Below are 104157 nucleotides of genomic sequence, written 5' to 3'. Positions count from 1 at the left end.
CACAACTAAGGAATACTTGTTTTTTTTCCCCCTTGCCTTACAGCAGGGGCAAGCACAGCCAGGGCCATTGTCAGTACTGTAAAGGTCTCTTGTGTTGGCAGACTGTATAGCAGAGAGACCCATGCCCAAGCCTCCTCCAGCTGTGTTGTTCTGCAGCCATTTAGTTCTTGTTTGAAAAGACAAGGCAAAGGCAATAAAGAAGGGCTGGACCATAGTCCAAGGGTGATGATGGCTTTTCAAGGGGAGAAGGGAAGGGCTTTGTGATGGAGTGATTTTGTGATATAAAGCGTAATATAAAAAACCTTTGTCTTAAGTATCCTAAGTGCATTGTTTGTGTATGGGGGGATGAGTGTGTGTGTGGAAATAACCCAAGGAGTAATTTAAACAGCCCAGAGAGGACTCTAAAGTGAGCCAATTACAGTGTTGTAACAGGCAGCATCTTATGTGTGTTGGGTGGGGGGAGCTGACCCCATCCCTTACACCAGAGCATGCATGGGATGAGTGTGTGTGTGTGTGTGTGTGTGTGTGTATGTGTGCGCGTGCATGCAGACATGGCTCTTCGGGTAAATCTGATATGTGCGCATGCATGCATATGTGTGTGTGCGCACATGCATGCATGAGTGCGTGCACATGTGTGCATGTGTGTGTGTGTTGGGGAAGCAGAGAGAGAGGGATCAATACATAAAGCTCCTAGGACCATGAGAGAATTTCTCACCACTTCTTATTAAAATGGTGGGTGGGTCGAAGTGCTGTTGTAGCTGTGATGGTCCAGAAAACTGTCTGAGAGGCAAGGATTTTTTGGTGGTATCATTTATTTGACCAGCTGTATAGTTGGGAGGACTGTTGGACAAGCTTTCAGGCATCAAGTGCCCTTCTTCAGGTGACAGAGAAACCTTTTCAAAAGAGACCTTGGACACATTGGGGTATAACTGTGACCAGAATACAAAAAAAAAATGCTTCTAGAAGAGAATAAATTAAGCAATAATTGAATCCCTTTAGTAAATCATCCATTGTGCATGCGGGGCACAATTACTTCCTGTAACTCAGCAATTGAAAAAAATGGCTATAGCCAAAGGACAAAAAAAACTCAGCAATAAGGAATTGGAATCAATACATATAATGGCCTCTCCCCTTTCAGCTTCTTGATGAGCGTGTAAGGTCGATAAAACAGGTACATCGCTGTAGGAGATACAACGCCCAACAGATTTTTTGTGAGAGATGTGGTTCTCCTAAATGGCCCGAAAGAATGCAGCAGCTGGAAATCTTGTTTAAACACCCTGGTTAAACCTCCCTCCCCAAAGTCACTTCTGTGCAGACACCTCTCTTGCTTTCAGACTATTTTTCTGTCTCGTTTGCCTGAAATGTTGTCGTGCCATTTCAGGAAGACAAATGAGGCTTTTAATTGTTTAGACCCTGTTGCTTGGATACAGACTGGTTCCTGGTGACAAGCCTATAGCCTATAGCCACTTCCAAAATGGAAAGGGGAGAGAGTATGAGTCAGAGCCAGTGCATGCAGGGAGCTGGGAAAGGAAAGTTGATGCTTGTCTCGCACCGAAGCCCTGTGCTTCCCTGGATGTGGTGCAGTAGGGGACAGAGTTGCTTGCTAGATCTGGACCTCTACTGGGTTTTCTCCTTTTGCATAGAGCCATGGAGGCCACACCAGCCCTGGCATTGCATCGCCCCTACAGAGCTGTCACCAGTCGCAAGGTGGAGAGACCGGGAGATATGCTGAGACACCACTGCTAAAACCCCAGTGCATCAGTTGGGTGATGCTGTCCACTGGAGAGTGAGGATTTCTCTGGCTTCCCGTTATTTCTAGGTGATGGCTCCATTTTGAGGTTTATAGTCGCAAAGGACCTTGTGGTATTTCCTCACTACAGCTTCCACTGATGCTGCTGCTCTGAGGCCAGGTGGTGATGGCCTATCTCAACTCTGCTTTGGGGGAAACTCTCCACTTGAATGTGCACAGGCGTGGGACCCAACCCACCCAAAGAGCTCTGTGGCCAAGAGCCACATGGGCTAGAAAAGATCGCTGCTTCAGAGAGCTTCCAAGCTAAATGAAGGATACGTATCGTACCATGTTGTCCTACCCGAGTCCCATGTTTTTTTGTCCACAGGCCTATTTCAAGATATAATTTAGACCCTGCGATACCTCACCATGAGATTGCTCCTTTCCTCCTTGGAACTGGAGCTGACCCCTCACTTACTGGGGCAAAAAATGCCCAGCTGCATACAGCTAGAAAAGTGTCTGGGTGGTCAGATAATAATGTATATGTATATATTTTCCCAACCTTTGATTCTACTTCTACCCATATTTCTGGGCTTCACCGTATATGCAGAAGGCTAATAAACTCAAGTCCTGGAGGACCAAGAGGAAAAGCAAATTCCTGAGTCGAGCATTAAGGAAAAAACCTTTCCATTGGCTCCTACCTGCTTACTGGTTTCAATCAGAGTTAGGCCCCTAAAAACCTTCGAGCATCCAGGCTGAAGGGACTTGCCCGGAGTTACGCAGGAAGTCTGTGCAAAGTAGGAAACCTCCTCCTAACCGTCTACCACTCACACTAATGGCAAACAAATGGATTTTCCATGCTTGAGAGTTGTCATCTAAGCTCCCTGATGCTCCTGCTTTTGGATAGCAAAGACAGAGCTTGTTAGACGGAAAAAATAAGGAACAATCAACTGTATAAATGCACAGATTTCTACTCCAATTCAACATTCAGATGCCACAGGTCCTGTCGTGGGTAAACGGCAGTAGTCTGAATAATAGGATCTCAAAAATCTTGGGGGAAAAATGATTCTCCTCTCCCCTTCTCCTGCCCCTGCTTGGCCAGCTCTACATCCATAACAAAAAATAATCAAGCAGATGAACATTGCACTGTTGCTATTCCCTTATTGTGTGGCAGTGCCGAACAACACTCAGTGTGCAGCTTCAAAGACAAAGACTTGGCAACAAAGGTAGTGACCGTTGGTAGGGTCGCCATAACCATCACTAGCCACTTTCTGAATTCAGAAATTAAGATCTTAATTTAAATCAGGGTCCGTATTAAGTAAGTGCTTTCTTACAGTGCTTAGGGGGGCGAAGAAAATGGATATGCTAGACTATACAAGAGTGCCCTTTGGACACATTGTGAAATTACTCCATAATGCAGGTTGCAATATAGTGTAGATAGATTTTTTTTTCCTGGAACAGCTTGAGTCAGCGCTTTGGTCCTTGGAACATGATCACTCTCAGCAGTAGCCAAATGGTTTATCGGGAGCCGTCAAAGTCCTTGGCTGGAGGAGATGCAGGGTCACGTGAGCTCTGCCGCTTCATGTGTGCGCAAGAACTGGGAGCTCCTTCTTGCCCCATTGCACCATCGTGCCCCCAGCCAAAAGCCGGCTGCAGTTATCGTGGTGGTTTGCACAGATGGATTGTTCTGCTGCTGAGGAATCTGCACGGCATGGAGGTGAGGCTAGGACATGCACATTGCACTGGACTTTTTATCTTTTATCAGCTAGTACAAGATGCGCTGTGCCACCCTGTCACACAAAACTACCGAGCCATGCTGATGTGGTGCATTTCTGCCCCGTGGCCAAGAAAAGACCATCATGAGTTGCCAGAATAAGGACCTCGATGATCAAAATATGGCTTCTATTAATGTCATTAGCAGCCACACTGTCCCCTTGGCATCATTTGAATCCTCTCCCCAGAGAGCCACTATCTGAGTGTGTCCAGAGCCACTAGCCCAGAATTATGGGACGCGTGATGCAATGTCACAATGATGTATTCAGACGAAATAATGATGTATTCAGATATCACAATGGTGTATTCAGATGTCACAATGATGTATTCTGGTTAAACCTACTGTCACAAGAACCCTCCTTAGGAATCAGGGCTAGGCTTCAAGTCAGATGCCTGCACACAGCCCAAAATATTGAACAGTCAAGGGCCAAAACATGACGTCGTAAGTGGAGGCATCACTGAGAGGTTGTGACTGCTTGACGAGTGAGATTGTCAAGCAGGGTGTAAGTGGCAATAGCATTTATCAGCTCCTAGAAAAATGTAAAATATAGCTGCCTCCTAACGGTCAAGGAATTACCGATAAATGACAAAAGTGCAGAGTAATTCCATGTGATTACCTGAGCTCTACAGGACGCAGAGTGATATTTCTACAGCGGTAGCCACAGGTCCTTGATTGTGGTGTTGCGCCGAGAGGAGGCTCCCATTACAACACTCCTGAAGGTGTCAGAATACATATGTTTCTATTGAGTGGGAGTTAATAACCGCTCTTTGTATTACAGTGCCATCTAAACGTCTGTGGCCCAGGTGTGGGAAGGGAGCCACATTGCACTGGGAGCTGTAGAAAGGCACAGGAGGTGTGAAGAGATGATCCTGGTCATTTAGCTCCCTTCTTTGCTGACTAATTATCAGCAGACTGAACTTGTTTGTCAATAATTGTCCAACAGTTGCTTTAGGGGGAATTATTTTGCAAGTTTTGCTTGCAAGCAACTCGCTGCTCCTGCGGTGCTTCTTTCAGGAGGTGCTCAGCACTTGATGGCATTAGCTCTGTGTGATTGATTGCTTCAGCTGTGTTTAAGAAGCACGAAGTTAAACCTTGATCACTCAAGGGGCTTCTACACCAGTGTTTCTTGACCCATAGGTCACGACCTAAAAATGGTTCGCAAGAAGATATGCAAGGGTCATGAACAAACTTTAAAAATAGATTCTCCTTTAAAGGAGTAAAATGTAGGAAACCGTGGCTTTTCCCTTGCAGGCTGGCAGAGTCCCAGCCTGCAAGGGGCTGCTTGGGGTGCTTGGGGCTTCTTGGGGCAGCAGGTTAGGAGTGAAGGGCACTGGGTCAGGACTGGCCATCGATGTTTACAAAGGGGTTCTGGTACAAAAAAGGTTGAGAACCACTGAGTCAGGCAAGGAGCTGCTGCTTGGGTCAAGGCAGCAAGTACAATATGTGTTATAGCCGAGAGAGCTTATTGTTTTGTTACAGTGGTTTGGGGAAGGGACTGTCAGGGGAGGTTGGAGGTCCCAGTGCTACCTGAGGGCATGTGATTGTCTTGAGCCCTGCCAGAGGGCAGGGGATTGATTGCACTTGAGAACAAGGGAAAAGAAGAAGCTTAATGTAGCCCGAGACCAGACAGAGCCAAGGGATCCACGTGGCTGATGAGGATGGAGACAGAGCTAGGTGGACCATGTCCAAAGAGGGGAGGAGACTAGGATCAGGGGCTCACAGCCCAAGAGGCGTGGGAACTACAGAGGGCTAATCAGCCCAGCCCATGATGGGCAGAGAGAGAGTGCCAGCGAGCTTGCAGTGCGAAAGGGGCAGAGACTGAACAAAAGTATAGAGGCCTGAGGAGGACAGACATTGGACTGGGGCTAAGACTGATTGAAATAAATAACTGGTATCATCTGCAAGGCATGGACATGGCTGTAGGGGAGGTTGAAGGCTGTAAATAGCCCATAAGGCAGGGCTAGGCAACTATTTGGGCCAGAGGGCCACTTAGGGAGTTTGAGTGAGCTGTTGCAGAGGAAGGGGATGCTGACCCAGCTCACAACCTAACCTTTGTTCCCCACTTCTTCTTGCACACTTCTCCCCTGCCCTGAGTCCCCGGCATATTGGCTGGGCTGGTACCATGCTGTATTCCTGCATGCCACCTCAGGCCACAGGGGCACAGCTGGCACAGCTCATTCCTGACCTGGCCGCATGCCAGGGACTTGGGGAGGGGTACAGGGAGAAGAGGACTGGGAGCCACAAGTGATCTGGGCCCAGTTGGCCCAGTGCCATGCTGTGTTCCTTCCTTCTCCCTGCTCCTTTTGCCTCACCCCGAGTCCCTGGCACATGGACAGGCCCTGTTCCTGTGCTTTGTTCCCATGTGCTGCTTTGAGTCATGCGGGAGCAGCTGGAGTAGCTCTTGCCTGACTTGGGTGCATGCTAGGGACTCAGGGTCAGGCAGGAGCTGCACCAGCTGCTCCAGCTGTGTCCACATGGCACAGCCCAAAGTGGCATGTGGGAACACAGTGCATCCCAGTGCATGTCAGGCCAGGGCTTGGTAGGGGCATGGTCACCGCTACTGTGATGACAAAACCTTGATAATCCACGGCTCCTGGCCCTCTTCCTCCTGCCCCCCTTTGCCACCAGAAGGGAGGACCTTACCTGAGCTTTGACTCTTGCCAAAGGCCAGGCTGTCTGGTCTCCAAACAGCTGCAGGGTTGGAGAAGTGCAGAGACAGCTTTGCTGAGCAGAAGCCTGGCCAGAAGCTCAGAGCCCTTTGCCTAGGACTGTACCCTGGGGCCTGTGGGGTGGGACAGGGTGGGCCAGCCAGGGAGGGGAGCAGGTGGCTGGCAGGGGGAAGGAAGAAGGGTGAGAGGTGCCAAAAGCCAGGGCAGCCACAGGCCAGATACAATTGTCCTTCCAAAGGGCAGCCGTGGGCTGGAAGAATCATTTGGTGGGCCAGATCACCATATTTTGCCCACCCCTGCCATAAGGTAACTGGTGCCCTGGTGGCACATATGGGCCAGGAGGGCCCATGTTGTATAAAGACTAGTTTGGGAACTAGTCCAAGAGGGATCTGCTGGCAGGAAGACAGAGCAGGGATCACTGGAGCTCCCTTGGGCAGCCTCCTTTTCCAAAATTAAAGGAGAACATCAAGGTGTGGCAGGCGGGAGAAAAGCTGGGGTAACCTAGAGTCAGAGAAGCAGGATCTGCATAGCCACCAGGAGGCATCACGGCCACCCCTGGATCACCGGTCCTGTTACACCACATCTTCAGATTGATCTGGGAGTTTGCCTTTAAGGTGGTTCTGAGCTTTCCCCCCCCTGCGCTCATCGACCTGAGAGCAGCCACTGGGGAGAAAGCTAGGAGTGGCCTCGCTGGCAAACCTCTGGGCTTTGAGTGTGCCTGCAGGTGTGTGTGTTGTTGGGGGGGAGGCTCAGGGCCATGTTAGCTGGGACCACTCCACCCACCACCCAGCAGCCCTTTGAGAGTTCAAGGGTTAATTTAGTACACATCGGGTTTCTTTTAAGGGCTGGGGAGAAACACTAATATTCTCCTTCCAGCTTAAAGTAACCCACATTTGGCGTGGTTAGGAGCAGAGTCACGCACCCTAATCTTACCTGTTAGCTGTTACTCCAGAAAGGAGCAGCCTTCTTTCTCTGCTTGGGGTGTTATATTGCCTCACTGCCGATGTTGCATAAAAACGCCTGCTTTATCACTGAGCAATACATCAGCGTGAAGAAGGGGATATTCTTGTTGAGAGGTGCAACATCTGAGCTCATGCCCTGGCTTTGCTGCAGATTCCTTCTTTGCCCTTAGGCACATCATCTAACCCCTGCCCCTCAGTTTCCCTCTCTGGGAAACGAGTGATGAAACACTTCGGCAAGCAGGGATTGTGATGAATCTCTAATGTGCGTGGCACTGAAATACCATGATGGCAAGAGCCATAAAAACACTTATAGAGACTCAGCTGGCACTTAATGCTGGCTGAAATTCGGCCTCTGAGAAGTTATTTCTTTTCTGCCACACTAAGTTCTGGTTCCAGTATCATTCCCATGGGGCCTACCTTCTCTTCTCCGGGGTTGCTGGCTTGATTTTTGGCAGTGGGGCTGAGGAAACCTCCCCTTCGGGAGAGTGAAGGAAGTAGACACCACACGATTAGGATTCTGGACATGGAGGGCCATTTCCAGTCATTCAGTTCTGGGTAGTCGTGTGTACACGCTGCCCTTCTCGCTCCTCTATTGTACCATCAAATACCTTCAGTAACACCCGGGGTCTCACTAGCATTTCTTTTCCAGCTACTCAGTTGGTCTAATAAAAGACATCTCATCTCCCCAAAGAACCTTGCCTGCCTGTGCCCTTAGACCAACAGGGCTACGACCAAAAACCCTGCAAGTTTCTCTTTGTTTAATTTCTCTTCGTTTAGAAACAGCAAGCATTTTTCCCCTAAAACAAAGCCTTTTATTCTGGGCTCCTCCAGAAGTACAAACCCGTTGTCCTGTCCCAAGTACCTATGAAGTATGCGAATTAGCCCTTTGCCCCAGAGACAATCAATTTGAGTGAATTGCTATTCTAGTTGAGTGCGCAAATCCTTGTCCCGGCCTGTTTTGATGAAATAAGCCCGGGGCAATCAACCCCAGATTAAACCAGCCCTCTGATTTTTAGTCCTAATCTCTAATGCTCTCTCCCCTTTGGTATTTAAGGGATGCTACTGTTTTCCCTGTTCTTAAATGTCAGGCCATTTCTGCCTATTTTACAGGTGAAAGCCCCCTGCTTGCATTCTTACTTTTGACCTCTCCAAAGAGCTTTATCTCCCAGGTATTTATAATCATTTATCAGATCCCTCTGGCCAAGGCCTGGAAAATGCCTTTAATCTTTGAATGGGTAATGCTCTCTAATCCTTTTTATCACCTGTTCTTAGGCTCAGGTTGGCAATGCTTTCAAAAGGAGGAATCTGTAAGAGCATTGAGTCACCCAGCTGTCTATGTTTATAGTGAAGTAGGCTGTGGGGCCACTTTGCTTGCCTAACTAAAAGCTCAGAGCAGAAAACACCCTGATTTGTAAAGAGTATTTGATATTCACCCATATAACAGTTAATAAGGTGATCTGGGCTTCTTTACTGCAAGCAGTAGACTTTCCATTGACTTCGGTGAGTATTGGACCAGGCTCTAAGGTTGGGGAGACATGTAATACTTAGGATGTTTTAAATACACTTTATACTACAAGCGTCTAGATGTGCAAGTCACTTTAGACAGGGTTAAACTTCCTGGAACATTTTAATATCGAACCAAGAAAATCAAGTACTATTTTAAGCTGGCCCTCCTTGAACCGGTGTAGTGTAATGTGTGGACACACGGGTGTTGGTTGTAGCCGTGTTGGTCTACGGACATAGGCAGGCACAGTTCTTTGGGTAAATGTGATAGCTTTTATTTAACCAACTAAATAATTGGGGGGAAAAATGTTCTTTGCAAGATTTCGGGCACAAACACCCTTCTTTGGGTACAGGGAGAGAGCATCCATGGCTAGTGACTGTGTGGTCACTCCTCCAGGCATCCCACACTGCACTGCTCCTTACGCCCCACAAACGCATGCAGGACAATGGAGCTTCTTGGACTGCAACCAGGACTCCACGCCCAAAGATGTATTGCCTACAGAGACCACAGTCTGCAGGGGTGGGGTGCAATACCACTCCTGGGTGGTGTCCTGGCAGCAATACAATCCCTAAAAGATGAGGCTTCTCCTTGAACCCTGAGCCACGTGCCAGGTATCCTCTGTCCGGGGGCAGTTGTGAACTGGTTCCCAATCAGTGACGTCCTTGGAACGGCTCAAGTGTTACGTCTGCACCCTTAGTAAAGCAGCGATGCAGTGAATGACCTATAGGTCTTTGCTACCCAGGGCCTTATGCTGCAGATCATCACTAGCTGATATTTCTTTGCTCTGTGCACGCCCTGTCACTGAGCTCAGTGCCTAATTTAGTTAGTCTGTAAGGTACAAATCCACCCTGCCTTTCTGCAGAGTCATTCACTCATTTGTATGCACGCTGCCGGTGCCTCCTTCCTGATCTAATTTCCACAGCACCAAGTGACGTCAGCACTGACCAAGAGGCAGTCTGGCGGCTGGAGATATGCTGATAAAAACAAATTAATAATGGCCTCCTTCAAATCACATTTGTCGAGTCAGAGACACTGCAGAAGGGGTGGGCAATTATTTTGGCTGGAGGGCCACTTAGGGAGTTTTGATGAGCTTTGTCATTAGACTGGCTCAGCACCCCCACCCTCAGCTCACAGCTGCTCCCCTAAACTCCCTAAGCGTCCCCTAGATCTGGGAGTGGATTGCAGCTCTGCCCTGGCCCTGCTTCTGTGCTGTCACCGCCACGCTGCCTCCTAAGCATACCCTGCCCACATGAGTCAAGGATTGGCCTCTGTAGAGACCCTGCCCCCTGCCCGCTCCATCTGGCATCCCTGCAGTGGGTGCAAGGCACGTGGGCTGGCGTGCCTAGGCAGCGGGGCCAGGGCCAGCGATGGTGCCCACCCTTGGTGTAGGAGGTGGAGAAAACCCCGCTTTGGCCAGAAACAGGTGTGTATTTTCCCACAGAAGCAAACTGGAGCACAGTGTCCTCAAGCACATGTCTCGCTAGCTCTTCTTCCCATCCTTCTGCTTCCTAACCAGCATTTTCATGCTCCTGCTCAGCTTTATTTTTTTTCCTTTAGAGCGTATTCACTTATGCTCAGCGTCTAATCGTGTAGTGCAAAGCAGAATTGGGGTTTTTTTTGTTCAGGATCCAGACCTGTGACTTTGTGCTGACTTCCCCCGCTCCTTCCCTGGTATTCTTTACACTCACAAGATCTCTTTTAGCTTCTGCTTCCTTTCTATTTGTTGCAAACTAATCAAAAGTTGCCGCTTGGAAAGAGATGAGCTGGTTCACTTTCCTTTTGCAGTAAAATGGTTGTTTCGGACCACAGGCATGTGTCTGAGGGCTGCAAAGTCAGCTTTTTCGAGACAATTGTGCTCAGTACAATTTTATCCGTGAGAAGCTGGTTTTGCATCGGTGCAAATCTGAAGTAATTCCAGTGACTTGACTGGAAGGACTCCAAGCGTACACAGGGATAAATGAGATCAGCTTCTGGCCCATTATAATAAGCTTCTTGGCATCTCTCCTTTCATTTAGCTGAATGCAATCGAAATGTGTGTGGAGCTCCCAGTCTCAAGTTTCTGACCGAGCAGGCAACAGCAACGCTTTAGGGTGAGGACACAAAACATGCTTACACTGGTATAATGGACATTGGTTATACTGATATAAATTATGCTGGGATTTGGAGTGGACAGACAATTGGGTAATCCCAGAGTGGCAGAGGGTAAGCTGTTCTTATAGTGCTTCACCACTGGGTGGCTGGGAGCCAGTGAGGTATCCAGGTTGTAGCCGTATCGGTCTAGACTAGAGGCAAAAGGAATCAGAATGGGTAGTAGAGGTGATATCTTTTATTAGACCAACTAGATTTTTGCAAAAAACAAAATTTTAATTGCAAGCTTCCGGGCACAAACACCATTCATCAGGCACAAGAGAAAAGATTGTAAAAATTTTCCTGGGTAGAAATGAACATTCAGATTTCATAGGAGAGTGGAAAGTGTGCTAAAATCTCCTGGTTTGGAACAGCTCATCTATGCAGGTTAGGCTTAGAGAAAAGTTGGAATAATCTCTTTGCCTCAGAGTTGTTTGGTGGCAAGCAGCATGTAGCCATATTTCCTCCCAGTTCCGGGGATTCATAGTTCACAGAAGGGTAAAAAGATGGACTGCTCTTCTGGGCAGGCATTTCTTATGTGGCGAGGTGTCTCTGAGCTCTGTGACGATGCAAATGACCTCGAGCAAAGGCTGGTTTCAGGTGGTCCAACTTGATCCTCGTAAAATTGTGAAGATTTCATTTTTTTTTAATTGGCTAAAATGTGACCTCTGCCATGCGCCAGGTATCCGGGTTGTTGCCGTATTGAGCCGATAATAACTTCAGCAAATCTATGCGGGAATTGTGCCAGTTTCTGAGGCTTCAGGGATGGCACAAATTGGTGGTAGTGGTAGGATCCTGAAGGGGGGCTATCCCACAAGTGAGGCAAACAGGGGCCAGGGAGCTGTTCTCAGTAGTGGGGACAGGTGACAGAACAAGGAGCAACGGGCTCAAGTTGCAGCAAGGGAAGTTGAGGTTAGAGATTAGGAAAAACTTTCTCACTAGGAGGGTAGTAAAGCACTGGAACAGGTTACCCAAAGAGGTGGTGGTCTCTCCATCCTTGGAGGATTTTAAGGCCTGAAAGCCTGGGTTGGGATGGTCTAGTTGGGGCTGGTCCTGCTTTGAGGTCCCTTCCAATCCTGATCTTCTATGATTCTTTGAAGTGGTTTAATAGAGGCATGAGGGTTGTCTTCCCTACAGCATGGGTCTTCTAGAGTTTGGGCTTGTTGATATTTGGAAACTTAAATCATTGTTTGGGAGAAAGAGCTAATCTGGAATAGTTATTTTGGGCCAAACCCCTGGATGAATACTACTTCTACGGATTTGCAAGCATAGATCAGCTCTTGATAAAACTAGAGACAGCAATCCCATAACAAAATGACACTCAAGTTATGGTTTAAGTCAAGTCTGCATTGAAGACAGGCCTTCAGAAGGAAGACCATCAGCTATCAACGTGTACGTGAATGTATCTTAACTCTCAGCAGCGTAGCTTGACTCGCACAGCTGACCAATTTGAATGCCTCCTTGTCTCTAATTGCTAATTAGTGTGTTCTGGCTGGAAGGAGAAAGCTGGAATCGTCCTTTTAGCTGCAGCTAGTCCTGAGATGCTAGCAGCCTCCTGCTCCCTCTCACAGCAAATACAAAGAGCTGTCTTTATTTGAGGAAACTGCCTGAATTTCCAGTGTCATTGTCCATGCAAATACAACAAACCATTTCCCCTTCAGAGCAATTGGATGCCATGTTTAAAGGAATAGTATAAATACTCTTCTATGCATCTCCGCTGAGTCCAACAACAAAACATATTTTTTTTATGTAAGTCCCTCACCTAAATATGCAATGGCCACCAGTTCCTGTAATTGTTGGCGTGTTCGAACTGTTATTAAGCATGTTTCATGTGGAATTTCCTAAATGTGTAGATAATATGCATGATGGGGTGCAGTGGCTGGAAGCATCCTGCGGTAGCTGAGATTTGAACAAGATGACCGCGGAGGTCCCATCTGTCTAACTTCTGTGATACCCAATTAGCAATCAGTCATGTAGAGATGACTTTTACAGGGTATTAGGTTAGTCATAAACTCATAGAGAAGTAGGGCTGGAAGGGACCTCCAGAGCTCATCTATTCGACCCCCTCTGCCCGAGACAGGATCATCCTTGCTCAAATCATCCTATACCAATTTGTAATCTGAACTCTTCATAAACTACCATCAACCCTGACACAACACAAGGCCTAACCTGACACAGGTAAAGCAAGGGGACAATGGCACCCTACATCCTGCTTCTGTAAAATGTTGTTCACATTGCTCAAGTGATCCCCAACGGGGGATACAGAGGAAGGCAAAAACCCCCACCATCCATAAAAAGAGGCAATTATTGTATGTGTACAACATAATGGCATGGGCTTAGACCACAAAAGCCAAGTTCAATCCATTAAATTCAGCAGAGCTGGGGATGTTTTGCTCTTTCAGGTCAGACTGCTAGAGTCATCATTTTCTATTTGTACCTTGCAGTTGGCTACTGTGCTGCTTATTATGGAATTGCACGCACACACAAAAGCAAATTAATGACTTCCAGGCCAGTCCTTTGTCAAGGAAAGACTCTGGTTCCTGGGCAGAGAGAGCAAGGTAAAACTCCTGGATGAACAGAAGTCCTAAGGATCTAGTTGCAAGTGGGTTTATGCCACTAGAGGGCTCAGACCGCTGCTGTGATTCTCTGCTATGGCAACCACAGATCATATACCAGGAGCATCTTTCCCTGGGTACCAAAGAGCTTTTTACAACTCTCTTTACAATTGCACAGAGCCAGAGAGATTTGCAGCAGTGGTGATTTTGCATTGCATAACAGGATAATCTGCAGCTGCTTGTAGAAACTTTCTGATCCTATTCGAAGACGTTAAGGCAAGAAGGGAGGCTGAGGTCACCTGGTCTGACCTCCAATGCAACAGTCTCACCCCATCACCCCTGCACGGAGCCCAATGACTTGTGTTTGACAGAAGCAGCTTTTCCAGGAAGGCCTTTAGGCTTCGGTGGAAAATACCAAGCAATGGCAAATCCATCACGTCCCTCAGAAACTTGTTGCAATAGTTAAACACGTTCAGTTTGCAAAAGAGGTCCACCTTTATTTTCAATTGAATAAGCCTCACTGTAATGCCCATCCATTGGTTCTTTAGACCTTTGTCAGCTGGATTAAAGCACAGGCATGTTCTCCCCAGGAGCAGATTTATGCGCCATAATCAAGTAACCTCACACCCTTCTTATTGATCAGTGGGACGGAGCGAGCTCTGAGAGTCTCTCCGTTTAAGGCCTTTTCTGCAGCTCTCAACTCCATTTTTTGAAGCATTTTCTTTTGAAGCATCCCTTTCTAAAATGCAGACGGCAGAGCTGGGCTCAATGTTCAAGGTAACAGCCTCGCCAGTGCCTTATACGGAGGTAAAATCACCCCCTACTCCTATTCACTGCCCCCTTGTTTATACCCCCAAGAATAGCATTAGCCTTTTTTTAGCCACAGTGTTGCCCTGGGAGCTCGTGCTGATTTGCTCACTCACTCCAACCTGTAAATCCTGTGCAGAATCACTGCTTTTTCATTCTGCAGGTATTTTTTGATCTTCAGCACGCATGTCATGTTCAACCAATACGTTGTGCAGAGCTCCCCCTCGTCAGAGATGGGCATTTGTGGTATGTCTTTAATTTATGCTGGAAAAATGTATATGCATTGCTCCTCTAAGGTCTTTGGTGGTAGGGGTAGGAAAGGGGGAAAGGGGGCAAAAATTATAATAAAGTCTTCTTAAGGGGATTCATCTCCCAAGAACTGGTGGAAAGACCTCCACACACTTCAGTGTAGCACACTGGGGGCTTGAGATGCAACACATGGTCAACAAGATGTTGGAGGAACTGCCTGCTATCATGGGCCGTTGACTGAATTGTTCTTCCTCTTCTCCCTGAAGGGTCATGGCCTCAGGAAAGAGTTGCAATATGAGGAGAGCAACACGTCTATGAGACCCTCACCTAATGTGCTACTTCAGCACGCTGCTGAAGGCACGTTCGAGGTGGACATGGAGATCACCCCCATGGCCTCAGAGCAATTTGCTGCCCTAGGAGCTTCACACAACACACATTTCCCAGGCATTCAGGGAAGCAGGAGGGAGTGATGCAGTGGGACAAACAGGTCTGTGACCAGCATGTGGCTGTCTTGAATTCTCTGTGGCAGTGAAGAACTGCCATGAGACTCCATGTTGGTGAGGACTATGGGGTGGGCATGTTGCTAGTATTGTGGCTCTTTGAGAGTAAGTACACAGTGCATGCACCAACTGGATGGTACCGGCTCTCCTTTAAACTTACTATGCTCATCTGTCCTCACTTATCCTATGTGGATACAGTTTCTTTCCTGTGAAGGACTCACTGGACGTGTCTACACGTGCATTTAAATGTGCCTTAATTTAATGCGCATTAGTTTAATGTGCATAAGGCGCGTTTAGGCAAGTATCTACACGTGCAGGCATTAAAGTGCATTAACGCTGTGTGTGTGGACTGACTTGGGACTAAAGTTAGTCCCAAATCATTCTGCACACACAGCATTAATGCACTTTAACATGTCTACATGAACATTAATGCGCTTTAACTATTTGAACCTAAATTTGATACCTGCATTTGCTGCATACTTGTAATGCAGGTATGCATTACCTGCATTTGCCGGTATCAAATTTAATTGTGCTTAGCCCCAAATCACCACTTTTAAAGTGCATTAAGGGCACTCACGTGTAGACATGTGCACCTTAAATTTAGGCTAAAGCTCATTAAAGCATTGCATGTAGGTACATCCACTGTGTTTTACAAAGATGCACACCTTGATTGTCCCCATTTTAAAGATGAGTGAACTGAGGCATAGAGGCAAGATCCCCTAACTCTGAGGGTGGAAATATGGTATCCTCAGTCATGCACAACAAATTAACACCGATGTCTTGGCTAGAAGAGGGTGTTTTCTTTTCAGTTCTCTGCTTCAACTATTGGGAATTTTGCCTTCTACATGTGTCGTACAAACCCAGCTCTGTCCATGACAGGCACTTTCATGGCTCCCAGTGTAGTATCTAAGCACCTCTTCATAAAAGAAGAATATTTTATTGTTGGTTTCAGCAGAGATGCATAAAAGAGCATTTATAATATCATTTTAAATGTGGCATTGAGTTGCTCTGAAGGGGAAATGGTTTGCTGTATTTGCGTGGACAATGCCACTGGAAATTCAGGCATTTTTCTCTTTGTATTTGCTGCTGAGAGGGATGATATGGAACAGTGGCAGGAGGCTGCTAGCATCTCAGGACTAGCTGCATCTAAAATGATTATTCCAGCTTTCTCCTTCCAGCCAGAACACACTAATTAGTAATTAAAGACAAGGAGGCATTCAAATTGGTCAGCTGTGCAAGTCAAGTATACACTGCTCTGAGTCAAGATACATTCACGTACACATTGATAACTGATGGTCTTCCTTCTGAAGGCCTGTCTTCAATGCAGACTTGACTTAAACCATAACTTGAGTGTCATTTTGTTATGGGATTGCTGTCTCTAGAGTTTCATCAAGACCTGATCTAGGCTTGCAAATCTGTAGAAGTAGTATTCATTCAGGGGTTTGGCCCAAAATAACTATTCCAGATGAGCTCTTTCTCCCAAACAATGATTTAAGTTTCTAAGTATTAACAAGGCCAAACTTTAGGAGACGCATGCTGTAGGGAAGACAACCCCCAAGCCGCTATTAAACCAGTTTATAGAACTGAAGATGGGGGCTGGAAGGGACCTCAAAGCAGAACCAGCCCCAACTGGACCATCGCAGCCCCGGCTTTGTCTAGCCAGGCCTTAAAAACCTCCAAGGATGGGGAGTCTACCACCTCCCTAGGTAACCCGTTCCAGTGCTTTACTACCCTCAACATGAGAAAGTCTTTCCTAATATCTAACCTAAATGTGTAATCTTTTCATGGATTATGACAATGCCCTGGTGAAATGGAGAAGTGCTATTATAGCCCCATTTTATACCTGGAGACCTCGAGCATAAAAGGTCTGTCTATATGGCTTCTGGCATGGTTCTCTAGGAAGGAGAATTGCAGGTGTGCCCTTCCCACCTGCTTCTGCTATACTGTCATACATCCACCTAGAAATGGGGTGTCCCCTTCATCCGCTCCCAAGCACATCAGAAGGCACGTCTACACATTACCATACGGCAACATTGCTACTACGCCACGCTTTCGTACTTCCTTTTGGAAGTAATTTAACTTTGGTAGAAATTATTGGGAAGTAATTAAATTTGGAAGTAATCACTTCCTTTTGGAAGCAATCATAATTTTTGGATGTACTAAAACACGGCTCCCTAGTCTCAGAGTTGGGAGACCAGGGTTCAGGTCCCTGCTCTGTGCATCATTAGTTCACCCTTCCTCTCTGCACCCCTGAAGTCCACAGCAAACCACTTGTTGGCTTGACTGGGGTTCAGGCAGGGTCAGATCCTAAGTCTACATGAGACAGAGTCAAGTGAATGAATGAGGTCAGGATTTCACCCAGATGGCTTATACGCTTGTTTCTGTTGTTGGTATTTTCCCATGACAGGTTGCAGATGATAAAAGCTGTTCTTGTATTCTGCTCCTGCCACTGCTGTTTAAACACACAAGGCATTTGTATTTATTTAACTGCCATCTTCTCTGAGAGGGGGGCTAATGCCAGCAAATCCATTCCTCTGATTAGCACTAATGCACCTCGCTTGCCAAAAGAGATGAACGATTTTTCTGCAGCTTGATGCTGAGGGTGAATCAGCAGCCATGTTTTGGGAGAAGCAGGCTGCCTTTACCAAAGGCATTATGATATTGTCTCATGATGAAGCTTATTGCAGCTTCCAGGTCTCACAGGTGTCTGCAAAGCAGTGAATTGATACCATCCTGGTCAGGCAAAGACTGCGCAGTATAGCGTCTAGCCACCTCTAGCATCCTAAAAGGAGGCTGCTGCCAAATGATGAAGCATGGGTTCCCCTCCCCACCCCCCTTTTAAATCAATTTAAGAATGACAGGGGAATAATGGCCACAAAAAGAATATAAACACCAATGGATACTTTCAATTTTCTATCGCTATTGTGGCCAAATTACTTTTTTTTAAATGAAATAAAAGTTAGATCGAGGCCTGTTCTGCTAAGGACTGGACATATGGAGATCGTTCTGAATAGACACATGCTTTGCTTAAGGCAGCGGCTCTTAACTAGGGTCCCATGGCATCCTGGAGCGCCACGAAACTCTTCTAAGTGTGCCATGGGGTACCACATGTTATTAGCGCCATTGGGTGTGCAAACACCAACGCATGATTCACAAGATCAACCCAGAGATTTCAAATAGGAATCCAGAATAGCAAACCCATTCTGGTCCATCATGGGCTTTTTTTTTTTTGAGTTCTTTGCAACAGGAAAACTGCTCTGGTATTTTTCCATCCTCAAGGAATGAGTGAAAGCTAAGAGCTGGCATGGTCTGAGGAGCAGCTTGAGTCGAAGAAGGAGTGACTTGAGGCTGAAAAAGGTTGAGAATCACTGGCCTAAAGTTGGTGGTCATTGTGAAAATAGGGCTAAAAAATGGGCCTGATCCACTGCCCTACACTCTTCCTTAATTATGCTAATGCCAGGTCATTCCAATTAGAGTTTTTAATGCAGCAAATAGAGCAATCCAAGAATAACTGAAAAGGCTTTTCGGAAGGAAACCTCTAAATGTATGAGCATGTGCAGAAGGATAAAGGGCTTTGACTATATCAGGTCTCCAATCAGGATGGGTTTACAGTTTAATGCATCACTGTGGCTGGGCTCAGATAAATTGAGTTCTGTGTCTATTAGTGTTTAGAAATGAAGGCACCTGAGAAACTCAAAGGCTGGTGAGTCCATTTCCCAGAGACCCTTGTGATTGAACTGCCTGCTTTCAGATATTAAGTCGCTTTTTCTTATTTAAGAGCAGATGGTGGTGCTTTTCTCTCTCTCACTTTTCCTGTGCTTCCATTTGATGTAGTCTGATCCGCTCCTGGGAAGATCTAGGATTTTAAAAAGGGAGGTGCAGGCAATACAGGGCATCATTACACATAACATAACATATATTTTTTCTCTAGTTAAAGAGAAACTAGAAGTTTTACTAATAAGCAAAGGGGCTAGCACTATATTATTCACTTTAAGATCAAAGCAAAAGCAAATATAACTTTATTGGAGTGCGCCATAATTTGCTAGGTAATATATTAAGTTGAAAAATACAAAAAGCTAGGCAAAAAATGGTCAAAAGAGCCAAGAGAGATTGTTTCATTAGTTCTGCAGTCCTTATCATTAATTGTATATCCCTTACTCAAATTCATAAAACAAAACGTAGTCATCGTGAGCATCTTGACAGTGCTTGACGGTACTTTGCTGTCAGTCATTTCTACACCCGAGTTAATATGATCACGCCTGAGTTACAGCTCTTAGTTAGAGCTCAAAACAATCTGCAGGGCTGTGAAATAGAAGAGAGGCATCCCCAAGAATGGCTAACAGGCAGCAACATTGCAGACGAAAGGATAGTTTGAATAGCGGCACGTCAAGACGATGAAAAAGGAGAGAGGGTCATTGACACATATGGGATGAAGGGACATTATCAGGAATCAGATAGATGATAATGAGCCATGAAGTCCATTGACTCCCTCTGTGCTGCTTGAATAGAAATGCTGCTGCTCCCCATCCCAGTTAGTTGGTTTCAAACTTTTGATAGAGGAGTCCTCAAAGGGGACTACCACTGCAGCACTGCAACCCCCACCTCCACCCATTCATCCCTAGATCTGCTGTATCTCACATATACTATCACTCCCTTGTGAGACACAACACACCCCCATATAGTTATAGAAATAACCGGGAACCTTGGGTTCTGGAAGTGCCACTAACCCCCATAGAAAAGGTCCAGGTTTTTCAGACGTTCGGAGATATTGCCAGGCAGAATGATCTTGCAGTGGCCGTGGCTATTTGCATTGCCCCTCTATATATTCTTTGGAAATTAGATTGGGGGGAGGGGGGAAGTATTTACAGTTGGATCTCAACAATAAATTGCAAACCTTTGACTAGACTCAGGACCGAACAGATGCCCGCAGCTGTTTTGGCTGGATGTAGACTCTCCATTCCCAGGGCTAAAAGACATTGCCCAGCCTGTCTAGGAGTTTTGGAAGATACTATTCATTATGCTTTAGGATGTCCTTTATACAACGACCTAAGGAGAAAGTATTTATCACCATTCTTGCAGAAATTGCCATATTTCTCAAATAAAGAGAAATGAATATGGCTTCTCCAGCAAACAGATTCATGTTTAGTAAACTGTCTTGCAACTTCTGCTTATAAGGCTGAAGGGATCAGAGCTAAACATCCTTCACTGTTGATGTGACTTGAGAAACTTTATCACTACATTTTTTTTTATGGTGTCAATTGTGGATCTATGCATAACATTTTTATAGGTTTATGATCTGACTTATTACCATCTTTGTATTTGACTATGTTAATGTTAGGAGTAGGAACAATCCTTTTAAAATTGTTGGCCCTATTTTCGTGTTATATTTGTACTTTTGTTATTTGTGCTTAAATTTACATTATGGTTCTATGTTTGTTATGTTGTTTTTGGGAGCATGGCTTTTAGCCAGCATCCTTAATAATAAATTGAACTGACAGTGCCACTAAGCTTCTGTGCAACCTCACAAGTATCAGCTTGCCCATGTTTTAAAATAGGCGTAATACTTACCATCACCTTCAGAGCATACTGTGAGAGCCACATACAAACTGCTGCCCTCTGCACACCATTGCTGTTCCCCCCTCTTTTCTCCTATGAATCCATTGCTCTTCCTGCATCTCTTGATGTTGCAAGGTCTATTGACCTTCTGTTGTGTTTTGGTCTAACTTTGCATTAAAAGGCATGGACTCTTAGGGCATCTTTTTGGACCACCTATTAGTAAAATTTAGAGATCGAAATATCTACGTATGATCTTATTCCACCCTGTTCAAGACCCTGAAAACTGGTTGCGCCTACACATGCATTTGATCTGGCAGCAGTTTATTCCCGAGTAAACTACTTGAGAGTAAAAGCTCCTGGTCAGCATCTATAGGTGCGTTACTGTGCAGTTACTCCTCGTGAATAAATTTGCTACTTGTATTTGCAGGTAGCAAATTTATGCGCGAGTAGAGCAGTTTACTGCACAGTAAGCTTGTGCACATGTAGATGTGTATGCTTATTGTGCAGTAAACTGCTCTACTGCGCAGTAAAGTGTCTCCCGTAGACATGCCCAGTGTTAATGCATCTACTTTTAAAACAGACCTTCATTTTAACCTTAAGACTAAGTCATGTAAAGCAGCAAGGATGGGGAGGACTCTCCAACTTTTTGTGTTAATGGTTATTCAGGAGCTCAGATAGGGTGGAATAGGAGCACGCTTAGAAATGTAGATGTTGAAGTGCCATGCATGAAGACACATTGGACTTGATGATCCTTTGAGGTCCCTTCTGACCCTAGTATCTATGAATCTGCTCCCTTGTTGTATAATCCCTACTTCAAGCTGAAAATTCAACTCTGCTTTATGCATCATTATAATTGGCACTGCCACCATTTCATCATAAAGCATAATGCGACATGTCTCTGGCTATTGTTTTTAAAAGCCTTAAATTAGGAACCACAAACCTCCCACCAGTGTGGTAGCGGTCGGCGGCATGTGTGCTGTAATCTTGATTACAGCATGGGTTGTACTGAAATGCATTCTATTTCATTAATAGCGATCACCATTTTTAAACTGTGCTGCCTATTAAAGCCGAAGCAATGTGGTCACCAATGATAAGGAGATGTCAACACAAATACATCCTTTTTAATCACTGATGGAGGTTTCTTCAGAAGTACATATGTAATCCATTCGCCTTGTGTTTTGAAGTGCTCGAGTTCCATCTGTGAAACGGGCTTAATATGGCAATACTTAGGTAAATTGTTGTTGAGGATGAAATTGTTAGTGCCTGTTAAATAATTGGAGAGGCTGGGACTGGAAATCAGTAGAGGAAGACAAAATATTGTTAGTATTACTCCAGCCATGACAACATCTCCACAAATTAACAGCCTCATTCAGTGAAAATCATTTTCTGAGTACATTCTGCTCTTTCATCACAAGAAATTCTGGTGCAGAAAGTGCTTTTTCATAGATTTCATAGATTTTTAGGGTCAGAAGGGACCTCAGTAAATCCAGGAAGAGATTCAGGTCCTTTTCCTCCCAGTGTATATTGTATTGGAAATATTTACCGGGTTGAAATTTAAAAAAAGGATGCAAGGACAGTATTAAAGGTCAAGGCTTGCTCCTGGAAAGATTTACCCCTTGCGTGTAAGTTTATTTGTGTCCAGATCGCTGCCTAAATACAACCATGCTCACAATTGTGACACAACAGGCTTTGATCCTGTAGGAGTAGCACAAAGGGAGAGCTGAATGGTAACGTGGGTGAGGGAGCACAGGGTGAGAAGGGGAGAGAGGATGGGAGAGGGAGAGAGATGCAGCAGGGAAGTGGCATCCAAAGGGGAAAAAGAAACTAAGCCATCAATGGAAGAAGCCGTGAATCATGGAGCGAAGAGGGGGCTGCAACTTTTTCCGCCTCCAGCCCCCTGTTACAAAGCAGCTGAGTTGCGTGGTGGGGTTTTAGTACTGATTTTTTTTTCTCACTCTAGTCTAGCCAGTGTTTACTTTAAGGTGGCGCTGCGATCTGGGTCGTTCTGCTGTGGTTTATTGTTTTCTGTAAAAGGATGGGGAAATCCAGGCCTAGGGACAGCAAAGGGCACGGCCCTGCAGCATAGCCGTGGCTTTAGCAATTGTAGCTTTCCTTAAAATCCGAAACCAGCAATCCTGCTGTTCTCCTCCTTTAGCCGGCTCGCTGGGTATGTCACGGTGGATTAAGGGGGATTAATTCACTATTTGCAGCTCAGCCTTTCTGGAGGGAGGTGGGGATCTGTCCAAAGCACTACAGTTCTGAAAATGAGTGGCAAGGACAATATTATAACGCTCCCTGGTGCTGTCCAGCATTTTGCAAAACGCCTTGGAGATCTTTAAACGGTGGCAAAGAAATGCTGTGTGTGTCTGTGTGCAAGTGGTAGCTAAAACCGTCTCTGTGTGTCTTGGCTTAAAAAGGCTCTGTGCGTGTGTGTGTGTGTGTGCGCACACGCATATTTCTGTTAACTGAGAAACTCTCGTGTGTGCCCCTGTGTGTGGCCAAGCAAGACTGTGTTTGTATGTGTGTGTTAAGATACACTTTGTGCATATCTGCACTAAAAAATACATGGAGTGTGCATGTGTGTGCATGAGAGAGCTCAGAGAAATTCCACATTTGTGTGCTCACGTGTGTTTGTGCGTGTGTGCACATGTTGACCAACGAGACACTGTCTCGTCTAAGAAAGAGTTGGGGGAGCGTGCTGCAGTGAAGCCAGACTCTGCGTGCATGTGTCTGCTGGGTGTGCGGGGGTGTGAAAGAGTGAGGGAGACTCCATATACCTACGTGTGTTGTTTTGGTGTGGGAAGGGGAGGGGAAAGGTTGCCTTGACTCTGAACCCAGAGCGGGGAGGAGTTCAGTGGCCAAAGCTACGTGGACAACAAGAAGACAGCTGGCGAGGAGGAGCTGGCTGGTGGGCCGCCTCGCAGTGTGATTTAGAAATTCAAAGGAAGACCGTGTGCGTTTGTGTCCTGGCCGCGAAAGACTCATGCTGTACACCCGGGCAGGGGGGGGGTGAGAGAGGGAGGGAGGGAGGGAGTGCGAGTCTGTGAAAGAATAGGTATGTGTGTGTGTGTGTGTGGTGGCTAAGATGGTGTGAGTGTGTGAGAGAGAGAGTATGTGTGTGTGTGTGATGGCTAAGACACTATGTGTTTGTGTGCATGTGAGAGTGCGTGTGTGTGTATATGTGGTGGCTGAGACTGTGTGTGTTTGTGTGTGTATGAGAGCATGTAGTGGCTAAAACTGAGAGAGAGTGAGTGTGTGTGTTTGGTGGCTGGGACTGTGTTTGTGTGTGTGAATGTGCAATGGCTGAGACTGTGAGAGTGAGTGCGTGCGTGTGGTGGCTGACACTGTTTGTGTGAGAGTGTGTAATAGCTAAGACTGTGTGTGTGTGTGTGTGAGAGAGCATGTAGCGGCTAAGACTGTGTGTGGGGGGAGAGTGTGTGTGTGTGAGAGAGAGAGAGAGAGCGCATGTAGTGGCTAAGACTGTGTGTGTGTGGGGAGAAAGAGTGTGCGTGTGATGGCTCAGACTGTGTGTGTATTTGTGTGTGTGTGTGTGTGTGTGTGTGAGAGAGAGAGAGAGAGAGAGAGTGAGCATGTAGCGGCTAAGACTGTGTGTGTGGGGAGAGTGTGTGTGTGTATGTGTGTGTGATGGCTCAGACTGTGTGTGTGTGTGAGAGCATGTGGTGGCTAAGACTGTGAGAGAGCGAGCATGTGTGTGTTTGTGTGCGTGTGAACGTGCAATGGCCGAGACGGTGTGTGTGAATGTGTGATGGCTGAGACTGTGTGCGAGAGAGTGAGCGTGTGCGGTGGCTGACACTGTGTGTTTGTGTGAGAGTGTGTAATAGCTAAAACTCTGTGTGTGTGTGTGTGTGTGTGTGTGTGTGTGTGATGGCTGAGGCTGTGCGTGTGTTTTTGTGTGTGGCAGCTGAGAGAGAGAGTGTGCGGGGTGGCTGAGATTGTGTGTACGTGTGTGATGGCTGAGCCCGTGCGTGCTTTTGTGTGTGGTCGCTGAGAGAGAGAGAGAGAGTGCAATGACTGAGCCTGTGCGCGCGTGAGCACGTGGGGGCTGAGCCCGCGTGCGTGTGCCCGCGCGTGCGGGGCGGGGCGGGGCGGGGCGAGCTCCTCCCCGCGGGCGGCGCTGGTTGCGGGCTGCGGGGCGCGGTGTCCGCAGCGCGGGCGGGCCGTGCCGTGCCGTGCCGGGTGCGGTGCCGCATTGCCGGGCCGTGCCGTGCCGTGCACCATGGCGTGGCCGTGCATCACCCGCGCCTGCTGCATCGCGCGCTTCTGGAGCCAGCTGGACAAGGCGGACATCGCGGTGCCGCTCGTCTTCACCAAGTACTCGGAGGCCACCGAGCCCCCGGCCCCGCCGCGCCCCGCCGCCCCCGCCCCTGCCCCTGCCCCTGCCCCCGCCACCCTTGCCCCTGCCCCCGCCATCGATGCGCAGCCGGCGCCGGGCGGCGATGCGGACCCCACTGGGGGCAGTGGCGGGGGTGGCGGGGGCCCGGCGCCGTCCGACTCGGTGATGCACCAGGACTACAAGCCCTGGAAGGTGCAGCGGCCGGAGCCGAGCTGCAAGCCCAAGGGCGAGTACCAGCTGTCGGACGCGCCCTTCGAGCGGGAGTCGCAGTACCAGAAGGACTTCCGCGCCTGGCCCATCCCCAAGCGCGGCGACCACCCCTGGATCCCCAAGCCCCCGTTCGCTGCTGGCCAGAGCTCCCGGGAGCGCTCGGCTAGCCGCGAGAAGAGCAGGAAGGGGCCTGGCCCACCCCAGCCGCCTGACGAGGAGCCGCCCGAGGCCCAGGAGAAGAGCAAGAAGAGGGCGTCTGCGCCCGAGGACGGGGGGCACGGCGGCCTGGACGGCGGCAAGGGCAGGGCAGCTGCCGATGCCCTCAACCGGCAGATCAAGGAGGAGGTGAAGGCTGGGGCGGGCAGCTCGTACAGGTGAGAGGCAGCTGCGTCTCCCCCACCTGCCCCATCCTCATCCCTGCTTGCCCCCCTGCGCCCGCACCAGGCTTGTGCCCCATCCCTGTCTGCTCCCCCTACCCGTACCTGCCTTGTGCCCCTGCACCTGCACCAGGCTTCTGCCCCATCCCCATCTGCCCCCCACACTCATACCTGCCTCATACCCTATCCCCATCTGCCCTCCCCTCCCACTCTGTCCTCATACCCCCATGTCTGCCCCCCACACCTATACCTGCCTCGTACCCCATCTGCCCTCCGCACCCATACCATCCTCATACCCCCATGTCTGCCCCCCACACCCATACCTGCCTCGTACCCCATCCCCATCTGCCCTCTGCACCCACATCATCCTCATACCCCCATGTATGCCCCCCACACCTGTACCTGCCTCGTACCCCATCCCCATCTGCCCCCACACCTGTACCTGCCTCGTACCCCATCCCCATCTGCCCCCACACCTGTACCTGCCTCGTACCCCATCCCCATCTGCCCCCACACCTGTACCTGCCTCGTACCCCATCCCCATCTGCCCCCACACCTGTACCTGCCTCGTACCCCATCCCCATCTGCCCCCCACACCTGTACCTGCCTCATACCCCATCCCCATCTGCCCCCCACACCCATACCTGCCTCGTACCTCATCCCCATCTGCCCTCTACACCCACACCATCCTCATACCCCCATGTCTGCCCCCCACACCTATACCTTCCTTGTACCCCATCCCCATCTGCCCTCCGCACCCACACCATCCTCATACCCCCATGTCTGCCCCCCACACCCATACCTGCCTCGTACCCCATCCCCATCTGCCCTCCGCACCCACACCATCCTCATACCCCCATGTCTGCCCCCCACACCTATACCTGCCTCGTACCCCATCCCCATCTGCCCTCTGCACCCACACCATCCTCATATCCCCATGTCTGCCCCCCACACCCATAACTGCTTGTGCCCCATCCCTATCTACCCCCAACACCCACACCATCCTCTAGTAGCACCCCTGCTCTTTCTGGCTTCCCAGTGCCTTGACTGGGATGATCTGGTCCTGCTATGAGCAGGGTTTGGACTAGATGTTTTCCCACCCTCCTTTTCTAGGATGCTGCAGTTCTACCTGAACACCCCCTCAAGCCGTTTGCCTGTGCCCCACCCTGCCCAGTCCCTCACCCCAGCACCCCCTGCCCCAGGCTGCACTCATCCACCCAACCCCACTTCTCTCCCCACTGCCACCCTCAGCCCTGCTGCTTCCCACCCCCTGCTCTTTGCCATACTTCCCCCCCCCCTCCCCTGCACCCTAACAACCCCGGTGATTTATTTGTTGGGGGAAAGCCAGGGAAATCTCTTGCCAACCTCCACCCAAGAGCACCCTGTTGGTGTCCCAGCGGGGGTGTCCCTTCTTGGACCCCACCCCACAGATGGCACAAGCATCTCTGATCCGGCTAAATACCTTAGGAGACACCGGGTTGCAAAGCTTCACGAACTTTCTCCCGGCTCCTCCCACCGGCGGAGCCTCACAGATATATCACCATCTTGCTTCCACCTCCCCTTTTGTTTCTAATTGAATTGGTTTATGCCCTGAGCTTATGAATACACCGCTCGTTTTTGCCTTGCGTGTGCACTGTTTTATGAAACAATGAGACTCCGGGGTACGGGTTTCCGGAGATGGAGGTATCGTCAGTGAAACCAGCTGGGCTGCAAGACAGCTCAGGGGTGGTCCCTGGGGTTGCTCGGGCTTTGCCTTTCATCCCAAGGTGCCACCCTCCAAAGCGATGGGTCATGCTCCCGATGATCTAGGAGCAGGAGGCCGTTGATACGGAGGCCGAGTTTTGCAGTGGGCTCTGGCAGTGGATCCTGGCCTGGGTGGGTGGGTGGGGCAGACTTGGGTTGCTGCCTTCTTAAATGCCTCTGATTGAAATAGCTTGGTGGGGAATTGCACGAAGCAGCTGGCTTGCACTTTGTCTTGATTATAAATAAGTGACGGGTGCCGGTTTTTCACAGGAAAATGAATCTCCTTGTGGTGCAGAATGAAAATGAGCCACTACAAGGGTTGGGCATGTGTTGCTGGTTGCAGATGAACCGAATGTGAAAAGCAGCTTGTAGGGAAAAGGGGGGGCAGGCTGGAGGTCAGAGAGCCAGAGCCTGGCTGGAGCAATGATTTCCTTTTGAAATCAGGCCGCTTGCTTTGGCCAGACCAGTCTCTGCAGAAACTAGCTGGTGTAATTTTGCGAGTGGTCATTTTTGTGGGTGACAAAATGAGCAGTTCCTCTGCTTTCTCACCTCCATTGTGAATTCTGTGATGTTCGTAACGAGTGTGGCTCGTTACCTCTCCTAAAAGGGACACCCGTCACGTCAGTGCAGGTCACAGTTCATAGGGACCCTATGTGTGGACACAATACGTGCAGCCCTGGTTGTAAAGTTGGCATTGAGATTGAAAAGCCAATGCAGGGAAGATTTTTTTGGGTTTTTTTCCTCCTTGCAAACTGAGGCTAAACACTGAGCTTGATTCTCTTCTAGCTGCCAGCACAAAGCCCCACCGGTCTGATTTGGCGCTGCCTTCACATGTCCTATGGGGCACTTGACTGCCCTTCATGAAGGGTGATCGAGAGTCAGGTCCACTGTGCTGGACAGCTTCCTCCTCTTCTTCTTCTGGCAGGAATGAGGAGTCCCCTCCTGAGGGCTACGGCTGCCCCCACAAACGAACACGGCCCATGAGGTCCTGATACAAACCTGCCACCTCTTGCACTCATGCACCTTCATTTTGACTTTAAAATGCTCCGTTCAGTGTCGGAAGTGGCTGTTAGGGTCAGTCTTGGAAAAAGTCGGAAATGACCAGGTAGGCATTGGATTGCAGTAGCAAATGTCTGAGTATCGAGCAGTTTGGTTGTTTGTTACGGTGAGGTTTGGCAGGGGGAGTTGGTTTCTTGCAGAGTTTTTGTGGGGGTTTGTTTTTTTTTTTGCTAAGAGGCATCTGGTTTGTTCTGGGTTTGGAACTGATGGAGTCTGGGTCCTTGTTTGGATCAGCTAATGTCACACGTCTGCCTGTGAAACTCTAAGCTTTTATATTCCCAGTTGTCTAGGTGCAGTAGGAACTGTGAAAGACAAACAACCTAGGCTTTTGGGCTAGATTTGTCAAAGTGACTAGTAATTTTTTTTTAAGAGTCTTGATTGGAGTGGGGCGGGGGATAAACTCTTAGTACCCAAAAGGAGTCTTAGTTCCTAAGCACCCAGTCCCCAAAATCTTCAGTCAGGGCTCGAACAGAGGACCAGTGCAACCAGCCTTTACACAAGAAGCAGACAGACAACATAAACCCCTACACTACACTGGGGTATGTTACTCAAATCCAATGTTGAATTCACCCTGGAAAACTCAGGGGAAGACCACATTGGTGTGAGTTACCCCAGTTTAAGGGTTTGTCCACTTTCATCCTGGGATAGTCCTTTGCACCAGCCTTAGCGGCAAAGCTCTGCAATAGCACCTACTGCAAGCCACCACCCCAGCATAATTGCTCATCTGTCTGTGCTGAAATTGGGATCATTTAATTTTGGTGTACCAAACCCATCTTAATTAGCGTGGTGTAACTACTTTGTCTATCAGGACCCTCACTTTGGTAGATCATGACATTTAATTAGGAATATTCTTACCCCCTTTTTTCCCAAGCTGTATCAAATAAGGAGTAGCTGTTCCTTTTGAAGTTCCCTGCTTAACGTTTAATGATCGGAATAAAAAAGAAAACTGTCCTAGAATCACGTGAGAGCTGATGTGATAAAGCGCTTTGCTCCTTCGAGTATGGCGGGCGTTTAGGATGCCTTCTTAGGGCTTGGGTCACTTTCTCCCTGCGGGTGCATTTTAATACAGTACGCTGCGGCATCTCTAGGTCCGATGGGTCCAGATTTTTATGCTGTGACTGATTCTGAAGATACGATGGATAAAATGTACCAGAGTTCATAAGGTCACGTCTATCTGATGGACTTAATAAAGGACAGATTTATCCTGTGGTCCCCTTCCCACACACGTAGCAGCTATAACTTGGCAGATTGGGTTGCCTTTGGCAGGAGGAAGCTGAACACCCCAAATGGGACTGACTTTAGCCTCATCTTCACACCAGCTACTTTTTGGGTGCATCCCAAGCTCTACTGCTGTAGTAGCTCCTGCAGGTGACTGTGCTTACACAGCAACCCATAGATACTATGTGTAGATAATGTCCCTAGCTGCTGCCATGCTAATGGTATGTCTTTGTGGTGAATATCAAGATCCTTAGGCCATGGAGATGGTATTTACTATCAAAATGATAACATCACCTTCTGGGTCAGGAGTCTATTGCTTAGTATTTTCCAAGGGGGATCTGGAGCAGTAGGGAGTCCTGATTCCTGCCTTACTCTGAACATTTGGTAAGTGCATTGTAGCTCCGTCATGCAAGCCCTGTTAATACCAAAGGGGTTTAGCACCTCCATGGGTTGCTCATCACTTGCAGGACTGAACCTATGTCCTTAGGGTACAGTGCCCCTTAATTATTACTTCTTTCCCATGGTTCTCTATTGTACTGCCTTGTCTTAATCCTACCAACACTTTGAGTTTGTCATGGGAGGGGTCTTTGGTATACGAGAGGGTGTCTCTATCTACTTGTTTCTTCATTTATATGTTCTGGCAGGTTGCCAACCTGTGTGTGACTCTCTGTTTAAGGTAGAAATCGTGAATGTGCAAATTTTAGGTGCCCTTATCATTGCTGAAAAGCAGCACCCAGAGGTCAGCGTCCATCTCTTGGACACTCCTGGACCATCTACAACACGCACCTGGGATAGTCTCAAGCATACTGGCTCACCCATTCTTCCTCTCACATTTCAGACCCAGAAATATGCAGTGAGGCTACTCTAGGGTCAGTCCCAGCAGCTGTGATGGAGCATGCCAGAGACCAGGGTCTCGCAAAGGGCTGTGGGGATGTCAGACCATCCTTAGAGGCATGTTAGAGGCTTGGGTATGCAGACAGAGTGCTTGGGAACATCCCTGCTGGGACATGCTAACACCGTAGGTTAGATGCACCCTGACATTTTTATCACCAAGAGGCCAAGAAAGAAGGAAACTGTATCAGAGACAAAGGGGCCAGTTTCCAAAGCCTGAAGCATAGGCAGCTCAGCCCATAGAAAGATATTGGGACTTGCATTCTTGACTTTGGCATTCAGAATGGGGGAGAGGGGTGAATTTCTTTGCTTGGGGAACCAAACCAGCTGGATAAGGACATAGAAACATAGAAAATGAGGGTTGGAAGGCTTGCTCAGGAGGTCACATCTAGTCCAGCCCCCTGCTCAAAGCAGGACCAGCCCCAACTATATCATCCCAACCAAAGCTTTGTCTAGCCAGGTCTTAAAAACCTCCACCACCTCTCTGGGTAACCTGTCCCAGTGCTTTACTAACCTCCTAGTGAGAGAGTTTTTCCTAAAGTGAAAGAGAGTGAGAGAGTCAGCAGGTCCAGATGCTCTCCACCCCAGGGTGTTGAGGGACCTAGCAGGGGTTATTGCAGGGCCCTTGACATGGCTTTACGAGCGCTCGTGGTGCTCAGGCCAGGTGCCAGGTGATTGGAAGATAGCCAGTGTGGTCCCCATCTTTAAGAAAGGGAGGAGGGAGGACCCGAGCAACTATAGGCCCGTCAGTCTTACCTCAATCCTGGGGAAACTCTTTGAGAAGATCATTGAGGAGCACATCTGTGATGGGCCGGCATCGGGGATGATGCTCAAGGGCAACCAGCACGGATTCAGTAGGGGCAGGTCCTGTCAGACCAAACTGATTACCTTTTATGATCAGCTCCCAAAAGCATTGGATGCAGGTGTCCCCGTGGATGTAGTCTTTCTGGACTTCAGCAAGGTCTTTGATGCTGTCTCCCACCCCATCCTCATTAAAAAAACTAGGAGACTGTGGCACTGATGCCTACACAGTCAGATGGATTGCAAATTGGCTGAAGGGTCTTACTCAGAGGGTGGTGGTGGATGGGTCATATTTGACCTGGGGGGAAGTGGGCAGCAGAGTCCCCCAGGGCTCGGTCCTTGGGCCCGCACTGTTCAATTTCTTTATCAGTGATTTGGATGATGGGGTGAAAAGCAACCTGTTCAAATTTGCTGATGATACCAAAATCTGGGGTGGGGTGGGCATGCTAGGAGGGAGGGAAAGACTGCAATCAGACCTGGATAGGTTGCAGGGGTGGGCTAACAAAAACAGGATGCGTTTCAATACGGACAAGTGCAGGATGCTGCACTTGGGCAGTAGTAACCAGCAGCACTCTTATAAGATGGGAAACTCCCTTCTTGAGAGCACGGAGGCAGAAAGGGAACTTGGAGTCATCATTGACTCCAAGATGAACATGGGCCGACAATGCGAGGTCACAGTCGGCAGGGCTAACTGGACCCTATCGTGCATCCACAGGTGTATCTCAAGTAGGGCCAAGGAGGTGATCCTCCCCCTCTACGTGACACTGGTCAGGCCACAGCTGGAGTACTGTGTCCAGTTCTGGGCACCCCACTTCAGGAGGGATGTGGACAACATGGAGAGGGTCCAGAGGAGGGCCACCCGCATGATCCAGGGACAGCAGGGCAGGCCCTACAACGAGAGGCTACGGGACCTCAACCTGTTCAGCCTTCACAAGAGAAGGCTAAGGGGGGAATGGGTGACCATCTATAAACTCATTAGGGGGGACCAGAAGGGTTTGGGGGAGTCCTTGTTTCCCCCAATGCCCTCCGGGATAACAAGGAATAACAGCCACAAGTTGTTGGAGAGTAGGTTTAGGTTAGACATCCGAAGGCACTACTTCACAGTCAGGGCGGCTAGGATCTGGAACCGACTTCCAAGGGAAGTGGTGCTGGCTCCTACCCTGGGGGTCTTTAAGAAACGGCTCGATGCCTACCTGGCTGGGGTCACTTGAGCCCAGTTTCCCTCCTGCCCAGGCAGGGGGTCGGACCTGAAGATCTACAGGGTCCCTTCCCACCCGACTTCTAGGATTCTATGATATGATTCTAATATCCAACATCAACTTCCCTTACTACAACTTGAGCCCACTGCTCCTCGTTCTGTCATCTACCAGCACTGAAAACAGTCCAGCTCCATCCTTTTTGCAACCCCCCTGCAGGGAGTTGAAGGCTGCTATTAAATCCCCCCTTGGTCTTCTCTTCTCCAGACTAAATCAGCCCAGTTCTCTCAGCCTCTCCTCAGAAGTCACGTGCCCCAGCCCCCAGGCCATCTTTGTTGCCCTCTGCAAATTGACTCTCTCCAATTTCTTCCCATCCTTCCTGTAGTGGGGGCCCACAACTGGACACAGGACTCCAGATGTGGCCTCACCAGTGCTGAATCAAGAGGAAGAATCACTTCCTTTGATCTGCTGGCAATGCTCCTACCATTGCAGCCCAGGATGCCATTAGCCTTCTTGGCAACATGGGCACACTGCTGGCTCCTTTCCAGCTTATTGCCCACTGTCACCCCCAGGTCCTTTTCTGCAGACCTGAAATAAGGATTTCCCTGTCTAACTTTGGATAGCTGTGTTTGAAAGAGAGTCTTTCTCTGCTCATTTATGGCTGGTGTAGGTGTGATGTGAAGCTGTTTTTGGCTTTTGCAAGGCTACAAGTGACTACACGCTTCTTTCGTTTCACATTTTGCTCTAAAAATAAACCCTGCAGGTAAATCACATGTTCTCAGGAACGCTTTTATTGCAAGCAGCTGGGCTTTCCAGTAGTAAGAGCAGAACTACAGTGGCGCTCTAACTAACTGAGTGTACAGTTCAGCACTTGCATCCTGTGAACTGTTTGCTCTGCTCCCTCAAGTCCGTCCTGACCTCTCTTCAGTAGCTTTCAGGATCAGGCCCCTGAAACAATATCCCAGGCTCTCTTGCTCTTTTCCTGAGAGGCGAAATCAGCTCTGTAGCAGCTGAGCAAAGGGGTGCAGGGCTTTCTGCTTCCCCAGGGCAGATAAAGGTGCAATGCCTGAGAGGGAAACATGGAGGGAAGGGGTACGCAGTGCCCCTTGCAACCCTGACTGCTGAAAGTGGTAGGACTTGCTATCTCCCAGCTGGTCATGCTTCTTTGGGACCATGCTCGCTAACGCTCTGCGGGCACATGGGCATGATCACTGTGTCTCCCAGTGCTTCACACCACCAAAAAAAGGCTTTATCCACTGTCTCACTCTGGGCACTGGAAAAATGCCACGTAGCTGTCAGTCTTGGGCAGGTTCATGGGAGCAGTGCTGTGTGCTCATGGCATTTTTAGGGCATAAAATGCACGTAGAGCAAGAATGAGTGTGAGCAAAAGCTTACCTGGCCCTGCATGGCAGCTGTGCACAGGGCAGGAGCAGCAGCTGGAAGTTCACTGCTCCTGGGGGAGATGTTACCTCCTTTTCTGCTGACATGCGTGCTTTTGGCTGCAGAAGGAGGTGACATCTTCCCCAGCAGCTGCAACCCACTGTTCACTGCTCTGGCCCTGCGTGCAGCTGTCACTTCTCTGCCCTATCTTCTGCCAGAGCCAGGTGCTCTCCCTGCACCTTCTGCAACTGGGAGGGTGCATGGAGGAGGGCACGGGATGGGGTGTGAGGTGCCCCCCTCTCCTTACATAGCAGCCAGGGCTCATATCCCGCTCGCTCATCCATTGTTACACTGCTCTTTTTTCATGGCAGCACTCGTTAACACCGTCCAACGCTGTGTAGATGAGTCCCTAGAGCCTGCATGGCTGCAGCAGGAAAAGAAAAGCATTTTTCTTTCCATCTTCCCCAGCCAGACCACTCAGGGGTGACCAAACCTCAGATCCTGTCCTTAAACCAAGTGCTGTTAACTTGTTGCCACAGCACAGCCAGGACTTTTCACATCACTCCTTGTCCTCCTTGCCCTTCTCTGCGTTATTGCTCAGGTGGAGGCTCCCAGCCAGCATTCGGAGAGCAGATGACCAGGGAGATTTCCTTACAGACCCTGTCATTGCTGTAGATCAGCGAAATGCAACGCTAAGGCCAGAGAGCCCATCCCTGCCTGAAATCCAGTGACAGATCTGTCGCATGTGATATTCGAGGTGCAGGGATGTGATGGGAGCCTTTGCCTTTGTAAAGCACATGGGATGGGACCCAAACTCCCCCCTATAGCAAAACCCACACAGCACTTCACCTTGGGGAGGGGTGCAGGGTTACTCGTGCTGTTTTGTGGCTTGCTAAAATAGCTTTATGTGAGGGATGTCCATTGTGGCATTTTTACCTTTGAACTTCCATCATAGGGCTGTCTGCACAGGCAGAGGGGGCCTTCTCTTCACTCATCTTAGCTTAAGAGATGGGGCTCTGAAAACCTCCTATAGTTTTAGTCCTGGTAGCTGGCTGTGGCACTTTGGAAAGCTAGCGAAGTGGGGGAAAGCACTGTTTTATTGCCCCATAGGCAAACCCATAGCTGCACACACTATCAAATAGGGGGCAGGCATACAAGTAGCATAGCATGGGATAAAAGGGATGGGGATTTATCATGCATCAGCCTCTCCACACTGACTGCCCATATGAATGCTCTTACCTGTGACAAGTGGGACCTAAATTGCAGAAGCTTATTCTTTAGCGAGGGAGGGGTAATTTGGGGTTAACAACATACATGCAGGTTATCATGAAGCAGCTGGAGTTTGGTAAAGCCATGCACCTTCCAGTACCTTGCTTGCATTTCCATCCCCTTAGGATGCTAGGTCCTTGAGGCAGGGACCATTTTATCATTGTGTGTGCGTACAGCACCTTACACACCGGGGTCTTGATCTGTGCCTGGGGCTCCTACTTCCTGCAGTGATGTAATAATGTAAGACCAGACTATACACACTATATACACCAGACTATATACACAGGAGCCCCTTATTAATATACTGGCAGTGCCTCACTGATTGCATTCCCTGCTGAGGAGCGCATCTCTTATCGCCATACGTAGTTCAGCTGGTTTCAGTGAGAGGGCATGGGAATGAGATCCGACTGGGAGAGGAGCTCTCTGGCCTCAGGTGGATATTGGTAACCTCTTGTGCCTCCAGACTCTGTGCTTTTTATTGTGGCAGATGCTCACAAACCAGTCATTACTGCCTTTTTTTTTTTTACTTTGGTTATGCCTGTTCAAAGCAGGACCATATTATACCTTTTATGTCTGGGAAAGGGAACTCCAAGACGGGACTTGTCCAGGAGTCGGTGACTGGGCAAAGAATTCTCCGCTCTAGCCCTTTTGTACCCAGAAAGCTGCCCTAACACAAGAGCTGGGGTTTTCCAAGACTTAAAGAAAGCCCTGTTAGCACAGAGCCAGCACCCACCCAGCACACAGGGCCATCTCCTATTTTGATGATCCCCAGCTGCTTCTTGGTCATCGGGATTGGGGCAGGAGGTTACTAATAGTCCAAAGAGCAACCAGATAACCCCATAGGCACGTGACCCAAAGCTGTATTCTTCTCTGTGGGAGCTAGGTGGGTATGAAACCAGTGTTGTCCATCTCTTCCGATGCTGATGCTGACTGTCTGATTATTTGTGACTACCTAAAAGGCCCTAACCAAGATGGTGTGCTAGGTGCTGTATATACCCATAGCAGGAGACAGTCTCTGCCCTAAAAAGCTGACTATTTTAACTATATATATTTTAACTAGCAAGGCACTAGAGGGTGGTAGAGGGGATTTCTATAGCTCTCAGTTCCCAAAGCAGTGGAAGATGATCTTGTCAAGCCCTGAGCATACACCAACTCCTATGGGCATGAATGACATTCCCATGCCATATTCTGACAGGAGAGAGCCCTTGAGAGTTAACTCCTGTACGATAGATGCTGATCGCAGTTCCTCTTTTACAGGCTGGGAATCTTAGAGAGAGAGAGACCCTACGGTGGCAAGGGCAATTGGGGGGGTTGTCTAATTTTAATCTGAAGACTTGTCACAGGCAGGATTCGAACCCAGAGCTTTGTGAGCCTCTCGCAGCAGCTTGACTGTGCACAGCTGCACTGCAGGCACTTCAAACTACATTCAGGCTTGGGGAGCGGTGGAGCTGCAGCGGCAGCCCAGAGCTCGGCGTGAGCTACAAAGTTTGCCCCAGAGCCTGAGCAAATTGTTAAGCAGTCGGTCTGTGCTGAGTTGCAGCCTCGGCAGCTCTGCTGCTTGCAGCACCCGCGGGTGCTAGTTTAGAGACGGCTAGGGTTGATCTATGTAATGCATAGTCAGTGATATGTGATGGCAGTGAAAGACACCTGAAGAGATGGGAGAGCCAGGCTCTTGGACCAGTTGTTAGCCCCAAGATACTTACCCCATGAGTTAAACGTGTCATAGCAGCTCGAAGGTGGAGAGCTCCTCCTGGCTGACTGGACACGACCCCAGTCCCAGCCGTGGAGAATCTCGGATGCCTCTCATCTTCGCACCGCTTTGGCAAGTGAATATTTATTACTGGACATCTCGGTCCGTGAATGAAGAACATTTCTCCTCCCCTTAGCAGAAGCAAACTAGTCCTGGTGGCCAGTTAGCACTCAGGCAAGTGGCAGAAGGGTCAGGGTCCCATATTGTAGATGAACGCTTTGTTTTGAAACAGTTTGGCATGCTCGTGAGCCATGACCGAATGGCGCTTGTGGATCATAGAAAATGAGGGATGGAAAGGAGCTCAGGAGGTCATCTAGTCCAACCCCCGATGATGGGGACTGAAGAATGATTTTTGGTTTTCCTTTGCTATTGGAGTTGCCAAGAAAACACATGAGCGCCTCATTCAGCTTTTGGATGAATGTGATGGGTGGCTGAAACCAGATTTGGGGCTTGCGGCTTCTTGGGAAGCCCTTGCTGGTGAATGAAGCCCTTTGTTATTCAGCTGTCTGCTGTGCTACACAAGAATCCAATAACACGTTTAGCAACTTTGCACAAGGTACTTATGGCTCTCATTAATGTACTCTCTGGGCATTTTGCACTGAATTTATCTGCACAAGGCTTCTGTAAGGCAGGGCGGTGCTGTTCTCGCTGTTCTTCCCTCTTTGCAGAGAGAGAGAGAAAATGAGGCCCTGATTCGGTGCAATATTAATGGGTGTTTTGACACCCAAATAGAAATGAGGTGCCTAAATACCTTTTGAGATCTGACCTTAAGTGACATGCCTAAGATCACATAGGATGTTTATTGCAGAGGAACTGACTTAAAGAGCAGTAGTTGGCAGTGGCATCAGCGTGATTCAGACGTGAGCCAAATGTTGCTCTTGGTGACATCTGTGAAAACTCACTACAGCCAGTGTGTTGCTAAGAGCAGGATCTTGCCTTGCATATTCAAGGATAAGCCCTACAAAGTTTTTTTTGGGGTCATCTAAGGGCATCTTAGAAGAAGTATGACAGCTTTGGTAGAGCATTAGGCACTTGGCCATTTACTTAGTGTATCGATTTATTGGTAGGAGGGATATTACAGGTCTGTCGAGGTCTCGGTGATCCATCAGATTAATGTAAGGTGCATGCATTAAATCCTTATGGTTATGAGGGAAATCTTCCAGGCATCAATTGAGCACAAATTGAGGTTGTACCTACTGCAGAGAGAAACTGTAGCAGTAAGGGAAGTGGAAAATCCCCAGTTTGAGTCAATGGGGCAATAATGCTGAAGACTCGTTTGGGAGGACCATTGAACATCAATGATTGATCATTTATTTACGGGCAGCTTGGGCAGGGGGAACAGGCTCGTGACTAAGGACATGCTTTGTCTTGGAGGTCACGGAAACTCGATGACTCTCATGATGATGCAACTTACTGCTTGGTCTGAGGAGAGCGTGCAAAGGATCATGGGAGATTGGTTCAGTCAGGGATTTGGGTCTTTAGGAAGGAATGGGGGCATTAGCCCTCAGAACTACAAATCCCCTGTTATAGTGCTCCACACCAGGGAAACGCACTCAGTAAGGGGGTGGTTTTCCATAGTAAGCAAGCAGCGAGCATGCTGACTATTGGTATTTTCTTTCCTCCCCCACTGCTATGAAATTCACTGCAAAACCCATAAGCATGAGCTTGCGGGCTTCTCTACATACAGAGTTATTGTAGAATGGCTTTTCTGGGAAAACCTGTTTCAGAATAATTATCCCCGAATAGCTCAATGTCTGGATGATCTTGGCAAACTAGAATGGAGTAGGGTATTGAGCTGAGCTCCAGCCTTTCCATTGCTCCATAGCCAGTCACTCAGCATCTCCTCTTATGGGCCTACATGCTTTGCAGATCCCAAGTCCCAAGGGGCTTACCACTTAATTGTAGACCTGATGCAATGCAAGAGCAACAACAGAGAGGAACAGAGGAAAGGGAGGACAAGAATAGTAATCCTCCATTCAAGGTGGCTCACATTGATCAGTACTTTACTCCCTGGCTGGTCTTGTTGAGGCTGTGTAGTGAGGTTCTCCTCTTAGGACAGAAGGCCGAGGAGGAGTGAGTGGGATCCATTGCATGTTGGATTTAAGACCAAGTTTCTTTTTCTGACTCTGCTGCGGACCTACTCCGAGTCCTCAGGCAAGTCACACAGGAGCATTAAACTAGAGACAACGCCTATATACAAGTGTAGGATATATTAACAACCTTGTATAGAAGCAGGACATTGGCTGCTGTGGTTCCCTTGCTTTATCTGTGGCAGGGTCGGGTGTGATGTCTGTGTTGTGTCAGGGTTGATGGTAGTTTTATGAAGAGTTTAGATTAGGGATTTGCATAGGATGCTCTGGATAGGGATGATCCTGCCTCACGCAGCAGGCTGGATGAGATGGTCTCCGGAGGTCCCTTCTAGCCTCTCCTGTGGTTGTATGATCCTAGTAACCTCCCTCCAACCCATTCTTGTTCTTTCACCATTACTATTGTCACCTCCTTTTCAGCCAGTTCCTGAAATGCCTTGTAGTTCTGCTAATTTCCTCCGTCTTCTCCAGCTCAACTAATCACTTCCCATGTGGCACTCTATCTGATGTTTTATATCCATGTAAATGACATCTGCTGCATTTTCCTTATCTAGATGAACGGTTTCCTAATCAAGGAATGATGTTGGACATCTCTCTGCACTTCTGCCCACCCACTCTTTGTCTGTCTTCTCTGTTTCAGCCGTAACCTGTTTCCGGCGGGGAGCTAGCTCTTACTGTGTACATGCACAGTTCCTAGCACAACCTGCCGTAACCTCAAATACCCACACAATAAATAATGATAAGAGGGTCAGCTGATGCAAGGACAGTGCTTTCCCTGTCCTTCTATTTACCCATAGATCACTGAACATCCATTCTCAATTTACCTTCTAACAGGCTTGGGTCGTGACCTCTACTTTTCCTATCTCCTGGCAATCTGAACAGGTCTTTGCCCTTTAAATACTTCTGTATCAGGCGTTAGTCTTGCTGCTCTTTGTGCCTAGCTGAACACATTCGTGATGCTGACTCTGAGCTCCAGAAAAGCCTTTCAGCCCTCTGTTGTAGTGCTCCAAGAATATGTATACTCCGCCTGTCACCTGACAGCTCAGTGCTGGCAGGCCCTAAATGCAAGTGTGGTCTTAGGAGTGCTTTATTTAATGGAGCCATTATCTCTTGATTTATAACTTAGTGCTTAACCCTTTTAAAGCTTTTACCTGCTCCTATATATTAGCCTTTTAACACCAACATTATTGTATTAATCTCCAAATTATTTTCCTCTCCCAAAGTGTTATGCATCAATAAAATCAGGTATATATACTTGTGTGCTATGTGTGTGTGGATATGTGTATATATGCATACACACACAACACACAAATATATATACCTGATATATATCTATATAGATCGATACAAATATATATATAAATAAATCATTTACCAACACAACCATGTATTGTATGGAAGACATTTGTTCCTTCCAGGTAATAACTACTTAGCTGTATATAGGGTGTCTTTCACTTAGAAAGATCTCCAAGCACCCATCCCCAAGCAGCATATACATTATACTGTATATACCCGGGAGGTGCAAAATATGGCCCGCCAATTGACTGGGTCTGGCCCGCGGCTGCCCCCATGGTGAGCAGCTACCTGCGGGCATACGGAGTGGGTGGAAAGAGGGCTGGAACTGCCCGGCTGAAGCTTCCCGCTGCCCAAAGCAGCACAGCAGGGGTAGGAAGAAGAGCAGGAGCAGCAGCTGGAGGTGAGAGGAGCAGAATAGCCCTACCAGCTTGGGTCCTGCCCCGTGCACGGTTCGTGGTGGGGCTGTTCCCCATGCAGCGGCAGCCAGCCAGGTGCTGCTGTGCTCCCCTCGCTTCCCGGTGCCAATGTAAGCCTGGCCGGCTGCAGCCACACTGGGAACAGTCTTGCCAGAAGCTTCGCGCTGGCCTGGGCCGGGGCTGGAGCCACTGGGTGTGGGTGGGAGCACAACACAGGCTGCCCTGGCCAGGGCTCGGCCCCAAGTGGAGCACTGTGGGGACAGCTGCCGACCGGGCGAGCTCTGCTGCACGCTCTGCCGGCTCCCCTTGGCTCCCCTCGCTCCCAGCTGGGTCCCAGGCAGCACCACATGTGCAGACCCCCCCATCCACACACCCCCATTCACCCTGTGCCCATCAATGGTAGGCAGCCACTTCTAGGGGGAAACGCCGCCTAAGGTGTGCCTTTGAGACTATGCATCAAAGCGGGGGGAAAGGGGGGTTTCTGCTGGGGAAGGGCAGGAGGGTCTGGTGGTTTGTTTGAGGGATAGTGACTCAGTTTCCCAGTTGAGGGAGGAGTCAAGGCAGGCTGATGCACCTGCTTAGGTGGGTGTTTGTCCGGGATGCTGTAGTTAAAGATCCTCGTTCTTGAAAAAGATGCCATGAGATCAGTCACAATTGTGAGGCTGAGTGCAGACAGTCAAAAAGCCCAGGGTTGACTTGATTTAGTCATCGCAGGTTAGTCTGAGCTGCATAAATCGAACTGATAAGCAAGTGAACAGATATTCATTTTTGAATCCTGAAGTGCAGCCACATGCCTGCAGTGACCCAGGCCAGGAGCCTCCCCGCTTGGCTGGAGCAGACAGCTTGGGTCAAGGCTAGCCTGCCCACCTGCAAGATGGGGTTTGCAGGGGAGGTGCAAAGCATCCTCGGATGCTGGGGGACTGAGTTACCCAGATCTCCTCCAGATTCAAGTTCAGAAGTGCAATAAACTGATTTAACCTAAATAAGTTAAGTCTGATATTACATCCATGCAGGCTTCTCTTAAACCAGTTTCAGCCATTTTGAAAGTGGTTTGCATGCACTGAGCTTGTGTTGTGTCACAGATTTAAGCTGGTTTCTGATCACTTGTACCAATTTATGTGTAATTTCTGCCCCTAGCCCAAGCCTGGGCTCCATCTTGTGAATGAGACTTAAATTTTGTCAGGGACCAGTCCCACATCCAGGACAACCCCAGTGACTTCAAGGAGGGCCCTGCTGATTTACACCTCCTGAGGGTCTGGCCCCTAACTGCTATGTAGTGGTGTCTCCACAGCCATTAGCAAGGGTAGTAGAAGGAGCATTGACCCCATGGTCCTTGGCTGTGGTCAGCAGAGTAGGCTGGTCCTCGAGTGCGGTAACACCTCATCTGTACACCTTTTCATTAGGCCTCCTGGAGCTTCCTCTGGGAGAGTGCATCTCTGCCCCCGTCAGTGAAGGCCAGCCCCTAGTAGGCCTGATGGAGCCTTTCCCTTGCCTAAGTGCTGACTCAAGCTATTCCAAATTTAGCTCCAGAGGGCCTGACTCAGCAAAATAACCTCCATTTGCATTGCTCAGAAGCTGCTGGGCTTGGCACAATACCTAATAGTCCACCCCGACCAGCTCTTTGTAGCATCTCCATTTCACTGATCACCTTGAAGATCTTCAAGCAGCAGGGGCTCCAGTGCTGCTAAATGCAGCTATGGCTAGGGATAGGCAAAGTGAAATCCTGCTGTTGAGGAACTTGCCCCAGGCCGTAAATCAGGGGTGGGCAAAATACAGCACACAGGTCGAATCCAGCCCACCAGGCACTTTCATCCAGCCCACGGTGCCCGCCAACAAATTGTACCCAGCCCACGGTGCCCGCCAACAAATTGTACCCCACTCACCAACAAATTTTACCTGCTGGGATACAATTCCACCCATGAGGGTGGGACTGAAGTGCCCACATGTGCACCCCCTCCCAAATATACCCTGTTGCACCCCACTCCTACCCTCGTGAGCAGAAGGGCCTGGCCAGCAGGCAGCTTTCAGGCAGGGTTGCTGCTGCAGTTGCTGCAGCCCACGGGGACCAGCTCAGCTTCTCTTACCTCCCAGTTGCTCCAGGTAGGGAAGCAGTGGTGACAGGGGTGGGCCCATGTCCAGGGGGGTGGTGGCAGCACAGAGCTTAGCTGGGCAGCATGTGGGTATGAGGGAGGGTGGAGGGTGTGGGGGCAATCCCCCACACATTCCCTGCATGGCGTGTAGCCCTGGCAGGCAGTGGCATCAGCAGCAGGTGGGGGTGCTCAGGGCACTGGTGCCTGGTGGGATGAAGCTCTGGCCAGTGCTACATATTGGCAAGGGGCGCAGCCTCTGCCGAGCTGTTACTATCGCCATTGCTCTCCACCACGCATGTGCATCCCTGCACTCACGTGGCACAGGAGGAAAGCACCACGTGCTGGAGCCGGCTGCCTTCTCCGCCAGGTCTGTGCAGCACAGGAGGAAAGCCCCAGATGTCTTCCCCTGGGGGGCAGGAAAAACAGGGTGGGGCTTCCCTTCCGCGCCGTGCGAGCGCGGAGGCTGTACATGTGTGGAGTGGAGCGCCGGCGACAGCGACATCCCAGCAGAGGCTGCACCCCTTGCCGATGTGCACCTCTGGGCAGAGCTGCATCCAGCACCTGCACCGAGCAATCGCACCCTGAGTAGCCCTGCCTGCTGCTGCTGCACCATGGGGGGAGTGTGGGGGAGGGTCCTCACACCCCAAACCCTCCCCCTTCATACCCCAAAAATGCTACAACCCCCCACATATACACAACCTCCCAACATACCATATGCCCCCCCACACGCAGCCACACCCCCTCGCAAACCCCCATATACCTCCACACCCTACCATACACGCACAGCCCCAACTGCACCCCAGCACAATATACAAGACTAAGAATATATTGAGTTATTATGCAATCACCTCTATTTACACAATGCAAACACAAATCATGACAAAGATACTTTTTGTAATAAAATTAAAATACGTTACAGCAGGTGATTGACTTTTAGTGTGAGATTTGTTTTTTTTTTCCCTGGTTCTAAAATGGCAACCCCCCGGAGTATTTTTGGGGGGCAAGGGGAGGGACTTCTAGTGGCAAAGGTCAGGGGATAGGGGTGGGACTTCCAGTCCCAAGATGGTGATCGGGGGTGGGGCAACTATCAAGATGTGGGGCTACCCATGCAGCCCTCAACAGCTCAGCAAAACTTGTTAAATGGCCCTCCACCTGAAATAATTGCCCGCCCCTGCTGTAAATGGAGCTGGTATCAGAGTTCCTGGCTTTCAAGCTTTTGCTCAGCCCTTTGAGCCGTTCTTGTATTAGAAAAGGGGCAGGTTGCTGCAGCGTTGCATGAGACTTGCCTCCCAGCTCATCGCCTCCGAAGGCGGTGTAATTCCTTGTCGGCTTAGTGCTTTGCATTGCTTCACACAGGGCTTTGCCTTTCCCTCTTTAACTCTAAAAATAACATCTGAGAGAGACAGCGAAAGTAAGAATCTGCCAATCCTTTCCAGCATCTGTTACTACATCTCCATCAGGATAGCGCGCCAGCCTGTTTTGCCTCCCCTCTGTGCTCTGCATCAACACGCCTGGATCTCACCAGCCACACATGCGGCGACAGCTCCTGTTGACTGCAGTGATACTGCACCTGCATAGCATTGCAGGAGCATCCATGGAAGCTAAGCCAGGCACATTGTTTCCCCCAGCCTGCCTTCTTGCAGGTGTGTTGTGGGAGCCTGGCCAGGGAGTCTGTTTGCAAGGTCACTGATGGTCTGCAGATACAGCTCTGTGCTGCTTCCCTTTCCCGTGCATTTGAGATGCAAGCTGAGCACTGATTTATATATTTATTTATTTATTTATTTATTTTTACACTTTCACTTTTCTATGGCAGAAGGGGGAACTAGAAGGCACGGAGGACGCAGAGCATTTTTGTTCCAACACAGGCCCTTTGGGGGAGAGCGTGGAGAAATTCAGGAGCTGTCCTTATTGCAGGGGAAGGCATCCTGCCACGCTGCTGCAGAGGGAAGCAGAAATGTGGCTCTCGCCAATCGGCTGTGCAAATCGATGGAGCAGCTGCAATTGAGTACTGCTAAAGAGCTGGTCCAGGGTGCCTTGCCTTGGCTATGTGTCCCAAGGAGCTGTGAGGGGCTAGCAAGTTCATTCAGGACAACCTGGTTCTTGCACCTGTGCATTAGGAGGATAGCAGGGGGTGAGATTATTTGAGAATAGCAGCTCTGTCTGGTCTGTCCTCCTGATGTATTTCTATTTTCAGTTAATGGCACAAGAAGAAAGCTTTCATCAGGAGAGAATTCATTTCTGAGCCTCTGTGTGGAAGCAGCAGTAAGGCACTGGGCCTGCTCCCATGGAGAAAGGGCCGGCTGTGAATCCCATTACACGAACCCCAGTCATACTGGTTAATAGAGCACAGTGGAATATGAGGGATAGTCTGGTGCAATTAATTATTCAGGGAGTTCGTTAATGCTTTCTGCCTTGCTGTCCAATGCTTTCTGATACCTTCCCATTAACAAAGCTGCAGAGTCTGCAGCGGTCTTACGTTGGGGCGGGGGCGGGGGAGAAGAGAGCATGAGAATGAATTAGCTGGGAAGTGGGTTGCAAATTATTTTTCAGTGCACTTCCAAACAGACAGATCAGCAGGGGTGACCAATATCTGGCAGGCTTCTTCAGGAAGGATGTCACAGCTGAGCAGGTGCTGTTGAGCAGGGATGCCTGGCAGAAAATCCATGCCTGGTAGAGGAAGGATGGGGTCAGTGGTTGCCTAAGGAGCTGGCCACGTGAAACAGTTGTAAACCACCTCTACACTGGCTTAAAAAACAACATATAGCTCTCTACTGGTGTGTCTTACTAGAGTTACCCCAGGGAAAAAATACCAGGAGAAATCTCCCCATGTAGGTGTGGCATGTCTTTAGTTAACCTGCCTTTTGTTCAATGCAATCTGTTACTGGCTCCACTGCCACCCTACGGGTGAAGTGCAGTAATAGTGCCTATGGTGTCACATAGCCCGGGAGACTCTGCTGTCTGTCTGCTCCAGGTCTAGGTGCAATTTACACCAGCGTACAAAACCGATGTAAATGACAGCGGTATCAATGAGTTGCTGGCATCCTTTGACCCTAGGTGATTTTCTGCCCTTGGGGCGGGGAGATGGACTTGATGATCTTCTGAGGTCCCTTCCAGCCCTAATGTCTATGAAATCTATGGAAGTTGTGTATTCGGGCTCCCAAACTGAAATCTCCTCAGGAAATGGCTCTCCGCAGATCCTTCACAGGACAGCCTACAAAGGCAATGGCGTGTTTGAAGGATCCAAGCACTGGGGGCCCTATCCTCCCATATACTCCTTACCCCACCCAGCTGTGGCCTCTGTGCTTCCTTGCAGTATAGTCAGACCTGTAACAGATGCACGTAAGCCTGTGTAAGACTCATTCAAATTGGTTTAGCCTAGTTTTTGTGCATGCAATGTAAAATCTCACATGTTGCTGGGAATTTGGTTGTAGCCGTGTTGGTCTAAGGACATAGGTAGATGTGATAAGGGTGAATGCACATGAAAGCTTGCAAAGCATGTTTTTTCATCTACTTAGTTGGTCTAATAAAAGATATCACATCTGCCCAAAGAACCTTGCCTGCCTACGTGAAATCTCAGGATTTTTTCCTGGTTTGCCAGCGGTATCTCAGAAAAGCCCGTTCTGTTGTCACAAATGCCATGGCTTGCTCTAGTGCTGGAGTACTGTTCTAGCCAAGGTGAACCAGGGACTACACTAGAAGCAATTTGGTGACATTATTGGACCAGCTGTACAGCTGGAAGTGATGTTAGACAAACTTTCAGGCACAAAATGCCTGTCTCATGGGTCACTCAACTGGGGAGACCTGAGGAAGGGCATTTTATGCCCAAAAGTTCAACGTGGGCCATTCTCATATACATGATGTCCCATTTCAGGAGGATTTCCCTGGATGGGGGAAAGAGCTCTCAGATTTTCTCTGCAAAGCTGCTTTCCCCACATCCCTGTGCATAGCTCCCAGGCAATACTGAAATCTCCCTGGATCCCTCTTTAGCCTATACGTGGCAGCTGCATAGTGAGGATATTAAGCCCAGAAGCCTGTGCTTAACTAGATTTCCCTTCTGCTTTGCATTTCATCTTGCATCTGCTTACAGACACAGCAGTAGGATACTGAAGTGCACATGGGAAACGGGGGGGTGGACTGAAAACATGGCCAGCCCAGCATGATCACACCCGGGCAGGTCCGAGGCCAGTAGCTGGGGCCCGTGATATATTTGTGGCAGCTCAGGAAAGGGGAAGCCACATGGGCTTTGTTCCAGTACAGTGCTGTAAATCACTCTGTTCACGCCTGCTATGACTGTGCAGCCCCGGCGGTCTCATTTGTCTGGGTGGGAGATCCGGCTTGGGTCCCGGGTGCCTGATTTTCCTCTCCCCGCTGGCTTAAATCGGCTCTGCCTCTGCCAGGAGAATTACACTAGTGCCAAACTGATATCAGGGAAACATCTGACCTGTGACATTAAGGATCCTGTGTAAATAGTAGCACGGGGTGCATAGCACAAGGGAGCTAGGTGAGCTGAGCTGGGTGACCCCAGGCTCGGGGTCTCCAAGGGTCCCCTCAGTTTCCTTCCTGGACCGATAAGTCAGCGGGTGCCAGGAAGCTTAGAAAAGAGAGGAGATGGGTATCTGAAAGGTGTGGATGAGGAGACTGAAGCACCAGTGATGGATAGGGTGAAATCCCTATCAACTGATACTTGCACAAGGTGAGGTCCTGCCTGGGTTGCCTGCAGGAAGCAGCCCTTTTAAATAGCTGGAGCCTGGCAGCGTTTGCAAGAGGCTGGCGAGCGCATCATGCGGAGACGGCACAGCAAGCTGGGCTGGCTGCCCGTCACATGAATAAATGGAGCCTGTCATGGAGTTGGCAGGTATCTATAGTAACTGGCTGGAGGTTTTGGAGAGGGTTGGTTGGCAGGCGGCCAGGGGGGGAGATGCAGCCGTGGAAGGGAAGGAATGGAAAACCACGTGGTCCCTGAGCATGGTGCGCCAGGCTGCTGCAGGGTGGGACTGCAGAGAGCCCGTGTTAAAAACCACCCCAGCCAGCTGCCCGGCCGGCGGCCACAGACAGCCGGACGGTCCAGCCAACAGCCGGTGACAAGGAGTGCGTGCCAGGCTCAGCCCCTTGTGCCAGCAGCAATATCCTTGCACACGGCAGGGTTGTGAAAGAGCAGAGTTGTCTCTGGAGCCGATGGCTGTCCTGTGACCCAGTGCCCAGAAGGGTCTTCTCTGGGCTCTTGCAACGCTGCAGCGCTTTCCATCCCCACACAGGCCCTTGCTTATGGGGCTTTTATTTACTAGACGAGGGAAATGAGGCTCAAAGTGGGGAGGCGATGCCCCTTCATGCTCCAAGCACCCAAAGGAGGGGTTGCAACATCTCAAGGCGCTTCCTAGGTTTTAAGGTGAGAGGGGATGGTTAGGTGCATCCAGTCTGGCCTCTTTTATAACATTGGTTGTAAAGTTTTACTGGCTTCTCCTGCCCTGAGTCCAACAGCGCGGTTTCACTGAGACAGGGGTGGCCCGTCTGCCATGCATGCTATGGGCAGCCTCCGAATGCAGCATGGGGGAGACTGGGGAGAGGGCATGGAGCAAAAGGCTTGGAGCAGAAAGTAGAGCAGCAGATGAGGCAGGTGAAGGGGATTAGGATGGCACTTGGAGAGGCCACGGTGCTTAATTTGTGGCACACTTGTGAAAAAGGGCTAGGCTAAGGCATCTCTTGTTTCATAAAACTCTGTGAAGAGTGGTGCATGCACTGCTGCCAACTCTCCTGGCGGCTGGTGTTTCTCCTAAATGCTCACCTCTTGGAGTCAAGTGAGGATGAGAAGACCTCTCCTTTCCCTTGGAGCAGAAGCAGGTTTCTAGCCCTCCTGCTGGTACAGAAAATGCAATGGTAATGCTTGAAAGCCAGGATGCAAGGGAAAGAACTCTCAAATATATTCTTTTCCCCCCCAAAAAGTCCTATGATTTCTAAGCCCCCCTTGTGGCATTGTGAGTGCCGACTCCCAGGGTTTGAATTCGGGGAGCGGGCAGAACCACCTCTGTGCTGGGTGAGGCACGGGGTCGTGGCATGTAACAACAAAATGATTTTATGTCTCCATGACACAGCACAGCAATAAGATCCCACTGGGCACCGTGGCCACACGTACTCTGGTCTCCCTCATCTTGGCTGGAGCCAGGTCTTCTGGTAGGAAGGAAAGTCCCTGAGCTCAGAGACCGTGTTACATGCCAGTCACGGGTGCCTCATTTCCACCCTGGTGAGAGAGGAAGGTCTTGTAATTTAAGGACAGGACTGAGAATTATGAAACCTGGGATCAGAGTTGGGTCTTTGCCACTGATCCATGTGACCTTGGGCAAGTCACTTAACTCTATATTTACTGTATCGCATGGGAATTCAGAGTAGATGATCGTCTCTGTAACGACCAGCTTTAGCAGCAGCAAATCCACTTTCCCATCGAAAGGAAGCTATGGCTGGGATCTCATCAAGGGGAAAGCATGTGTGGGAGAAAGCATCAGCAAGCACCTTCCATGGTTAATTATTTGGGGCCAGCGTGCTGGAGGGATCATTTGCCCTGTACATGAATGTGCAGCAGGAGCAGATGGCAGAAATGTGGGCTGCCCTCATGGGCTGCTGAGCTTATACCAGAGGTTAAACGCAGCAGTATTGTGCTAGCACAGGTGGAGCTATAAGCCGCATTGCCCTGACTGTAGGTTCTGGAAGGAAGCTTATTTTATTAAAAGCCCACAATGTGTAGCCAGACACCTCATGTCCCTTTGGAGCCTGGTTTTCAATTAACTGAGGCCACAGCTGTGGCTTTCACTGCTAAGGAGGATCTGAACTAGGAACTTTTATTTCCGGCATGCTCATCTCAGCACCTGGCATGTGCTGACCCATTTCTTGTCTATACAGGAGCTGCCCCATTGACCCTGGGGATCATGCGGGCAGTCAAGATCAGTCTCAGTTTGGTGATGTGTTCTTGGTAGGGAGACAAGGTGACTGTGATCATCCCAAAAAAAAATTTTAAAAGGGAGTGGACACATTTTGGGAGGAAAGGGGCACCAGTAGCTAATGAGCACAGGAGTCAGGGATACAGGCTCTTAATCAGAGCTTCCCACACCTTAAGTTCTGGAGGCTGCAAGTGGGAGAGGAACAGGGGGACCCCCTGGTCATATCCAGTTCACTCTCCCTTTCAGCACCCACCCCATTACACAAGAGACTGGGCGAGACGGACTGACGGTCTGACGGTCTGACTGTAAATGGCTGTTCTTATATTCTTACGGTGAAGTCGAATCATAGAAGAGTCAAAGGAGGACGTCTAGTCCAGCCTCCTGCTCGAGGCAGGAACGCCCCTTCATGAATAAATAAATACAGTCACAAGCAGGAGAGCACAAAAGAAAGGCCTTGGTACTGTGTTTTGCAAGGCTTTAAGTCCAGTGGTTATCAAGATGCTTATGGCTAGGCAATGACTGCTGCCAACCTATAGAGCAGGTCTTAGCTTCCAAACTACATCCCAAAAATTCAATGCAAAGCCTGATGCAAAGAGCATCGTCCACTCAGAGCCGCGGATCCAGCCTCAAGTGAGCGCGGTTGCTGCTGCCCAAGATCCACTAGGCGCTTAGCATCTTGCATTCACACATGCTTCTGCAAAGACACATCGTCTGAGGAGAGGAGGCCAGCTCTCCTTGTCATCCTTACAGCCTTCTGCGCGGTATACGGTGTGATCTCCCTACAGGATCCCTGAAGGGTCTGACATTATAACCCTGCTTCTGTTGAGGGCTCTCCAGTCCTGACTTCTTAAGGTCTGGGTCTGAAGGGACCATGAGACCATCTGGTTTGCCCTCCTGTAGAGCCCGGCTTTTCATCCCCTGGCTGCTGTATTGAGTCCAGTAACTTGTGCTTAACCAAAGCGTGTCTCCCGAGGAGGCATGCACTCTGCGTTCGAGGAGGCCAAGGGATTTGGAGCCCATTACTTCCCTTAATAATTTGGTCCAATGGGTCTTTATTCAACCCAATACAAATCTGTGCTTTATTTGCCATTTGATCATGAAGTTTCTAATGTCAGCGTTTGACTCCTTGAGCTAAAACCCACCATGCACTTTCATTGAACTAGAGAGAAGTGGGGCTGGAAGGGACCTCCACAGGTCATCTAGTCCAATCCCTGGCCGGAGGTAGGATCATCCCAGTCCAAACCATCCCATACAATCCCTAAGCTAAACTCTACATACGATACTATTAACCCTGACACAACACAGACCTAGCACCCTGACTTGCCATAGGTAAACCAGGGGAACCATGGCAAATCCTGGTTGAAATCCTCTCTTTTAAAGACCATAGCTGAGCACAACACATAAGCAGCTGCTTTACAGTAAACATAAAAAACAACCCAAATCAGAGACTGCTCGTGTGCTTTAAGGTAAGCCTGGGCTCAGGTGGCTTCCTGGATCCAAAAGAGACTGTGCATCACCTGGAAGGTGCAACTCGCACCATGGTCTCTTGCCGCCGCACAGCCCTTCCCTTTGAAATGGAAAACATTGCCTTTCCCGCCATTGATTTTTCTGCCTGCAGTGACCTTGGCGGCGCTTGCTTCCCTTCACGTTCCCTGGGGCACAGGATTGGAGCAAGCAATTACAGCTTTAATAAGAAGTGCCGTGGTGGATGTGAGATCGCTTTAGATTCATATCATCTTCGTGCCTTTCACCGATCGTAATCATTATGCTCTGCTCCCACGTGACACGCACGTGCTCTCCTGTAGTCCAAGAGCGCTGAGGCTGTCGGAGTGATTGACAGTCAGGCACATACCGTAGCTCTGGTGAATTTGTCCGAGGCGGCGTGCCTAATGCCCCTTGGTCTGTGCGACGTCGCCCATTCCCTTATCCACCAAACCGCGGCCAACGTTTTCAGAAGGAATAGGTCACTTAAGGGCATGAATGGCATGAATGGTCTCGTGCTCAATCCTGGCTTGTGGGTGGTATGGGCCTAATCCTGGCATGCAGGGTCAAGCAGAGGCAGCATAGGACCCAATCCTGGTGCAAGAGGCTAATTTGGTCCATGGACCAGCCCCATGCTACTGACCGACCCTGGCAGGGCCGATCCAAGGACCTCGCTAAACCTGATCTGTCCCACCAGGCCAAAAGGTTGGACGGGGCTGGTTTTGTCTACCACGTAGGATTAGGAGTGGACAGATGTGTTCGGTGTTTGCAGGCAGCTAGTTCTGACCTTGCTGTTAGGCGGCAGGGAAGCAGGCCTTTAGCAAACGGTTATCCCCGGATAGGCCGGGACAGACGACACCTAAACTGGTGTAACTCCCACCAGTGGGATTTTACCTTTGTTTCTTTCAAGGGCAGTTCTCCATCAGCTTGGGTGAAGTTATCTTGGCTTTGGCGTTTGTGTCATCTGATTTTTGCCAATGCAAACGTGTTGTCAGCCTTGGGTGCCTCCATTTGCGGGTGCGCAGGTTACCGCTACGTCTGTAACTCGGACCTCTTTGAGGCATCTCAAGTTGAGCACCCAAGGTCACTTTTAAAGGCAGAAAGCCACCCCCACCTCCGGTGCAGGGCCCTGAACAGCAGTCAGGGAGGGCATTAGCTCATCCCTGGTTTTTAGGGCAAGTTGGCACCTCCTGGTCCTCCGGTATTGTGCATGTGCTGAGTCTCTCGGCTGCATTTCTTGTCCTCTGCAGCTAGCAGCAGAAGCCTGCAGATGACATTTGGGGCTCTCCACCCGTTCGGCCCAGCCCTTTCTGTTAGCTGAGGCATGCGCAGAAATCCAACCAGGGACTGGTGAGTGTCGCATAAGCTCTGATACAATATGTTGCTTGAAATCCCTGTGAACAGGCTCTGAAAGCACACAATGGAGCTTTGCTTGCACAGGCACTGCCTGCGGGCGCTCGGTGCAGAAAAGCCTCCCCCCGAACGCACCGCGGAGACTGCTGCCGGGTGCAAATAAGGAAAACCCCCACCCTCGGGGCCGGTGGGTGCCTGGGAACCCGCCGGGAAGATGCCAGGGGGTATTGCATTAGCAAAGCCTCTTGGGTCCTCCTAGCCCTGTGCTGCCCCTTACACAACTGCTGCCTCTGGAGTGAATCTTGTGCTAGTGAAGAGGAAAACAGATCCCAAATGCAGATCCTATTGAAATCAATGGAAAGGCTCCCACTGGCTTGGGTGGAGGATGGGTTTGCTCCTCTGCAGCCGAGGGAAAGGATTTCCACTCAGCAAAGCAGTCTCTCTCCCCTGCTTTCACTTAGAGTTGGGATGTGTCGAGAAGACCCAGCAGGATGATTTAAGGACTTTCACCACCCACCGATCTCTGGATTTCTCTGCCGGCTTTAATATCACTTCCTTCCTTTTTTTCCCAACACAAGACGTAATTTTCTTTTCTCTCCCGCCCCGCAAAATATAAACATTTCATGAAATGTTAGGAAACATGAATAATTTATAGCAGAGGGAGGCGTGTTTCTTTTCTCCGAGCCATTCTGCTCCGTCAGTCGCAATAACTATCAATTTAGGAATCCGTTTAAAACACGTGTGCTTTGCCTGGGAGACGGGCCTGGTGCCGTCCTCCCCGCTCCGCTTGTGCAATTAAGTACCTGCTTAATACATTTGTGCCAGGCGGGTTTTATTTTCCCGATTCCACTTGGAGCTGCTCCAAAGCAAGAAGTATTTACCAATCTTGTTTTCAAACGCGCAGGGTTTGCCCAGCGGACGCTGGCAACGCAGAGAGGTTGTAAACCCGTGTGGTATTTACACAGGCAATAAAAAAAAGAAAAAAAGCCCACTTGGGGAAATTGCTTGGCAGATAAGTTATAGGACTAGTGCTTTCAGTGCTGCATAATGAGCAGGTTTTGTATCATGGGCAGACATAATGGCAGCTGTAGCCGCTGGTACCCCTTCTGAGTCTGTGGTTAGGGCTGGTACCCTGCCTGCCCACCCCTTGTTACACCACTGGGCACTTTCTTTTCCCCCCAGATTTTCTCTCCAAGGTATTTTACATTGATTATAAACTCAGTGACACTACGAGCACAGCCAGGATTTCACGAAGCCAATGAACAGTACAGAGCAGGGGCTCCAAGCATACGGCCTGCGGGTCAGATCCCTATTATCCAGTCCCTCGTACTGCTCCTGGGTCTGAACTCGCTCGGACTGGCCTCATGGGTACACACCACACGCAGTGCTCGGTGTAGCCGCTCCAGGAGCTGCACCGTGCACGGCACCTATCCAAGGCACGCATGGTGCCTGCTCCAGCCGGTTTGAAGTTGCCCTGGCATAGAGGTTTGTGTCATCTGATTTTTGCAAGTGCAAACGTGTTGTCAGTCCATGCCCTTGGGTGCCTCCATTTGTGGGTGCCCAGGTTACAGCTATGTCTGTAACTCGGGCCCCTTTGAAGTGTCTCAAGTTGAGCACCCAAGGTGACCGGTCACTTTTAAAGACAGAAGGCCACCCCCATCTTCAGTGCAGGGCCTTGAACAACAGTCAGGGAGGGCATTAGCTCATCCCTGATTCTTAGGACAAGTTGCCACCTCCTGAACCTCTGGTATTGTGCACGTGCAGTTACTGCCCACTGAATCTCTTGGTCGCATTTCTTGTCCTCTGCAGCTAGCACTGCGGGCATTATGTGCAGCGTAGGTCCTAGGCTGGCTGCAAGAGGCAGCGCAGTCCTGGACCAGCAACTGGGGGCACCGTGAGCAGCGTGGATCCTGGATGTGCATTGCAGTCCAGCTGCAATTTGTAGCGCGGTGCAGTCACTCCGGGATCTGTGCCACACATCGTGCCCACCTTGGCTGCTCCAAGATGTGCACCATTTGCAGCACACATCCTGTGGCCAGAGTTGGCACTGGATCCTGCATGGGGGGTGGGTCTTCTGAGTCCATGGACCTATTGGCCCAGTCTGGTCCATGGACCAGCCCTACATCACTCATCCAGTCTGCAGCGCCAGGTAATTTAATAGCCCTGGTATAGAGCGTGAAATGCTGGCAGGTGATGCAAGAAACACCCAGTTACCTAGATTAACTGTGGGCATTCAGGGAAAGGATATTTGCATGGTTTGTGGAGGTTTAGACTGTAAGGATTTCCAAGGGAGTCAGATATCTAAATGCCTTTTCAGTGTCTGGGCCTAAGGGCCCAAGGTCCAGGTTGTCACGAGCGTTTGGATGCCTGATGGCACAGCTAGAGGCAGAGTCCAGCACTAGGGAAGACACGCAGAAAACATCTGGGCTGCCCACACTGTCAGATTGTTTGGTGTGGACGTGTAGGCAAAAGCAAGCAGGTAGTCTTGCTTCTTTGGAGGAGCGAGGGAGGTGTTATAGATGTGGCCCAAGGCACTTTTGAAAATGGAAGCAAGGCTCCTAAACGACAGAGCCTGAGCCTCTGTAACTGTTGTGTCTTTGTGTCCCGGCTCCTGCACTTCAACATTTCTAACTCCCCAGTTTACAGAGACAGAAGGCCGTTTTGCGTTGCACTCTCCGCGACTGGGTATGAAGGAGACGCACACCGTGTGCTGTCACCGAGACCTTGCTTTAGGTCTTGGGTGTTGTTTCCATTCATCTTGAAGGAGCAGCGTACAGACGCTCTCAGTACACCGCGCTGCTTTTTATCTGGAAAAACACTCATGCACCGTTTCTGAATTTGCTTCCTTGTCCAACAAGCGGCGAGCACAAAGTGAAGGATGTTTTTTGTGGTTTAGTTGGTAGATAGACACTCAGATCTAGGACCAGTTCCCGGCTCTCACTTGGGTATCCTGTGACATCTCTGGGCTGTCCCTTCATCCCTCTCTCCCACTTGCCCTGTAGTATAGAGACATCAATCCTTTGTCTTTGATTTTAGACTTTGATTGTAAGCTCTTCAGCACGAAGATTGTTTGTACAACACCTCAGTCTCACCGGGGTCCCTTGCAGTGTTGCCCCACAACACTCGCGCACCCACATTGGCACAGCTGTCCTGGAAATCAGATGTTGCAGAACGAAACCTTTCGTGGAAGGCATAAAGCACCCTGCATTAAACTCCTTTGGTGCACAACAGCACCGCCCGTTTTGTTCGCCACTCAGCGTAAAGGCTTTTATTCCTTGCAGTCTTTTGAAGAGAGCCTCCGAACAGCACGTTAATTATAAAATAACATTCTTCTGAAGCCTGGCTTCACATCATCTACCAAGCAACACCTTTCAGCATTTCCTTTTCTGTTGTTTTTCTGATGGCAGGCTCATGCAGACAGCGTCTGCGGCATTGGTACCAGCTATGACCAGTAATTGCTTCATCCATTTTTATTATGCCTTGTTTTACCTAATTAGGGAGATGTCTTACCGGGCAGCCATCTGCTGCTGTGTCTTGAGTTGCCTCTGCCCTAGACTCCCCTGAGGCACCGTTGATGGCCCTGGCGCTTGCTGATCTGGTGCCATGGGGCCATCCAGTCATTTGGGGCCCAGGTTCCCTATAAAAGTCATTATCGATGCACAAACGATGTTTACATTTTTGAAAGCTCAGGGCCGGGGGCGGGGGAGTTTTGTGTCTTTCTCTGCCATTGATTCAAACCTCTTGTGCCTTCCGCAGGCCTGAATAACTACAAAAGAAAGAAGAGTCGGCTGCAAAAGGAGTGGGCCGAGTATTACCCCCCGTGTTACCTGTGATACACACTCAGCGGGCCTAATTCTGCCCTCCATTACACCCATGCAACCTGGAGGACTCGCAGTTTCTCTGTAGGGTTTTGTGGCTTCTCAGGGAACCATGCAGACTCAGCATGAGAGTTTCTGCCATTGTTACACACCTGCCGACTGTCCCTATTCATTGACGAGGGCGATCCCTTTTTTTTCTGCTCTGTCCTCCAAAACATCTGCTTTCCATTGCACTCTTAAAGCACCCTCCACCATATTGTCTGCACACTTGCCCCAGCAGAAGGTAGGTCAAGGTGGCACCTTGAAGACAGCCTGGTGCAGAAAGGCATGAACTTTCATAGGCAACACCCCATTGCATTAGGTGCTATGAATGCAGACCAAAGCGCACACTTCTCTGAACCAGTTCATCTCCAAGGTGCCTTTAGCACCACCTTTAGCCTGCCTTCATGCTGACATGGCTTAAAATGCGGTACAACAGCCCACGTTTATATAATCCACCTTCTTACATTTCTTCACCAGTATAACTAAGGGCGGGTGACCGGGGCACAAGCCTCAGGTGCTCCATAAAGTGGAGGGCAGGGGTACAGGGAGGACTTGAGGCTCTGGCTGTGAGGGGTGGACCGGGGCAGGATGCTGCTGCAAAGGGAGGTCTCACCACTCGCAACCAGGCTATCCCCTCCTTCGCCCTGTAGCCGCTGCCGAATTGAGGGCTTTGCATTGTCACTTGGCATATAAAGCTGTGAGGTCACGCGAGCATTATCCCGGCTGTTGAGGGTGACACTTCTCTTTGCTTCAGTGTCATGCCTCCTCTCTGCTCCATGCAGCCGGAGCCTGGAGCTCCCTTGCCCCCATTCCCTGGGCAGATATGCCTCTGCTGCCCAGGGTGCAAACTCTACCAGTGACGCCTCTGCGTTTTCTCCCAAACCTTCCTACTTACCGGTCTCACAGTCTGGATGGGAAAGGGCTCAGGATCTCACAGAAATGCACCTAACTTATCAGCCAGCCACTCTGCTGTCAAAAGAGTTGAGCAAGTCAGATCTGAACCCAGACTTCGCACCCTGCACTGAGAGAAACTGTATTACCAGTGTCTTCGGGATTCTGGCTCAGGTCCTGTCTCACCCTCCAACCCACGCAGTTCAGCAGGGCCTGTGCCTAGGATTTTGGTGCAGGTCCATCTCTATTACTGAGTCACTATTCCCAGTCTCGTTAACACGGTGCAAGAGCACTTCAGTGTGTCCATAGCATGGGAGTAATGGACGGTAGAATTTGGCCTACTGTGTCAAAGCCAGCAACTACTTGGTACATTTTGCTTGCTAAAAATGTCCTTAATCTCACTATACATTGCCTTGTAAAACTCACACACATATACACCAGTGACAGCCATTGATTCAGAGCTGTTCTAGGTTAATCTTGGCTGCTTACACGTTCTGCATTACATTATTCATATCCTGGGTGCTGTCATAATGCATGCATGGTGGAGTCTTAATTGAGATGCACGTGTTATCTATTGCATGCCTTTCTGCCTGATTTCACTATTTGCGATACGTTCTTAGGACACAGTGGAAAGGTGGCTTATTCAGTTGCAGAGCTGTAGTCTATAAAATACAGTATTTTTGCTGGGTGTGGCATCCTGTAACACCAGCGGATGATTTTGGTGGCTCTAAGCAGTTGGCACGTGATAGGAGTTTCCACAGAGATGGCTACATGAGTCCGTGGGAAACCACAAAGAAGGTCACAATAACATTGTAAACAGCACTAATTATCCAGCACGTTTTGGCCAACGGCTGCATTGAGCACATTGTTGAAGTTTAAGCTAGCATGGTATTTGTATGCAGGACTTTGATAGCCGAAGAACTGCAGAATGAATGAGCTTTCCAGTCTTTGCATCAGTTTTGATTAAGGATACAGTTCAGATCCATCTCAAGTGTCATTTCATTGACATTAGTGGAATTATTCTTGATGAGAACAGCATCTGCTCCCACAGAAGCAGCGCTTGGAGGATTCTGCCTTATTAAAACACCGACATGCTTTATGGATTGATGAAGTACATGGCATCAAGCACTGGTTTAAATGATGTTTTCCATTTCTGAAAACCTCCTATCATTCCAAGCATCTGAGGTATAGACATGATATAGGGAATGAATTACTTACGTGTATATATAAAATATATAGAAATCTAACTATTGAACCTAAGTGAAAATTCTCAAAAGCACCTGGCTCATCATAGGCCAGATATTTTAAGGAATTTAGGTGACTAATTCCTGCTGATTTTAAAAGGAGTTAGGTTTCTAAATACCTCTGGGTTATCTGCGTCTTTAGAGTGATGATCCATTCAAAGGCAAAGATTTACCTCCCAATTGCATTAGTATAAATACAGATATGAAGTTGCACTGATTCAGTTAAGCCATGAAAACCCGGCTGTAGGTTCCTAAGCCACTTGGGCACCACTAAAAATGTTATCTATAGACACTGTTAGTAATTTATGGAAGAGTCCTCGTCAGCCTTCTTGCTAAATGTGAAGATCGTTGAGGTTTTGTGTTTTACGGATGTGTCTGAGTAAATGTGCTAGTCATTTAGCAACATGTACTGAAGGCTTATTCTGTGCTCTCTGGACTATATCCTATCCACCAAAGCCAGCTTTCGTGAACAGCACATTACTTATCAACCCTTGGTGTTAATTAGGACCTGAAAATGCTGAAATGGCTGAAGCTCTGCCCAAGGGAAGGACTTGAATTACAGTGTTCATTGGTCGTTGCCGAGGTTATACAATATTAAGTGGATCGATCCAGTCAGACATCAGCTACCCTCAGCATGAATGCCTCCTCTTGCCAATAACAAATTAAGGACATAATCTAGCCCCCCCCCCCCCCCCCCCCCATTAAAATCAATGGGAGTTTTTCCATTGATTTCAGCATGTTGGAAAAGCCCCCAGTTACACTTGCAAAGCATCACAGGCAAACCACGTCCCGCTATGGTGAAGTCTCAGAAGTCACTAGCATCCCACCTGTGTTAGCAAGAGGAGAATCAGGCGCTGTGCCAGTTTTTCACCTTTGCGTCTTGTCCGGTGCAGAGTTGAGTTTAAGGGAAATTCAAAAATGTTCTTCATTAGGCTTTTTTAATGAGCAGAGCTGATGGCTGTGGATCATGGAGTGGCCTCAAGATAGATCCCAGCCCTGCTCTTTGCAGGGTGTGGTCTGGGGTAGCGGAGCAGTTATATCCAAGGGGGAAGATGCCAAGTATTCCTCTTGCACTGAGCCCAGGTCTTCCCAAAAGGAGCAGCCTGTCCCCTCTCCTAGCACCTGGTGCTAAAAGCTGCTTCTGAACACAAGGCCACAACAGAGTGTTACCTCCTACCTTCATGCTCTCGAGGGGCTGCAAAGCACCATTCAACTTGCTGCCTGGGGAGTCTGCTTCATGCCTCAAGTCCCTGTATTTTGATGCCTCCTGCAGGGGTGTGAAAGGAGATGTAAGTCCCTGATCTCCAGCTCTCTGGCTGTGAAACACCAGTGGTAATTCTGCCTTATCATTGTCTTGAGCCAGAAAGCCACCCGGTCAGGCACATGGGTCTTAGGGTAATGCCTGCACCCCTACAGTAGCCTTGTGTTAACTGACATCCAGACTACAAATAACCAATAATTTGGTTTCTGAGAATGATCTTCCATTCATTTTGCTAAGTCCAATATCTGTATGAAGTAGCATGACCATACGTCCCGGTTTGGCTGGGACAGTCCTGGATTTTGTAGGCTAGTCCAGGCCAGTTGGTGAGAATTAAAAGTGAGGTCCTGGACTCTCAGGGGCACAGGGCACAGTCCGGCAGGGGTGTGGGGTGCCATGGTGCACCAGGGGTGGGGTGGCATGGTGCACCAGGCAGGCGGGCAGTGCCTGTCCACCTGCCTCTGCCTGCACCTGCAGCAGCACCACCGACTTGGGATGGGGAGAGAGGGAGGGAAGGAGAGGAGGGGGTCAGTGTCCCGGATTTCCTTAAAAGTAATATGGTCACCCTACTTCGCATTAAGTGATATTGCAGACATAATCATATAGCACTGCTGTGGTGATGAGTGCATTATAAGTAGCCTGGTGGATCAACAGATTCTGTTAAATGTGCTGATCTTCCTGTACCCTCCTTTGCAAGCTATTCAAGCTCTAATCCCACACCTGTATTGACATGATCAGTGATGCCAATGCACACGGAAGAATGGAGATTCAACAGCTGTGCCCATTCTGAACCGTGCTAGAAATACAGGGGAAGGAGGAATGGTGTCCAAAGGAAACTGGGGGAAAAAATGCCCAATAGCATGAAATGGGGAAGCAGAGATGTCTTTTCCATGTCAGAAGGTGTTCTGTTCTTGCCTCAGCCAGGTTTGTCCCTTCCACACTCGTCCTACATAGCACATGGAGAGGAGTGAGATGGGAGATGACTCTCATGAATACAATAATAATCTAGACCATTTTGCTCAGTATGCCACATCCAGAATGGGCTCTGGTAGCTGGGAGGCTGCCCGGATCCTGGGCTGACTATGGCCAAGAGGCTGCAAACAGCGGCACTGGGGTCTGGAGCCCTTGGCTGGGTTTCCTGGCGGTGATGGTGGCTACACGTGCACCTCTGGGTGGGCAGCAGGACAGGGGCCAGGGTTGCATTGCTGCAGGCCCCTCTGCCGTCATCTGCCTGGAGGCGTGCATGCACCCACCACCACCCTGGAGCCTGGTCAGTGCTTCAGAGCCTGGTGCAGATGTTTGCAGCCTCCCAGCTGCCTGCCACAGCTGGCCCAGGCTCTGGGCAGCTGCATCAGGTGGTAGGCAGGCTGCAAACATCTGCACCAGGCTCCAGAGTCCCAGCACCGGCTCCATGCTGCCGGCAATGGTATGCATGCTTCAGGGCATTGAACCCACCACCGTCTTGCCTCCGTGATCTGCAGCAGACCAGCTACTCTGGGCCTGCTGGTGTCCAGCCTCACGTTAATGGCTCAATGCAGCAGCGCTAAAGCTATCCAAACTTCATTGCTGCACCTGAACCCCAATGCTGGGTTGGCACCAGGGTTCAGATAACAGGAGGTGATAATGTGTCAGGATCATGTCACACCTTTGCTTTTACCAAGGCTGAAACACTCCACTACGGGACCCCCCATTTGTAAGGTTATTTCATGCTTGCAGGAAAATGTTGCATCCAATTTGTCCCCTTCTACTCTGGATCTGTGCGTAGATCATCTCAGGGGCAGTCTCCAGCAGATCCCTGATGTTATCAACACTGAATTTACAGCTTGCTCCCGAACGTCTCTGTGTTCCCCAGCCCGCATGGACTCAGCCAGCTCTACCAGATTTCCGCTCCAGATTTAAATCCAGACTTTTAGCTGCAGTAACGTGTACTGATTCAGCAACTCACTTCAGCACATATACATACGTGCTTGAGTCCTGCACTCAATTGGGCAATGCTGGTTTTAATATTAATTTGCAGGCACTTAAGACCCAATTTCTTACATCTTTGCTGAAGTGGCAAACTTTCTTAATCCGCAAACAATCCCAGCAAAGTTGGTGGAACTAGTCGTGGGGAAAGGCAGAGTTCAGAGTGCACAGATCTGGCTCAGAAAGATGTATGGTAATGGGTGTGATGGAAATGCTTCAGACAGAGAGAAGGTAAATCCACAGTCACCAGAGGGCAGGGAATAGGTGTTTGAATGAATTGCATGTGATATTATTAGACAAGATTCCTTGGGTGAATTTGATATCTTTTATTAAACCAACCCAAATGGTTGGAGAATAGTTATTAAGCAAGCTTTCGGGTTCAAAAACCCGTCGTCATGATATTATTTGCACTTTAAAAGAAAACACAAGTAGAAATTACAGTTTGATGGTGAGAAAACTCCTGTCACGGGAAGTTCTTTTCCTGCTCCCTAATTGTGTGAAACCTTCTCCCCAAATCAAGCCTCTGAGACCTTATTGAAATGAGGCCCGTAGAGTGCATTGCTTTGTGTGCTGTGTGGCCGTCTCCTCCTGGTGAGAGCGATATAGGGCTGCATGGCATGTCTTCCAGGGGGTAGGTCCAGCCCGAGAAGTGTTTACAGGAAACGACATGTTCCTGTTTAAATACCAAGGTGTGTCAACATGTGCTTTCCTGGCTCTAACCCTGCTGCACCGAAGTGTCAATAATGAAGCTTTCCACCTGCGAGAGCATCCCCGTGACTGGTCGTGTCCTTTGTTTAACCTTGGAGAGCACTGGAGGACTATCAGCTCTCTGTGCATCTGGGAGAAGACCCCTGCACATGCACCGGCTCAGCCCAGGAGACCCTTCAGCCCACGTTGGAAAGGTGGGGAACAGAGAGCTTGCACCGTCTCCTATTCAGTGACACAGGTGCTGGGTGCCTTAGTCTTCCCTGGCGGACAAGGCTCTTTGGGTAAATGCGATATCTTTTATTCGGCCAACTAAATAGTTGGACAAATCGTTCTTTGCAAGCTTTGGGGTGCAAACACCCTTGGTCAGGCATAGTGCTGGTGTTTTTTAGTTGTCCCTGGGTGAATGTACACGAGTTGTTTTCCCAAGAGTGGCCAGGACTTTCAGGCTGCATTTCTATGAGGAAATTTTACAGGCGTCTTCATCTCGGGGCTTTGGAGTTGGACTTCAGACTTGGGTTTTGAGTCGATTAACAGTGACAAGTATTCGCTGTCACTGTAATGCTGCCTGGAGGGCGATGGAGGTGATTAGGAGCTCAACTGGTGGCAGTCACTGCAGGTCACAATGAGGGTAGGGGTCTATATTGTAACAGGACCGGAGGAGCATATGTGCCTCACAAAGCCAGGGCTTCCCATAGATGCAAGTCCCGTGTCTGGGGGGTTGGACTAGATGACCCATGAGGTCCTTACACCCGCCGGTCAATACAGCATGATCATCGACTTCAACAGGATTTTGTATACGGAGCAAAGCCAGGATGTAGGTAATGAGGACATGGGGCTCTTGGACATTCAGTAAATGCATATTTATTGTCAGGGAACGGGACCATTTCAAAAACAGCTCACTTGTAACACGTAGGTTTAACTCTTCCCTCCGCTGCAAAATGTCAAGGGCAAAGTATACCAGTATTTCATAGGCAGAGCTTCGTGATTTATGCTAGCTGACGAGCAGGCCTCTCATTCTCTTCAGCCTGCTGCTAATGCCTTTATTCCTCCTGGCTAGTCTTAAATGCCCCTTCCCCTTATGGCATTCAGGACTCATAGTAGAGATATCTTTTATTAGACCAACAAGATTTTTGCCAAAAAAGTCTTTAATTGCAAGCTTGCGGGCACAAGCACCCTTTATCGGGCATTGGAGAAAAGCTTGGAAAGTTCTGGGTAGAAATTAAAGTTCATATTTCACAGGATTTCACAGAGGAGTTAACAGATGGAAAACTCCTCTGGGTGGGCAGTTCATAGCCGGTGTGGAGCCTCTCGCCTCCTGTGAGGATTTGTGATGATGCAGATTACCTCAAAACAGGTATGATGATGCAAATTACCTTGAAATCTTCATATTTTCCCAAGCTGGAAGCAGTGACCACCTGAAACCTGAGATCCTGCTCCTGCCTTTGTTTCAAGGTAACCTGCATCATCACAGATCCTCACAGGAGGTGAGAGGCTTCATACCAGCTATGAACCGCCTGCCCAAAGGAGCTTTCCATCTATTGACTCCTCTGTGAAATGGTATGAAATATGAACTTGCATTTCTACCCAGGAGAACTTTTACAATCTTGTCTCCTAATGAAGGGTGTTTGTGCCTGAAAGCTTGCAATTAAATTTTTATTTTGCAAAAATCTTGTTGCTCTAATAAAAGATATCATCTCTACTACGAGTCCTGATTGCCTTTTCCTCTAGATCAATACAGCTACAACCTGGAAACCCTTCCCCTTATGGCTCACTCCTGGATCTCACGGAGGGTTTCCCAGGGTTATGTGCCCTCTCATTTGAGATGCATCCTGGGGAGACGGTGAGGCATGGACAGTAATGCCCTCCGTATGCAGCTGACGCTGATGGGGCTCCTTTCTCTAGTTTGGACCATTATTTTTCCCAGTGGCTGGTTGAGGACAGGGGTTGAGGAAGAGGCAGCAGGTGGAAGTGGTCTGGATATGATAGTATGGGGCTGTGGGGAGTCAATGGTGTCTGCCCCATTGCTGAGGGTCTGCAAATAAGAGGTGCTCCTGTGGTCCCAGGCACCACCAGTGCCCACAAGTCCCTGCTTTATCTGCTCTTAGTGTGATGATTGGCCATGTGTGATCTTGGCAAATTGGATAAAACCTACCCAATTGAAGATGTGGTGCGTAGACAGAGGTCTTCCTCACAGCCTTCTTTATCAGTGGTGCAAACTGATTCCCACTGATTAGTCACCTTCAACATGAATTGACGCTGTAATAGATCCTGCCTCTTGGACGGCTATAGGAGCTCGAGTCGCTTGCTCCTTCCCATGCACTGGTGCAGTCCTTGCTGGGATTTAGCCAGACATATCCAATGCTCTTGTTGTTTTTTCATCCCTCGGTGCTTGTTCCATTGTTTGAGCGAGGTTTCTCTGGCACCTATTAATACATCAGATTGATTCGCCATATTTGCACACAGATTTCATAGACATTAGGGCTGGAAGGGACCTTGGAAGATCATCGAGTCCAGCCCCCTGCCCAAAGGGTAGGAAGTCAGCAGGGGTCATAGGATCCCAGCAAGATAGACATCCAAATGTCTCGTGAAGGCGTTCAAGAGATCTAACTGGCTATATATAGTCCCAATTATACTAAATGTGTGTGCTTGTGTGTATGCACTTGCATGCATGCAGGCATTTGTGTGTGTGTGCGTGTGCATCTGTGTGTGCGTGCATGTGTGTGCCTTGAATCTTAATGTTTGGGTGGGGGGGAAATGATCTCAGGCCCAGCATCATTCCCATTCCCAACATCTGAGGGACATTACAGTATGTTACTATGCACAGCCTACAGAGAATAATGCTGTCGTTGCCCTCGAGGAAATCTGATATCGTAGCACGCCAGATGCTGCGTGTAGGAGAGGAGACAGGATCATTCTTGGGATAGTGCTGGCAAATCTCACTCATGCTGACAGGACAATTGCTGCACCGCTTTGGTCGGCATTGGCCTTTTAATCAAAAAGAGCTGAAGTACGTACGGTGTAATTGCAGATCCAGAGTCAGAGAGCTGCATTTGCTATGGTGTGCTATGCTTGAAACATCGGAGGATTGTCACACAACAGGACTCCAAACTTCTGACCTCCCCGTGAGAAAATAACACGGCATGTTGCTTCTGCATAGGACCCAGGCTTGCAAATAATTGGGTTTTTGATTCAGGTGCTGAACTCATCAGATTCGAAGACCGAAAACATTTCATCTAGTTCAGAACAAATCAGTCCATTTAATTTTGGGAGACTGGTGAGAAAAGCAGAGGTACCAAAGGGCTGGAGTTTAAACGGGCGTGCTGGAGAAGTTACTCGTTTCACCCAAACCACTGAACTGACACCGGGTCGTGGCTCTGTGCCGATGGGCCTCGAATCCCATCAGCACCCTGCAGGTGAAACGCTCTGTACTTCATTATGAATCCTCCATCCAAACTTGTGATCCAAGCAATTGACTCTTAAAAGGCATCTGTGCTGTTTCTATTGCCAAAAGCAGCGATGCGACCTTGCTGGAAGCTGCGTTCCAGGGTGTGGATTTCCATTCATTTGCTGAGAGTCAGCGTGTGCTCTTTATCAGTGGTGCAAAATGATTCCCATTGATTAGTCATCTTCAACATTAATTGAGGCTGTAATAGTTGGTGGTCCCGTGCAAGCCCTGCTTCCACAGCATCCTAATGCAATTGTACTGGTAGAGCAAGTAGAACAGCTTTAGGGCCAAAACCTGGTTACCTTCCTCACCTGAGCTATCCTATTGGTTTTGTGATTATCCCTAAGAGCCAGCTCAATGTCCAAACCTTTTTTAAATCTCGTTAAGCGCTTGGATTTGATGGCCTTATGTGGCGTTGAGGTCCACCGTTTAATCCCACGTTATCTTCAGTTGTACCTTTCCCACTTTTTAATTCCCTTGAACCCTTTCTTCTTGCTGTGATAAGGAAGGGAAGAAGAGCTTGGAGCAGTTGGGGGCTGAATTGGAAAACTAAAAAAAGGGGGGCGGTTCCAGGAGATCAGAAGCAATTGTGAATTTAGTGAACGGCTTAATCAAAAAGTGGGAAGTCGTCTCTAAGCATCGCTCTGACGTTTTGAAAATGAAACTTGTCATTTTTGGAACAGCTGGAACATTTTTGTGTCAAACATTTTCAAAATGAAACGTTTTGACTTTTTCTCTTCCAGCTGTTTTGCTTTCTCTTAAAAATTAGCCTGGCTTGAAACATAGGGTAAAAATAATGGAATACCTTGAAAGGAAATAAAGCATTTCATTTGGGGTTGAAGGAAACATTTTGGGCTGCTCCCGAACAGGGTTCTTTTTTTTTCCCCTTTAGGAAGAAAACCCGCCCGCTTTCATGATAGATTGCCCTGAACTATGGTTCACATGGCTTTCTTTTTTTTTCAAATCAGTCACCAAACTGCAAAAAATAATTATTTACACAGCTCTCAACAGACCTGTCATATCTCCTTTCTGGACCATTGATTTTGTAACGAGACTGGAGGTTTCATAATCCCGTATATAAATTTAGGGCTCCTAATTCAAGCGTGCTAAATGTAAGCGTGGCACCCTGCCTAACGGCCTTTAGAGCCCTGCATAAATTATGTGCAATGAATGCTGTTGCTCCCTGCTAGCTGGCGAATTTGGGGAGCTTCAGCTTGTGTATAAGGAAACCTAAATGTGGCAGGGGGGCTGAGATGGGAGAGGCCTTGCAGAGAAGTCCTGAGTCTAGGAAGTGGAAAGGTTTGGACCAGGCATGGTGTGTACAGTGACTGTGAGCTAAGCTCATCCCCCGGGATTGAACACAAGGAATTATTGTAGCTTGGTAGCTATAGTAGACCCGCATCCCGTGTGGCTTGAGACGCTAGAGAGATCCCCATAGCACGCACAATAGATCACGGGTTGCACGTGCACTCTGTGTTTGCAGCTTCCAATTACAGCTTTATGTGCAGTGATGAAGCCCCACGAGTACCAGATCCTGAATGCAGTTGCACTAATGTCAGCAAGATAAGCTAACTACACAGGGTTTCGCGAGGTCACCGTGGGTTAATGCTGGTATGCCTGGCATCTCTTTGAATGGTGAATTCAGCTGTCTTATGCTGGTTTTGATTTAAGCTACACCTCTCTTGAAACTGTGCTGGGGAGCAGCTTTCAGATGGCATCTCGCTGAATTGGTTCAACCTGATGCCTGTCGGGCCGTGGGTTCTGGCACACGGACGCAGAGGAAATCAGTGCTTGACTGACTTTCAGTGAGCATCTCCTTAGGTGACAGCCGTACATAGATCAGAGCCTGAATTATACCTGTACCTCGCATCGGAGGGGTATGAGCTACAGTCTCCTTTCAACCATGTGGGAGTCCAATTTGAAACACAAAGGGAAATGACCCCAGCGGCTTCAGCTGAGTGCTGATATGGTTTCCCTGAAAAATATGCGTATCCTTCAAAGATCATCCAAGTAATAAGCCATTAGCTTGGATGGCCTTTAAGGCTAGTCTTTTCTGTGTCGCATCCCCAGTCACACACCTCACTCCCTGCTCTGGAGAGGATCACATACGGCCAGATGGGCAATACGCGTGGCCTGATGTTACACAAGGGTGTGTTGCCCATTGCTTTCATGGGCTTATTTTGGGTCCTTTTCAACCCAACTTGAATGATCTTCAGTGGGGATTTCACTGGAATCAGAACTAAAGCATGCCGTTTATTCGGGGTTGTCTGCTCGCACATACACTGCCCATATACTGCTTGAATAGGGGTTAGCTCGGTTTTCCTCCAGCAGTAGACTCTCTGTTAATTTTAAGCACATCTTACTGAGCGGTGGCCAGGGCAAGAGGGAAAGCCAGGGGGTGTCATTGGTCCCGTAACCTACATTCTTGTTGAGAAATAGGTCCATACATCCTAACAAGAGGAAAGGGATCTCCAGCAAAACCTGTGGAGCTAACGAAGGCTGTGTGTGCTTTAAACATTCATTTTCTCCAGCACTGACTGCTGCAATTGCATCCACGTTCACTGTGAAGGGGCAGCCTTGCTGCTTGCACTAAAGGGAAACGATCGGCTTCCCAGGAGGAAGTTATCTGCTCCAGCACTGGTTACACTTATTTCTGTGCAACCAGCCCGTCTGTGCTCATTGCTGCGTTGCAGATGAGGGTGCGGGCTCTGGTCTCTGCCTACTCTCCCATTCCCTTTCCACCTTTGCCAGCAGCTAAAGTAACAGCTTGGTGACGGCGGCTGTCTCCCTCCAGGGATGGATATGCCAGTGCAAGGGAATACCTTACTTCCTTTGCTTCCCTAAGCTGCACTGTGCTCTTGCCTGGACACATGGCTATAATTCACCTGGACGCCAGTGTAAAGAAGGAGCAGACAGACAACTGAAATTCCTTTATTAGAGTAACTTTGCACAATCCTGTGTAGAATCAATCACCTCTGACAGAGACAGGGTAAAACCCCGCCAGGTTAAGTTGCACTGGCACAGGTGTTGTGCATCCGCAGCTTACCCAGGGTAGCTATTTGCACAAGGCAAGCAGGCGATCACCAACTGCTCCATCACCTAGGAGCAAGGCACCTGCCGCCTGCTACTCAGGGAGAAGCTGCTCATCCCATCCTTTCCAGAGCCCAGTAGAATTGCCATTGGTATGCAAAGGTAGACAGGAATCCTGTAGTCAGACATGCTTGCAAAGTGCAAGAAGTCCACTTCTTAGCTTAGATATATATTAAATAATAATGGAGGAACATTCAGGATTGCAGTCACTTTCTCTCAGTGTTATAGGCTCAGCCAGCACAGCCTGGCAAAGATACCATCCATCTATAATAGCCCAACTTTACCACCGAAGCAGTAGTTTTTTCTTAAAGAAACCTCCAGTTGCTTTACAGCTATATCCCTTATACACACAAGCATTGTAGAATATGAGCCTGGTTAAAATTGGTCAAGTACTGGCTGCAACTGGTTGTTACCACACAGTCATTTAGTACTTGCATAAGCCAGCACTGAATGACTGCACAGTAACCAGCATTACTATCACCGCATGGTTTTTTCCCCGATGCTCCTGTGCAGTAGCTCATTACTACTGCATAAGAGCGTCGCCGCACAGTTAATGCCTAGCAATGCTACTGCGCCGTAGCTTGTTGCTGCTGCACCATAGCATCTCATATCGATGTGCCCAAGGAGTAGCTTTTTTTTAAAGAAGCCTCTGTTTGCTTTTAAGCCACACAGAAACATTGCAGAATATGAGCCCGGTTAAAATTGGTCCAGTTCTGGCTGCAACCGGGATTTAATGTTGTACGCTGTAGATATCTCACAGTAGTGTCATGGTCACAACCTTGTTTGGAGAATTTGAACTTAATGGAATGGCTGGCAATATGGGAATAGGATAAAGCTATAAATAATTTTCTTGAGTGACCTAATAAGGTTTTGAATGATGGGCTCAGATCCCTGGCACTACTCTGTCCCTTCAGGAGTCCAGTATTTATAACCCATTTGCCAGCAAGGCACAACATTTTAAGATCAACATCTTTACAGTGTGTTGGGTGATGTAGGATATGAAGAACAGCAATTTGGCCTATTCTGTGAAATATTTCACATGCTAGGGAGGGAGTGTATATCAGTATGTCTTTCCAGGAACTACTGCTAAGCTCTCCATTGACTGAAAAAATCAGACTCATACCAACAAATAGAAGGTATGCAAGATGTCCTATAGAAACAAAATTCAGCATGAACATAAAAATGAGCCAGGCACTAAGAAGTAGCCCATACTCATGGTTGTCTTCTTCTGTTTCTTTTCTATTCTGCTTAGTTTGTATTTCCTTTCTTTCCCAAGGTATACAGGGAGTCCATCCCAACCTCCCCCAGTTAAGTGGCTATTAAGCTTAAGAAGATGCAAATCAAGAAGATGCTTGGCTAACACAGTGTCATTAAAGTGATTCCCCAGCCATAAGCAAGGCAATGAGAGACTGTGGTCCATTTTTCCTTTGCAGTGCATCCTCTGGATCAGCAAAGTCAGGCTCGTGTAGACCAAATGGGGAAGCATATTCCAATCAATGGCCTCTGTGGGGAACACCTACCTCGAGCTCTTGGGCAAAGGCGTGTAAGCAGTGCAATCCCATGATCCTGACTGATCTCAATTGCTGAGTCTAAGCATCAAGAGAGGGGCAGTTCCTAAGACATCGGGGATTCAAACCATAAAGAGCTTAGCAGATCACAGAATCAAAGAGAAGTCGGGCTGGAAGGATCCTCCAAAGGTCATCTAGTCCACCCCACTGTATGAGGCAGGATCATCCCTATCCAAACCGTCCTGGAACGGGCTCCCAAGGGAGGTGGTGCTCTCCCCTACCCTGGGGGTCTTCAAGAGGAGGTTAGACGAGTATCTAGCTGGGGTCATCTAGACCCAGCACTCTTTCCTGCTTATGCAGGGGGTCGGACTCGATGATCTATTGAGGTCCCTTCTGACCCTAACATCTATGAATCTATACAAATCTAAGGGAGCATCTGAGGTTGTACACACAAGACTAGGTAAAACCCAGTCTACTCTCTAGTGCACAGCACTTGTGCAAGCTGCCTGTGGGACTCTGTGATGGGTATTCTCATCCTGCACCGAGAGGTCTTCTGCATTGGCTTCGTCGTAGAGTCATTGTAGGCATGCACAGTAGAGGTGATGAAGGTCTGGGGCTCCAAGACAGGCCTTCAGCCAGGAGGAGGACACTGTCAACCGCTTTCTGGACAAAACAGGACTCCTGGGTGGTAAATGTTGGTCACAAAGATGGGCCTAATCTGATTATTGAATGAGCTAAGAAGGAATCTGCCTGCTTCCGGTGTTTGTCTAGCCCCCTCTCGGTTTTGTGCTTGTAATCTGCACCCATCTGTCTCTCCTCCGAGCCCCAATCTCAGCCCGATGCTGACAAAGACAAACGGTCCCCCTATCTGTCTCTAGCAACACGGGGCTTTGGAAAAGAGAGTCATCAGTGTGCCAGGCGTGCTGCAGCTGAAATGACCTCCTTTACACACACGCTGAACAAAAAAGGGGGGAGTGAATGGAAAGCAGTGGGACTTCTCTTCCAGAAAGCAGTCGTCAGGTCGGCTGTGCTAAAATACAAGACAGATTATTGCATGGTGAATGTTAATAAGAAATTAGCATGCTCAGCATTGTCTGTTAATCCCCATTCATACCAGCAGAGCACATCCAGAGTGGAGATTTGCAGAAGTTGAGGGCTGGAAGGGACCTCAGGAGATCATCAGGTCTAGCCTCCTCCCCTCCCCTCCACCCTGCCCCCCAGCTCTGGGCAGGACAGACTTGGCAAGCTATGTTATACTTATTTATGACTGTCAGCCAGGGCTCCTTGTAGATCTTGAAGCTATAACCACCTCACTTGGGTACAAAGATCTCTGTTTTTTGGGGGACCAATCATGTAAAGGTGCTGGGGAACCTCAGCTCTCAACGGGAGTGGAGAGGGTTGGGTCCTTTGCAGGTTCTCCAGTGACATGGCATGACTTACTCTGCAACGACCATAGATTTCATAGATTTCATAGACATTAGGGCTGGAAGGGACCTCAGAAGATCATCGAGTCCAGCCCCCTGCCCAAAGGGCAGGAAGTCAGCCAGGTTCATAGGATCCCAGCAAGATGAGCATGCTTCATACCATGTCTTGAAACCTTCCTACATCTAAAATATAGAGCCTAGTTACCGATCATAGGAAAGTAGGGCTGGAAGGGACCTCACAAGGTTGTCTAGTTCAGCTCCTTGCCCAAGGCAGGATCATTCCTGACTTACCCATCCAGCCAAGTGCCTGTCTAACTTGCTTTTGAAAGGTCCTATTATCCTTTCAAAAGCAAAATCCAAAGGTCCAATGCCTGACCACTCTCTGATGACACTGTGAGCCCAGAATGGGGCTCTGTATCTTCTGAAGTACCTTGGGATGGCTCTGGAGGTTGTATTAGTCTGCAGATGAGAAGACTGAGAGGGGCTTTGATAGCAGCCTTCAATTCCCTGCAGGGGGTTGCAAAGAGGATGGAGCTGAATTGTTCCCAGTGGGGGCAGATGACAGGACAAGGAGCAATGGGCTCAAGTTGCAGCAAGGGAGGTTAGGTTGGATATTAGGAAAAACTTTCTTCTAGGAGGGTGGTGAAGCATTGGAGAGGTGCTAGAGAGGTGGTAAGATCTACATCTTTGGAGTTTTTTAAGGCCCGACCGGACAAAGCCTTGGCTGGGATGATCTAGTTGGGGCTGGTCCTGCTTTGAGCAGGGGGTTGGGCTAGATGTGACCTCCTGAGGTCCCTTTCAACCCTAATTTTCTATGATTTTGTGATTCTATAAGTAATGTGATTTAGTGGGAATCATACACTCAAGCCATTCACTCCAGTTTGATACTGAAGATACTCCTTTTCCTCGGTTTTTTTTATGGTAGCATTCTTAACAATGACCGGCAATGGGGGACCTTTTGCAATCTAGTTTTATTTAGGATGGCATTTTTCGGGCACACAGGTTCCCAGAGTGCCTAGCAGAATGACTGGATGGAAGAGAGATGAAACAAAGCCAATATTTCTCAGAAGGGGAGTCAAGGAGATGTAGTGTTATGGGGGGTCTGCTCTAACTGCCAGGAGGTTGCGAGTAGAAGTGTCTCTCCTTTAAAATTGTTTAAAATTGCTCCAAAATTAATAACAACTGTGAGTTTTGCCATAGTCAGATGTGTTAATAGGGCAATAGTGCTTATGGCAGGCAGGATTGGAAATGTAAAGATGCCCATGTATTGCCTGCAAGAGTCTTAAAAAGCGACAAGAGCAATGTTACCTGGGTGCATAAGACTTCTTCTAGAGCCTCTCAAGTCCCACTTCAACACTTTGGAGCTACAAAATGCATGCTGGCACCTTGAGTAGTGGGGAATTTAATCTCAGATAAAGAAATATATTGGCTCAGGATGCCAATTGTGTTCTCTACTGCAGCTGGTTCGAAAATGTTTTTTTCCCCCTTCTTTGCAAAACATTTCAACAAATCTAGATTTTCATTTTTGTCAATTTGCTCCCAAGTTTTCATTGAAAAATGGAAAGAATTTGCCTGACAGCCAATCAAAATGCTAGTTTGGGGCTGGTGAAACAACAATAACAATTTCCCAGCAGAAGCCTGTCCCGTTTCAAAAGAAATGGAGATTTTTTTTTTTTACCTGTTAAACCATCCCCTAACATTTGTGATGGAAACGTTTCACCGCGTCTAATGTTTGCCACAAGGGGCTGATGAAGAAAAGATCTGGACTTGTAGCTCCTGTTTGGTAAATGACACGTAGTGCAGGGGATTCACCGGTGTTGTCAGGGCCCGCTTTGCCTGGGTTTTTATCCGACTCCAATTAGTGTTGTTCTGGGGGTAGGTGTTACCGGTCACAACAGGCTGCTTCAGGTTGGATGGTCTGTGTGCATGCTGTAAGGATACTGCCCGTGACGCTGTGCCCTTAACAACATCCTTGTGACAAGAAAGAGACCGCAAGCTTGGTTTTTAGTGAAAAAGAGCTCGGCCAGGTCTATTATCTACAAAGCATTAAGGCCCCTTTTTATATACCAAACAACTTTGCATTTACAGCATACACATCCTAGCTCTCATCATGGAGTAAAACAGACTTAGGTGACAGCCTCCACATCCGGCTTCCCATCAGTTAGCACCAATTTTCCCACGCAGACCTGTGTGCTGGGTCACGCTGATCTTTGTTTCGGTGGTCTGTACCGGTCTCATCCATTCGCTGTCTTCTGGCCTTGGAGGCTCCTCTAAAGCTAACGAGCTACTTCTGTGCAAGCCATATATTGTATGCCTATATTTTGTATTCCTTGGGGCCTACTCTGGCGAATGCTGTTACCAGGGCCTCACCAGCGGTTGTGTTAACTCATAGTCCACAAAACCTATACAAACCACAGTCAGTTTGTGCTAATTCTTTAAAAATATATATTTTAAATAGTACAGTAGATGCACAGAGGCGTAATACACCTTTTCTGGTATGACACAGGACATTACCTATAGGCAGTGATGAGTGGTGATTGTAGGAAGTATTGAAGTCCTTGCCTACTTGGGGCTCATAGAGGTAAGCGTGATAACCAGCTTGCGTGCTGAGATGGGATACCAAGTAAATGGTAAATATGGCTCATTATTTCCACCAAAAAGAGAAATATTTGTAGGAACGTCTCATTTGGGTTCTTTAGGGCACGGATGAAACAGCATAGGTCTAGGAGGTGGCATCTGATACAGTAGGTTGTTGTCTATGAAAGCTCGTACTTCTCCAAACCAGTTGGGTCCTTTGCAGGTTCTCCAGTGACATGGCATGGACACTTTTACACGTACTCCAGGGGTGGTGGGGAGCAGAGCCGCTCTAATTAAAGCACCACAGTGTCTCTTGTATCAGCATCCCCGTGCTTCAAAACAGCGGTGGGGGCGCTTGAACTAAAGCTTGTTCGACGAGCTTTAGCTCAAATGCCCCCGTCACCATTTTGAAGCGAGGATGCTGATACACGAGATGTGGGAGGCTGCTGGGGTGCAGTAATTACCATGCTCCAGAAGACTTGATTAATTAATTAAGCAGCCTCCAGACTTGCATACAGGTACCCTATGGTGATGACCTGCCGTGCCTTCAGCATAGATCTAGGGGACCTTAAAAGGTTTTGGGCCAGAGTCTCAAAGGAGCCCGGTATTTGAGCAGCTAAACCAAGTTCCCATGTTTTCAGCATCCAACAGTTTCGAACGGCCAGATCCAAAGCCTAGTATTTTTCCCATGGGCTTCAGCTGGCTTTCAGTTAGACCAAATGAGAGCCCCGTCTAACAGGACTTACAACTCCCCACCTCCCTTTCCACTCTCTGTGTTTTCCTCTGTTGTTTCAATGCCTGCATCTGGTGTCTTTTTGATCCCCAGAAATGAATTCAGACCTTGGACTGACATCAAGCCAGTGAAAGCTATAAGAGCGAAGGTCTCATACAAGCCCCCCGAGGAGAAAATGACCCATGAAACCAGTTACAGCGCTCAGTTCAAGGGGGAGCCTAACAAACCCGTGCCAGCCGATAAATTCCTCGAACGCAGAAGGATACGCAGCCTCTACAGTGAGCCCTACAAAGAATCTCCAAAGGTGAGAAATACAGTGTAAGGCCACGCGGGCCAGCGCTGTTTGCAACGGGGCCCATCCGAATAACAAGGCATTTCCTAGGCTGACGTCATAGCACTGCCCGGGTCCATCCCACGGCCCATATCCCACGCATTGCTGGCCAGAGACCCTGTTAGGATTAATTCTCTGACATCCTACAGGACAGAGGGGGCTGGATTTTCTGTTGCTGTAGGTCAATGTAGGCACCCTGAAGTCAGCGATACCACATTGAATTGTAGCAGCTCAGCCTGTGGCCCAAGGACAGTATCTGTGCATTTGCAATTCCCCGATCTCTCCTCTAGACGATTATGATTTAGTAATTACAAAGCTACAAGTGCTTTGCCTCTTCTGATGTCTTCTCAGGAGGAGCATGCCAAGGGGCAGACACTCAGCTGGATGGACATACTTCCACTGATGTTGGCCGTAAGGTCCAGTGGCATTCAGGGGAGCTATGCTATTGCACAGCAGCCGATAGTCCATCCCAAGAGGCAAGCCATCCACCCCGAGAGTCCATCCCAAGAGGCAGTCATATTTTTAGGGTTCAGTGTCCTTCATCCCTCCTAGATTTTGCCCAGATAGCCATGGTATTGTCTGGGTCTGTGAGAGAGAGGGGTCCGATGGAAAGCTGTGCTCCCCTCCGGATACTGAAGCCTGTGTTTGCTGCCTCTGTCCCTGTCAGCAGAGGACAAGCCCTAGATATCCTTGCATGTTGTTCCACCATTTTCTCTACCTAGGAAAAGGGCAAAATGAGGGGTGCCCTTCTGAGCCCCCAGGCACTGGCAACAGTATGGAGGTATTAGTGCATGGGGGATGCTAAGACTTTTTACCCTTTCCTTTTGAGGGCCGTATTTTCCTCGTTTTATCCCCTTCACCTCCCCCCCAAAAATCACTGAGGTTGAAAAGCCACTCTGCAAATTACCAGGGGACGTTAAACCATGCCCCCTCTCTCCATGGACTGTGGGACTGTCTACACAGCAACTCTGGCTCTTTCAAAGAGGGCGTCCTCAAGGTGAGGACAGTCCCGCTCACACCCGCCAGACCCAGATCTGCACCAGCAAAGCCAATCCAGGGGCATCCCACATGATCACTCTCCATTTCCACCACGCTTGAGAGCAGCTGCCACAGGGGATGCCCTTCGGACAGCCTCGTCGCTGCATTTCCAGGTTTGCCGCACGCGAGCGGCAGCGTGCAGGTGAGGCATGCTCCCTCTCTGAATGCACCGGGGATGCGCTGTGGGCATACCCAAAGCATCGCTCCATCCTGCTAGGTTTCATTAGTACTGAAGAGTCCAACAAATGACACAAAAGTCCTATTTCACTAAGTAGCCCCTGGCAGCTGCTGTATAGGTTGTTCTGTCCTGGTAACAGAGACCTAATGAGCAAGGACATCGTGGGGATCCTTAAACAAAGACCACGGAGCAAAGCAGGTCGTGTTCTTAGCTTAGTGGCTTTCACATCATCTCTCAGGAGGTGGTGGATGTGAGATATGATTTCACATCATATCTCGTCCAGTGGTATAAAGTAGCTCAGCTCCATTGACTTCAAAGTCATTGCCTCCTTTACAAGACTGAGGGGTCTGAGTCTCTGTACCCAGCGCCAATTCAGATGCCTGCTGCCCTGACATAAATAAATAGATGAATAGTGCCGTCTCTCTGCTGCCGTTTCGATCTAAATCCTGTTTTCCACCTTTCCTTGTGTGTCTGTGTGTTGGTGGTTTGTATGTCACACCCATGCAGGTGGAGAAGCCTAGCGTTCAGCCTTCCAAACCAAAAAAGACAACAGCAAGCCATAAACCCCTGAAAAAGGCCAAAGACAAGCAGATCGCATCTGGCCGGGCTGCCAAGAAAAAGAGCGCGGAGAGCTCCAGCGGGACAAAGCCAGAGGACAAGGAGAAAAGTAAAGAGATGAACAATAAATTGGCTGAGGCGAAAGAGTAAATTTCACTGCACTTTTCTTTCTTCTTTTTCCTTCTTTCTTTTATTAAATAAAGGCCACAAAATTAATTAGAGGCTTCTAATCTGCTTTTGTTCTGATTGTATTAGAAGCTTTCATGTTTTATTTCCAAGGAGGATTAAGACTCCTCCTTTCAGAGGTCAGGTTTTCTGCTTTGCCTGCACGACATGGATCTCTGCAGAAGGAGGAGGAGAGGCAGCGGGAGGGTAGGATGCACAGAGGATTGTAGGATTACAAAGATTTTCAATTAACTGAGCGTTGCAGATGTATTCAAAGGCTTGTCCCTTTCCTGGAGCCTGATCCTCCAGTGCTTGGATCAGGTCAAGCTGCCATCGATCCTGTTGACACAGGGAACGAGCTACATTTTGTTCCCGGGACCTGATCCCATGAGGCCGAGTGCCTTTTGGGGATGCTGAGCTCTGGCAACTACCACTCATGTCAACAGGGTAGGACTGGTGCTTGGCATCTCACTGGATCAGGCTTTATATGACATCCCTGGAGTCAGTCTGCTGAAGTCAGTGGAGTGACTTCTAATTTACCCCACTGTGACTAGGAGCAGTGTTTGTCTTGGAGACGGTGGAAGTGTTGTCCAACTGATGCAGGATTAGATGCTTTGTAATTCATGTGTTGGGCCAGATCTTCAGCCGGTCTAGGTGGATGGAGCTCCCTTGAAGCCAGAGGAGCCACATCCGTTTACACCAGCTGGAAATCTGATGTCTAGGAGGATGCAATGTGAAGTAAGGTGCCGAAGGAGAGTCCAGCTGCTACAAGGATTTCCTGACAGGGCTTCAGGTCAGAGCATGTTACCTGCAGATGGTCCTTCCCCATCATTTTCCAGGGTTTGTGTTTTATTCTTCCTGCTTTGCTTGCTCTGAATTCTTCCTTTTTTTGCTAGGGGCAAATGGATAGTGTGCACCACAAGAGCTAAGAATAGGTGTTAGGAACAGATTGGATTTGCAGATATGGCCTTATTGTGACTAGAATGGAGCAAGTCACTATTGTTTGCTAGACTAATGCTGCAGTCACCGTTGTTTTGAATATACCTACCTGTTACAGTTCATGCTGGCTCGCATATGTGCTAACAGAGCCAGTTGTTGGGGGCCATAATCTCCAACTTGGACAAACCCCTGAGGTCTCCACTCTGGGTTCACCGTGCCTTTACTCTTTGAACTTGTCCCCCAATGTCAGGGTGAATTGGGAGTCAGTCTACACAAATAGTCCATTCCCCAGCCTGTGCAAATTGGCACAGCACCAATTTAATGCGAGGAACTGCTTGGATTTCTACCAGCTGACAGTCAAGACCAGAATATAGACCTCAGGAGTTGGTTCTTGGACTCAAGGGGCACAGAAAGAGCTAAGCAGCTTGCTTGATTGGGCTGAGGTTGACCAGCTTGAGCTGCTGAACTACCTGATAATAAACTCATGGAGCAGGTGCAGGAGTTGAGACTCGTGGGCCTTGGCTAATCTTTCTCGCCATAGCTCCAGCGCTCCTATCCAGCTTGCCAGATTCACAAAGCCCAGACAGGCGGGGAAGGGGGTTTGCAAGGCAAGAGCTCCAAAACCTCAATGCATGAAAGATGTTCGAGAGAGAAACGTCTTCCTGCTAGACGATGTTAGGTGCAAGCTGTAGAGGATGGAGCAGGGCTGGAAGAGGGTGCCGGTTTCAGTTTTTGCAATCTAAATCTTGGTATGTTAGAGCAATTAAGATGGGCACCACAGTAGAGGGTTGAGAGGAAGTCTAGGCAAGCCCCCCCCCTCCCCGAGTGAATTTTCTTGGCCTGAGTAATGAGTAAATGCAGAGTTTAGTGTGTTGTGTAATGTGTCCTGTTTGCCTTGTGATAATAACAGCCTGAAGCTTTGAGTATAAAGTAGGTGTCATGTTCTGAATTCAGTGGTGTATTTCTAAGCTTAGCTGTGTTAGACCTGTTAGTATGAAATAGGATGTGTATGTGGAAAATATATATACATGTAGATACACACACGCACGTGCACACACACACACACACACACACACACCTCCAGTGTTTTAGAGGACACCAGGGAAAACTTCCGAGAAGTAAAACTGAGGAAATATTTGCAAATGTAATGCATTTCTGACATGCATGCATGCATGCATGCTTCATGGAGAACCTCACAGACCTGTTCATAACAGCCATTGAAACCTAGGGCTCGGAAACCTCGTGGACATGACTTACCTACAAACCTCCGATCTGTTTCTGAGTGCAGAGCAGCTCAGCGCAGGCTGATGCTGATCCCGTGAAAGGCAGCGCAGTGAACAGCTCCTCACATCCAAGTGCCCGTCTCTTAGCTCTTCTAAGAGAACTGAGCTTCCAAGGTGGTGCAGGGTTTCAGCATCTCGAGAGATGCCTCCATTCCCCTTTACACCTCTCAGTAACATGCCTTCTTATCTCAGGATATAGCACAGCAGCAGCAAGGGCGATGAAGTGTCAGAGCAGGTAGAAAAAAGCAGCAAAACACAGAGATGGTTCACGGTAGCCAGAAACACTGGTTTCAACTTACAAGAAGTCCCTGCAGAGAGCATTATCATTCTTTTTGCCCTTAGTTATAGCATGCCAAAGTAACGCTCCACGAAATGCCCAATCATCTTGAAGTCAAATGAGAATTTTACCATTGACTTCAGTGGGACCGAGGGTATGGGTGTAAGAGGCAAATATACCAAGGGGGAAAAAAAGAGGACAAGATTTTATCGCACTGTGATATCTTTTCTGCAGTAAGTGGAAGTTAAACCATGGTGGCCCTCAGCAAAAGGGAGAGAAGTCATCACAATTAGTTTTCACCTACTGCAAGATAAGGGCATCCACATGGATGACTTCACAGGGCAGGTGATGTCCGCCCCTTTTTGTGTTGTGGGAAATTGTCCCAATGCCCATACCCCAGCTCCCATTAACTGGCCAGATTTGACGTCCAAGGGGCTGCGTGCGCTCTGGTAGTATTGTGTCCCAACCCATGCTCTACCCACACCAAACCCAATGATACTCCTATGAGGACTTTCTGGGATGCCCATCTCTCCCTGCACTTAAGATTTCAGTTGCCGACATGCTTGACAGCACCCACTGGTGACAATCCTGAAACGTTCCCATCGGCATATTTTTAGGTTTGGAGCAAATGAGTGACATCAGGTGGGTGGCACATGCCTGGGACCATCCCAGACAAGGCACGCTACTGCCATAGCATGCACATGCCCTCAGTGCAGCAGCTGCATCCCTACTGGGGGCTCTGTGCATACATCCAAGTGCACCGTATATCAATCACAAAGATTAGTACTAGGAACTATAGTCAAATCTGGTTTTAGGATGAAATTCTTCATGAATATACCTGCCCCACAATTAATCCCCAGCCAACTATTAGAAAGGAGACAAACACCTTTGCTGGTTCAAGCTCACGTTGATACAAAGCTTGTCACTTTAATTCCAAGAGAGGTCTCTGATGATGTGCTTGTGTTTCCAGCTACCACAGAGCTGGTTCTGTTTCACTGCAAACTTGTAATACTGTTTTGCTTTCCATGTAAAATAATAGAAAAATAATAGTAATATATATATATATATATATATATATATATGTATGTATGTGTGTGTGTGTATATATATATATATATATATATATATTTATATATATGTTTGCTTTTTCCCTTGGGAAGAGGTCCTCTGCTTTGACTGCTTGCTTTCTCATTTTCATTGTATTTCTTTGTTGTACTGTTATTCCCTTTTGCAAGATGGTGCTAAATGCGGACTGAGCTGCTTTTTCCAACTGCTTTGCATAATCAACCACCTGCTTCCTCATCTGCAATGTTTTCTGCTGTAAATACGTGGTTTCCCCTCTTAACCAGCCCCTCTCCCCCCGCCCCAAGAATTCGACATACTCCTGATGGCAGATAGGAAGTGTCTAATTAATATTTTGTGGCCTGGGTTTGGTTGCATATCACAAATTGTCTCTTGTAATGTGTTGAGCACACCACCTCTCGGTGCTATTTCATTCTTGCTGTTAGTATGAGAATGACAAAAACTATTAATGTATAGCCAATTGATTGTGACGTGCTTGTGATCTTTGCTTGCTCAAAGGGTTTTTTTTTTTCCAATGATAAATAAATGCTGAAGACGAACACCACCTCCTTGATCTCGTTTTCTCGATAAGCAGCACAACGGAGTAAGTGAAGGAAGCACCCTTTCCTATATTAAGCAGTTTGACAGTGGGAGAGCCATGAGTTTCATGTTGTAGAGATAACAGAGATGCCGCAGTCTGAGTCTTTATGCCACTATAACATAAGCAGGACTGGAGAGCTAACCATGAGCACAGGTGAAGATGGACAGTGAAGTCACGTGAATAGGTAGTTTGGTTTTCATGTTGAGTTGAGCAAAGGGTTCACGCTTTGCATCCCCCCAGGTGGACTTCACACCTTGCTGTTGTTCACCTGACACTTGGCAGGGGTGGCAAAACCTGTTCCAACAAGGAAAAGGATCTTGCCAAAGTGTGTTGACTTCACTATTAGCACTTTTCCCCAACAAAGCCACTTCTGGCCCGTTGGCGTGAATGAGGAGTCTTTCCATCATCATCAGTTGACCTTGTGCAATGGAGCGTTCCAGCATGATAACATAAAAAGAAAATGACGGGGTGACGAACGCTCCAGGGCACATCCGCAGCCATAAGCACCGAACCTCACAGCCATACCTGTGACACCCGTGCTTGCTCCACATCAACCAGTGCTTGATCCACATCAACTAGCGCTTGATCATCATGCCCATCTATTGGAAAAAGATGGTGCCCATTCATAAGTTGTCTCATCTGTGGGGATTAGCAGCAATGAGGAGACGAACTAAGGAAGCCTATACACAGCTGAATTCATTCTGGAGTAGGGTCTATGATAGGGATGGGCAAAGTGATGGACCTGGCCAGAGGCTGGACTCCATTTCCCAGCAGCTGCAGTGATGTGGGCAGGGTGCCCATATCCCAGCAGCTGCAGACCCAATCTGTTCTGCAGGCCAGACTTTGCCCACCCCTGTCTATAAAATACTAGCTGGGGGAATACTGTATTTTCTCACCTATAACATGCACCTTTCCCCCAAAAGCCAGCTGCTAGAAATCATAGCTCAGAATATAGAGTCATTTCTGGCATTGACTGGGCACAAGTGAACATAAGAGCTGCACAGGACTCACGTGGAGCAGAACAATGAGCCGGCTGGGGTCCCTTGCTACAGCTACTCAGTTATTTACTACAAAGAAAGACCACCTTTTCATTCTCTCTCTCAAAACCAAGGTATGGGTTTTATTCTCAGGCATGTTGTAGGTAGAAAAAGCTGGCACTGCAGACCATTTGTGCTGACCATTTGCAACTGTGAGTCCTGTTGCTAAAGGGTTAAACATTAATTTTGAAACGTGCCATTGAAATGCTTCCAATGCAATTTGCGGCAGAAGAGCAAAGTAAGGGTATTCATATAACCTAACGGTGATTATTAGCTGGGGGAAAGGGGAAAGATTAGATGACAGAATTGATGGCATTTGACTTCAAATTGTGGGCAGAAACTGTCATTCTGCTTCTCCCTCTCGGATCTGCAAGCTTCTGCCCTCACTATTTTCCCCTCCGATCTGATTTTGTTTTTTAGTGGGCTCTGTACTACCACACTGGGCCCAAACCTTAGCTGGAAAGCACTGTCTGTGCGCAAGACAAATCTTCAGCTCTTCTGTTTCAACACGGCTGCGTGGACTTTCATGCAACTACGTAGATTTAGTTCAGATGAGAAACCGGCTCATTTTTACCCGAATCCATATTAGTGTGTTAGTATACGGTATAAGTACAGAGTTTACATTGCTGCCTTGTCTACAATCTGCCGCATTCAGCACCATCCCAGAAACGCACGCACGCCACGAATCTGTGTTCATTCATGGGTTATGCATAACAACCAGCCACATTACAAAGCATCCAGTTCCTCTAAAGGTGACCGCTGCTCATTTTTACCATTTTCAGGGGCATATCTCTGGTAGTCCAGTGACACAAACTTGCATTGTTCAGAGCATGAATGTTGGAGGATGTAGAAATCCTCAGCACAAGAAAGCAATGCCGATTAGCTCCTGCTATCATGCCAAATTAAAAGCCTGGTCTGGGATTTAGGTGCTATGCATGATCTGATCTAGCCATTCAAGGATCCCATACAGCAGCCGAGCCCCTGCTGTTAGCATTTCAACAGGGACATGGGGGATCTCCCCCAGAAACACTCAGTGCTGGAAAACACAGCACTGTCACTCTGCTCTCCTGAGAATTTGCTCTGAATGTCAAAATCTGACTATGTGATGAGACGAGATAGTTTTATGGGGCAGCATAGCCTGTTACCTTGAATAGAGGTTTGAGTGCCAAGGACCTGGGACATCCCATCACAGTTCTGCTACCGACTCCCGCTGTAGCCCTGAGCAAGTTATTTCCTGTTGATGAAGCTTTGCTATCTCATATGGGTGCTGCAAGACTTAATGTCTGTACAAAGCTGGGAAGGTAAGTGTTACTCAAAAGGGACAGAGTGCTTTGTAGGGTGCTTGTAATGTGGAGGAGAAGCCTAGAACGAGGATTGCTATTAAAGGTGAACTTGTTTTAGCAACATACTCTTGAAAAATATTGCAATGTGCATGTTAAAGCTACCAAAGGTCAATGTTAACCTGAATACCCAGCCTCACACCTTCAGAAGCCAACCCAGGCTGAGGCTGGCTTTGAACTATCATTACTTTGGTCAGAAAATCATGCGCTTGGTTAAATCTGCCAAAATACATGTGATTTTTTTTCACTGTTGCCTGCTTTAGAAAGCAGAGCTGACTAATGCTTTGCTGTGGACCGCTATCTCCAAGCCATCTTTGAAATCTTAACCAGATATATTCAGCTATCACCCCCCATCCCCGGCTGTCACACCAAGGTCAAAGTTACCTGAAATGGATATTTCACCGGTTGACATATGAGCCCTACCCAGATGTCTCAGGAGCCGGGCAGTAGGATATATTGCTGCATCTGCCGCTGCAGAAGAGACTAGGACTATTGAGGCAAATGTCTCCCAGCACCTTAGGGCTACCATTTGTTTTCAACCATCCTTTTTCAATTGCTACGACCTCAGAAACTGAAAAGGAGCTGCAAGGAAGAGGAACCGGTCCCTAGTATGGATGGGACGTCACGGTAGTTTTGAGCGCTAGGAATATCCTCCCTAATGCTGTAGCCTACGGCTCTGAGACACTAGACCTCAGCTGGACCTCAAGCACCGTTTTGCAGTAACAACATGGTAAGTCTGATTTAGCTGTGCATTTAAGGGCTCTGTCGTGCACATCCTTCTTTGCGTATGTAATCCCGCTCTGCGCATGAGCAAAGGTTTGCAGGACCAGGTAGTGAACGCCTGATACTTGCTGACTGCTGGCTCTTTAGGAAGTAGGATGGTTGCTTGTAAACACCATTGATTTCTCTTGCAGGTGGCCACGCACCAAGCTGCAGACCCGGTGACCTTCATTTAGTCTGGAGGGCGAGATTTCTGTTGACTGAAAGGACCTTTTTGCACCAGCTTCCTGCAGAGGTTCTGCTGCAGGAGTGACCCACAGGAAGGAAACAACTGGGCTCTTTCAGAAGATGATGGCAAAGGAGATGTAAACTTAGGTGACACATTTAAGAAACGTTTAAGGTGAAAATTGCTTTCAGTACACATTGGTTTAAGCTTTTGTTTACCTCAAAGGCATAAGGAAGAGAAAGGGGACGAAGATGCTCAGCTCCTGAAACCACCTTGTTGCCAGCTCCCCTGATGATCCACCCAGTCCTGCATGCAAGTTGCTTCCGATCCCTATGGGGACATTACTGTGGCCTTCACATGTCCTCACAGCAGGGACAGCAAACTCCATTGCACCAGATCTGTGCGTCCTGTTGTGTTTGTTGCACCGGGGCCAAGGACCCTACTGTACGGGCGTTTGCTAGGTTCCTTGTGAAGATGAACAGTGCTTCAGTCCTGCAAGCCCATTTTCACAGCTGGGGCTTGCACTGCAGTGGCAAAGGGCTCCATGTGATGGGAGACCTGGAGGATGGCTTGCAGACAGGCTGCGGCAAATCTGAACGAATGGGGCTGTGCATCGCTGCTGCTTTCTGTGCGTCCCGGCTGGCTTTCCTGTTGTGCTAGTGGATTACCTGGCTTACAGCGACTTGTCCCAGCTGGGACGAGCCTGGATCTCCTCTCAAAGCTGTCTATGCTTCTGCTCTTCACAGAGGAGGAAGGCCACCGCCTCATACACGCGCTCCGACTCCCACCGCTGACCGGCCCGCTCCAACTGCGGCACTGCGTTTCAACGCTGGCTTCCCTTCTGTGCTGCATCACCTCCAGGATCCCACCTCACCTCTCTTCTCTCTCACTTTAGTGTGAAGTTGCCCTTCTGGCCTTCGAGGCCTCTCCCTCTTTCATGCTCGCTCTGTAGTCTTCACCCACTCACCCGCTTTGGTGTTTCGGTCATGCAGGTGTTGAGTCTCTCCCACGCCGCACCCTTGCGCTGTGTCTTCTTCAGGTGCCTCCTGGAAAAGCCACCTCCAAACCCCGTCCTTCCCCCCTAACCCGCTGCCTGGCACCTGTCTCGTCTCTCTCCGACTGTAAGCGTGGTCTGGGCTTTACTTTGCCTGTATCATTCAGAATAAAGTAGAAGTGACTCCTCAATGGCCCTGTGCCTCTCACCTTACTCTGCGTGGCGTCTGTCCCCGTGTCTCAAGTCGAAAAGTACGTTGTCTGTCCGTCCTAGTCGCAGCAGTTTGTCTTGTTGCTATTTCTTTCTTATCAGCTTTTGGCTTTGCTTGTGTTTCTTTTCCCCACGTGCCTTTTTCTTACCGGGGAATCCCAGTCAGCAGCTTTTGTCTCACAAGTAGGATTTATCCTCCGTCGGAGCTGGACTATCTGCTTTTGCAGAGCTGGTCGAACCTCTGGCTTACCCTAGCTGTGGGCGCCAGGCACTAGGGACTTCATGGGAGCATCCAGCCCTGTGAGTTATGGAAGATAACAGCGAGCTCTGGTAGCCCAGAAGGGTAGAGGGAGCTAGAGACGACCCCACAGCGACTGCTGTCAAAGGAACGGCGTCTCCTAGAACAGCAGGAGCTGCAAGGAAAAGCCACCTCTGCAAACATCAAAGCACCCTGCAGTGAAAGGAGAAGCAGGATTATTGCAGCAACAGAAGTCCCAGAGAGATTTCAACCGGGACGGCTGGGGTCTGGAGGACATCAGTGTCTGTCCTGATGGAAAAAGTCAGAGCGCAGGTACGTGGCCCCACAGCCCAGCCAGGGCTGAGTTGTGATGGAGTCACACCTTGGCCCTTGTTCCAGCAGAGTGAAGCTCTCTCCTTGGTACTGCTTACTGGCCCTGGGCCAGCTCAGCTCTGGTGGCAGGTGTTATGGGTAAGTGGAGAAGGAAGGTACCTGCGTGCAAGTAACAGCCTAGTGCTGGCTGCTTTCTGTTCAGCACTGACTTCTGCAATACAGGGAGCAACCACAGGGATGGAAAGGAGGGGAGAAGCCGCCTGATCTTCCTGGGTGAGCAGCAGAGCTTAGGACCTGGCTGGTAGGTTTGACTTCACTGCAGGAGCAACACCTGACAGAGCTGGACTGCAGCCATCGCAGAGACAAAGAGGAAGGAACAAACTCTCTTTCACCTCCAGGAGTGAGAACTGCAGCCACGTTGTGCAGTCATCTGGTGTTGCTGGACCCTAAGGGGTTGGGTGGTTGATGTCAGGAAAAGAGGGCTCTTATCTGGGAGGGTTGGAGGCAGCATAGGAACCAATGGCAAGATCAGGAAAGAGACTCTCCTGCTATAGTCATTCAGATGATGTTGATGGCCCCTTCTGATGTGCAAAAAGGCACATGCTAAATATCATCCCTTAATTTCCTGCCTTTCATGGCATCTCATTGCTCTCTGTACATTGTGTCTTTACGTTGTACTCTCTTTGGATCAGGGATGCCATCTTCCTCCTCTTGTGTAAACCCCCTAGCACACGTAGGACTCAATCAAATGAATAAGTCTTTGCAAGAAATAAGACCTAACAAGTGCCTAACATGGGCTTTGGCTAAATGGGGTGGGGAGGAGGAAACGTTTAATCAATGCCAGGCCAAGATAATGCAATGAGGGAGCTTTAAAGGACTGGAGGTCTGGTTCTTGGAAACTGAAGGAGCTCCATTGATGGTCTACTCGTGGTGGCCAATTTCCATGAGGTCTACTCCCTGGTGGCCAATTTCCATGAGGTCTACTCCATGGTGGCCAATTTCCGTGAGGTCTACTCCGTGGTGGCCAGTTTACATGAGGTCTACTCGGTGATGGCCAGTTTACATGAGGTCTACTCGGTGATGGCCAGTTTACATGAGTTGAAGACTTGGCTCCAATAACGTGTGTTATGGGGAAGAGCTGGGATGCACAGAAGGAGCCCTGGGGGCTAATGAATAGGTCAGATGCCTTTAGAAAATAGTCAAAAGACACATTGGGTGGGGAAAAAGCATAGCCACCATTTTTCATCAAGCCTCCAAGTAACTGATTTCATATAGGCTCACTCAATTAATTATCTTTGGAGGAGTATAGAGATGGTGCTTTCATGTTCTTGCTAATTCACTTTCCCTGCCCAAATTCTTACCCCGGGCAGATCTGCCAGTGCAGCCAGGATATGCTGCTGAGCCCACGGCATGTAGTTAGCTCTCCCAGGATAGCAGCACATGACTAAAGATCTGAAGTTGAATAGGAGCCTGCCAGTCACCAGTGGAAATGCATCCTTCAGGAATCAAAAGTCACTGGCACCAGAATATAATGTCTACCCACAGGGGGAGGTCAGAAGGGTTGAAGGCAAGAGAAGGTGGAGACCTGTGTGGAGGGGATGGCTTTAGGGACACAACTATTCACCTCACTTATTTAGGACTAGAGTCCCAAGGGAGGTTTTTGATGCCACTGGCATTCACAGTACCTCTGGCCTGGTCTGAGGACATCTAACATTGTTCAGTGTCTAAGTTTCTGCTGAAAAAGTCCCCCTACGTGCCTCAAAGTGCTTGCCGCTCGGCAGGGGTACAAGCACCTAAGTCCGCATAGCTCTGAGCGGCATGGCCCCACATCTTGCAACTAAGCACGCTCAGCATTCACGCAGTAGGACATCTCCACCTGTCTCATGTGCAGGCCCTGAGCCGGAGGATATAATTGGTGCATGTCCTTTGCATTGGTGCAGACCATGCCTCCCCCACCCCACAAGAGATAGCAGGACGTGTTGCTGGGCATTTACCCAATAACCCAGTGCCTAAGGTACCCGCTCAGGATGTGGGAGACTGAAGGGTGGGGGGTAACTACCTCCTCATCTGGTCATCTTTGCACAGAAAGAATTGCCCCTTCCCCTTTGTTTTAAAAAGAAGGGGGCAAAAACCAGAAGAGGTCTAAACGCTTCCAAGTGGGTGCCTTAGCCAATAGGCTATTGACTTGTGTCCTCTGTCTTTGGCATTAGAAATCTTGACTTTTGCTCTTCACATTGGTTTATTGTCAACAGAAGAGGTGAAACAACCTCAGGCCTGTGGGTGAACAAACCTACCACGGGGTAGGAGAGGTACTTCTGAATCCCCTCTCACTGAGGAGGGACTTGAACTCTGGTCTTCTGCATCCCCACTAACCAGCCTAACTGCAAGGCTGTTGTGTAAGAAGGGATGAGAGGCTCTTTTAAAATGAAGGGTGAACAGATTATACCAAGTAAAAAGAAGAGTGGATTTGCATGAATGAAACAAGGCTAGACTACCATGGCTTAGTTCCCAGCTCCTGTGAGATACGAGTGGACAAACCAAGTCGTTTCCACCGAGAAGCTGACATGCGGTAAACCTTCTCCTCAACTCCCATTCCCTTTTTGCACGTTGTCATTTGTTTGTCTGAACCCCAAATGCCAGCCACTTCTTTTATTTGGTGTGGAGCCCCATCCAGTAGGGGTGTGATGGCATTTTCATTGACTGCCTGCCAAAGTGGTCTCAGGAAAGAGATGGAAAGTCATGCTGCAACTCCGCTTCCCAATCAGGGCATAGGTACGAAATGGGTTCAGCCCTTTGAAGACCAAAACAGTCCTGTGAGCACATAGAAGCACATGCCAGAGGAGCTGAAGGTTGAAAGCTGAGGTCTGGATGGAGAGTAGGCATCTCCAGGGCTCAACGACTGCTGAGCTGGAGTTTCCAGGACCGCGATATTGGATTTAGGTTTCAGCACCACTTCAGGCACCTATATCCTTTCCCTGGATCTGGCTGAAGGACCCTGTTCATAAAGAGCACAACCATGCATGACCGCGGTGTGCTTTTGGGGGGGCAGGAATCAAATGCAACATTTCTTCTTGCATTTGCATAGTCACAGCTATTCATACTGACTTAACTACTTTTCCTCCAACCATCTCCAAGCACTCTACAAAGGTGGGTATTTTGGCACTGAAGCACCAGAAAGTTAAGGCCTAAATCCTCCAAAGTATCTACCTTGAAGCCAGTGGTGTTTAGGCACCTAAGCATCTTTCAGGCTCTGGGCATCAGTGATTTACCCTAGGTGATTCATTTGTTGTCAGAGCCAGATTGCTTCCCTCCAGCCACTAGCTACCAACGCCAGATGTAGCTGCCGGTGTCACACCTGCTCATATAGCTGTAGGCCATGCTAATCCCATTTATCAAGTGCAAGCCAGGAACCCCGCTGAGATCCCTGGCATTATCCCTGTTGATGCAGTCTAAGGAAGAGAAAACTCTGCTATGCATGTGAGAAACACGGTCACTCAGCTCAATTAAAACATGAAATGCCATTTTATGGTTAAGCTCGATGGTTTCAAAGCAGCCCCCGCATGCCTTTCCAGATCCCTTATAAGATCCTGCCTGGAATCCATCCATTCATTAGCACGCCAGTTGTTCCCCTTGCGTGCCATCTAATGAACTGCTGCCATGACCTGGCAGGGACTTGGCTTGTGTGGGATGATATATTTTTGTTGCATACGGTCCCTTGTAAAGTGCAAAGCCTTTCAACAAATGCCCAGCCTACCTGAGGCAATAAAGATGTGATAACTTTATCTACATAGATGTTATATTACTTCAGGACCTGGCTTGTCTTTCCGCCCACCTTTTGTTCCCATGATTTCACCCTCCTGGCACGCTTCGCACACAGCCACCAGGCATGAGCCAAGCACTTGCTGTGTGCAGGAGGAGGCCTGGGATGGGGGTGAGGAGGGGGCTGTTTTGTTCTTCCAGCAGAAGCAGTGTAATCCCTCCTTTGTCCTGGAGGTGGGATTCCCCAGGGAATTCATGCAAACCCCTCCACCCTCCCACTTTGTGCCTGGGCTGAATGAGCTTGCAACAGTCCCATCATTATTCTTATTGCAATCTCTTGTGCAAATTGCCAGTGAAGGCCCGGGGGGGTGATGGGAGACAGACCCTCTTCCCTTCACAAGGCTGGTTCACAGCAGGCTCCTGCTATGTGACTACAAGCTTTGCGGCCATTCAATGCCTTATGTGAAAAGAGTGGATGGCTCCTGCTCCGTTCCCAGCGGAGAGGTGTTTGCAGCCTAAAGCCGTCTGCCAAACCCCGGTGGTCTTAGCAGGGTAGAAAAGAACCGCAGAGGGGCCGAGGAGACCAGATCCCCCCTGCTGCAGGAGGAGGGGGGCTGCACACATGTGCAACGAGGGATGCGGGCGCTTGCACTGATGCAGCACTGATGGGGAGACGACTTCGGCCTCTAAAAACACGCCCTGGGAAGCACCGCGGCAAAACATAGTGCACCTGCTCTCTGCACGCGGTCTCCCCGGTATGGATGCAACGGAGCTGCCTTCGTGCAGTGCTAGGTTCACCCATAAGTACCGTGAGCAGACTGGCCCATGCCCAGAGCTCCCCTAGCTCACAACCATTTCAGGGGACCTGCTCTGCTTTGCGGTGGTGGTCCCCAGTGAAGTTTCCAAGAGGAGCAGAAATGCATCAGGCCCTTGCGGTGAATCACTTAAGGGAGGAGCTGTGGGCCTATATCTCCTATGAGGGGGCATCTCAGAAATGAGAAGATAGAAAGCACTCAGTTGGTTCACAATGCAGCCCATTGCTGGAAGCCAGCCAAGCTACCAGCTCACTGCCTACTCAGAGGATGCTCCAGAGACCTCCCATGGGAAGTAGGGCCTGCAGGCCCCTTTCACAATATATTACGGCAGCAAATTCTCCCTCCCGGTGCATACGGAGGTCAGATAACCCTGGGCGCATAAGCCAAACTGGTTCTGATCCAGTCTGTGCACTGGTGCACCCTAAAATGCTCTGCTCTTGCAGGGAAAGTCCCTCTTACAAGCTGCCAGCCAGAAGTGCGCTGGGTTTGGGTGGCTGAGATGTTAATATAACTACAGTCACTCCAGCAAGTCATTAGACACAAACAGACACTGTGTTTAATGCCTGAATGGTAATCAGTCCTCACACAAATCTGAGGCCTGCGTATGAATCTCTTTCCAAAAGATAGTTTGATTCTTTAAGATGGGGAAAGCGGTCATCTTAAATGTGACCTGGGGTCTTTTCTCCTGGCCCTCAGAAATCCTTTCCCAACACCTACATGCTCCAATCATCCCCTGCATTTCCATCCCAACCATTGTGGATTCATTTGTTCCAGCATCCTACTTGATCCCCGCCCCAACCCGAATGCTTTCTGCTCTCGCCTCCAGTCCCACAGACCTCTTTTCTCTTCCTCCACGTCCAAGGAGGCATCTCCTTCTAGTCCCGATCGCTCCTGGGCCCTTCCTCTATCAAGCACCGACTCCAAGTCCCTCTCATCTTGGGTTTGCAGCTGGTGGATGTTGGTTTTGAGTCCGCTGCTGATGTACGCCAGCTGCACAGATCTCTAATCAATACCAACATTTTAACCATATGGCAGGAACCAACACATCCAGATTCCTCGAGGAACTCAACATAAACCATTCACACTTGAGTTTATAGCATGTGGCTCCCTTAAATGGTATTCACTAGCATTCATTGCCAGCTTTGCAGGGAAACAAGCTGCTTATCTGTGGCACAGTTTGTCAGCAAGGTGCTCTTCGGCTTTTGACGCAGGTTGCAATCAATTGGCAGCATTTATTGTAGCTTGGTTGAACCTGGTCTTGGTCATGTGCTAACCCAGAACAAACCGATGGAATTAGGTCCTATCTAAAGCCCGGCGAAGTTGATGGAGTGACCGTCATCGACTTTAAAAGGGTTTGGACCAGCTCCTAAGAGAGAGCAGGAGCCATCACTATTGACGGCCTATGAATCATTTATTGGGCATATAATAAATGGATGCACTGTACAGTGATTCATTGCAGTCTGGGGGAGGCGTTCTCTAGCCCGGCATTACCTGCTGCATCTAAACAGCTGCAGAATGATTTTCTTTTTCTGCTTGCAGGACCTCTGATAAAACCACCGGTGCTACAGACCAGGAACCAAGTACCTTAGTACAGGACCAACCCACATGAAGCGAAGCACATTGTCCTGAGCGGGAGTTGGAAGAAACTCACAGTCTGCATGAAACGTGTATAGTCCACTGGCTAATAAAACTGCTGAATTGATTTGCACAGTGTCCTCTGCTGTATGTCATTCCCCAAAATCTGCCTTTTTAAAGCAGCCGCCTGGTTTATCTTTTTACCTGCTTGTGATTGGATTCATTCTTGGCTGATTGGGCAAACGAATCCAATTTTCCCTTTGTTTACACCAGGAAAATCCCACTGAGCTATGCTAGTTTGTGCTGGCATGTGGGAGATGCGGTATTCATGTCTATAATTCATGGAGGTATCATCGCACTGGATTTTCGAGATTATCCCTGGAGCTTAATTGATTGGATCAGCAGCTCTGTTCAAAAGCCTCAGAGACTTAATGTGATACAATTTCTTCACTGGTATTAAAAACTTACACTTGATTATGCTTGCTCTATGGTATCTGCCAAGGAAACCAAATCCCTTCCATTTATAGTGCAGACAAGTGCATCTACTGCATTTTACTAAGTAACTCAAGAGTGAAATTCAGCCCAGTGCAGAGGTTCAACACAAGCCTGTGACACTAAGAATGGCTGGAAAATGGGTTCCTTTCTCTATGAAAATATTTGACATTTTAGTGGGAAATGAGAGAAAGCGAACATTTCCATCTGTAAACATCACTTTGGCATCTCACGGGAGATGCCATCTAATGTTTTGTGTCTCCATGCTCATCTACAGCCCAGGCTGTCTGGTAGGACTACACCTCCCAGAATGCACTGAGCTCACCCACCTTATTAAGACACAATGGCATGTCATGATGAGAGGGGACAAATCCCTATGGTGCATCATGGGAGATGTAGTCTATTTGTGGAGGCTGAACCAAACAGGCAAATGGGGTACTGTGGCAACATTTTTCGGGATAAATTATGGGGTGCATTTCTCAGTGCTTTTTGGCTTGCATTTATCTAGGAGGAGGGTGGTTTCTGTGAAAATTCAACCTTCCTGGAGGACATCAGTGGTGCTCAAGCCCTGAAGTTGGGATTCTGCACAAGACATCATCTGCTGATGTAGAGTTGCCTGATTTTATCTGCTGACTCTCTTTTGTATGGTGACCACACCTGACTAGACGAGGAGAGAAGGGGGCTGCCAGACACAGACCCCCCCATGCAGTGGGCCAGATACAAAAGCAAAAGTGGCCTGTTTTCTGGATCAGGTTTAAAGCCACCGAAGACAAAGCACTTCAGGACATGGAGGAAATCCCAATTTTTTTCTACATGCATTTGGAAAGTTGGGGATAGGTTTCTCCAGTCATTCACATTGGAGTGTATCAGGAGTGACTCCAGCTTAAAAACAGTAATAAAATAAACCAAAGCCATTTTTTTTCCCACCAAGTCTATAGTTAACTTGGGGAACTCATTGCCACAAGAGGTTGCAGAGCCAGAGAGATAGCATCATCGGGTTTATAAAGACAAATTCATGGAAGACAGCTCCATTGGGAGCTATTAAATAAAGCAGTCGGGTATGTGTCTTCTAACATAGGCCAAAACTGGTTGATGCCAGGGAGGGTCTGACAGGGGACCGATCGCTCCAGCCATACCTCATCCATATAGTCTCCCTCCAAAACCTTGACTACTTGACATTGTCAGGGATACTGGACTACTGGTCTGACCCAACATGGCACTTCTTATGTTCAGTGAAATAAATGGTTTTGTGCCAGCATACACGATGAGAGATGCTAGTAGATTCCCTTAGGTGTGATTTACTGTTTAGTTGTAGTAGCACCAAAGGCCCCGGTTGTGGACAAGGTTTAGGTGCTGTACACACACAGAACAGAACGTAAGCCTCTGCCCTAAATTATTTCCAATCTAAATATAAGCATTTAGCCTCTGGTATCTTCCCTGAACCCATTAGTTCATTCATAGCATCTGATGAATTCGGCTGTCGCCTATGAAAGCTCATGCTTCTCTGAATATCGTCTTTCAATGCCATCCTGCCCTGCCTTCTGTCTGACTTCAGATGAATACAGCTAAATACCTCTTTTTATTGGAAGTGGAAAGATTACTGGGAAATCCCAACTCTTGGGAAGGGGTTAAGACTCAGAACAATATTTGTAGTGAGACAGGCTTGACTGGTAGCAACCAGAAAGAAATTAGATGAAATCTGGTCACTGAACCATTGCAAAGCACCTCAGAGAAGACATGTAGAGCCACTAAGAAAATATGTGATACAAAAGGAAGTGGATTAGATGCCTCTAAATAGCTGGGATAATGCATGCCTCACATGGTAGCTGAAGGGTGCTCATTACACATAATTAAGTAATGAACTTTTTGTGTATAATTACCATGATCACACAATTACTAGAGATGGGTTCCTACCAGAGCTTCTAAGCCAAACGCCCTTAGATCTTCAGGGAAGTCTTGCTCTGGATCTTTGCAGCTCTCTCACTGCTGAACTTTTGGATCGGAAACCCTCTGAGCGCCAGTCTGGAGCTTAATTCGCCATCTCAGACCAATGATGACCCAATGAAATCAAAACCTGCAGAATAACTGGATTAACAACCTTCTGTGAAGGCAGGAGCCACATCCATGGTCTAGGAAGCCCCTTCCAGTCCAACACTCCTATAATAGGATCACTCAGGGACATGCAGCTGAGGATGCTCTTTGGTGTGCTTAAAAACCAGACACCCACATCTGTATGGAAATGTGTTTTCAATGGTTTGTACTACCTTTGTCCATCACAGATGAAAATCACCTGAGACACAAGGGTATATTTTTGACAAGCATAACCTAGCCTACTTCTACTAACAGCAAAGAGAAAAGCCTACTCAAGAAATCAAAGCCCAGATAGTCAAATGTAGGCAGCCTGGCTCCAAGATAACACAGTGGCACGCATGCGCTTTGTAAGCCAAGTGTTTGACTGGGCTCGTTAGAGAGATCTAAAATATTTAGTTTCTGTTCCTCCTATTGCTATTGCTTGCTGCTTCTCCCATGCTGCCCCCCACCTGCAACTCCCCTCAGCATCTTCACCCCAATTCTTCCTTTCTGTTATGCTTATCCCCATAGGCGACTGGTAGAGAGGGCGTGGGGGGGGGCATGTACCCCCCCACCCCCAACAGGGCCATCCCCCACTGCCAATGCCACTGGCGGCTTCTGCGGGTGCTCGCCAACCCCGTCCCTGCTGCTGACACTGACTGGTGTCCCCCCAGACTCAGAGGGTACCAGTCGTTGTCCATGCTTATCCCCAACAACTAACTCAGCACAGTGAAGCACCCTTCACTGTGCTGGCGTACACTCTCTTCCCCTCCCCTGTGTCTGTTAGATTATAAATGTTCGGGGCAGGGTTCATCAGTCTACCTCTCCAGGTTTGTACAGTGTGCAGCACACTGGAGTCCCATTCTGAGCTAGGCCTTAAGCCAGTGATTCTCAACCAGGTTGTCCCGAGATCCCTTTGAGGGGTGCCACGCTATATTAGCACTGTTAGGTGTACAAATACCTCCACATGTTTCATAAGATAAATGCAGAGATTTGCATGCATACAGACTCTGGCTGATTTACTGTTCATTCCATCCAGGAAGAGCACAACTGCAAACCCTCAGCCTGATGAAGGGTATTTGTACCCAAAAGCTTATGTAGCTCGGGTAGTACCCAATTACGTACTCCCCTCTCCAATGGAAGGGCATGTTAGTAGGGCAGGTGTGCCGTGGGGTGAAACTGCCTACTGCGCGCAGTTCCCTCCTTCCCCTATAAAGCCGGGACACATCTTAAGACTTAACTATATACCAATGTATTAATATATATGAAGAGTTAAAAACAGAACATTTATATATATCTATATCTATAGATATAGCTCTATATCTATATATCTATAAATATAGATATATCTCTATATAGATATATATATAAAAAAAATATATATAAGACATGGGAACTGTGTGCAATATATATATAACTCTGTGCAAATACTCTGGATGCAGGTGAGGGATCTGGAAAGCAAATGTCTCAGTAAACATCGTGCAATCTTATACTCTAATGAAATACTAATCTACAAAGCATGAGGTGCAAGTTTGCAAAATAGAAGGTGTGGGACTCACAAAATATAAGATGCAGGGCAATGGATGCACAAACTTAGGTTCTCAGGAAAACCAAAAGAATAACCCAGGTTACTCTGGAGCAATAGTGGAACCCCTCAAGGATGCAACACAGCTTGAATAGCTCATGATGAAAACCTCCAATAAACCCAGGGAGCCTTTCCCCTTTTGGGGCTTCCCCTACAGCTGATAGTCCCAAATGATGGGGGGGAAGTTCCCACCTCTCCTGTGGGAATCTCTCAAGATGTGGTGAGTTACTGACTCATGCACCATGTGTCTGGCCTTGTGCCAGGGCTTGGAGACCCAAGCCACCTCAGGGAGCTCCCATGGTCTCAGTCCCTCTGGGACCCTCCATGCACCTGCCTATGCATCGACTGCCTGACCCCGTGGAAGGGGATGGAGACCTGAGCTGCCTTGTGCAGCTCCCGGGGTCTCGGTCCCTCACGGACCCTCCATGCACTGACCCGTGCACTGCTCGCTGTGCTCCCTCATGGTAGGGCTGGGGGGACACGGTTGCTTCGCCACTCCCTTCCCAACTTGGAAGCTTTGGGCTCTTCTAGGGCAACAGCTCCACCCCACTGGCCAGCTCTGCCAGCTCTTCTTTGCCCTCTTCTCCACCCCTCAATGCAGCCACCCGTGTGCTGGGCATGCTTCACTTTTATCCTTTTCAGGGGCTCCGCCCCAAAATTGAAAACAAATCAAGAGACAGGGGAGGGTTAGTCCCCTCTCAGGTCCGGCTCTTCTCCTTGCCCCTAGGTAGGGGCGGGGCAATCTCCTCTGCTATCACCTGATTGGTGGGAACGCCCCACCAATCCCTTGGAGCCCTTCCGAGCCAGCAAACCAGGCTGCTACTGGCAAGCCCGCCACACTTGCAAAGAGTTTTTCCAACTATTTGAGTGCATCTAATAAATAATAAAAGATATCAGATTTACCCAAAGAACCTTGCCTGCCTGAGATATGAAATAGGAATCAGTAGTTTCAAAACTATTCAGCCCTGCATGGCCTTTATGAGCTCTCTGCAACAGAAGAATTGATCTTTTATTTTTCCGTATTCAAAAAAATCAAGTGAAAGCTAAGAGCTGGCATTTTCTGAGGCACAGGCCTTCAATCTAACAAGGTGGAGAATCACTTATTTAGGCACTGTTACAATAATCATGCTTCCTAAGAATATCTCTCCTGTAATAATCGTGATTCCTCTTCCAGCTTGCAGACTAAGCCCTGTTAAAGGACAACAAGAAATTGTTTTTTAGATACATAGGGAGTAAAAGGAAGGCCCAGGGAGGAATAGGACCCCTGCTAAATGGGCAGAAGCAATTGGTGATAGATAGAGGGGACAAGGCTGAACTCCTCAACGAGTTCTTTGCCTCAGTGTTCCTAAGCGAGGGGCACGACAAGTCTCTCACTGGGGTTGTAGAGAGGCAGCAGCAAGGCGCCAGACTGCCATGCGTAGATCCTGAGGTGGTGCAGAGTCATTTGGAAGAACTGGATGCCTTTAAGTCGGCAGGCCCGGATGGGCTCCATCCGAGGGTGCTGAAGGTACTGGCCGACGTCATTGCAGAGCCACTGGCGGGAATATTCGAATGCTCGTGGCGCACGGGCCAAGTCCCGGAGGACTGGAAAAGGGCTAACGTGGTCCCCATTTTCAAAAAGGGGAGGAAGGAGGACCCAGGCAACTATAGGCCGGTCAGTCTCACCTCCATCCTTGGTAAAGTATTTGAAAAAATTATCAAGGCTCACATTTGTAAGAGCCCAGCAGGACAAATTATGCTGAGGGGAAACCAGCACGGGTTTGTGGCGGGCAGATCGTGCCTGACCAACCTAGTCTCTTTCTATGACCAGGTTATGAAACGCCTGGACACAGGAGGAGGGGTGGATGTCGTATATCTGGACTTCAGGAAGGCCTTCGATACGGTATCCCACCCCATACTGGTGAACAAATTAAGAGGCTGTGATGTGGATGACTGCACAGTCCGGTGGGTGGCGAATTGGCTAGAGGGTCGCACCCAAAGAGTCGTGGTAGATGGGTCGGTCTCGACCTGGAAGGGTGTGAGCAGTGGGGTCCCACAGGGTTCGGTCCTTGGACCGATACTCTTTAATGTCTTCATCAGCGACTTGGACGTGGGAGTGAAATGTACTCTGTCCAAGTTTGCAGATGACACAAAGCTATGGGGAGAAGTGGACACGCCGGAGGGCAGGGAACAGCTGCAGGCAGACCTGGATAGGCTGGACAAGTGGGCAGAAAACAACAGGATGCAGTTCAACAAGGAGAAATGCAAAGTGCTGCACCTAGGGAGGAAAAATGTCCAGCACACCTACAGCCTAGGGAATGACCTGCTGGGTGGCACGGAGGTGGAAAGGGATCTTGGAGTCCTAGTGGACTCCAAGATGAACATGAGCCGGCAGTGTGACGAAGCCAGCAGAAAAGCCAATGGCACTTTATCGTGCATCAGCAGATGCATGACAAATAGGTCCAGGGAGGTGATACTTCCCCTCTATAGGGCGTTGGTCAGACCGCAGTTGGAGTACTGCGTGCAATTCTGGGCGCCACACTTCAAGAAGGATGCGGATAACCTGGAGAGGGTACAGCGAAGGGCAACTCGTATGGTCAAGGGCCTGCAGACCAAGCCCTATGAGGAGAGACTAGAGAAACTGGACCTTTTCAGCCTCCGCAAGAGAAGGTTGAGAGGCGACCTTGTGGCTGCCTATAAGTTCATCACAGGGGCACAGAAGGGAATTGGTGAGGATTTATTCACCAAGGCGCCCCCGGGGGTTACAAGAAACAATGGCCACAAGCTAGCAGAGAGCAGATTTAGACTGGACATTAGGAAGAACTTCTTCACAGTTCGAGTGGCCAAGGTCTGGAACGGGCTCCCAAGGGAGGTGGTGCTCTCCCCTACCCTGGGGGTCTTCAAGAGGAGGTTAGACGAGTATCTAGCTGGGGTCATTTAGACCCAGCACTCTTTCCTGCTTATGCAGGGGGTCGGACTTGATGATCTATTGAGGTCCCTTCCGACCCTAACATCTATGAATCTATGAACTATTTTTTTTTTACTTTGCTCTGCTGACTTTTTTCCACCAACTGATGAAGTATGTCTTGCATCAAAATGCTTGTCTAACTGTATCCCAACTATGCAGTTAGTTCAATAAAAAGGATCACCCAAAGAAATCCCAACAATAGTCTCACCAGGAATAGCAATTTGATGCAACTTTATTTTTATACTGTCTTCAAATACAAATTGCTTGCCATGTGTTAGGTCACACCAGCACTATTTTGTCACAAGACCAGCAAGTGAAAGGGAGGGACGCTGACAAAGCCAAGACCAAAAACAGGAGAAATGAGAAAGTAGACACTAGAGGGAAGAGAGAAAAGCATTTCTCTGATCAAAGATGAAATAATAAAAAGAAATGCAGAGGGCGCGTCTACACGAGCCATTTACTGTGCAGTAGACTAATTAGCTGTGCAGTAAATGACTGTCACGTACATACACTTGTGCCCCTATTAGGCTGGAGTAATTTACTCCATAGCACAATAGTACTTGTAAATACGGCGTAAAAAACTCTGCAGCAGTGTACATGTAGATCCTGGAGGGGCTGGCTGGGGCACAAGTGCGCTTCAGTGCAGTGGCTGTTTGCCCCCCTTGTGCCCCAGCCAGCCCCTCTACCACACATTGAGCTGTGGGGAGCAGCCCCGGGCTGGCAGTCTGGTCCCTGGGCCCCCCTGCCAGCCCGGGCTCCTCCAACCCAGCTCAATGTGCTGCAGTCCTGGGCGCATGTGCAGACGCGGTGTCGGGGAGCAATAAACTCCAGAGCAATAAGCTCCAGAGTGTATTCATGTGCCCTAACAGCATGTGTAGATGTGCCCAAAGAAGCATGAGCCACAGAGGTGAAGGTTTGTGCCCCAGAATGACTGGATGATGAGAATGGGCCGTGAAGATACACCTATCTTTGATGAGTGAAGAGCCAGAGGAAATTTGTGCACCAAAGGCACTAACTGCATTAACATGGATTAGTGCTTCAAAATTCCTGATCTTTTGGGCTATTTCCACTGAATGTGCTAATGCCTGGAAGAGCTCCGTGATGGGCGAAGCACACAGACAAAGGTATCAGGCCTCTCCAGGCCTTCCTCCCAGGCAGAAACCAGAGGAGGGATTCCATTAGGATGCTAGGGCCAAAATAATCCCTGGTGTAATAGCACTAAAATCAGTTTTACATCATCAACATTGGTCCTGTAGCGTCATTAGATGGGCCAGATTCTCAGATGGTGGAAATTAGACACGGTTTCATATATACTCCAGTGCTGGTTTATACCACTAAAGATACATGGCCACATGTCTGGAAAGGTTTATGTTCCCACGCTCCTTCATGCCCAGCTGAGCTCTTTACCCCTCATTTTTCTCCTTCCCTTCAACAATTCACTCTTTCCTTTCTCTCCTTTCCCGAGTCTGCGCATCCCTCCCTCGTAGCTGTGACTGCAGTCGGGCTCACTCACCATCACCATGCATCTTTCATGGGTTGCCCCACTTCGCCACACATTCAGTGACATGCAGGATTTCCCATTTGGTAGCCACCCGTCGTTGTGACAGATCTGGGGTCCTCTCAGGATTTCCAGTCAAGTCAAATTGATCTTTCATTTTTTATGAATCTGCTTAATAATTCATTGCTCATTAATAATGTATAATGAAACCACCCTCCTTGAGATGGGGTGTGTGTGTGAGTGTGCGTGTGTTGAGGCAACAGAGCGGGGATCGGGTTGAGAGTGATTACGGATGAACAGGATTCCAGTTATGCAGAAGCCTAAAATAAAAGCTCGTATCTGAGACCATTTCCTGGACGTTCAGTGGGTTGAGCTCCCCACCTCCAAGATGCTTGCCAGTTTTGGGTCTGAAAGGGCCTGTTTTCTGGTTTCGGTTTCATAATGGCTTTACAAGCACTCGTGGTACTCTGGTGTGGTGCCAGAGACTGGAAAAGGGCCAATGTGGTTCCCATTTTCAAAAAAGGGAGGAAGGAGGACCCAGGGAACTATAGGCCAGTTAGTCTTACCTCGATCCTGGGTAAGTTTTTTGAGAGAGTTATCCTGGCGCATGTCCACGAGGGGCAGCAGGGGAGACTATGCTTAGGGGCAACCAACATGGGTTCATTCAAGGCAGGTCTTGTCAGATCAACCTGGTGGCCTTCTATGACCAGGTCACAAAATCCTTAGATGCAGGGTAGCAGTGGACGTAGTCTTTCTGGACTTCAGGAAGGCCTTTGACACTGTCTCTCACCCCATTCTCATTAAAAACTAGGGGACTGTGGCGTCGACACCTACACGGTCAAATGGGTCGCTAACTGGGTGGAGGGCCGCACCCAGAGAGTGGTGGTGGATGGGTCATTTTCGACCTGGAGGGTCCCCCAAGGCTTAGTCTTTGGACCCATGCTGTTCAACATCTTCATCAGTGACTTGGACGAGGGAGTGAAAAGCACCCTATTTAAATTTACTGATGACACTAAGATGTGGGGGGAAGCGGGCACGCTAGAAGGGAGGAATAGGCTGCAATCAGACCTGGACAGGTTACAGGGGCGGGCAGATGAGAGCAAGATGGGTTTTAACCCTGACAAGGGCAAGGTGCTGCACCTGGGAAGGAAGAACCAGCAGCACACCTACAGGCTGGGGAACTCCCTTCTCATCAGCACAGAGGCAGAAAAGGATCTTGGAGTCATTATTGATGCCAAAATGAACATGGGCCGCCAGTGTGGGGATGCAGTCAGGAAGGCTAACTGCACCCTGTCGTGCATCCACAGATGCATCGCGAGCAGGTCCAAGGAGGTGATCCTCCCCCTCTATGCGACACTGGTCAGGCCGCAGGTGGAGTACTGCATCCAGGTCTGGGCGCCGCACTTCAGGAGGGATGTGGTCAGCATAGAGCGGGTCCAGAGGAGGGCCACTCACATGATCAGGGGGCAGCAGGGCAGGCCCTATGAGGAGAGGCTAAGGGACCTGAACCTGTTCAGCCTCCACAAGAGAAGGCTGAGGGGGGATCTAGTGGCCTGTTACAAGCTGGTCATGGGGGACCAGCAGGCATTGGGGGAGTCCCTGTTCCCCCGAGCACTACCAGGAGTGACAAGAAATAATGGTCACAAGCTGGCAGAGGGCAGATTCAGACTAGACATCAGGAGGCACTACTTCACTGTCAGGGCGGGTAGAATCTGGAACCAACTTCCAAGGGAAGTGGTGCTGGCTCCTACCTTGGGGGTCTTTAACAGGAGGCTGGATGAACACCTTGCCGGGGTTGTTTGACCCCAGTACTTTTTCCTGCCACAGCAAGGGGTCGGACTTAATGATCTGCTCATTTCCCTTCCGACCCGACCAACTATGAAACTATGAAATGGCAAAACTTCTAAGAAGGGAATAAAAGTCACTGTACTCCAGGGCCTTTGGCTACAGCCAAGCCCACAGATGTCCACACCACAAGAGCTGTCTTCCACAAAGCCAAAGTATACTCTGCACCTCAGCTCTGGGGTGTCAGATCCATCTGATCTCTTTCTTACTCTGTTGAATAGTACATCTCTTAGCGTGGCACTCCACTCCAGGCTATCAAATGCAACTACAGGCCCTTGCTTTTAGTGTGTCATGAATTGTCTGTGGGTACAAGTCTGTAGTGGATGGAATCAGAACTGGTTGACTGTCTTGTCAGACTGGTGACGAGTGGGGGACACTCCTGTCTAGCAAGAACACAGGCCCAGGAAGTTGGGAAGAGGACACCTGGGTTAAGGTGAACAACCTTTCAAGATCAAAACCCAGCACTTTGGGGATGACATTTTTCCTAGAGTTGCAACATAAACTTATCACTGGCAAGAAGGTATTAGTGAAATAATGTGGGCTGGTGTTGAAACGACCCATTCTGTGTGATCTGGAAATGTCTCCACCAGTGATTTCGACCAGGCTCCCATGGGGTGCCTTGAGATCCTTGCAGGGTTGCCATGGGGTGCCATGCAATGTTCACATGGTTAGGTTTGCAAACATGATTCACAAGATAAACCCAGAGATTTCAAACAGAAATCCACAGCTGTGGGCATTGAGTTCTTTGCAACACAAAATCTGCTCTATTACTTTTCTGTAGCCAAAAAAAAAAAGAATGAAAATTAAGTGCTGCCTCAAGTCTATCCGGTGGTGCCTCAAGTCTAAAAAGGTTGAGAACCACCAGTCCACACTCATTCAGCTTCTGCCTTTTTCCAAATACTGTTCATCACATTGGAAACCTGTTCTGCTGAACTACTTGCCTGTGTTATAACTTGTTGGTTGTGCCTTGATTATGTCGTTGTTACAAAAGCTTTAAATCTTTCT

At 48.7% G+C, this 104157-nt stretch overlaps 1 protein-coding gene across 1 annotated transcript; it reads left to right on the top strand.

Annotated features, from left to right (window-relative positions):
* Window positions 1–24579: 24579 nt before the first annotated feature.
* Window positions 24580–81432, top strand: MAP6 (microtubule associated protein 6). Its single transcript, XM_006272869.4, has 3 exons — window positions 24580–25370; window positions 75130–75340; window positions 77091–81432. The coding sequence occupies exons 1-3, from the start codon at window positions 24670–24672 to the stop codon at window positions 77289–77291; spliced, it is 1113 nt and encodes a 370-aa protein (XP_006272931.2). The 5' UTR covers window positions 24580–24669; the 3' UTR covers window positions 77292–81432.
* Window positions 81433–104157: the final 22725 nt, after the last annotated feature.

The sequence above is a fragment of the Alligator mississippiensis genome, chromosome 1, assembly GCF_030867095.1.
Source record: "Alligator mississippiensis isolate rAllMis1 chromosome 1, rAllMis1, whole genome shotgun sequence".
In the NCBI taxonomy this organism is placed as follows: Eukaryota; Metazoa; Chordata; order Crocodylia; family Alligatoridae; genus Alligator; species Alligator mississippiensis.
The sequence above is the reverse complement of the archived record's forward strand: the minus strand, read 5'-3'. Positions and strand labels throughout refer to the sequence as shown.

What these genes read in the sequence shown, in the direction of transcription:
- MAP6 (XM_006272869.4), top strand. Translation starts at nt 24,670, where the DNA reads ATGGCGTGGCCGTGCATCACCCGCGCCTGCTGCATCGCGCGCTTCTGG. An exon ending in GGGGCGGGCAGCTCGTACAG is followed by an intron (nt 25,371 to 75,129) that starts GTGAGAGGCAGC and finishes TTTGATCCCCAG; the next exon opens with AAATGAATTCAGACCTTGGA. An exon ending in CCTACAAAGAATCTCCAAAG is followed by an intron (nt 75,341 to 77,090) that starts GTGAGAAATACA and finishes ACACCCATGCAG; the next exon opens with GTGGAGAAGCCTAGCGTTCA.